We start from the raw sequence: 144,179 nt of genomic DNA, 5'->3' as shown, positions 1-144,179 counted from the left end.
GACTTTATCACCGATCTTCCCCCCTCCAAAGGAAAGTCTGTAATTTTGGTAGGGGTAGACCTATTTTCAAAGCAGGCTCACTTTATCCCTGCTCAAAGTTCCCTACCACAAAGAAACTAGCTAGTTTGTTCATGCAGTACGTAGTCTATATAAAATCTTAACCCTCCCTGTGAAAGCGGTCCATCATCCTGTTTTAAATGTGTATTAATACACTGTTGTTTTAATGTTTTAATGTAGATGAATTTTTTATTGTAATTTAATATGTTGTTATCTGCCCTGAGCCCTGTCAGGATCTGTCATGCTGTGGAAATGTAGCCTGTGTAACGCCATATTAATTTCTGTAGTTGTTTAATCTCTCTCCCCTCTAGTTCCCTTCAAGTACATTTCCATGGGAGAGGATACTGCGTCTTATCTGTTTTCTTCTGAGTAGACCTTGGTGAACCAGCGTTCCCACAGAGAAGCTGCCTGCTATGTGAACTCTGGGGGGAGGCTGGGATCTGAGACTTTGAAGTGTACCAACTTTCATTTTGTAACTCATTCCTAACAAAGCTTTGCTCAGCCAGGATCTGCTTGGTCCTGGAATGTGGACATCTGGGCCTGAATGCTGTCTTTCTAATAAAACCTTTTGAAATCAAAAGACCTTGTCTTCTTGCAGAAGGGAGGAAGGCAGACTCTAGCCAACTGGAATGCCATAGCCTGACAAGCCCACTCATGGGGAGGGCGGAATAGAAATTTGAAATAAAATAATAGTCTGATTACACTCATTCCCAGAGGAAGTGATTTCTGACAGGGCAAGACGGTTAGTGGCCAAGTTCTGGTGGGAGCTCTTGCAAGTAGCAGGGATCGAGCAGGAGCTCAGCTCCATCTATCATCCCGAGACCAACGGGCAAACCGAAAGGGTTAATCAAGTGTTGGAACAATTCCTAAGATGCTATGTTAATTACCAGCAAGTTAACTGGACAGACTTTTTAATTTTTGCCAAACATTGTTATAAAAATGCAGTACATACTTCTACCAGGGCCTCTCCCTTTATGGTAGCTCATGGATATGAGGGGAAGGCCATGCCGTTTGCTCAAAGTCCACCAGAAGCTCCCCCAGGAGATTTAAGAGACTGGTGGTCCAGACTAGTAGCTCAATGGGAAGTGATAAAAAAATCCCTGGACAAAGCAAAAGAGGATTATAAAAGACAGGCAGACAAAAAAAGATCTGACCCATGGAAGTTACAGGTGGGAGACTATGTGTATATATCCACGAAGAACCTGTAGGGGGAACAGGTTGGAAGCTTGGGTGGAAATTCTTAGGACCTTTCCCGGTGGTGAGGATGATCAATGAAGTAACTGTGGAGGTGAAACTACCAAAAATTTGAAAAAAGTCCACCCTGTATTTCATTTCAGCCTCCTGAAGAAAGCACCCCTCTCCCAGATAAATAGCATCTGGAATGAGGAGTTCCCTCCCCTGTTATATCCCTGTGTAATGGAGCCTAACCCGTATGAATTTGATGCCATGATAGAAGCCATTTTTCTTCATGTCTCAGACAAAAGTACATGTGCCTTTCACTGAACCAAATGCTGTGCCCTTTTGTTGAAAACAGACAGTGTGCTGTTTGCTCATGGCTTGTAGACAGAAGCAGACAAACAATCATTGGGTCACATTAACTTCGCTCTGTATCTTGTCAACTGCCCATAGAAAGAACTTTGGATATATTTGCTGTAGCCAGTGGGGGGTGGGGGGGTGGGGGGGATGAGAATGTCAAGCTACAGATTTAAAATGCTTTTCTTTTCTGTGACTTTTAAGACTTAAACCATTAAGAAAGTGATTGCTGTACTAAGCCCACCTGTTTCCTATAAGAAGGACTTGGACATACACTTATAGTTAAGAAGGGAACAAAAAGAGGAATTGGTTCTTTTGATAACGTGAGCTGAAGTTCCTCTTTCTCTGAAAACAGTTCCTTTTGCCAGTGAAAGTCACTAGAACATGTTTAGAATAAAGGCTATATACACTATCATTCTGCTGACAGCACATTGATACAATTGTTATATTAAGCAGCACACAGTACATGTATGCATATATTCACTTAGGCCTACTAGGGACAAATCACATAGAATAACTTAGTAATCATACAATATATCCTCATATACACAGCCATAATCAAATAGTTATAAGTTTAGGATACACTGAACCAAAAAAAATGGAGTCTGAGTGAACCTTTGTACAATTACATGGTGCAATGAGGTATGGTTGGAATGGGTCAGAATAACCTAGGGGATTTTTGCTGATGTATGTTGTCATAATTTGAGTAATGATGATAAATATTGGGGGGTTGACATGACCCAGCTATTTTGCAGACTTTATAATTTTTAGGTGGTTTCCTTGCCAGAGATGACCCTGAGAGAGTTTATTGGTGGAAGAGAGGGGAAGAGACCATTCGAAAAGGGTATAAAGATGAACCTTGCAGATGGCAGATTTAAGAAGGGAGGGAAAGAATACAATTGCTTTCCCTACTTCTTCCCCTTTTGTTTTCATGTATAAACATCTCTAATCAAGTTTAATCTAATCAACTGTCCCATCTGATCATCCACAAAGGGCAAGAGCTAAGCATACAAGTGGTAGGCCTCAGTCCTTCAAGAATCATGTCCATATGGGACTTCCGGCTTGGGATCCATGGAGGTCTAAAGCAGCTCTAAGAGCAGAGCTAACCGGGCTGCCGTTTCAGCGGCCGGCGGGGGCCAAAAAGCCCGCGGCCACCTATTCTCAGGCGGAGAATAGGCATAGAACGCTCAAGCACCTCAGGGCGCGTTGATCCCGGGTGAGGGGGGGTCCTGCGCAACGGACTCTCTCCCGACTCTTGAGGTCCCACCCTACGACAGGTCGGCTTTAATCTCTGTGGCAGTCCTGGGGCCAGTGCGGCTGGCATAAGACCTACATGCCCAAGCTTCAACAGGGGGAAAGAAGGTGGAAGAGATCTTGAGATTGAAGCAGTGATTACAACCCAGAAAGACGTTTGAAAAGCTAAAGATCACTATCTCTTGAAACGGGACAAAATACTTAAAGTAATGAAGCATTAAAGTGGACTTTTAAACTGCAACAGATTGATTATAACTAGAGGAAGACTCGGCAAGAAACAGATTAGAAAAAGGACTATTTTAAATGAAGTTAATAGAGAAATCGGATAGTTGTTTTTCATACCTGCGGCTGTGGGGAGATAATGGACTGTGAGAAAGTTTCTACCATCGCGAGAGCTGCAGTGAGGAGACGGGAAACAGGAAGTACGTAACAGGGATAGAGTTGTGGGAGAGAGACGGCCCTCACTGGCAGACAGGAAGAAGGGAATCACCATTTTTGGAAAGGGAAGGGCATTGACTTCAGCAGAAGAGGAAGTAGGCCATATTGGATTACAAAAACTATTGAAAAACCATAGAGAAAAGACGCCCGATATTTTGGACTCTTTAAGCGTCTTTTTTTCTTCATGAAACCGGGACATTTAAATTAAATTAAAAGGACATTAAGCCAGGCGCCACGGAGCTAAGGAAACGAGCAGATACGTGGGAGCGAGGCAAGTCAAGCCCCACGATGTCGAAGAAAGAGTGGCAAACGGCTATAAAAAATCTGGATAAAAGATTTTTGGAAATGTTAAAGGTCCAACAGGAGCTGGTAAAGGAAGTTAAAGAGGTTAAAGAGACAGTAAAAAATGAACTGGCAGAAGTGAAGAAGGGAATGGAAACAATACAAAGTGATGTGCAAGCAGCACAACAAAAAGTCAATGTAGTGGAGAAGGCTGTGGAGAACCTTTCAGATACGCAACGAACGGACATGAGGGTGATGAGGGGAAGAATGGTGGTTGCGGAGAGCAAGTATATGGAGAAGCAGCTGAGGTTTCGCGGCTTGCTGGAGGTAGAGGGAAAGACAGCCCAAGAACAAATTGTTGAGGTGTTAGCTGAATACCTGGGGAAGGAGGAGGCGGAAATTGTGGCTATTCTAGACGTGGTGTGTCGTATAAATTCAAGATTTGCGACCCAGAGGAAACTACCAAGAGACGTAATTGTGCAATTTACGACCAGAAACATGAGAGAAATGATTGTGAGTAAGCAATTTCAAGACCCACTGGAGGTTGATGGCAAGACGGTTATTATTATGAAGGAGTTACCCAGATCGGTGTTGCTTGACCGGAAAAAATACAAAGCTTTAATCCAAATCTTGAAGGACATGAAAATAAGGTACAGATGGGAACTACCGGAAGGATTGTCATTTGAGTTTGGAGGAGTGAAAAAGCGCATCAGATCTGAATTTGAAATGGAAAAGTTTATGAGGGACAATGAAAAGGACTTACCAGCAACAAGGCTATGAATATGGAGTGTAAAGTTATATCTTGGAATGTAAATGGACTTAATTCACCCAATAAGAGAAAAAGTATTTTCCACTGGCTATTAAAACAGAAATGTGATATTGTGTGCCTACAAGAGACTCATATTAGAAAACAGGATGTAAAATATCTTAAATTGAGCAAATTGGGCAATGATTTTGTAGCGGCCTCAAAAAAGAAAAAAAGGGGAGTGGCAGTATATATAAGAGAGGAGCTACAACCAAAGTTAGTGATTAGAGATGTGGAAGCCAGATTTCTAGCAGTGGAATGTACATGGAATTTAAAGAAAGTGTTGGTGATTGGAATTTATGCACCTAATGGAGCAAAAGAGAGTTTTTTTGAGTATTTGAGGAAGCAATTAGATGAACTTTCTTATGACCAGATAATTCTTGCAGGAGACTTCAATGGAGTCACAAATTTGGAGCAGGATAAAAAATCAGCAACGGCACAAAAGAAAAGAGGATTATTACCAAAGACTTTTTTCGCATTAATGCAGCAGGAAACTTTGGAAGATGTATGGAGAATACAGAACCCCACAGGTAGACAATATACATTTTTCTCCGCAAGACATTCCACTCTATCACGAATTGATATGATCTGGGCCTCAAAAGATTTAGTGCTTTGGACTAAGGATGTAGAAATAATGCCTATGGTAGGCTCAGATCACAACCCAATCATGTGGAAGTTTGGAAAAAGAACTAAGAGGAAAGGATGGAGAATAAATGAGGACTTGTTACAAGAGGGAGAAAATATGGAGATGTTGAGAAGGGAAACTAAGTTCTTCATACAGTACAACATGAACCAAGAAGTACCAACCAACAAGGTATGGGATACATACAAAGCAGTAATTAGAGGTATACTGATGGACTTAAATGGAAGAGCTTGAAAGAAAAGAGAGGAGAAGAGACAGGAGATTATGGAAAAAATAAAAGCCAAAGAAATACAATTAAAGAAAAGACCAGGGAAAAAGAAAATTTACCAGGATATTAAAATCCTTCAAGAGCAGTTGACGGCAATGAATAATAAAGAACTGGAATGGAATCTTAAGAGATTGAACCAAAAGTCGTTTGAAGGTGCAAATAAACCTGGGAAATACCTGGCATGGCAACTGAAGAAGAGAAAGGAGAAAAAGACAATAAATAAAATATGTGAGGACAATAAAGTACATTTGGAACAGACTGCTATTAGTAGAGCTTTTTACAAATTTTATGCTAAATTGTATGACAAAAAAGAAGTGAATAGAGACTCAATAGCGGCATATTTGGGGGAAATGAAGCTTCCAGTAATTTCGGAAGATTGGAGAGACAAACTGAATAGTGAAGTAACAGAGGAGGAGATAAGAAAGGCAATTCAGACAACAAACCTGGGAAAGGCGCCAGGACCTGATGGACTTACAGCTAAATTTTATAAGGTAATGGTCAATGAACTGGTACCATTCCTAAAAGAAGTGATCAATGGTGTTTTGAGAGACCAAAGAACTCCAGATACTTGGAGTGAAGCTAATATATCATTGATCCCCAAAGAAGGACAAGACTTGACTAATGTTAAAAACTATAGGCCAATTTCCTTACTTAACAATGACTACAAGATCTTTGCGAAGATCCTGGCAGAAAGAGTAAAGGGATGGTTATCCGAAGTTATTGGAGAAGAACAAGCTGATTTTTTACCGAATAGGCAAATCAGAGACAATCTAAGGACAGTTATAAATGCTATTGAATATTACGACAAGCGTTGTGATAAGGAGGTTGGTTTCTTCTTTGTGGATGCTGAGAAAGCATTTGACAATTTGAACTGGGACTTTATGTTTGCCACCATGGAACAGCTACAAATGGGGGAAAGATTCATAAGAGCAGTGAAAGAAATTTACAGAGACCAGAGTGCAGCAATTGTGGTGAATGACGAGCTGACTAAAAAACTGACTATTGGCAAAGGTACAAGACAAGGTTGCCCGTTGTCTCCACTGTTGTTCATTTTAGTCTTGGAAATTTTGATGATACAGATTCGAGAAGACAATACGATCCGTGGAATAAAAATAAAAGACTTTTCCTATAAGGTCAGAGCATTTGCAGATGATATAATGTTAATTGTGGAAGATCCAATTGAAAACATGCCTAAGGTAATAGAAAAAATTAAAGAATTTGGAGATCTGGCAGGTTTCTATGTAAACAAAAAGAAATCAAAGATATTATGTAAAAATATGACTAAACAAAAACAACAGTTATTAACGGAAACTACAGACTGTGAAGTAACAAGTAAGGTGAAATATTTGGGAATTGAACTGACTGCAAAAAATATAGATCTATTCAAGAATAACTATGAGAAATTGTGGACTCAAATAGAGCAAGATTTGATTAAATGGAATAGATTGAATTTGTCATGGTTGGGAAGAATTGCAGTAGTTAAGATGAATGTGCTGCCAAGAGTGATGTTTTTGTTACAGACAATACCAATTATCCGGGACTCTAAACAATTCGAAAAATGGCAGAGGAAAATATCGGATTTTGTTTGGGCAGGCAGGAAGCCTAGGGTGAAAATGAAAGTATTACAGGATGCAAAAGAGAGAGGTGGAATGCAACTGCCCAATCTAAGACTTTACTATGATGCAATCTGCTTGGTGTGGCTGAAAGATTGGATGACTCTGAAAAATCGTAAACTACTGGCCTTAGAGGGATATAAAAAAATATTTGGATGGCATGCATATTTGTGGTATGAAAAAGTAAAAGCAGACTCTATGTTTTTGCACCATTATATCCGTAGAAGCCTCTTCACAATTTGGAAGAAGTACAGAAACTACCTGCAAGAAGGAACTCCCTCTTGGGTGGTTCCTTATGAAGTAATAGACCCGAGAACTGTTGACAATGAACAACGATGTTTAACATATAAGGAAATAACACGAACAGACCTTTCCAAGTTAAGAATAAAAACGCAAGAAGAGTTGTCTTCAAATTATGATTGGTTTCAATATAGACAGATTAGAGACCTTTACAACTCGGATTGTGCAAAGGGAGGGATAAGAATAGAGAACTCAGAACTAAAGGAAGTAATTCTACAAGAAGATAAAAAGGAAATCTCTAAGGTCTATAAAGTGTTGTTAAAATGGTACACTGAAGATGAGACAGTTAAAGTGCAGATGGTGAAGCGGGCTATAAACTTTAATAAAGAAATAACAATGGAGGCGTGGGAATACTTGTGGAAAAATACGTTGAAGATTACGACATGCACTAACATTAAAGAGAATGTCTATAAAATGATTTATCGTTGGTATTTGACACCAAAGAAAATTGCGCTAGGGAACTTAAATATGTCTAACAAGTGCTGGAAATGTAAAAAACATGAGGGATCTTTGTATCACATGTGGTGGACTTGTGAGGTAGCTAGGCAGTACTGGGGGGAAATAATAAGAGTAATAAGTGAGATTTTACAATTTCAAGTTAATAAGAACCCAGAACTCCTGCTACTGAACTTGGGAATGGAGGATATTCCAGCACAATACAGGACATTGCTATTTTACATGACGGCAGCGGCTAGACTTTTGTATGCGCAGAAGTGGAAAGTACAAGAAGTGCCAACCATCGAGGACTGGATTTATAAACTGCTGTACATGGCAGAGATGGACAAAAAGGACAAGAAGATTGAGAGACCTTGATCCAGGACAGTTTAACACGGACTGGGAGAAGCTGAAACAATACTTGGTGAAAAAATGGGAGGTGGGAGGAGAACTGTGGCAGTTTGAAAATTACTGAAATATAACAAAAGAAGAGAGAAGTGACTATACCGGGGGGGAGAGTTGAAAAATATCTAAGCAATTATTTTATTTGACTATTAGGGATAGAAACTGATTAATCTCATTGCTGGCAGATAATGGTATAATGGAGAAACTGTATAATCAAAATGAATGAATACAAGAAAGTAGGGGAAAATATATAGTAATATACAGAATATGGGTCAAATTGATTGACTTATGCTTAAAGTATAAAACAAAGAGTAATATATGGAGTATGGGTTAAATTGATTGACCTATATTGAAGGTATGCAATGTTTATAATGTACTTAAAGTTATGTATAATGAGGAATAAATTGTTTGTTCAATATAGAGGAGATCAGAATGAGTAAGATAGAGTACAGGTTACCAAAATGATTATTGAAGAATATATGCCAGAAATGTATTATCTAGTTGTTAAGTTAAATAGAAAGGGAAATGAGACAGCATTGTGATATAATAGGTAAGCTTAGAAGAGAGTGAAAGTATATGTTTAATAGGTAAAATAAGTTTGAAATGAGTAGGGGAAAATAGATAAGGGGTTTGAAAACTGTTGGAAGTCAACAAAAGGGGGGGAAAGGGAGGGGGTTAGAATTGGAATTTTTTTAAAGGAAATTGATTGTAATGGACATTAAAATATTTCTAATCCAATAAAAAACTTTTTAAAAAAAAGAATCATGTCCATATCTTTTAGGTTTAACAAACTGAAAGATATTTAATACAACCAGACACAAGAAGACCAGAAGGAAAACCAGTTCTCTGTTTGCTAATAATGACACTAGATTGAATATGACTGCTTTTGTCTTGCAAAATGCTTAGTAGGTTAGTCAAAGAAGGCTCCTCTAACTCCCATTGTGAACCAAGATATAAGAAGCAATAAACCTTGAAACAGCTGAATGTTTTCACAGATTAAATTTACTTTAATGCAACAGTGGTGAAAAAGCAAACTTTTTTTGCCACCATCACCACCATGTGTTAAAATGGGCTCTAGCCTCTGTCTGATTAGTTTCATTATGGATTTCCCCCCCACTTAATGATGAAATCCCTGTCATTCAATTGCCCCATATTTTTGGTAAACCAAACAGGAGTGTTGTGATCCCTCTAGGTGGACAGGCTCTGCCCCTTGACAATCCATCATCCTAAAGAGGGCTCCACCAGGCCTCAGATAGTGGGTTCATGGGTGGAGTTATGTCACCTCTGCCCAGCTCGCCCTCAGGAAGTGGCTGCTTTTGGCTCCCCTCCTCTCCATCTGGCAGCATCTCCATTTGTATTTTCCCTGGTCTGCCTTAGGAGCCCTCCCAATATTTCTTCCTTCAGTCCCAGCCCCCCTATCCCCATTCCCAACATATGGGCCAAATGTAGGGCTAGAGGTTGGAGCATGGTCCATGAGAAACACCAGCCTCTGCCCTGTGTACCCCTTTTGTTTTCAGACCCAGAAGAAAGGTGAAGCTCTCTCTCTCTTCTCCAATACAGACTTCTTGGACATCTTGGATTGGTAAGACAATTTATCATGCTCCATTGTATCTTACTGAGCATCTTTTTAGTTATGATGCCTCTATCTCCATATAGCTTTATAGTTTGGCTTGCTAGAGCTTTGCAACTTGATTTTTGAAACCTTTTCTCTGTAACCTGTGTAAGTTGATCTGAATAAATCTGTCAAATTCATGACTCGGTTTGTGTTGCATCTTTTGCTCTCTCTCAATTGGGGATATCTTTCAGTCCAAGCTATACAAGATCTCTCTCTCGCATATTAATGTTGATCTGACCGAAAGGTTAGGCTAACAACACGCACACACACACACCCCGATTGTGAACGGACAACCACACTATGAAGTTGAAGACATTTTGGACTCTAAATTGAAACAGGGTGAACTGTTTTACCGGATTCAGTGGGTACACTTTAATAAAAGTAATGTGGAATGGGTAAGAGCTACTGATGATAATGCCCCCAATTTAGTATGCAGATTACACAAAGCTTACCCAGAAAAACTGGGTCCAACGTAAAGGGAAGGGCATCTTCGGGAGGGCAGTATGTCAAATGTGCCTTGCTTATCTGCCATGTATGTCTGTTTCACTCTGTATTATATTCTGGGCCTCTGAGAATGTGTGGAGGAATAACTGTGTAGCTGGGTAACTGTGTAGCTATGAATCGCTTATCTTGCAGGAGGCTACTTACACTTTCTCGGCTTGCATGGGAAGGTGTCTTTGAAGAGCCAGTCAGAGCCGTATCTCCTGGAAACATGGAATGAGCTCATCCTCTTCTTCTCCTTCCCCCCTACCCCATCCATCCTTCTAGGCCCTGCATGCCTAAATTCTAATGGTCCTTATCCCAGGTCGGGAACCTTGCCCTATAACTAACATTGCTTTCCCCCTTTTATGTCACTTCTGCCAATGCTGTTGTCTGAGTGCACTGATACTGATGGATCTCTCATAAAGAAACTTTATTAAAGAGTGTCTACAGTGAAGTATCTGGGGAGCTAACTGGCAGGGCCTGACATATACTTTTCATTGGTGGGTCTTGGGAACGTTTCCCTTTTCCTGAAGTGCCCCATTAAAAGCCATTCCTAAGGACAGGGGGCCCTATTAGCAGCCAGCATTGCCTAGTGGTTATAATGTCAGACTAGGACCTGAGGGAACCGGGTTTGAATCCCTACTCTGCCATGAAAGCTCACTAGGTGATCTTGGGCCTGCCATACTCTCTCAGCTGAAAGGTTCGTTGTGAGAATATGGATGAGGCAGGGAGAACAATATGGTAAGCTGTGAGGGAGAAAAGTGGGATATGACTAAAAAATAATTTTAAAATAAATAAGCCTCAAAAACAGTGTGAAATCCAGCACAGCAGACTAGAATGAGACAATGGGGGGGGGCAACAAAAATTGCCCCATTCTTCATTTGTGCAAGAGCAGATTTGCCAATTTGTCTAATATATTTTGACAAAAGGAGAAGAAACATCAGTGGCTAGGCCTCTTGGAGTCTTAAACACTGGACATTTTTGCACTATTTAATTATGATGCCACTGCGTGATTGTTAGATTAGTCCTCTGAATTCATGTATGCTGTCACACAAAGTAACTCATGTTCCAAATATAACAATGGTAAGTTTTTTGTCAGAACACTCAATGACAACATTTCTTTCCAATAATACTTAACATACACTCCATGTGCTATTTTGAATGTTTCATTTTGGGGAGGCAGTAAAATTTTCGAAAGGCTATTTTTGGACTGTGTCCATTCATCATGGTTGGACTTTATTGAAAGCTATCTCTCCCCCAATGTGTTGCAGTTAATTAAGGAATCTAATGATTTGGTTTGTTTTGAATTCCATGAGAGACCTTTCTAAGCACATGGCACATCTGCAGAAAAATACACTTATTAGAAATGGTTTGATTTAATTGCAAGGCATTGTGAATGTCCTTGCTATGAACAGATTAAAAGTGCCTGTAAGAGATAAAGGTTTGATTGTAGTTTTTAGCCTCGGTGAGAACCAATTAGTGCTTTCCGAAGGCATAACAGTAAAAGGTTGTCACAACATACAAAGAATATTTTTGATGCGGGAGTGTCACAAGAATATCTTGTCTTCTACAGATACCTGAAATGGAATTACAAAGGAAATATGGTTGCGTTTTCCAATAACATTCTTTCAGCAAATATATGATGTTCTTGTCATCAATTTTGTTTGTTTGTTTGTTTGTTTGTTTGTTTGTTTGTTTGTTTGTTTGTTTGTTTGTTTGTTTGTTTGTTTGTTTGTTTGTTTGTAGTCCACCTTTCTCAATGACACTCAAGGTGAATTACATAGTGTTAGATTAGTACAATTAATATCAAGGACATTTCCATAAACAATGTCATAGAGTAAAAAATACAAGTTTAAAACACATAGCTTTAGCAAGAATCCAATATAGAGTTGAACAAATGCTGAAATAGCGCATAAGCAATTCTAGGACTGTCATTCGACAATGTAGAACTACCCAGTAGGATCTTACTTAAAGCAACAGGTAGTATATATGAGCACATATTTAAAGCAATAGATAGTGCATAAGGCAGCATAGCTGTGAAGTCTATGGTCCCTAACTCATTAGTGAAGTCTATGGTCCCTAACTCATTAGAGACCCCTCCCTACAATACAGCCCTCCTATCTGAGTAGCAAGCCCTTTTGAATAATTCAGTTTTTCATCATTTATGGAAAGTCAGGAAAGTGGGTGCTCTGCTGATGTCCTCAGACAGGCTCTTCCTTAGGACAGGGGCCACCACAGAGAATGCACTGTTGATTTCACACATGTGCAGAATAACCTGCAGGAGACCTTATTCAAGTGAGCAACGCTGCTGTGGAGGAACATAGATAGAGAGGCGGTCCTGTAGGTATGCTGGACCAAGGCCTTGTATATGATCAGCATTTAAGAAATTTAAGAAAAAGAGTTACAGATAGTCCTTATTGTCCTTCAGTAACCTGAAAAGTCATATATGAGTGACAGGTCTAAGCTGGGAGTAGTTGTGCAGTCTAAGTGAAACAACTGGGAAACATCAGTTACTGTCAGTTACTATCTTGGAATAAAAATAGAGCGAGAAGAAGATGGGAGCTATCTTCTCAACCAGAAGCAGACAATTGTAGACTTCCTGGACTACATGAACATGAAGGAAGGCAGACCAGTAAAATCAGTAAGTACACCTATAGAAACAAGATGAAAACAGTGAAGCTCTATGGAATATCAAAATATACAGAGAAGCAATTTGAAAACTACTATACATAAGTACAGTGAGGCAGCCTGCCATTGCAGCCACAGTGGGAATACTGTGCAGGAAAAGTGCATCATCAAGTGTAATTGACTGGAATGCAGTCAAGAGACGAGCAAGGTAACTCAGAGGTACCACACAACTGAAGCTCAAGTTGCCAGCAAGCAATAATATCAGAATAGTGGGATACATGGATGCAGATTGGGCAGAAGACACAACAGATAGAACGTCCAGAAATGAACAAGTGTTGTTCTATGGCAGAGGAGCAGTCAGGTGGGCAAGCAGAAAACAAGAACTTGTAGCAGCAGCATCTACAGAAGCTGAATATATATCACCAGCAGAAGCATGTCAAGAACTTGCATAGTTCCTTCAGTGTTTCCTTTCAGTTAGGGTTGGCAGTCTCCCAGTAAGAGCAGGAAATCCCCCACCTCCAGTTCATGTCTCCTGCAGTGGGAGAAAAATAAAATTAAAAATGGTCAGCTGGCCTATGGTGTGATGTCATTTTCAGGGAAATAACAACAACAACTGCACTTATATACTACTCTTCTAGACAGATTAGTGCCTCACCCAGAGCAGTGAACAAGATAGTGTTATTATTACCCCCACAATACTGCTGAGAAACTGGGGCTGAGAGGAGTGGCTTACCCAAGGCCCCCTCCTGAGCTCATGGCAGTAGTGGGATTGAAAACATCAGAATGCTGAGTCGCAGCTCAGCCACTTAACCACTATGCTGCAGCAGCTCCCCTGGAATGACATCAGTCCTCGCTAGTAATTGCTGGAAACTCTATAGTAAAACCAGAAGCTACATCAGTCCTGTCTTGAAATAGCTGAGAATGGTATATTTTTACCATAGACTTCCCAGCAATTCCTAGAGAGGTGTTATATCACTTCCAGGATTTTCCTGGAAGTATTATCACACCATTGCCAACAACTACTCACCTTTGTTCAGTTTTCTACTGGTTGCTAGGTCAGTCCTAGCAAACTCTATTCCCAGGACTTGTACTCCACCATCTTCCATTATCAACCCCACCCATTCCACTTAATCAACCAACAGTGCAATCTTGAACAGTTACAACCTTCTAAAGCCAGGGTAAACTCTAAAATCGCACTGTGAGTTTATTCTCTATCCAGAGGTTGTTTAAAGTGCATTGCAATGTTTTCTTTTCCTGCTTTTATATTTAGTAAATCTTCTTTTTGGATGTAGCTATTTGAGGGCTTTGTGACTCAAGTATATTATCAACAATACGAGATACAGATCCCAGATGATACCTGGAAAATACTACTCCAACAGCATGTTCAAGGCACATGATATTCTGGAAACATAAATACTTCCAGAAACTGACAGTTACACTGAGCTATTACCAACGTTGCTGGCAAATTCCTGGAAAGAAGAGTACAGCACTGCTTAACCCAAACAAACAACATCAGCCTGTTGGCATACAAGGAACTGCAATTGCTTTTATGAGCAATTGAAGTCTTAATATGCTGATTTTAATTTCCTCGTTCAAATTCGAGAGAGCAAAAAGCCAGAAAATATAAAGAGATTAGCCAAAGAGAAAGGAAGCAAGGAAATGTTTAGTTTTTACAGTAAAGTGTAAAAACTAAACTGGTGGAATATGGGCAGTTGCAGGGAGGAGCACAATGTACATGCTTGGCTGAGATGGGGGACAGTCAACTATCTAGGGCACTGAAACTGCTAATGCCAGTGATCCCTGACTCAGCAGCTCATTTTAGCATAAGAATGAGTGGTTGTGAGTGAACAGTTTCTTCCTTTTGCCCAGGTTTTCCTTGAGTGAATTTGGACCAGACTGAAAAGTGGCTCTCATTCACATGGACCTGAGCCCAGGACATGCACATCTTCCCAACCACAACTAATCCTTTACACATTTAATTGTATTTTATTTTTTTTGTACTATTATATATATATATATTTATTAAGGGAGGGTCTTACCCTTATCCATTGAACAACATTTTGTTATTTACTCATTTATTTTTTAAAATATTTATACCTCGCCTTTCCTTTTGGCTCACATTTGAAGTGCATTGGAGGAAGAGCCACTTACTTTGGAGGAAGTTTACTTAGAAGATGGTTGGATCCAGCCCACTATTTGTAAACTTAATATGTAACTTTAATAAAGACATCTTTTAAAAGAGAGACAAACCCTTAATTTCATCTTCAACTTTCCATCATACCATGACATCTAGATATTAGTCCAATATAAAGTTGAGGAGAGAATATTGGCTCCATCCTAAATGATAATTTATTAAAACATTTTACCCCTCCTTTCCTCCTGATTCAAGTCAACTTACAATAGTAGATTAAAAACATTTCCAGTTAAAACCAAAAGAAAAGAACAACCCGCAAATCCCTCCCTCCCCCCCCTCTTTAAAGATGCCTGCCTGTCACCTGCAACTCGTCTAAAAACTGAAGAAACTGGCATGACGTCCATTCTAATATATTTATGTATAAATTACCACTGTGTCTTAAATTATTGGCTGCCAGATCCCACCAACACACCTCCCTTGATAACCAGAATTATATGTCCTTCAGTTCCTGAAAATACTGATTTTATCATGCCACTTGTTCCTAGAACAAAAAGATCTATGTTGCAGAGATAAATAAATTTCCTATAAGAGCATTATAAGGAAGGCTACAAGGATCAGGACTGTTTGAATCATTTTACTTTGGAAGAAGAGAGTTCATTCCAGTGAACATCTCAAAGTGGGGCAGAAATTAATCTGTTCTAATTCACAGGAACACATGCCCCCATAACTGAAAGCCCATAACTGAAAGCCAGTTTGGTGTAGTGGTTAAGAGTGCGGGACTCTAATCTGGAGAACTGGGTTTGATTCCCTGCTCCTCTGCTTGAAGCCAGCTAGGTAACCTTGGGTCAGTCAAAGCTTCTAGGAGCTCTCTCAGCCCCACCCACCACACAGGGTGGTTATTGTTGTGGGGATAATAATGACATACTTTGTAAACTGCTCTGAGTGGGTGTTAAGTTGTCCTGAAAGGTAGTGTATAAATCAAATGTTGTTGTTGTTATAACAATACCTTTCTCTAGTCTCAAAATTATGTTCATGATCTAAAGGTCTTCTTAAAGCCAACAACCATTCAAAATGAAATGCTCCAACCCTGAGATACTATCCTCAGCTTACTTACCTGGAAGTAACTACTTTTGAAATCCCTCAACCTGTCTGGCAACAAAGGATCATTAAACCAATATCCCTCTCTAACAATTTACAGGATACTGAACAATGTGTGTGGTTAAAGGTTCTTATTCCAGTGGTTAATTGTACCCTGGAAATTCATTCTCCCCCTTAAAATCCATCTACCTCTGCAGTCTTACCTCTTGACCTGTGGCATCTACTCAGGTCTATGGTCCTTCCTTCCAGACTCTAAGATGCTGAGATGTTTTAATTCCAGCAGTCTCCTACCCCCAAAGCTGTCTCTCCCAAAACACTCTGGTGTAAAGGCTGACTTTCTGTGGTTACTGGCCCCAGCTCCTCTCCTCTGCCCCACACACCACCATGCTTTCTTTTTATCTCTTGTCAAGACTTTCTTGGTCTCTCATCTGTCTTGGTTTTCCCCTGCTGCAGCCACCTGGCCTTCACTACTACTACTACTACTACCACTACTACTACTACTACTACTACTACTACTACTACTTCATCAGAATGCCTGAATATGGCAACTAGGTGGTAAGATCCTAGAACACCAAAACATTCCTGCCAATCCATGCAGGAAGCATGGCACTTCAGAATGACAACCACAAAGAGGAATAGGGGGTGGGGAGAAGCCCCTACAAACTCTACCCAAACAAGCAAGGGAAGAAAGATAGAGGGGTCAAGTTACAACCTAAAATATAAAATATATTCCAAGGAAGTATTTATTATGAAGGTGCACATATATCCCGTCGAAAATTCTAGCAACTGGCTAATGGAAAGTGTTTGATGTAGCGTCTATGTAATGACTGCCATATGTAAATTAAGCCTTTGAAAAAATGTTAATTACGAAACGCCCATCAGGCTCCGCCTACTACTTTTAAGACCTAATCCCAGAAACAGTCACAACGTTACATTTGTTTAAAGGCTTTATTTGGTGAACAACTAAAGAAGATGAGTACGCTGCAGAAATCTGACATCATAATGATGAATTACCACCTGTAAGAAAGAAGAACAATTTGTGACAGTTACATCAATTGGATACCGACTAGTTGATAAAGGAAAGGAATTCCAGATTGAACATTCATTTATGACCAGTTACTTACTTTGATTCTCTATCTCCCTTGGATACATGATTGTATTTATTGTCTGTATTTATGGTCTATATTTATTGTATTTATTACTCATATTACCTTTTTGCTCTTTTGAGCACTACTAGCACTTTAAAAATTTAAGATTTTTTTTTTAAATCTAGTATTTGTTTGGTTTCTTTGCCCTCCAATAGGTGGTGCCTTCAGTTGTCTGTTACATGCATATGCTAACAATTGCTAAAACGTTCTCCATACACATATGATGATACAGTCCAATGACCAACACAAAGACAGATCATACACATTTCGGCCCTAAGGCCTTCCTCAGCTGTCAGAATGACAGACAGCAACTCTAGGGAAGGATGGTAGGCACTATTTAGAATCATAGAATTATAGAGTTGGAAGGGTCCATACAGACCATCTAGTCCAACCCCCTGCCCAGTGCAGGATCAGCCTAAAGTATCTCTGACAAATATTCATCCAGCCTCTTCTTGAAAACTAGGTCAGTGACGGGGAGCTCACCACCTCCCTAGGAAGCTGATTCCACTTTTGAACTACTCTGACCGTGAAAAAGTTCTTCCTAATATCCCTTTGTGCATGTAATTTAAGCCCATTGTTTCAGGTCCTACCGTCTGCTGCCAACTGGAACAGCTCCCTGCCCTCCTCCAAATGACAGCCTTTCAAATATTTAAAGAGAGCAATCATGTCCCCCCTCAATCTCCTCTTCTCCAAACTAAACATCCCCAAGGCCCTCAGCCTTTCCTCGTAGGGCTCAGTCTCCAGACCCCTGATCATCCTCGTCACTCTCCTCTGCACCCTCTCGATTTTGTCCACATCCTTTCCACAGCTGCAGAGACTTGTTTCTGAGTAAATGTGAGTGGAAGTAGTTTCCCTGCTCCTGTTCATATTGGTAAGAGTGGCTTCATATTTTGTGCAATGGAAACCAAATTCTAAAATGCAACACTGCATAAATATAGTTACACCAGAATAACATATCACCCAATGGAGCAAATCATGCTCCCCCCATCCTGTGGCCCAAGGGCTGTTTCAGCCAACAAAAACAGCACAGGGGAGAAGGCAGGAATTGCTCCTTCACTAGAGGTGGACACGGTCCAGAAAATGGACCTAAATTTGACATGGTCCAGCACAGTTTGTGGTTCATGAACACGGTTCATGGGACTCACCTTTTTCACAAACTTTGGTCCATTTGGGCCAGTCCATCGGTCCATGGTTCATGAGTCCAGACATCCTGGCTCCGATCTATCAATTCCCTAGGCAACGGAGGGGACATCTGTAGACCTTCTGCAGCCCTTAAAAACTTGATAGGCAGCACTGCCAGAGTGTTCCCATTCTGCTCTATGTGAGCAAAGAGGGAGAATTAATTCCCTAGGCAACAGAGGGGTGGACATTCTGCAGCCATGGGAACACCAATCTTAGCCCTCAAACCCTTGATAGGCAGCTCTGCCTGCCAACCAGAGAGCTCCCATTCTGCTCTATGTGAGCAAAGAGGAAGAATTAATTCTGTAGGCAACAGAGGGGTGGATGTTCTGCAGCTACGGGAACACCAATGTTAGCCCTCAAAAACTTGATAGGCAGCTCTGCCTGCCAACTAGAGACCTTCCATTCTGCTCTATGCCAGCAAGGAGCAAGAATTAATTCCCTAGGCAATGGCTGGGAAGGTGTCTGTGTGGTGAGTGAGGGGGCTCTTCCCCCACCCTTTTCTGTTGGATTTTGCTTCATTGCAATTTTTTGGTGCTGCAAGCCAATGCAAGTCAATTGGCATTTGAGACTCCTAGTATCTACTGAAAGTTTCCTGGGGGCAGCTGCTTTGGGGGTCTGAAACTCGGATCTCCAAAATGTAATCTTGGCCAAACTTGGAGGGTAGCTGAAGGAGAGTCTGCTGAAGCTTTGCTGTGAGTTTGGCATCTCTGAGTGTGAAGGGCCACCGGAAGTGACCAACGGCTGGTCCGTGAAATATTCATGGTCTGTGGACCGTGAAAATCGATGGACCACCAGCTGGCAGTCCATGACGTTTTTCCGGTCCATACCCACCTCTATCCTTCACCCATGCAGCAATCCCAATACAAATCAGGCCATGCTATGGGTTTAGTCATGACACACCAGGAATTAGCAGCTACAGTATAGCTACAAGTCCTCATGATGAAGTTGTACAGTTTGTAACATCAGGTTGGGCTGTCACACATGCAGATTCCCTACCACCTCTCGAGTAGTCTCAGGCAAGAAGAACTTGGGCAGGGGGATGGAGGGGTTGCTGCGTACCCAGCAATGCTTTTTTGGTTTGTTTGGGATACAGAGCACAAGTAAATACTATTATAGAAACTTGCTACTGTTTCATACTTGATTGAAACATAGTTATTAATTTCTTTAACACTGACAAACTCAAAAGAAAATTATACCACCTATTATTTCTCCATAGATTATTATAGAAGAGCAAGTACATGAGCTCATTAAATAACTCTTAGCTTAAACTAAGCAGGTCACAAGGAAAGCATCTTTTTCCCAGAACCTAATAATTAATTCAGACTCCCATATTTAGAGGCTGTCAGAATAATCTCTAACAATAGTCAGAGGTTTTGCTTGACAGGGCACACATTCTTGGCTAACGAAATATACCTTTAAACACCATGCAAAGTTATTTATTTATCTTATTATATTTATAACCCACTCACCCTGCAGGTTATACTCAGATGTCCTCCAAAATTATATAAATGTTGTATTAATATACTTATACTACATTAAATTATACCTAAAAGTATCAAAAACTAGGAATAAAGCCTGTTGTGGGAAAAAATACAACGGGCTCTAGAAAGGGGATGGTAAGCAAGTGGGTATTGCCTCCTCCTCCACAACTGATCCCAGCTGGATGAAAAGGGGTGGACATTGCCACCTGCTCCACTCCTGATCTCAGCCAGAATAGGGGGCTGGGCATTGCTTCCTGATCCGCATCTGCTTGTGGCTGAGTGACTGGCGGGGTGGATATTGCCACCTACTCCACTCCTGGTCCGGACGGGTAATGGGGAGGATGGGCATTGCCTCCTACTCTGAGCCTGAGCCTGGCCCGATGAAGGGGGGGCATGCATTGCCATCTGCTCTGCTCCTGATCCTGGCCAGGTGAAGAGGGGAGAGGGCATTGCTTCCTGCTCCACACCTGATTCCAGTGGGTTGAAGTGGAGGTGGGTACTGCCACCTGCTCCACTCCTGAAACTGGCCTTGTGAAGGGGGGAGCGGGCATTGCCTCCTGTGCAATATCTGATCCCAGCTGGGTGGAGGTGGAGGGCGGTCATTGCCTCCTGCTCCACACCTAATTCTGACCAGGTGAAGGGGGGCAGGAATTCCTGCCTACTCTGTGCCTGATCCCGGCCAGGTGAAGTGGGAACAGGCATTGGAACAAGCTCCATGCCTGATTGCAGCTGGGATCAGGAGGAACAGGCATTGCCACCTTCTCCACATCTGATCCCGGCCAGATGAAAGGGGTTGGGCATTGCCTCCTGCTCTGTGCCTGATCCTGACCAGGAGAAGGCAGAAGACAGGTATTGCCACCTGCTTTGCTGCAGATCCTGGCAAGGTGAAGGCAAGGGCAGGTATTGCTACCTGCTCCACACCTGATCCCAGCCACGTGAATGGGGCGGGCACTGCCACCTGCTCCACGTCTGATCCCAGCCGAGTAAATGGGGGAGGCATTGTCTCCTGCTCTGTGTCTGATTCCATCTGGGTGAAAGTGGGTGGGCATTGCTGCCTGCTCCACATCTGATCCCGATGAGGTTAAGGGGGGGTGGGCATTGCCTCCTGCTCTGTGCCTAATTCTGTCTGGGTGAAGGGTGGCGGGCATTGCTGCCTGCTCCATGTCTGATCCTAGCTGGATGAAGGGGGTGGGCACTGCTGCCTGTTCTTCGCCTGATTCTGGCAGGTTGTAGAGGGAGCTGGTATTGCCACCTGCTCTGCTACTGATTCCGGCTGGGTGAAGAGGAGAGTGGGACTTGCCTCCTGATTCGTGCATGATCCTGGTCTGGTGATGGCAAGGGCAGGCATTGCCACCTACTCCTTGCCTGTTCCCAGCTGGGTAAAGGTGAGGAGTGGGCAATACCACTTGCTCCTCTCCTGATCCCAATTATATAATCTAATAAAGAACTACACCAATTAACAGTCATGGAAAATATTTTTACAGGCATCATATATGTTCACAATCAATATATAAAGTGTCCAGTGCTTCAAGTGCTCTATTAATATTGCATTAGATGTTAAAGTGCAAGTGCTTCCTAGCACCATATGAACACTAGTCTTTTCATCCAAGAACAAGCTCACCGTATATTCCAACTGAAATCAGGTGTAGTCTCAAAGTTATTCCAATTAACTGTGTGTCATGAGTCAGCCCCAGCCCCGGCTGGCCACCTTACCTATTGCTTCAGAGTCCTCCTCAGAAGATGAGCAGGAAGGGCCAGAAGGGTCTTCTCTAGAGCCAGAAGCCCCTGCAGAAGCTATTGGAGAGGAAGAGCAGTCAGAAACCACTGCTGCTGCTCCAGGAGGAATTCAGCAAGAACAGCCTGGAGCTTCTGCAGAGACTGTCAGGGATGAGGAACAGCCAGAAACCTCCACAGAGGCTGTAAGAGACAAAGACTCCCACAGGGCAAAAGCGAAACCTGAGCACCTGGGGCCAGCTGAAAGGAGGAAGCATAGAGATAAGTCAGCTCTGTTGGATAGGCGAAGGAGCGCCCATTTACAGGCGCAACACCGAACTGAATTGTTAGAGAGAGAGGCAACAGCTGTTCCTCATTAGGACAGCATAAAAGGAAGACGCCGAGGAAACCAAGCGTGGAAGCAACTCAGCTCGCCACTCCCTGCTACCAGAGCTCTACGCCTGGACGCTCTTGCCCTGCCTTGTGCCCTGCCCTGCTGTTGGATTGGATTTTGACCCCGGCCTGCCTTCTGACTACTCTTCTGCCTGCTCCTCTCTCTGACTGACATATTGGCTCTGACACCTGACCTGACTCCTGGACTACTGACTTCCTGCCTGTTGTGTTCTGCCCTGCAGTACCAGTGGGCCTCCTGCCTGCTGAGCCCAGCCCTGTGCGCGACACGTTGCTTCCACCCACAACTCAGCAGCTACTGGCAGCATGGATGCAGCCACAGCTGCTGCACTTGTAGCTCAGAACCAGACGCTGCAGCAGACGGTGACCCAACTGAGCAATGCTGTGGCTCAGCTTCAGCAACAGCTTCAGCAGCAAGCTGCGGCAGTGCCGCCGCCGGCCACGCCCAAGTGCCCAGTGAGTCCACCAGAAAAGTTCGCGGGCAATGTGGAGGAGTTTCCTGTCTTCCTAGCCCAGTGCCAGTTGTACATCAGCCTGTGCCCCCGAGACTTTCCTGATGATAAGACCAAGGTGGGCTTCATCCTGAGTCTCTTGAAAGGTCAGGCGGCCAAATGGTCTACCCCTCTGCTCCTGGAATCATCGCCGCTGCTGCAAGACTATACTGGGTTTGTGGAGCGGCTCCAGCAAACTTTCGCCAACCCCGTTAAGGCTGAGAGCGCCAACCGGCGCATCCGACGGCTCCGCCAGGGACGGGGGTCGGTGGCCACCTACGTGACAGAATTCCAGTTACTGGCTCAGGACCTTGCGTGGAACGAGGCAGCGCTGCAGGACCAGTTCATAGAGGGCTTGTCTGATGCGGTTGCAGATGAGCTGGCCCGAATGGAACGCCCCAGTTCCCTTCAAAACCTTGTAGTGCTGTGCCAGCGCATTGACCAGCGCCTGGAAGCCCGGAGACAGGCGCGCAGCGAAGGGGCCTGGCGGGGAAGGATGCCCCGGCTGGTGCCTGCAGGCCCCTCCTCTGCCCCGACTGCTCCAAAGGGGGCGGAGGGGGAGGAGCCCATGCAGCTGGGCGGCGCCCGACCCCGTCTTACGGCTGCAGAGAAAGCAAGGCGACGCACCCAGGGGCTCTGCTTGTACTGTGGCGGGGCCGGCCACTATGCCAACGCCTGCCCGGAAAAGCGCCACCCAGAAGGTGCCGCAAAAGACCGGCCCCGGCTCGCGGCGACCCATGCGGACCGGGGCGAGAGGTTTACACCAATGGGGCCCTTGACGTCGGAGGGGGACACCTCCTCCTCCACCTAGAAATCCAGTTGCCAGACGGGCGGCGCGTGGAAACCCGTGCCATGGTCGACTCCGGCGCTTCCCAGAGTTTCATGGACCGGCAGTTTGCCCATCAGCACCACATCCCGTTGCACGAAAAACCTGTTGCTGCCCTAGTGGAGGCCATCGATGGGCGGCTACTGAAATCCGGTCCAGTAACCCACGAGACTGAGCTGGTGGAGGTAGCTGTGGAAGGCCACCGGGACCGCGTCCAGTTCAATGTAGTCTGCATGCCGCACTTCTCGGTGGTGCTGGGGCTGACCTGGCTCGTGGGCAGCAACCCGCTCATCGACTGGAAGCGCCAAGTCGTCCAGTTCCCGACCAGGAAGCCGGATCCCCTCCCGAAGCTGCTCGCCAGCACAGACGCCAAGGTCCAGGGATCCCTGCTGCCACCCCACTATGCAGAGTTCGCGGACGTGTTCGAGGAGAAGGGGGCTGATCAACTACCTCCGCACAGACCGTACGATTGTGCCATCAACCTGATTCCTGATAAACCCCTCCCCAGCGGACGCCTGTACTCGTTGTCGGAGCCAGAACGAGTGGCCCTCAAGGACTTTTTGGCAAAAAACCTAGCGCGGGGGTTTATCCGACCCTCAGCCTCTCCGACATCTGCACCAGTCCTGTTTGTCAAAAAGAAGGGAGGGGACTTGCGGTTATGCAACGATTACCGGGCCCTTAACCAGATTACAGTCAGAGACCGCTACCCACTACCTCTGATCCCTGACCTCTTAGAGCGGCTCCAAGGAGCAACTCGGTTCACTAAACTAGACCTGCGGGGAGCATATAACCTCATCCGGATACGGTCAGGGGATGAATGGAAGACAGCTTTCGGGACTCGTTACGGCCAGTTCGAGTACCTGGTAATGCCCTTTGGCCTATGCAACGCGCCAGCGGTCTTCCAGCGTTTCATCAACGACGTGTTCCGGGACCTCCTCGACCACTATGTCATCGTGTACCTGGATGACATTCTGATTTACTCCCGCAACCCTGCCAGGCATGGGGAGCATGTGCGTTCTGTGTTGGAGAGACTTAGACAGCATGGGTTGTATGCCAAGCTCGAGAAATGCGAATTTGACCGGGAAGAAGTTGAGTTCCTGGGACACCGAGTGTCCAACCAAGGAGTACAGATGGATCCCACTAAGGTCGAGGCGGTACTTTCCTGGCAGGCTCCCCGAAACCGTAAAGAGGTTCAGCGCTTCTTAGGGTTTGCAAACTACTACCGACAGTTCATCCCTGACTTTGCTGCACTAGCCGTCCCCTTGACCCGATTGACACGGCCCCGCCTGCCATTCCAATGGACCCAGGAAGCCCAACAAGCCTTTCAAACCCTGAAGACCCGGTTTACGACTGGACCAGTCCTTGTGTACCCAGATCCGAGCCTCCCGTTCATAGTGCAGGCTGACGCCTCTGACACCGCTTTGGGAGCAGTCTTAGCACAAAGACGCTCCTCCCACGAGGTGCCCCAACCATGTGCCTTCTACTCCCGACAGCTCACTCCAGCTGAGCGGAATTACACTATCTGGGAGAGGGAGCTGTTGGCCATCAAGGCTGCCTTTGAGACCTGGCGGCACCATTTGGAGGGAGCTCGGCACCCGGTGGTGGTATATACAGACCACCGTAACCTAGAACATCTGCAAACCACCCGAAACCTAACGCAACGCCAAATCCGATGGGCGTTGTTCTTCTCCCGCTTTCAATTTACTATCCAATACATCCCTGGCTCACAGAACAAGTTGGCGGATGCCCTGTCCCGGAAACCTGAATTCAGCCGGCAGGCAGGAGAGAAGCCGCCAGCCACAACCATTCTGGCTCCTGAGTGCTTTGCAGCCACCAATGCCCCAGATGCCCTGCAGGATCGGATCCGGCAAGCTCAAAGCACAGACCCCTGGACACAACGCATCACCCAGGGACTACAGGACCCCGCGCAGCCAGACCCCCCAGGCTATCTCCTGCAGCAGGGCCTCCTTACATATGAAGGCTGAGTCTATGTTCCCCCGGGTGCTCTACGAGGGGAGGCACTGCAGCTTGCTCATGACACCCTAGCAGCTGGTCACTTTGGGAGATACAAGACCTTGCACCTATTGTCCAGGGATTTCTGGTGGCCCCGTATGCAGGTGGACGTGTTTCGCTACATGCAGTCCTGCGATACATGCCGGCGGGCCAAAGACCTTCCAGGGAAGCCAACAGGACTGTTACAACCGCTGCCCACACCCGAGGGGCCCTGGGAAACCGTTTCCATGGATTTTGTCACGGACCTGCCACCCTCTAAAGGGCACACATGCATTGCAGTGTTTGTTGACCTATTCACCAAGCTGGCCCACTTCGTACCTTGCCCATCGCTGCCTACGGCCAAAGATTTGGCATACCAGTATGTCCAAAACGTGTTCCGGCACCATGGGATTCCCCGGCACCTGGTCTCAGATCGGGGGGTGCAATTTACGTCGCGTTTCTGGAAGGCCCTCCAGACACTGCTCGGAACCCAGGTTCACCTGTCCTCGGCCCATCATCCACAGTCCGATGGGCAGACGGAGCGGACCAATGCCACGTTGGAGCAATACCTGCGCTGCTATATAAACTACCAGCAGGATGATTGGGCAGACCTCCTAGCCATGGCCGAATTTGCGTATAACAATTCAGTGCACGCCTCCACACGCCAGACCCCATTCCTGGCCACCTACGGACGCCACCCACGTTACTTTCCCAGAACAACGCCAAACTCATCAGTACCGTCAGCAGATGACTTTGTCCGGGAGCTGCAGGCCCTACACCTGGTTCTGCGGGAACAGTTAGACCGCGCCAAACGGGCCTACAAAGCAACCGCGGACCGGCGACGGCGGGAAGGGGACCCGTTGAAGGTGGGGGACTCGGTGTGGCTTTCCACTCGGCACATTCGGTCACAGCGGCCCTCCCAGAAATTGGACCACCGGTTCATCGGGCCCTACCGAATTACCGCCCAGATCAATCCTGTTGCCTACCGATTGGAGCTCCCGCCAACACTTCGGATCCACCCCGTGTTCCATCGCTCCCTGCTCACCCCGGTAGCACCTCCACACCCCCTCCGTGAACCTGTACCACCGCCTCCCCCGGTCCTGGTGGACGGACAGGAAGAGTACGAGGTAGAACGGCTCGTAGACTCTCGCTGGCACCGGGGCCGTCTGCAGTACCTGGTGGAATGGAAGGGCTATGGACCCGAGGATAGATCATGGGAACCGGCCGAGAACCTCCACGCACCCCGCTTCATCCGCCAATTCCATCGGACCTACCCTAGCAAACCCGGACCTTCGGGTGGAGGGGGCCTTGGGAGGGGAGATGGTGTCATGAGTCAGCCCCAGCCCCAGCTGGCCACCTTACCTATTGCTTCAGAGTCCTCCTCAGAAGATGAGCAGGAAGGGCCAGAAGGGTCTTCTCTAGAGCCAGAAGCCCCTGCAGAAGCTATTGGAGAGGAAGAGCAGTCAGAAACCACTGCTGCTGCTCCAGGAGGAATTCAGCAAGAACAGCCTGGAGCTTCTGCAGAGACTGTCAGGGATGAGGAACAGCCAGAAACCTCCACAGAGGCTGTAAGAGACAAAGACTCCCACAGGGCAAAAGCGAAACCTGAGCACCTGGGGCCAGCTGAAAGGAGGAAGCATAGAGATAAGTCAGCTCTGTTGGATAGGCGAAGGAGCGCCCGTTTACAGGCGCAACACCAAACTGAATTGTTAGAGAGAGAGGCAACAGCTGTTCCTCATTAGGACAGCATAAAAGGAAGACGCCGAGGAAACCAAGCGTGGAAGCAACTCAGCTCGCCACTCCCTGCTACCAGAGCTCTACGCCTGGACGCTCTTGCCCTGCCTTGTGCCCTGCCCTGCTGTTGGATTGGATTTTGACCCCGGCCTGCCTTCTGACTACTCTTCTGCCTGCTCCTCTCTCTGACTGACATATTGGCTCTGACACCTGACCTGACTCCTGGACTACTGACTTCCTGCCTGTTGTGTTCTGCCCTGCAGTACCAGTGGGCCTCCTGCCTGCTGAGCCCAGCCCTGTGCGCGACACTGTGAATCACAGATTACAAGTAAACCTTTGTAACATTCTTTGGGTGTACATTGGTAATTCTGTGACATCAATTTTCTAACAGATGGTCCAGATCCAAATAAAGTCCGTTTCCAAAAGCTCTTTCTCAAAGAACACAGTCACTGGAAAAACATACAACAATGCATATTACACACCATCTACCAATAAATTACATACATTTACAGTTCAATAATAAATATCACATATACTCACTCCAAAGTCCATGTAGCTACCACTCCATACCAATCAATTTGCCAATTTCCACCATTTGCAAGCCATTATCTCTTAACCATCTTATCTACAGTAGCCCATCCACACCCATTCAGCACTCTATCCTCCCTTAAAGGGATCCTCCTTTCTAAAAGATACTAGCCTAAAAAACAGGTAAGGTCATTAGCTACATTTAAGCCATTGGGTATAAGACTGTTCAGTTTATGAATCCAGAAGGTCTCCTTTTGGCGCAGCTCTCTCATTGCCGCCGTATGGTCTTTTTTACAAGTCTTAAACAGCACAGTGAAACGCATGTCAATTTCACTGTGCTTCTTTTCCTGGTAATGAGGTACCAGCAGGGCTTCCGATACATTGTTCTTTATTCTGGATTGATGCTCACTAAGTCTAATTCTGACAGAACGTACGGTGCTGCCCACGTACATTAAGCCACATGGACATTTTATTAAATACACAGCTCCCTCAGTATTACAGTTAACAAACTCATGTATGGTATATAACCCCAACTGTTTTAAATCGTCTGAGCTCATGATTAAGGAGCACTGCTTGCATCTCCCACACTTATGTAAACCTCTTGGTAGCCCAGTTACCATCTTATTGACACTGTAGCTTAAGTCAGCATGGATAATAAGATCTTTAATGTTCCGTGTCCTTCTAAACGCTACCAATGGGGGGGTTTCACAGCCCGGGATGTCGTTAACTAGTGGCCAGTATTTCAATATTGCTCGTATAATGGCGTTTGCTCTGCCCCTATAGTCGAAAACGCCAACTAGACGCTCCATAGTTGCATGTTCCTTCAACTTTAATAATTCTTTCCTATTCACTTCATCAGCACGTTGCCTAGCTGTAAGTAATACCCTCTCTGGATAGCCCCGTTGTTTTAAATTCTCCTGTAGCCTATTACTCTCAATATTATAATCAGAATCCCTAGTAGAATTTCTTTTTATCCGCAGGAATTGTCCAAAAGGTAAGTTTCCCTTCAAATTCTCCACAGTTAACACACAGGTGTTCCAGTTGAAGTAACTTTATTATAGATCCATACACTTCAGGGTGTTCACACAAAGGTAGCAATTGGCAGAAGTAACTATTCAAAAAGAGCACTACTAGTTATAGGGAAACATTCCGCCCTTTGGGTCCGTTGACTTTCTGGCGCGAGACCCCAAAGAGTTACATGGGAACTGATTAGTTTAGGCTAGACAGAGTACAGAGTGAAATGATCACAGTCTCTGAGAAAAGATACTTTGCTTGCTGCTTGCAGTTGGCATCCAAGGACACTTGCTCCAGAAGTGAAAGTAAATACTTTGTAACAGATAACAGTCAACCCCCACTGGCTCAGTACATTACATGTTAACAGTTAACACACTGTGTATTGTCGAAGTCTTTCACGGCCGGAGAACAATGGTTGTTGTGGGTTTTTCGGGCTGTATTGCCGTGGTCTTGGCATTGTAGTTCCTGACGTTTCGCCAGCAGCTGTGGCTGGCATCTTCAGAGGTGTAGCACCAAAAGACAGAGATCTCTCAGTGTCACAGTTAACACACTGTCAGATGATATAACAGAATACAACCTTAGCAACCAGTTATGATCAGCACAAAATGCATAACACAATATTGGCAGGTATGCTGGCATACATGACACATTGCCACCTGCTCCACTCTTGATCCAAGCTGGGTGAAGGCGGGGGCAGGCATCAGTCCCTGCTCCATGCCTGATCCCTGCTGGATGAAGGCAGCAGGCAGGCATTGCCACTGCTCTACTCCTGATCGCAGCTGGGTGAACAGGGGTAGGCATTGCCACCTGCTCTATTTCTGATTCTAATGACCAAGAACATGCTTTTCCCAGAGTACAAAATCAATACTACCTACTCCACTCCTGATCCCAACTGGGTGAAGGTAGGGGGTGGGCATTGCCACCTGCTCCCCGCCTGATCCTAGCTGGATGAAGTCTGGGGGTGGGCATTGCCACCAGCTCCACTTCTGATCCCTGTAATGTCTGAAGCAAGCCGAAAATAAGGGCTCCTCCTAAACAACTACAAAAAGGCCTAACAGAAGATAAAGAACTGTGTGAAACGTTAAAATTAATTATATATCAAATTTATATTTTTTGGAGTGTTTCAAGTGCTAAACAGTGCAAAGATAGAATATATATTACAATTACAGTAACAATAATTTTCACAAAAATACATCTTTCAGAGAGATAAATAATCAAACACCACTGGTAGAAGTCAATAGGTAAATAAACACCAGGTAAGTAATCAGTCCTATGTGTTATAAGATCTTTCTTCTTAATTTCCAATGTGTAGTATCAGCGTAATATATATTTTTCTTCTTAATTTTCAGATGGTTGGTTATCTACATGATGTCGGGTATCGCCAAGGAAACCACCGTTAATCCCTTATCTCGGGGTTACTTGTGAATAAACAAAATCTTTCCCAAAAAAAATAGAACATTGTAGCCATATCTAAGACTAGATCCAAATAAAAGTAGGTGGAGTCTGACAAGTGTTCGCCAGCATTATAATCCCATTTTGTGATAAACACTTTTTCAAAGGCTCAACTTGACCACGAAAATCACTGAAAAATATTGTAATCTATATATTAAAAACTATATACATATACAATGTACTATTAGAGAATCTTTCATACATTACTTACACATAGTTCTACATCATACAGTCTCCATTTCCCAGTTGGTGTGCCTTCACGACAGATGTGCCTTCACTTCTGATCCCAGCTGGGTGAAGGCGGGGAGCTGGCATTGCCACTTTCTCTGCTTCTGGACCCTAATGGGTAAAGGTGGGGGGCAGGCATTGCCACCTGCTACACTCCTGATCCCAGTTGGGTGAGGATGGGTGTGGGGATTACCAGCTGCTCTACTCCTGATTCCAGCTGGGTGAGGGTGGGAGGCAGGTATTGCCACTTGTTCTGTGCCTGATCCCGGCCTGGACTTCCCATCACAGCGCACTCTCAAAGGGACAAGCTGCATCTTCTGTGCTTCCTTCCATGGCAGCGCCCCCTGGAGACACAGCAGGGTAGGAAGTGAGTTGTTTGGAACATGGTTAGCCTTTTATATAGTAGGATAGTGATGAAAAGGTTTTATTTGTTTACTTATTTATGTTATTTATAGCCCACCTTTCTCATTGAGACTCAAAATATATTACACAGTGTAAGTCAAATACAGCCAACAGGATGAGATATCCAAGAAACAAAGCAATAAGCAACAGATTGCAGGAATCTGAAAACAAGCAGAAGTCTTAAAACAGAACTGAAATAAAGCTTAAGCATTAACATGACATGTTAAACCATGCAAAAATCACATTGTAGATCATAGTTCCAGCAACATAAGTATGTACTATTGTGACGTCCCCCGCCGTCTGGCTGAGTGGCGCCTGGTGGTTCCGTTGCGGCTGGGCCGGCGCCTCCGGTGGTGCGGCGGGTCCTGGGGGGCGGAGTCCCTCCAAGGCCGTGCAGGTGGCCCGCAGGCTGGCTGGAGGTCCGAGCTCCCTTGGATTGGCCTCAGACGGCCCAAGGCTGTTGGGCAGAAACAGCGGCCCGTTACCACAGGCTGTTGGGCAGGGAGCGGCCCTTATGTCGGGACCAGCCTCCGTGCTTACTCCTCCCTGGCCAGGGAACCTTGGACTCCTTTTATTCCCTCCCTCTAGGGGAAGCCCCGCCCTGCTCCCCATTGCCAGCTCCCCAGGTGAGCCCAATTACCTGGGCTAACACTGGCCCTATCACCCAGCCCCACCCCCACCTGGGTTGAGGCCCTTGTGCCTCCTGGCACCTGGAGGCCATCCTGCCTCCCACCCCCTGGCACCCCATTGGGCCTGTCACGTTGGCCTGCCTGACTGACGGGCTGGCCAGCCTATCGCCGGCTGGCATCCCAGCCGGCCTCTGCCCCTCCCCCCACAGCGGGCATGGGCCCTCGCCGGGCCCTGCAGGCGGCCGCACTGCAGCCCTGCGCTGGCGCCACTGCCGCAGCCAGGCCCAAGTTGCGCGGCCCATTTGTGGCCGCTCTGCCAGTGACTCGGCCTGTGGCAGCCTCTCCTCCCTGCCACGTCGCCCTGGCCTGGGCCGCGGCTCAGCAGCCTCCGCTTCGGTGGCAGCGGCGGCCAGGCTCCTCGGCGGCACTGCTTGGGCCGAGCTTCCTCCGCCGCTGCGGCTGCCACTCCTCTGCCCTTCTTCTGCCCCCAGGTGAGTTGGGGGGTCTTCGGGGGTGTGGGGGAGGCTGGGGGCAAGGGCAGGGAGGCCCGTCCCCGGACAACTATACACATTTTTTCATACAAACATATGATTATCTGTAGGCCCTCCACCTATACATCCCATCATCTGTCCTTATCTGGATGTTCTTGCCATTCTCACACATTTCTCACAGCTGGACCCCAATACATGTTATCTCTATTGATAAAAATATACTATTTCTAATTAAAGAAGCCATATCCGTCCACAGCTTTTTTGTTCTCTGTCCCTTCTCCAATGTTCTGCTATTCTAGATTTCTAGACTCCTCATTTTGTCAGACTGTGGCTTATTAAAAGTTGCAATCCAGACTATCTCTTGCAATTAGGCATGAGTCCATTGATTTCAAAAGATTTTAGTGAATATAAAAAACCGTTATAGTCCACTGACCAAGATGCAATATCTTGGCTGGTACACGGGTATTGTTACGAATGACAGGCAAAAGTTAAGGTACAGAATAGCAAAGCCCAGCGATTCCCATCCTCCCCCCATAGTTCTCAAAACAAGCGGCTTGAAACTGAGGGAGTGAAACTTTCCCATGGCTGGAAAGGCTGTAGTCATAACATTCCTCTTCTTTGAGATAACTGTTACTGGGTTGCTTGTCACCTGCAAAAGAAGAGCTTATAACACTGACAGGATTAAAATGGAGTCTGTTTGGTTAGACTATACAAGGAACACAGTCAGACCTGACACATTTAACGTGCTGCAGTGTTTAGCTGAAGGACAAGGCCAGCCCTTATTCTGACCCACAGATGCATAGGGTTGTCAAGTCTCTTGTTCATCTGCTTTGAGTGGCAGCAACAGAAAACCAGAAAAATAACATCACGTCTCTAGGAATTTCTGAAAACTCCATGGTTTTACCATAGAGTCTCTGGCAATTCCTAGAGAGATGGGATGTCACTTTTGGTTTTCCCCCCAAGCTCCCCTACGCAGCTTTCAAGATCTTTTTTGTCAAGCACAGCAACTGTTCCCTTACATTTCTATTATTATTATTTATTATATTTATATTCCGCCCTCCCCACAAACGGGCTCAGGCGGGTCACAACAGAAGATAAAATATACAAGATAAAATCACAATAAATAAACACAGCTTTCTAATAAAACACCTGCTCACTGTATAAAAACCATATAACATCTGACGGAGATGGAGGCACAGCTTAACCATGCGTGGTCTCTCATATATGGGGGGTAGATGGTCAATACCCCCAACAGACATAGAGGAGACCGAGAGAGAGGCTCATTTGGTGGAAACCCTGTTGGCCTCAACCATACGCCTGCCGGAACAGCTCCGTCTTACAGGCCCACCTGAAGGAGACAAGATCTTGGCGGGCCCGGGTGTCCTCAGACAGAGAGTTCCACCAGGTTGGGGCCAGGACCAAAAAGGCCCTGGCCCTGATTGAGGCCAATCGAGCCTCCCTGGGGCCAGGGACCACCAGTAGGTGCTTACCGGCTGATCTCAGCACCCTCTGGGGAGTATATGGGAAGAGACAGTCCCTCAGGTATGCTGGTCCCAGTCCGTTTAGGGCTTTATAGGTTAATACGAAAACCTTTAACCTGATCCGGAACTCCACGGGAAGCCAGTGTAGCTGCTGTAGAACTGGAGTTACATGTGTCCTGAAAAGTACACCCATCAGGACATGGGCAGCAGCGTTCTGGACCCGCTGTAATTTCTGGGTCAGACTCAAGGGAAGCCCTGCGTAGAGCAAGTTACAGTAATCCAATCAGGAGATGACCATTGCATGGATCACTGTTTCCAGGTCACGGGTCGAGAGATAGGGAGCAATAACAACAACAACAAACAACATTCGATTTATATACTGCCCTTCAGGACAACTTAATGCCCACTCAGAGTGGTTTACAAAGTATGTCATTATTATCCCCACAACAAAACACCCTGTGAGGTGGGTGGGGCTGAGAGAGCTCCAGAGAGCCATGGCTAGCCCAAGGTCACCCAGCTGGCTTCAAGTGGAGGAGTGGGGAATCAAACCCGGCTCTCCAGATTAGAGTTCCACGCTCTTAACCACTACACCAAACGGGCTCCGAGGCAAGGCAGCTTCAGAAAGCTGCCTGACCTGCTGAAGATGGAAAAAAGCAGACCGGACAACTGCCGCAACCTGGTCCTCCATTGATAAAGAAGAGTCCAGCATCACGCCAAGACTTCTGACTGATGAAACGGGCACAGGTGGTGCGCCATCGAAGGCCGGAAGCTGGATCCCCTCCTCCAATGTCCCATGACCTAAGTACAGGACCTCCATCTTCATGGGATTTAATTTCAGTCTGCTCTGCTTCACCCAACCAGACGGGGCATCCAAAGCTTTAATCGGGGCTTCTGGGGCCAAGCCAGGCCGGCCATCCAACAACAGATACAACTGGGTGTCATCAGCGTACTGGTGACAACCCAGTCTGAAACTCCATGCCAGCTGGGTGAGGGGGCACATATACAGATTGAACAACAATGGGAAAAGAATTGCCCCCTGGGGGATGCCGCATACCAGTGATTGGCATGCAGACACCCTCTCCCCTAGTGCCACCTAGTTTTTTTCAGGAGAGGCTTCACCATGGAGAGACAAGACTTTGGGGAGCTTTTTTGGAAGCTCTGATCACATCCCTGAAAAAAATGCCAACTGAATGCTTAGGGACACGGAGGTCTCGTGTCAGGATTTCTGGCATTTCTCTTATTGAAGGAAAGTAGCAACTATCCCCTGAAGAACTGAGGCATGAAAATATGCCTTTCCTGAGGGCACTGTTTCACAAACATTGAGGCCTAGAACTGATGATGCCTATAACCTAAGTTCATGAATATAACATGAAAAGTGGGATGTAACTTTGCCTTAGGCCAGAAATATAAACAAAATTAAGGTACAATAATGTCTCTCAGTCTAGCCAGAAAACAAGTACCTTTAAATGGTTTTCAGTAGTCACATCTGTTTGATAATGAATTCTTTTTTGCCAGCGCTGTGGGTTTTGGTATCTTTTTGGTTTTGGAAGAGAAGATGTTGTAAAGACTGCTCTCTTCCTCTAATTCTAGTTTAACCCTGAAAACACTATTGGGATGAATTAGCTACCCAGCCGCACTTTTGGAATAGAATTAAGTGAAAAGTGGATCTAGAACAAGGGTGCTCACAGACTGACCTGCAGGCTACACTGCAACTGAAAACAAAGCTCTAGGAGGGCTGGATGCACGTCCACAGCTGCAGTCGAGGAACCAATGGGGAACAGAATGAGAGGAATGGAGGAGGGACTTGGCTTCATGCCAGCAGTCCTTCATGGTCCTCACCACCATTCTTCGATCTGGTGAGCTCTGGTGAGCTGTGCTGGTTGGATGACTCAACCCTTTTTTGGGGTCCCTTAAGGAATCTGGGGCTGGCCATTGCATGCTTCATCCTGGGTGGCAGGCCCAGTGGGGGTTACACCTCCTGTCATCCTGTGTGCCTAGCTAGGGCGTGGGGAAGACCTGCTATTGGATAGCAGATGGGTTGTCCAATGCTGTGGATCCATGCCTTATGCTGTACCAATGCTCCAATGGCTGTAATCAATAAAGTTGTAGCTTATTTTCATCCACATTCAGTGTGTTGTGTATTCGTTACCCAGGATCAGCCTCACACAGAGCCTATATAGCCATAGTGTCTTGTCACATGTAAACAAATCCCCCAAATTACAGCCACTTACTACTTAGAGTTTCCTTTCGATTAAAAAAAGTTGCACAGGTAGAAAATAAACCCCAGGTAATAGATGCATTTTTGCTGTTGGGGTGTTTTTCTACTCCACGAGTTCATTAAGAAAACAGTGATCCAGTAAACCATTTTTAAGCACTCTGGAGAAATACAGCCCTTCGTGACAACTGCAAAAAACATGGGGGATTTGTTTTGGGGTGTAAATATATCCCAAATGTAATATGTGAAAGTTTTTCCATAGGATGGTTTGAGGGATCATTATCAGCTCAGCACCATTACTCTCACTGCAGGCTTGGGTTGCAAATTGCAATCCAACCAGTCGCACGCAGGTCTTGGTGTGGAATCAAGGAACTGGTGTCAAGCAGCTACTAAAATGCTTGAGCTGTGGTACTGTGTCACACCTCTAGGCACTATGACCCAGAGGGAGAAGCAATGGAGTTGGATCACAGCCCTCAAGAAGGTAGCAGCCTAGCTGAAGGGCAGAGGGAAAGGCCTTGTAGGAGTTGCAGGGAGAAGCAACCAGGAAGAAGGGAAAGAAGTACCAACTCTGGAATAAAGGTCTCCTCTTGGGTAAAGGCCATCTTGGGGGAAAGAGCCTGCACAGGAGAAAGGACTGGGAAGTAGTGTTTGTGTGGGGCTTATCAGTGATGTAATGATGTCAGAGGTTGCAGACATGCGCCTTTCCCCCTCTGTTACAGGAAGGGAACACCACCACCCCAATATTCATATCTGGTGTATAAAAGCAGAATAGTGACAGTTAATCCTGACAGAGATTCTGATTTATACTCCAATTTAGGATTAATTTTTTTGTTTCCTAAATAACTCATCCCCTCAGCTAAGATTTTTTTTTTTGGTACTTTCATGCATTTAGGAATAGGATATAAATCCCAAACCACATAAATATTTGAGAATACTGTCAGCCAAAGGTGAAGCCTGGTCTAAAGTAGTTTGGCGGCATTAGATGTACTTTGATCATCTCCATAAAATTTATTGCCTTTTTAGAGAATGAGGCTTTGTACAGATTTAATAAAGAGAAAAGGCCTACAGTCGATCACAAGGCATCTTTTATGAGGTCATATAATATTCATATTCAAATTGAACCTTCCCCCAAAGTAGTTTTCTTTTTACCTTACTTGATAGCAAAGCAACAGCTAGAGGCAAAAATGTTATTGCATGTGTAAAATGCAGATATCTGTTACAGCTGGCACAGACAATCAAGGATCGTTTCAGATTCTGCAAATGTTTACATATTAGAACTTCTCCTGATTTGAAAGTTGGCATTACTTAGATTAAATTTTCTGTTTGATATCCTAAAACAGTAATTTTCTCAAAACTTTCTATTTCGTGGGAACCTTTTCTGTACTGAATCGTCTACTCAGAAAGCCAGCAAGCATAGTGGTTAGAGTGGTAGACTAGAGATGGAAGTACACATTACTAAATACCTAGGGATGCTCAAGTGAACCTCATTTCATGTATCCCCTGTCCAACTTTCCATGCACTCGCTCACACAGTCACACTTCACACATTCGATATCAGTTCTTCCTCAACTGCTAAAAGTATTCCAGTTTCCCCCACCTCCATCCACTGAAAGGCAGATTTTGACACTTTCTCACACCTTAAAGAAATGCAAATTGGCAAGTCAAAGGAGCCCACAGTACTTGTACTTGCAGTGAGAACAGAACTGAATTGGCGCTTTGCCCCCACCCCTGGAATCACTTGCAGAGGCACTCACACAAAGGGAGCTCCAGTGAAAGCAGCATTCACATACGCCAGGCAAAGAACAGCCTGCGCATGAATTGAGGACTACACATACAATCCTGCACTTGAGCATCCCTAGGTACTTAGTAACGTGTATTTCCACCCTAGGATCTGGAAGAACCAAGTTTGAAACCCCAATCTTCTAAGGAAACTTGCTGGGTGACGTTGGGCCAGTCACACACACCAAGTCTAATCTACCTCACAGGCTTGTTATTGTGGGAATAAAATGGAGGAGAGGATAATTATGTGAGCCCCCACCAGAGAGAAAGGTGGCGTATAAATAAAGTAAATCAATAAGTAACTGCAGATTCCAGAGAATTCTGAGGTATGTTCTACCTCAGACAGACAGCCATATTGGGCCTCACAATCAGGGTACAACTGGCAGGGTAAAACTGATAGCACATTCCGCACTCCTCCAAGTTCAGATTCTAGGGGAAACTAAGGAGTAAAAAAGCTGTCTTTTGAGGAAGCTGGTTTGTGTTGATCTTCTTGGCAAGGAACCCTGAAGAAACTTCGAAGAAACCACAAAGTACCCCAGAACATAGTTTGAAAGTCACTGCCCCAAGAGGGAGAGGTTTGGCATTTCTTACTTCACAATTAATTTGTCTCCACTTTAAACAAGATAGATCAAGATGAGTAGCTGTGTTTGTCTGTAGCAGTAGAAAAGAGCAAGAGTCCAGTAGCACCTATAAGACTAACATCATTTGTGGTAGGGTAGGAGCTTTTGTGAGTCACAGCTCACTTCTACAGATACTGTCCTGTGGCCAAGAAACTATCAATTGTTGAGTCCAATAGAATCTAGCTATGAAATATGCCAGGAGATCAAACCAATAAACCCTAACCAACAGCAGGGGACCTGGTTTGAGGCCCAGCAAGGGGTGACATTGGCATTATATAAGGTCTCCATTAAACAGACAAAGGTATACATGCAGGATATACATTAGTGTTGCCAGGCTGAGCAACCAGCAGCATGGTTGGGAGTGGGCACTTTGGGGGGATCAGACTAATGAGTCACAGAGTTTCTGGAAATTCCTATAGCTGCCGCCATCACTTCTGGGTTTTCCTTGGATGTTACGTCATCATGCTGATGACACCAGTGAGCTTTTAAAATTTGTCCCCCACTGCCACTCCAAGCAGTGGTGGGCAACAGGAGCACAAGGTGGGAGTCCCCTGCCCCAACCAGGGGGTGGCAGGCCTAGTGTACATGTGAACAAGGCTAGAGTTAACTAGAATTGACTGAGAAGCTCAGTTCTAACCATTTGTCTCTGGTGGCAGAACCTAGCACTTGTTTCTCTGTACCTGTTGTGGACTTGATTCTGATTCTGCCTCCTATCCTTTTGTATGCTGTATTAGGCTTGACTCCCTGCCTTTCCCCATATGTACCCTGAAGAGTGCTTAGATCAGCAGGTAAACACCTACTAGTAGTCCCTGGCCCCAGGGACACCCAGGTGGCCTTGATTAGGGCCACAGCTTTCTCGGTCCTGGCCCCAACCTGGTGGAACTTTCTGTTGGAGGACACTCAGACCCGCCAAGATCTTATATCCTTTCGGTAGGCCTGCAAGACAGAGATGTTCCTCCAGGCATATGGTTAAGGCCAGTCCTAGATCCATCAAGTAAGCCTCTCTACCAGTCTCCTATCAGTGGGAGGGGGGCTACATAGCAATCTGCCCCCCCCCACATGTGACATTATAGCAGGATGTTACAAACTCGCATCTCTCTTCTCCCCTATGTATGGTGGGTATGGAAGAATGAAGGATCCTCCATCTTGGGAATTGAAGCTATGTTACCGGGATTTCTGATTTTACTGTGCCAAAATGTTTTATCTTTTGTATCTTATATATTATTGTAACCCACCCTAAGCCTGTTCACAGGGAGGGTGAGCTAGAAATTGAATTAATAACAATAACAATAATAATACTTATATGACTACACTTACTGCTTCTGGATCTCTTGCTCTCTTTCTTGCTGCGTTGGACTAGACCTCTGGCTGACAACAAACACATCTCCTGCTCTTGTTCCAGTTCCTTGCTTGGTGAGGCTGGTTTAATCTGACCCACTTCCATCTAGCTCTAGCCCTGTTCACATGTTACAGGGACTGCATGTACCTCCTATAGAGAGGTGTGTACTTCTATTTATAAGAAAGAGCCAATGTCCGCATGCTTTATAAATAAAACCAGGGACCAGTATCTGGATGGTGGGGTTTCAATCATACATTCAGTTGTACGTGTGTGTTGAATGTAACATGAGAATTATTCAGCACATGTATAAAGAAAAATCAAAGAGCACAATGGTTGTTGTGGATTTTCCTGGCTGTATTTCTTGGCATTGTAGTTCCTGACGTTTCACCAGCAGCTGTGACTGGCATCTTCAGAGGTGTGGCACCAAAAGAGTCTTTTGGTGCTACACCTCTGAAGATGCCAGTCACAGCTGCTGGTGAAACGTCAGGAACTACAATGCCAAGGCCACAGCTATACAGCCCGGAAAATCGACAACGACCATCATTCTCCGGCCGTGAAAGCCTTCGACAATACAAAGAGCACAATGTACATAGATTGTACATGTATCCACTGTAGCTTGTGAAGACAGCTTCTGACATGGAGACATCCAAGAGAATCAACAGGGAAGAACTTTCCCTCCATGGGTCATCTGCCACAGTGACTAAAGTAGTCTCTGTTTCATCCATGGTTAAGATGCTATCACATACTTGTGTGGAAGACATTTTTGTTCACTATGGCCTGACCACAGGTTCTTTCAAAGCCATAGGAGAGAGGTTTTAAGTTTCTGTCCCACCAGAATGCCAGTTCCACTTTGGTAGATTTCATCAGCAAGAACAGATGAAAATTAAATACCTATGTGGTGAGCATCTTCTCTCCATGCAATAACATACACATGAAGCTGCCTTATACCGACTCAGACCATCGGTCCATCAAGATCAGTATTGTCTACTCATATCAATAACTTCCCCAGTTTATACAACCATGCCTCTCGGCTCCTCATCTGTAGGCTGTCATAACTGACTGTCGGGGAAGAAAAAAAGCAGTCTGGGGGAAGTAAAAGACACACTAAAGTTTACTGTGAAAGCATCCTTGAATGTGCAAAGTTCAAGGAAGCTGTAAGTTGTCAAAATTTAAAGCTCACACAGACATTTACCTTTAGGCCAGGTAAAAGCAAGAGTGTATCTTACAGAGTGTCTTAGTTTGCACTTGCAACCAAGAAGAGTCATCAGTTAATCAATCAATACCTTTATTGGCATAAAACAAAATTAAACAAATCTATATTTAAATGTACAAAATTCAATCAGAATTTATATCCTATAGTGCCTAATTCTCATAGCAATTAAAAGAATTCTCGCTACTGAGAGGGTAATATGGGGACACTGATCCGATAAAAGAGAAACAAGCCTCACTTCTGACAGGCCCTGCCTATTATGCAAAATAGGATAAATTAACACTCCCTGTATTTGTACATAAAATTCACATCAGAGCAAAATATGAGCTATCGACTCTGGTTCCCTATTATTGAATGGGGCGACCTCACGGTTTCTGGGATAGCTGGGCTTATTGCACTGCTTTATTTAATTCATTTTAACTTGGATTCTACATGTAACTGTTCTTAGATGATGTGATGTAAGATTTTGTAAACTTGAGATGGCCTATGGCTATAGACAATAAAATTTACTTACTTACTTACCACTCAGACTGGCAGTGGCTCTCCAGGGTCTCAGGCAGAGGCCTTTTAACTGGAGATACTGGGGATTGAACCTGGGACCTTCTGCATGCTGAGTAGATGCTCTAACTGTTGGAAGAGGAGGACTGGTGCTGTCCCTTTCCTCAGGTTTCAGAGGGGGACAAACCAATGAATTAGAAAGACAGATAGGACAGGGCATCCTGTTTACTGCTCTGATTATCCCTTTGATATGTAGATTGCTACTCTCAGGACTTCCTCCTCCTGACTTCCTCCCTCACTCTTCTTCGCTTCCTGGCTTTGTTCCAGGCAACACCTCTCTCCTTCTCCTCCCACCATCTTGGCGGCGTGGATGCAGGCCTTGCCCTGCCATCCATGTCCATCCTTAGACTAGATAAGTAGATAGGTGTCAGGCTATGGATGACAGGATACTGCAGACAGATCTCTGGCCCATTTGCAGTAAGACACCGGTACTTAGTCAAATGGGTTTTATTCAGAAACCAGTTCATTTCAATATACAGTTCCATAGGTCTACTTAGGAGTAATATAAACATCTAAGCAGCTCAACTAGAGATTGACCAGAATGACGACACGAGAAAGAAACAGTTCTTTTCTAGTTCACTCTTCTCCTCCCCCTCCCAGTTATCAACAAAGTTTCCCCGCTCTTTCTCTATGAGAACATTTTACGTATTTGTGCTATCACGCTTCGTTGCCAAGGAGAAAGACATATCATAATCTGAGAGGAAGCCCAAGGTCATAACAGTAGAGTCCAGTAGATAGCCACCTGTAAAGCTTGAGAAACAGTTATAACACGAACAAAGAGCAAAGCAAAGTACATCAAGACTCTGTTTACAAATACTGGCATCAAGCATCAAGCATCCAGCACTGAGCAGTAGAATCAAAATTGGCATGGATGGCTGGGCAGAGACATACATGACAATAGGCTCTCTCTCTCCTCCTTTCCTATCAGGAGTTCCTACAATAAAGAACTCTGATTTTCTTTCTAAATATAAGCACATGTATGCCTTGTTATTTTCTCTCCTGCATATACACCAGCCAGCAGAACCAGCTCACAACCACCTAAAATCATGCTTCCTCTGCTAAACGATAGACCCTGCTAATGGTCCAAACATTAGTTAGTTCCTTTAATTCGGTTTCTGGGGCCATCATGTGATTCGTTTATCACTAACATTGAGCCATGGGCCCTCCCATTCTATCCCAATGACTGAGCAACAAGCTCCCGACCTCCTCTAATCTTGCATCTCTCTTACCCACAGGGCAAGTTCAAAGGCTTTTGATGCCCTAGGGCAGCTTGCCCTGATGCTCACCCTGCCCTCACCCCTGCTGCGGCCAGCCAGCATAGGTGTACTCTTCCTTGCCAGCCCAGGCATGCCTTGAGCCACTCACCTGGTGCTGGTGCAGGCTGTCCAGCAGGACTGCTCACTTTTTGTGCCCTTGTTGCCCCCCACTCTCTCCATCGCCTTGTGTGCCCCAGAGCACCTTCACACAGAAGCCAGTAAAGTGAAGTTGTGAAAACATTACATTTCTTAGGCTCACTTCTGCTGCTTCAAATCCCTCTGAAGCAGAGCAATTTCTTTGATTTTTAAATTGCTATTCGCTATAGTTATATGGATTTGCTTAAATCTCTTCTGCTCCCAGAGATGAGGAGCAGAAGGATTTAGTAATGCTCAACAGATGTTGAATGCAGGATTTAACCCTTGCCCTCCAAGTTTCCTTTTCACTGCCTTCTCCTCAAGACGATGGCTTCTGCCTTTTAAAATAACTTCACTTTTTCCATTAGGTTGGACATTTGAGGTTGAATATTTTTGCAGGCATTTTCTAACATGCTAATGGTCTTTCTACAATCTCTTTACATAAATAGTTGCATTATGAAAATAAAATTATCCTTGCCCCATCAGCCACCTCTGTTGTATTTCGATTGCCCCATCACATCCCCATACAAAGATACCTATGTACTCATAAATATAACTAAGTTTCTTATCTAGGTTTAAAATAAGATGCAATCTAGACACAATTTGAAAACCCTAACCAAGTTACAAATTGAAGATGCAAAACCAAAACTGCTAAGTACAGCTGTTTTCTGTGAAAAATATCTGGGTTTTTCTGACGCCTTTTTCCTCCCCACTTTGTAGGAGAGAAACTTAGAAAAAGGTTTCTCCCCCAAAGACACAAAATGACTAGATTGGAGCGGGGCACACAACTAGCAAAAACTTCTTCAGGTGTGTGGTGTAACAGGGCCTTTCCTCCCACTGGTAGACCCCGCTCTGCCTACCCCTCCCTTTCTGCCTCTGGCCAGGCACCTGGAGGGGCTGTCTCCCTTTCCTGTCTCTGGGTATTTGCTGCCACCACTGTCCCTGTATGGGGTCCTGGTTAGGCGGGACAGCCTCCTAACCTCCCTCTGCTCTAGTGGGCCCAAGCGGTTGGGGGACTATGTGGAACAGAAGAGCTTTCTCCCTTCATAAATTCCAAAAATCATTTATTTAACTTCTATCTATACACAGGCCAATATACAGTGAACGGAAGGAATAATGAAACAGAAACAGAAACCCCTACTCTCTCTCCCTCATGCCCTAATGAGATGTTGTGTAGGGCAGGCCCAATCCTTTGGTACCTGGGGTTACACTAGATCTACCTCTCCCCTCAGAGCCATCTCTCCCTCAGCTCTTCAGCCACCAACTGTCCACTTCCAACTCCCCTCCACCAACTGACTCGCTCTCCCTCCAATCACATTCCACTCCAGAACTGGCCCCTCCCCTCTGCAGCCCATAGAAAGTTAACTCCACAAACAGAATGGCGTTTCTCCACACCTCCCCCTCCTTACATTCTAAGCTAGAGGGGTATCCTCATTCAGAGAGAACCCCGTAGCCAAATCCAACTAGCCTGGGAGAAACCCATTAACAAAACATAACATGTGTAACAATCAGGAAGTTTTCCCAACCCACAAAGTCTAACATCCTTAAGTGTCCACATTCGTTCTGGACAAAAAGTCTGCAATCACATTATGCTGTCCAGCAATGTGCTCAATTTTGAAGTTGTATTCCTGGATCCTCCAGGACCACCTCTGCAGCTTAGAATTGGTGTTTTTCATCATCTGCAACCATTGCAAAGAGGAATGGTCAGTTAGGAGGGTGAACTCTTGTCCCCACAAATAAGGCCGAAGTTTGTCCAGAGCCCATACAACTGCCAGACATTCCTTCTGCACTGAGGACAGGTTCTTCTCTCGGGGAATAAGTTTCCTACTCAGGTAGGCCACAGGATATTTGGTTCTGTCCCAGTCCTGCATTAGAACACCCCCAATCCCATGAAGCATCTGTGGCAACAATGAACCTTTTCTCAAAATCAGGGGCTCTGAGTACCCGCATAGAGACCAGAGCTGCCTTCAGCCGCTCAGAAGCCACCTGACAGCCACCTTGTCTGGTGCTGGTTTCCTGGTGAGAGAGGTGAGTGCGTCGGCAATCGCTCCAAAATTTGGGACAAACCATCTGTAACAGTTAGCCAGTCCTAAGAAGGCTCTGACCTGCCTATTAGTCTATGGGGCCTCCCATTTTTGAATAGCCTCCACCTTGTCCCACATTGGGGTGATTCTCCTGTTGTGTATTGGGTTGAGTTAGGCCAAACAAGGCCTCTAAAGTAATTGCTATATGGACTGTATTTAATGTTATGCACTGTGTTGAGCTTCATAACATGACAAGGTTCCAAATGCACTTCATTCCCATTGGATAGAATTGCCTGCACTTCACTATCATTGGTTACATTCGTCTGCACATTCATTGGGTACTTTCTGGGGGCAGCAGCCAATTGGTCCTCTCTAATAAAGACCAATCAGTGGCCTGCCTGTATAATACATTGTATATAGTTCATGCAAATGATGGCATTCTACAGTACACGTTCTTATTGGTTGCTAGCTATTCTTGGGGTGGGGTTTCTGTGTATATATTGAGGCTTGTGTATCATCATCTAGTAAGTAGTGTCAGCTGTCGTCTGTCTGTTCTGGCTTGCAATAAAGAACCTTGTTTTGGCTGAAATCACTCTAGGCTGCAATCATTCTGAGCTCCAGGCTCAGTACACAATATTTCCCACTCCCCACCTTATGTCCAAGGTACACCACCTCTGGCATTCCAAATTGGCATTTGTTCAGCTTGATGGTGAGGCCTGCTTGTCGTATGGCCCCCAACACTTTAGCTAAATGTTCCAGGTTCAAGTCCATGTCCTCAAAGTTATATAACACCAAAAGGATATTTTCCTTGTCATGCCTGGACATTCCCGTAGACCACACTAGTTCTTCCCATTGTGCAGGCTCTGAGAAGTGCGCCAGAACATCAAAAGGGCCATCATCTAGCATCTCATTTTCTCCCTCCTTTCTAGTTACATGCAACACAATGGGCCTCTCAAGGAATGGTTTAAGCATATTCACATGCACCACTTTAGTTTTGTGTCCAGACATCTCCATAGCTACTGCATATGTAATATCGTCCGGTTTGTCCACAATTACATGCAGCTTTCAACTTATTTGTGCGAAGGGGCAGAAAAACCATCACCCTGTCTCAAAAGTTCAAGACCTTGCTGTTTTGTCATACCAACTGCTCTGCTTGCTTTGAGCTTTGGCCAAGTTCTCTTTAACAACATGCATCATCCCCTTCAAACGTTCTCTGAAGGATAGTACATAGTCCACCACTGATTTCTTGGCCTTTGGGATTTTCTCCTCCCATCTTTCCCTGACCAGATCTAGAGGTCCCCTGACTTTTCTGCCAAACATAAGTTCAAAAGGGGAAAACCCTGTCGATTCTTGGGGTACCTCCCTATATGCAAATAACAATTGCGGTAGTTTTTCATCCCAGTCTTGGGGGTGAGTGTCCACATAAGCTCTTAGCATTCCCTTTAATGTCCCATTAAACCTCTCAGTCAATCCATTGGATTGAGGATGGTAAGATGTAGTTTTCAGGTGTTTCACTCCACAGCATTTCCACAAACACTCCATCAGTTGAGACAAAAAGTTGTGCCCCCGATCTGTCAGAATTTCTGTGGGAAATCCCAGTTGACAAAATACCTTGATCAGGGCTTCAGCTACCACTGGAGCCTCAATGGAGGCTAGAAACACCACTTCTGGGTACCTCGTTGCATGGTCCACTAAAGTCAGAATAAACCGTTTGCCCCTCTGTGTAGGCTTTGGGAACGGGCCCACTATGTCGATCCCAACCCATTGGAATGCTTCTCCCATGATAGGAAGGGACTGCAAAGGGGCCTGGACTTTACACCCACTCTTGCCCACCTTTTGACATATTGGACATGACTTGCAATAGTCCCTCACATCCTGAGCCAGCTTTGGCCAGTAGAAGTTCAGCAAGAGTCTTCGCCTGGTCTTGTTAACTCCTAAGTGCCCTGCACAGGGTATGTCATGAGCCAACTCTAAGAGCTTGGGCCTGTATTTCTCTGGAACCACAAGCTGTTGAACTGCTTCCCAACAGCCTTTTCTACTAGGTGGTAACCAGAGCCTATATAATCCACTCTGCTTCCTTACCAGTTGCTCAGAAAGAGTGCCTGAGAACTCCATTTCTTGGTTCCTTGCCCCATTGTGCAGTGGTTCCAGACTAGAGTCTCCTTGAACCTCTGACAGAAGCATTTCTGGATCCCCCAGACTTTCTACCATCTGTTCCCCTAGACCATCCCTAGTCCCACTGTTTCCAAGACCCTTGGCAAAGATTTGGTTGGTGTCCTCAGTTTCCTCTGTTGGATTATGAGCATTATTCAACTGACCCCCTTCCAGTCTGGAAGGTTTCACAGTTTCCAGCTGCTCTTGGGTGGAATAGCACCCTTCTTCCCCTTTGAAACCCTCTCCTTGGGGCTGAAGACTGGCTGGTTCTCCCCCTCCTGGGAGTCTACCCTCTCCTCAGCCTCTGTAACCTGGGTCACTCCCTCCTCCCAGGTTGGTGGAGATTTGGCTTCTGTGAAGTTGCCTTTCTCCTCCCACCTCCCTCTGAGGGTTTGGCTGCATGTTACTGCATTAATGGTATACTGGCCTGCCAACAAATCCCGGCCCAATAACACTGGAACCTCCTGTTCCTTCATTACTCCCACCTCCGTGAGACCTACTGACCCTCGCCATTACACTGGTATCCACGCAACAGGAATCATGGCAGGTGGTCCCAGAACCCCCTGGATTCTGTATGCCATATCAGGGACAATATCCATTTCTGACACCAGATCTGCCCTCACCAAGGTTACCGAGGAGCCAGTGTCAGTATGTCCCCAAACCAACTGGTCTTTCAATCTTACCGGTTCCACAAAATCACTCCAGTTTTCTGCTGGCTTCATTCGGGTAAAGAGGCACTCATGGTTTACCACTGCCACCTTCTTCTCCTTCCCCTTTTGCATAACTGGTATGTTTGAATGGGGTTTGGAGGTCTCGGTTTGCAACTGAGGGCAGGTTGACTTCAGGAGGCCAGCCTCCCCAAATTTGCAACACCTGCGAACCTGGGGCCATTTCCAATTTGTCAAATTAGGGGACTTCCTACCCTCTGCCTTGGCAGGTGCCGCTTCCCCTTTTTGGGGAAGGTTGTACTTTCCCACCCCTCTGGGAACCCCTCTCTTCCCTTCCCAAATGGGAAGTCCTCCAATCTAACCCCTCCCTGTTCAGCATCAGCTTGTCCACAAGTTCCGAGGCTTCTGCAGCAGTTTTTGGCTTCTTCTCTTTTACCAGGGGATTTTAACTCCTTGGGGATTTTCAAGTAAAATTGGTCTAAAACCAACAACTGAAAGCCTCATAATCCTGGGCTTTTGCCTCCTCTGCCCATCTCCTCCCCAACTCATTTAGCTTTTCCCCAAATTCATAATACGATTGACATTGTTGTGGGGCCAAGCCCCGAAACTGCTTCCAAAAGGGGTCTGCCCCTAGTTTAAAAGACAGTGGCTTTATATGCTGCAAAAGTTATCCTGCCATCCCCCATAGGCATGCTGTGATAAATAGTTGCGAGTTCCCCAGTCAGGATACTACAAAGGTAAGACATATAGTCTTCCTCTGCAACTCCCCACTGCTTGGCTACCTTCTCAAAGTTGGAAAGGTATACAGAGGGGTCTTCTCCCTCCTTGTATGCCACGAAGTCCTTGGGGGTGACTTGTATTTTCTTGCTCTGGGCTGCTTTCAGTTGCAGAATCTCGAGCTCGTGTTTCCATTGCTCCTCCTACTCCTGCCTGCAGGTCTCTGCCTCTCTTTATTACTCTTGCCTGCAGATCTCTGCTTCTCTTTCTTGCTCTTGCCTGCAGATCTCTGCTTCTCTTTCTTGCTCTTGCCTGCGGATCTCTGCTTGCCTCTGATGGAGTTCCAGTTCATGTTCTCTCCGCTCCCTCTCGGCCTAAATATGCATCCATTCCAGTTCCAGTTGCAGCTGGAAGTTTGCCTCTGGCTGGTTTAGGCGCACATCTGCAGATGCCCCTGCTTGCTGGTTCTGGTCTATCAGGAGGGCTTGCAAATCTGCCACAGTCATATTTTTACACTCAAGATTCCGCTTTGCGTATTCTTCCTGGAGTGGAGGTTTTGTCATCTTACAATGTCCCATATCGTGGCAGGATCCATCCTAACTAACTTAAACTTTCCCTGGCTTGGCCAACCCCAAAAAATAAAATAAACCTTCCATCACTGTCTGGAGGGTACACCAATTTTAAATGCCTGTACAGTCAGACTTTTGGCTCAGTTTTCTTTTCTTTCCCGCTGTCTGTCCTTATCCCACTTCTCCCACCAAGATGTGGTGTAATGGGGCCTTTCCTCCCACTGGTAGACCCCGCTCTGCCTACCCCTCCCTTTTTGCCTCTGGCCAGGCACCTGAAAGGGCTGTCTCCCTTTCCTGTCTCCAGGTATTTGCTGCCACCATTGTCTCTATATGGGGTCGTGGTTAGGTGGGACAGCCTTCTAACCTCCCTCCTCTGCTAGTGGGCCCAAGCAATTGGGGGATTATGTGGAACAGAAGAGCTTTCTCCCTTCATAGAATCCAAAAATCATTTATTTAACTTCTAACTATACACAGGCAAACAATGGGCAGCTGTGAATAGGATGCAATTCAACAAAGACAAGTGCACAGTATTACATCTGGGCCACAAAAATGAGAAGCACAAATACTGGATGGGGGATACACTTCTGGGCAGTAGTATATGTGAAAGAGATCTTGGGGTAAGAGTGGACTGTAAACTGAATATGAGCAGTCAGTGTGATGCGGTGGCAAAAAAGGCTAATTCAATCCTAGGTTGTATCAAAGGGACCATAGCATCGAAATCGCAGGAGGTCGTAGCCCCTCTCTATACTGCCTTGGTCAGGCCACACCTGGAGTATTGTGTGCAGTTCTGGAGGCCTCACTTCAAAAAGGATGTGGACAAAATCGAGAGGGTGCAGAGGAGAGTGACAAGAATGATCAGGGGTCTGGAGACTGAGCCCTACGAGGAAAGGCTGAGGGCCTTGGGGATGTTTAGTTTGGAGAGGAGGAGGTTGAGTGGGGACATGATTGCTCTCTTTAAATATTTGAAAGGCTGTCATTTGGAGGAGGGCAAAGAGCTGTTCCAGTTGGCAGCAGATGGTAGGACGCGAAGCAATGGGCTAAAACTACATGCACAAAGGTACCGGCTGGATATTAGGAAAAACTTTTTCACAGTCAGAATAGTTCAAAAGTGGAATCAGCTGCCTAGGGAGGTGGTGAGCTTCCCTTCACTGGCAGTTTTCATGAAGAGGCTGGATGAATACTTGTCAGAGATGCTTTAGGCTGATCCTGCACTGGGCAGGGGGTTGGACTAGATGGTCTGTATGGCCCCTTCCAACTCTATGATTCTATGATTCTATGTTTAGATAATCTATTAAAAGACGAATCTTTAGCCACTATTAAGGCAACACCTAAATTTTGTGCGACGGTGATCAAATTACGCAACGAACACCAACCAGGCGTATCCAGGCTTTAATTCAGACCACTTTAGGAGGTTACCATATGGTGGTTGTTTAAGATCTCTGCTTCCTAATTTTAAAGCGTTTATGCAGGGCTATATTTATGATAACTGTTATAAGATATGTGATGTATGCTAATTATATTTTGTAATATTTATATTTGTACTATTTTAACTGAAGTTTTAACTTGTATAGTACTTACCAAATAAGGGAATGTCTTATTTTACTAGTTTAAAGCTGGTTGTGAACCGAAATAAATTCAATTCTTGGTTAATAAAGATTTTTATTGAGTAGGTTGACATACATATTCCATACTACATAATATAACTGTAATTACCCCTTTATGTATGTATGTGTGTGTGTGTGTGTGTGTGTGTGCGCGCGCACCCCTTCCCCCTCCCCCTTTTCTTTTTAGACCCCCAACAGCACTATAACCTCTTTATTTCTTATCATTGTCTCTATTCTAATATTTGTCCCTAATATTAAAGGTAAAGTTCATACATATCTCTATAAATTTGAGTAGTTATCCAAAGACCACAGTTGTCCTCTCACATCCCAGTTATTTTCCAAATAGACCTTAAACTTGCCCCAATCCTTCAAAAATTCACTTGGATTTTGCTCTTTCAACTTTCTTGTCATTTTATCCATCTCCGCCATGTACAACAGTTTTTGAATCCAATCTTCAATTTCTGGTATCTCTTCTTGCTTCCAATATTGTGCATATAATAATCTTGCTGCCACCGTCATATAAAATAGCAGTTTCCTGTCCTTTACATTGACCTTTTCCATATTCAGTCCTAACATTAGCAGTTCAGGGCTCTTCAACAATTTACTTTTCATAATTAATGACATTTCTGCATAAATCCTAGACCAAAAAAGTTTGGCTTTTTCACATATCCACCACATATGGTAAAAAGAACCTTCATGTTTTTTACATTTCCAGCATTTGTTTGACATGGCATTACTTACATTTGCTAATTTTTTCGGTGTTAAGTACCACCTATACATCATCTTATACCCATTCTCTCTTAGATTTACACATGTAGATATTTTCAGTGGATTTTTCCACAAATATTCTCATGCCTCCATTGTAATTTCTTTATTAAAGTTAACTGCCCATTTCACCATTTGAGTTTTAACCATCTCATCCTCTGTATACCATTTCAATAGGAGTTTGTACATCTTAGAAATCATTTTTATTCCCCCTCCAAATAAAAGCTCTTCCAATTCTGAGTTTTTACTTCTAAAACCTACTTTTCTTTTATCAAATTCAAATAAGTCTTTGATTTGTCGGTATTGTAACCATCCATACCTAAATGGTAACTCCTCATGGCCCTTTATTTTAAAAGAATCTCCGTCCATCCACAATAGTTCTTTGTATGTTATCCAATCTTCTCCCTTGTACTCAGAATTAACAGTTTATGGTTAGATAATTTTGCCCAGTCTCTGAACCATGTTAAACATATCGCCTCATGGTACAATCTCAATTTTGGTAATTGCAACCCACCTCTTCCTTTTGCATCACACAACACCTTCATCTTGACTCTCGGCTTTTTCCCCGCCCACACAAATTCTGATATTTTCCTTTGCCATTTATCAAAATGTTTTCTGTCTTTTACAACTGGGATAGTTTGCAACAAGAACATCACTCTAGGTAACACATTCATTTTAACAACTGAAATACGCCCCAATGGTGACAAATTCAGTTTATTCCACTTCAACATATCTAACTGTGACCACAGCTTTTCATAGTTGTTCTTAAATAAATCTATATTCTTCATTGTTAACTCTATTCCCAGGTATTTTGTCTTTTGAACCACTTCATAATTTGTAACATTCATTAACTCCACCTGTTTCTTTTTTGTCATATTTTTACAGAGCAGTTTAGATTTTGTTTTGTTAATAAAGAACCCTGCCAGATCTCCAAATTCTTTTATTTTATCTAACAATAGCGGTAGTGTCTGGACTGGTTCTTCCACTATAAACATCACGTCATCTGCAAAAGCTCTGAACTTGTAGGAAAAACCTCTAAGTCTTATGCCTTTGATACTGTCGTCTTCCCTTATCTGCCTTAATAGTATTTCCGAATGAGAAGGGGAGGGATGGCAAACCCCGTAACAAACTGGTGTGGAAGAAGGACAAGCCCACGGGGAATACAATAGAACAATGCTTCACAAATTATTCAATTTTTAAAGTGCCAGTGCTGTATGATTTAAACATTCATACATATTTGTGCTGTTCTTACAGGAACAAGAGTAAATCCCATATACAAAAAGTGCATTCAAGGTTAATATACAGAAAGTGCATTCAAGGTTATTGCAACATGTCCGGGTGTAATAGAGTTTGTATGAATATAAATCCTTGCATTAGACTCTTTCCTTCTTTCTGGTGTCCTTTCCTTACACAGAGCAAACGCAGAGGTGGGAGAGATGTAAAAATCCTCCTCAGGCCCAAACTGGGGCCGGCTTAGAAAACACAGATTTCGTGTCCTCTTCTACGGGAGCACTGCCTCTGGTTCCATGTGGTTGAAGATTCTCATATTACAACAACCGGATAGGGCGGCCGTCTATTCCAAGGCGCCATATTTCCAACACCATAACAAACAGCAAAGGAGAAAGTGGACAACCTTGTCTTATACCTTTTCTTACTTCAAATTTTTCTGTCAAGTCGCTATTTATACACAGTGACGCTCTTTGATCATTATAAATAGCTTTCACGGCTTCTATAAGTTCTTGTCCCAATTCCATCTTTTCCATTGTTAAAAACATAAAATCCCAATTTAAATTGTCAAAGGCCTTCTCCGCATCCGCAAAGAAAAAGCCCACCTCCTTTTCAGGGTGTTTGTCATAATATTCAATGGCATCCATCACAACTCTTAAACTGTCCCTAATTTGCCTACTAGGTAAAAATCCAGCTTGTTCTTCTCCCACAAAGTCCATTAAGAATCTCTTCAGCCTTTCCGCTAAAATTCTTGCGAAGATTTTATAATCATTATTTAATAAAGATATGGGTCTGTAACTCTTAACATCTGTTAAATCTTGCAACTCCTTTGGAATTAATGAAATATTTGCTTCATTCCACATGTTTGGTAGTCCTTTTTTCTTCATAATCTCATTCATCAGCTTTTGTAGGGTCTGCACCAGGTCTTTTTTCATTGTTTTATAAAATTTTGCTGAAATTCCATCTGGACCCGGTGCTTTCCCTACTTTAGTTGACTCTATGGCTTCTGAGATTTCTTCTTCGGTAATTGGAGCATTTAAAATGTCTTTCATACTATCCAAGATCTTAGGTAGTTTTGCCTTCTCCAAATACCTATTTATTTCCTCTGGATCTGTTATCCTTTTTTGAAATAATTTGGCATAATACTTGTAGAATGCTCTTTTTATACCTTGATGTTCCATTAGCTCTTTCCCTTCCTCCACTATCTTGCCAATTGCTTTTTTCTGCCTTTTTTCCTTCAATTGCCAAGCTAAATACTTCCCTGTCTTATTTGCCCCTTTAAAGGATTTTTGCTGTAGACTCTTTAGTTTCCATTCTAACTCTCTGTTTGCAAAAGCCCTCAGCTGCTCCTGTAGTATCCTAATTTCTTGAATTATTTTTTTCTTCCCTGGCCTTTTCTTTAATTCTTGTTCCTTCTTGCCTATTTTTTCCTGTATCTCTTGGAATTTCTTTTCCCTTTTTTCCCTTTCTTTACTGTTCAAAGTAATCAGAATTCCTCTCATCACTGCTTTATAAGCATCCCAGACCGTATGTATTGGTACTTCCTGCCAATGTTATATTGAAAAAAATACTTTGTCTCCATTTGAATGAATTCCATGTTCTCTTGACTCTGAAGAAGGTCTTCATTTAGTCTCCACCTAAATTTTTTGTGTCCCATCGAGGCTTTCCACATTATTGGATTATGATCTGAATCACCTTTGGCATCATCTCTATTTTCTTTGTCAATAAACTTATATCCTTGGTTGCCCAAATCATATCAATTCTTGAAAAGGACTGATGTCTTGCAGAATAAAACGTAAAGTCTTTTATTTTAGGATTCCATTTTCTCCATATATCTCCTTCTTCTTCTTTTTTTAATAAATTTTATTTTTTAATTACTAACATCGAAAACTACAAAGAACTACAAAAAACTACAAAAAAAGGGGGGAAAGGGAACAGGGGGAGAAGGGAAAGGCAACATATTAAAAAAAAAACACTACATCTACAAGTATTGCATTCCTTTCATACTACCATCATTAAAGTTAAACTTTCTAATATGCTATTAGATTGGTAGATCTTGTAAAATACAAACTACAGTCAGTCAAAGTCGGGTCTTTTTCCCTCCCCTGCGTCTCGGTCTCAATTCTCTCTGAACAGCTACAATAGCTGCGCTCACTCCCTCCTCCCCTCTCCCCCCTTCAGATTCTGAATCTTCTTCTTGCCGGAACTCTTGATGATTAAACACAAAGTCCCTCAGTTGTGCTTCTGATATTATCTTGTAGGCTTGGTCTTTATATCTGAACCAGATACCTTCCGGAAATAACTATTTATATTTTATTTCACGCTTCCTCGGAAGAGCTGCAAACCTTTTATATTTGAATCTTCTTTTTCGAGCTAAAAATGGAACGTCCTTCAATATCTTAACCTTGTTGCCCAGAAAGTCCAAGTCCACATTGTACGCATTATATAAGATGGTGTCCCGAGTCTTCTTAGATGAAAAGTCCATAATAATCTCGCAAGGCAGCTGACGCTTCGTTGCATATTTTGAAGATGTCTGACGGACTTCCAAAATATCGCTTTTTAATATTTTCTCCATATATCTTCCAAATTTTCTTGCCCTGTCAGCTCGAAAAAAGATTTTGGTAACTTCCTTGTTTTTGTTTGAGCTGACTTTGACTGTCTGTCTAACTGCAGATTAACAACTCCATTAAAGTCTCCAGTCATTAAAATTTGGTCATAGGAGTATTGGTCTAATTTTTGAATTAACTCCTTGTAAAAAATCATCTTTAGCCCCGTTAGGCGCATAAATTCCTAAAACCAAAGTCTTTTTAAAATTCAACATTATTTCTACTGCCAAATATCTTCCATCTTTGTCTTTAAAAATTAATTTTGGATCTAATTCTTCCTTTACATATATCACAATCCCTCTTTTTTTTTTGTAGAGGCCAAAAATTCTTTTCCTAATTGTCCATTTTTAAAAAATTTAAAGTCTTGCTCTTTAATGTGTCTCTTGTAGACATATTATATTACAATTTTGTTTCTTTAGCCAATGAAAAATTGCTTTATGCTTCTGAGGTGAGTTTAGTCCATTAACATTCCAAGAAATCAATTTGTACTCCATAGTGTTATTTTTTAAAGGCTCCAGGAAAGTCTCTTTGATTGTCAAGCAGGAACACTGTCATTTCATGTCTTGACTTAATGCTGACTCTTGCAGATTGAAAAAGGAAGCTCAAACCTTCAGGTATTTCCCACCTAAACCTTCTCCCTCAGTTTTTCAGTTAGTTATCTATATTTCTTTCGTTCTTGAAGTATCTTTTTGGGAAGTTCTTCCATAATTCTGATTCTGCTCCCTTCCATTACCAAAGGGCTTGCATAATGTTTTCTCAAAATTTCCTCTCTCATTCTTTTAGTTGTTAGTTGTACAATCACATCCCTCGGTAAATTCTTCTGTTGTGCATAGCTAGAATTCACTCTATATACTAAATAGAAGAAGCGGCTGAATCCCGCAGGTGAATAAAGTTCTCGTAAATTCTTATGTCTTTCAGGTGGAGAAGTGCAGATGAAGCAGGACCCAGGAGGGCCCCCTCCTCTTCTCCCTACAAGCGGCCAGCAAAGATTAATCAGCTTGTTTCACAGAAGTTCAATTCCTCAGGGGCCACCATATAGTCCACCAGTACAATAAATTTTTACTTTAAAAATCACTGCATGCTTTACTCTTTCAGAAGCCTTCCATTAATGGCCGCTTCTTCTACCCATTCTCCACTCTGAGCGGAGACTGAAACAGCATCCCAACAGTGCTTTTCTCCCATCCTCGGGTTTCCAACCTCATGTACCGCAGTGTGTCATATGGTATATGAATAAGAGGACTCATTTCATATTGACATTTAAAGAACTTTATGTTGTACACACTGTTGGACAAAAGCAAGGATGTATGGTCCATTTTCTGTATATTGAATGTAGTATTTTTACCTAGAGCTGATGGTTTATTTACCTTTATTAAATTTACCCAATTGATATCTAGAGTTGATAGCTCATTGATTTTAAATTGAATAGACAATTTTGTACTGATGTGAGTCTTATAGAGTATTCTATTTATTTTGAGTTGAGTTATAGAGTTCAGCGGATATTGTCCCTGGGGATCATTATTGTGGCACCTTATTTACTATCAGGAGCTTGGCAGAGCATTCATATCACACCTATTCTAAAGCCACTGCATTGGTTACCAATCAGTTACCAAGTTCAATTCTAAGTATTGGTTACCACCAGCAAAAATCTTTACTAACCTTGGTCCCACACACTAGAGGACTGCCTCTCCTGCTATGCTCTGGCACAACAGCTTTGAGGCTCTGAGCAAAACCTTCTAAAGATGCCACCTTGCAAATGGGTAAGATGGGCAACTGTCTATATAGGTGCATTCTCTGTTGTGGCACCCACCATGGAACGGCCTGCCTGAGGAGGCCAGGAAAGCTCCCACACTTCTGTTATTCTGCAAAATGCGCAAAACAGAAATGTTCATTTTTATAAAGAGATTAGAATCACAGTATAACAGAATAGTCCACAAGGTCATATTGATAAGGGAATAGGATTGTAATCTAGTGCAGTTGTCTACTATGTGTATCAACTTGCTCTTACTGCACTTTCTTGTGCCTTTGTATTCCAATACCTAATTTTTTTGTTGTTTGTGTAATTTCCTAATTTCTGTAATTGTAGTCCTATTGCATTGTTATTGTCTTCTGCTGTCTCATTGAATTGTTTTCTAGATTTTATAAATGAAATAAATAGTTAATACATTTTTTAATGGACTTCAATTGTATCTTGAGGTCAGGATAGAATCTACTGAACTAGTTGTTCAAGGCCACAGGGCACAAGCTACAGGCTAAGAGTCAAAGGACAAGAGCCCTTTGGCTCATGCCACCTGGCCACGACGAAAAGATATACCTGGGACAGGAAGAGTAAATGACAGCAAAGCTAAAGTTGGTAACAGTGATGTTCCTTCCAATCTGCCTTTCCTGCTCATTAATTGCTGATCAAAATCTTCACAGTGATGACAAATTGAAAATGTGCTAATATGCAGAGATTCTCTTAACTAAACCAGGCTAAGTGTCTTTTAAGGCAGGTTATGAGACACCTATAGTGGCCCTTCCTTAAGATATGCCTCTGCAGAGACCACTTCGATCCACTAAACACATCTGAACAGAGATATCCAGTTCTTCATTTGTTTCTATTTTTGTTCACAATAGTAGCAAAGATAATAAATAGTGTTCTTAGAGCGTCTCCCAGATGGTTGATGGCTCTGACATCACTGCAGATTCCCTGCAAGTTGATCAAAGAAAGAGAGAGCTTCCTGTTGCCTTCTGTAACCATCAATTTTTCACTCGTGTGCACACAGCCAAGCAGGAAAAAGGATATCCTATTTTTAGAAGCAACCTTGAGCATCCTTAGCAGCAGGCATCTCTATCAGCAAACAATGCTTGGTTCTGATTTTTCTTCACTTGCTGTTCTGCTGCTTTTCATGCTCAAAAAACACTTCTAAACTGCTTCAGGTGCCAGAATTTGTGCAACAGGGAAGCAAAAAATATCTGGATAAAACCTGGTCTCATTGAGCTAATGTTTTTTAAAGAGGATATACAAAGATGTCAGGAAACTAAAATCAAGAGTAAGCATTTCCAGAAAGGTTAAATCACAGCTGAACGTTATCATTCAAAGCCAATCCCTGGCAACCATAAAGTTATCTCCAGTGAAACAATTTAATTTGACTTTCTTTTTCCCTGTATGATCAGAAACATGATAGTAGTCACTACGCTCCATTTCCTCTTGCAAGAGAGTGTGCTGGAGATTTGCTGCATTTTAATATATTGGGTCATTTTAAAAAATACACATCTTGAAAGCAGGCACAAGCAAACATCCAGACAGAAGACACTATTCCATTAAGCAAATCCAGGTCCCCAAAAGCGAGCAACGAAGCATAGGAGGTGTCCCAGCTTGCTGCAAAACTCTGACTTCTGCATCTTTCATTGGTAACTTTTTTTACTGCCAAACTGTTTCTAGCCCCCACCCAAGGAGGCAGTATGTGCTAATAACTACATGTCGCTGGAAATAAAGTCATCCTCACTCAGTTTAAAGAAATGTTCTTGCCTCCCCTTGAAGATATATATGGTGGCAGAGAGTGCCCTCAAGTCAAAGCTGATTAATGGCAACCCCTACTGGGGTTTCTAAGGCAAGAAATTAACAGAGGTGGTTTGCCATTGCCTGCCTCTGCATCCCAGGTCTTTGTTGGAGGTCTCCCATCCAATTTCTAACCAAGGCCAACCCTGCTTAGCTTTTGAGATCTGATGAGATTAGACTCACCTGGGCTATCCAGGTCAAGATGTGTGTGTGTGTGTATGCCATCTATGCTACATATCTGCACATATATATGTGCCAGTGTATCTGAAGAAGGGAGCTTTGACTCTTGAAAACTTATACCCTGAAAATTTTGTTGGTCTTGAAGGTGCCAAATCCTGCTGAAGGTGTTGGTCTTGAAGGTGCCAAGCACCTTGACGGTGTTGGTCTTGAAGGTGCCAAGCACTCAAATCCTGCTGATCTTCATACTAAAATAATTATTTACTGAAAATAAATCTGCAGTGCAATCGTTGAAAGTAGGACAACATTGGCAAAGTGCATATATCCTAATCACACAATATGTGAATAGTATTAATTATCAGAGGTAATGAAAATCACAAGCCAAAAAAAAAAATGAAAATAACTGTTCACTAGTTTTACTTCTGACTTTCCCAAATGAAGTCACTGTAAGAGTAGGAAAATGAAATGAATGCAGACAGGGATTTTTTTAAAAATGCTGGCGGCTGGCTGGAGCTCTCCAGTTGGCTGCTACTTGACAGCCATTTTAGGAATTAGTAGAAAGAACTTAAGTGTGATTGTACAGAGAGTTACCTACTTTGAGAGTCCACAAAATTGCCACCCCCCCCCAATTCTATCTGCATTAAAAATGTAGGAGTTCTTTAGAGGGATGACTGTGTTCCATGTGACTTGGGTGCCATTAAATGCAAAAGCAGCTGCCTTAGAAATTCCAATTTGTCCCCTCTCCCCTTCCCATTGAAAAGAATGGCAACAAAAAACAGGAGAACAGGAAAAAACTAATTTCAACCTTGATCCAGCAATGCCCCCCGCAAATACACAATCACATTAAATATTTCATTCAACAGTCCTAGATCCAAAACCGCAATGAAAATTTGCAAGATACCCTCCTCTAATTATCATCAGTATTTCTATATTTAAACCATGCCATAAAGGATACGATCAACAGAGAAGCAAAATGGAGCTAGGGACAAATTAGAAGGAGAATTTCTCTACAAACATGGAGGTCCCAGGGTTGCTGAAAAATCTGAAATCTTACATTGGGATTTAAAAAACTCAAATAATAGCAACATCTGCAGCTTTAAGTAAAGAATGCTGTCAGTTGCCATTTTGGAGGCTGCAAAGCAACCACAACAATCTATATATCTATAAAGAAAAGTGTCCTGACTGACTCATCAATGCCCAGTGCAAACCTCTGGACCTAGAAACATGAAATTTGAGAACATTCCTTTCATGATGTAAACACCCACTAAGAAGGAATTTTAAGGAATTTGCCTCCTTAGGGGGTAAAAAGGGATAAAATGTGTATTCCCAAATGGATTTAGCTTCCCTCTGTGGCTGGCAGGCTACTGCCTGCTTGCGCCCCTGCCCACTGCCAGCCCAGCCACTCTTCCCTGACTGGGCCAGCCTTTCAAGGTCATTTGCATATGCAGGCTGATTGGAACTCACAATCCACACCTCATCCCCCCCCCCCCCGAGACAGTAGGAATACAGAGTTCATTTGTGTATGTGGCCTGATTGGTCCTCACCCCCACCCATTCTAAACAGTATGTGGTTGCTATTGGGAGTCATTGAATGTGTCTGGAGGAAAAATGCTCCTCCCAGTCATCCCCTCAAAGTTCACTAGGTTGCCAATCTCCCTGTGGGGCCTGGCTTTCCTCCCATGAACCTGCTGAAGTGCCCACCACACCACCCTCCCTCAGTCCAACTCCACCTCACACCTCTTGCAGCCATCACCTCTTACTGCTGCCAAAAAGCCACCTGGCAGACATCATATAAGATACACTGATGCTAAAGGAGGAAGCAACTTAGAGATGTGGCAAAGAAATATGCACATCATACTCCTGTGGTGTACCAAGCAGCAGTGACCAAGTACCAGCAAGATCACCTCAAGGTGTACAGAGCGGCAGTCTCTCTAGAAGCAATCGTGCAAAACAAGTAGAGAGGTGCTCACTTCCATGGAAGGTCACATGGCATATGATCCATTGCTACCTTCAAGCTGCCTCTTAACCTCATCCATGCAAAAACACCCCTGTTCAGCATCTCAAAACAAAGCAACATGGCTGAAGTGCTGCGGAACTGTAAGCTCATTGTTTGGGAGGAAAGTGCCATGGCACACAAGGGGTGTTTTGAGGCACTGAGCATAACCCTAAAAAACATCAGGGGCAACAAGAGAGGGATGGAGGAGTCACTGGCTGATTCCGCACACGTTGGATAATGCACTTTCAATGCACTTTATCAATTGTTTGAGGTGGATTTTTTGTTCTGCACACAAAAAAATCCGTTCCAAATGATCTATAAAGAGGATTGGAAGTGCATTATCCAACGTGTGCGGGATCACTCACTGTGCTGCTGGCTGGAGACTTCTAGCAGGCTCTGCCAGTAGTCCCAAGAGGAACTCGAGCTGACAAGGTTACCGTGTGTGTCAAATCATTATATCTGTGGCCCGTCATCAGGAAACTTTCACTAAGAAAGAACATGAGGGTCCACTTGAGAGGTGAGGTGCCTGCTGGGGAATTCTCTGAACTCTTACTAAAAATAGGTGATGGAAAGTATCCTGAGTTCAAGGGAAAGGTGACCATCCCTGCAGGCCTGGGCACTGTAGTGATGACCCTAGACCTAATAGCCATGATATACCCCGATATCACCACTACCACGGAGAAGTCCATGGACTGACTGTGCAAGTGTGCCATTCTGAGCACTAAGAACGACAAGGCTGCCATCATTAATGAAACACTATTCAACTCCCTCAAAGGGGCAGAAATGGAGTACAGATCTGTGGAATCGGTGGTGCAAATGGATGACATGGCCCACTACCCCGTGGAGTTCCTCAACACGCTCGGTCCTCCTGGCTTTCCAGCCCGCAAGCTTCTCCTCAAAGTGGGGGCTCCAGTGATGCTGCTCTGGTACCTCAACCCACCCAAACTCTGCAATGGCAGCAGACAACGAGTGAAAGCCCTCCACAGGAACATCATCAACGTCACACTGTTCACTGGCAGTGCTCAGGGGGAGTCGGTGTTCATACCACACATACCATCAGGCAACCCCTTCAAGAGACTGCAGTTCCCCCTCAAGTTCTGCTTTGCTATAACAATCAACAAGTCCCAGGGGCAGACACTGAAGGTGGCAGGAATTGACTTGAGGGAGGACTACTTCTCTCACGGGCAGTTCTACGTGGCCTGCTCTAGACTAAGTTCAATCAGAAGCCTGGTGATCCTAACAACTGAGGGGAAAACCACCAATGTGGTCTACAAAGAGTTCCTTCAGTAGAAAAAAAAACCAGTTGTATGTATTTTTCACTTTATTTATTGCACTACAATCTTTTCCTTTTAAAATCTCTTCAATAAATGTTACATTTCGAAGTTCACTTAATCGGTTTTCGGCATCAACATTCTTCGCTTTATTCAAACACCTTTGTGAAGCTCAGGTACTATGCTTTTATATTACAAAACCAACTTTAAAAAAACCCACAAATCAAAAAATGTTACATACCCATAAGTATTATAACTGGATTTAAAGTAGTTAAATACCATAGCGAAGCATGGGTATCAAGCTAGTATCAATATACATAATTCTCAACATATCCCATATGTGGATACTTAAATCCAGATATTGGGTCCATGGACAGACAAGATAGATCTTTCTACAAACTTGAAAAAAGCCCAAGGTTTGCAGAAACACTTGAATTTTATATATTGAGGGGAGTTAAATCCATGCTGATATAGGCAGCACCTGTAGCTTTAAGGAATAAATGCTCTTGAGGCCCAACTGTTGCCACTGCTAAGCGACCACAATAGCATTGCCAACATTGAAGCCCTGGTTTCTGTCAGTAGAAGGCAGGGGACACAGCCTTTTCAAGGGCTGTTTTGACCTTTGAGGGAGGACTCATCTGGATCAGGCCCAGCAGTAACCACTAGGTGACATGCTACCATACAATTTGCATGACTCCCCAACAGCCAGTGTGGTGCAAGTCGGTGTGATGCAGTGGTTAGTTTCAGACACCCAGGATCCCCACTGTGCTGTGGGAGCTCACTAGGTGCCCTTGGACCAGTCATACTCTGTTCAACCTACTTCACAGTGATTTTGTGAGGATAAACTGTGAAGAGGAGAATGATGTAAGTTGCTTTGGGGAGAAAGCCAGGGCATATATTTATTAAATAAGTAATACAGCTGAAAATGAGGGGCTGTTAAAAAGGGAGGTTGGATGGTGCCTGGGAAGGAAAGAAGAAAAAGGGAGTCAGGTTATGGGGACTACCAGAAGAAATAAAAATAGTGTGGGGAGGGGGATACAGGGTGCCCCCCACAAGTCCTTGCAGGTTCCTCACTGTGAAACTGTGTCCAGCCCAGCCAGCACTATACAACTCTGCAACAGTATGGTGGTTTACCTCATGCAATTGGACCAGACTTTTCCTGGGGGGAGGGAGGCTGCCAGGGGGAGGGAAGGAAAACTGGAGGGTAGGGCAAGGCAGGTTGGCTGGTGATTGGGATAGAGAGAAGGAAACAGGAAAGGGAGATGGGCTATGGAACTTTTAAGAAAGGGAAAGTGGAAAAAACATACCCCACCACATTGCCTTTTAAGCCTTGTTTTCTGTAAAGCAAATCCCGAGAGAAGGAGCATATAAAGGCCAGAACAGTCCTGCAAAGGGCTCATTCATTCATTCAGTTTAGAGCTTGCCCTCCCCACAATCAGGGTCAGGGTGGGTTACAACCATGCAAATATTATACAACAAGATATAGATTTAGATTAAAAACAATCTACAATATAAAAACTACTTGCATACAGTTGAAGGCATCTACTAACAAATCCAGGTGAATGGCTGTAGAGAAACCGAACAGTACAGATTGATAGATAAATCTGCCAAGAAGTCCAGGGTAAAAGCCACAAAAGTGGACAAACCACAACTAAGGGATATAGCCTGTCAGAGTGTCAGTTTGCTAGTCAGTTCTCAAGCCAGAGTTACGCCATGTTCTTGTGTTATAATCTGTAGTTGTTTAGTTCTCTCCCTCCAGGCCCAGGTGCTGCCCAAGCCGCATATATCCATGGAAGCGAAGAATTCTTATCACCCCGTTCCAGCCAACCTTGACGTCCTTGCCTTCCCAGGCCTTTTAGACAGGACTAAGGGGGGAGGCTGGGAATGGGTGTTTGAAGTGTTGTTACTTTCATTTTGTGTGTCATTCTCAACAAAGCTTTCGTTCAGTCAAGGCCTTTCTATTCCTTGGAGTATGGACACTGTATCCTGAGCATTGTCTTTCAATAAACCTTTTGGAATCAAGAAACTTTGTGCTTCTTGCAGAAGGGGGGAGACGAACTCTAGGTAACTGGGATTCCACAGTCTGACATAGCCAGTAAACAGTAATATAAAGAATATAAAGAATTTTAGTGTAATAAAGTGACACAGTGCAATATAGATCATAATCTATAAATATATAAATACAGTCAAAAGGAGTAACAGTACAGTATACGGCTTAAAGGCGGCCAATTGAAAATCTATATTTAAACAGTGTTGCAACCAAGTTCATAACAGAGATGAGAAAGATGAACCGTGAGGACCCCTCATTCCCGTTCAAATTAAATTCTTGAGTCGAAGTGCTCTTCTTGCTTTTTTTTATATAACAGGTGGAACAAGGAGATGGAACACTCCACAGGACCGAGACCCAACAAGGAACCGGTCATCAACAACGCTTGTTTCCAGACTGCATCAGGGGCCAACAGAACTCCTCACCAAACATCTCTGGAAGCTGTAAACATACATGTAATTCAAATAAACAAATATATAACAACTTGTTGTGTCCCAATGATGTAAAACAGGGAAACTCGGTTGCACCACCGTTTAAATATAGATTTTCAATTCACCGCCTTTAAGCCGGATACTGTACTGTTACTCCTTTTGACTGTATTTATATATTTATAAGATTATCATCTATATTGCACTGTCACTTTATTACACTAAAATTCTTTATATTATCGTTTACTGGCTATATCCCTTAGTCATGGTTTGTCCACTTTTGTGGCTTGTGTTGTTACTAAGGGAGCTTCTCTTTGTTCTAAGAAATCCAGAGTAGGCATGGCAGAGCAAGGGAGGCCAGTTGGGATAGATCACCTGTGCCTCAGTCATAGGCCTGATGGAACATCTCCATTTTACAGGCCCTGCCACCAGTTTAGCAGTTGACCTAGAAGCGATCTGCTCTCTTGCATACTTTACATCTTCCATTTTCAGCTTATTTTGTGGGTGAAGGGCATACTAGGATATGCATATTGCTTTATTCACAAGTGCTTCTCCATTTCCTTAAGACACTTACTCCACCTAGTATGGAAACTTAGACTGCTCCGGTCTAATGTTTAATTCAGCAAAATTCTTGCCAACGATTTCACATGCAAGTAGTTTAAAATTAATCTTCAAATGTTCAGTGAAATTTAACAATGACAAACATCATCCAAAGGATTTCCTATGTAGATTTTTACCCATGAAAGGGAAGGGTCTACATTTGCCCAGGGCCTGTTTTATAAAAAAGACATACTTATTGCCCCTCCCGTCATGTCCCCTGAGGAAAAGTCACTGGAGACAGGCCCCATGCTGACCACTGGAGACTCACTAGCCATGCAACTGGGCCCAGCTCATTGGCCCTGTGCAACTTGGCCAGACTTTGCCTAGAGAGCGGCTGGCAGGAGAGGGAAGGAGAGCAAGCTGAAGACAGGACAGATAAGTCAGGTTATTTATGTAGTCTGCCTTTCTTGCAGAGACCCAAGGTGAACTACACTGTACAAGTCAATATATGGGAAGGAAAAGAGGAAACCGTGGGGGAGAGGAAACTGAAATGCCCCTGCAAATGCTTCAGGTCCCATTGTTGTTCTTTACAATTCCTCATACTAGGAGTTTGGTAGCTGCTGCCCATTTACATTCTAAGCATATTTGACAGACCAAAGTAACTGAATCAAGAGAAACTGAATCCTGAAAAATTAAAAAAATGCATGTATCTGCTTATTTCTCAAAGGTTCTAGTTCAGTTAGTAACAAAGATTGAACTGTTACAACCTGCTGACCACTGAATCCTACGGATTCCTTTTTCCTTTTGGAAATTGCCGCTGTCCACATACTTTCTTTGCTTAGCATGATGTTCAGGGACTTGACTTGGACAACAGGAAACAATGCTAAATGAAGAGCGGTATAGATTTGCCATTTCTTTCCTGACATTTACAACTGATATCCTATGTGAGGAACTTACCAAAAATAGCAGCTTACTATTCTGTGATGGTGCATATGTTGATGCACTATACTAACACACACTTTGACCAAGTTTCAGAGCAATATCTGAGGAAGCCACAAGGTAACTTGGTAAAAGAACCATTATTGGATGCTCAATGACACTTTAAAATTGGAATAACCAATACTATTCTAAAAAACAAAAACAGATTTGTTTACAGATCTCACACTAAGAAGTCTCTTTGTCTGAGAACCTCTTTGGCTGGAACTCCTTGAATGTAATGTACCAGTCTGGCATTCTGCCTTTGATAAGATGTATTTGAAAGCAAGGTGGCAGAGCATGAAAAAGTACCAAATGGCTGCAAGCCAGATACACTACACATAACTAAGAGAACTGTGATTCTCGAAAGCTTATGCTACAATAAAATTGGTTAGTCTTAAAGGTGCTACTGGACTCTTTTTGATTTTACTACACATAAAGTTGCTTAAAATGATGCTGCAAGTTCTCGTACCAGTGTGCCTGGATGCATCTGATATTCTGTTACCAGTGTCCGCTTTTGCATTCAGCATTCATTTCCCCATTACTATTACATGTGAAAATACAGAAAATACCTTTGTGAAATTTACATTTGATTTAGGAAAAATAATTATAAACAACAGTTTTAGAACTCAATATAGACATTGCCACCAAGATGTGTTTGCATTTTCACAGAAACAACTTAATTGACTTCAAATTTTATTTTTTTTCCAGCTTCAGTTAGGGTTACAGAAGATTTTCCATCAGTTGAGTTTAATGAAAAAATATTCTTTCAGGCAAGGCACAAATAACTTAGATTGAAATCCTTCTGTAGTTTTAATTTTCTTGGTTAAAAAAAATACACACAGTAATGTACAAAATCTAACCTTAAGATACAATACCACCAAATACGTCAATGACATAGGAACCCAGCACTATGCTTCACAACTCTTTTAAGTGTTTCCAAATTCACAAACTATTTTATGTTGTTAATACTTACACAGAGTCAGTTTAGACTTGCTCAAAGCCCACTGTTAATATACGACTTGCTGTTTCTTTCTACAGTCAACATATGCATGAAAATTGCCCTGTACTCCTTAGAAGGGCAAGATGCAAATTAAACTAATAATGATAATAATTTAAATAGTTATCCCATAGACAAACAAGAAAATTATTTAATGGCAATTTAACAGTTCAGACAATTGAAGATTAAAAAAATACTAGACTTATTTATTATACAAGGGCTGAACACCATCAAATTTAACACAGAACAGGTTGTTTCAGAAGTGTTTTCCCTCTTTTGGAAAATGGGGGAAGAGTTACTGATAAAATATATCATGTAGGAAAGTCTTCCAACATACCAGCACAAAGCAATACTTCAGAACTAGGGATGTTTACCTTTTAGCTGATGGAAGGATGGTACACCAAAACTTATTTACAAAACCCCCTTATCATTTCATGTTTATAAGCATTAAAAAAACTTTACTGGCATTAGCCATAAGGCAATGAACAATATGGCTGTAATTCAAAGTATTATTATATGTAGCAGTAGGGCATAGGACATTCAAGCAGAGGGGTTTTTTTTCTCCTGCAGCAGCTCTTCTTCCTAAAGATACAACCCACTTTCAACATTTTTTTTGCCACTTCAGAAGTGACCATGGGAGCTGTTGCCAAGAAAACCTCAGTGAAATCTAAAACTCTGTGTGTGTGTGTCGGGGGCGGGGTGCTCTGTGAACGTACCAGGTCTTTTCAGCTACTCCCTCCAAGCAGCAGGCCCTTATGAGGAGCTGCTAGCGAAAGAAGGGAAGGGGTCCACCATCTATCCCCATGGAGGTTTTGTACATGCTGACGGGTCTTTCTGAATTTTAGCTAACAGTGTTAACACAAAGTTACTGCAATGTGGTTGCAGTACTGGAAGGTTACTACTGGAAGTTGACATATATGAAAAAGTGCGACAAACCCAAACTTGTAAGCGCATTTCAATTAAAATAGGTATTGTGCCTATTAAAGTGAGTAATGAATACTGTATATTAGAAAAGGTAGCATTAACATTTTGTGAGACGAGTAGAAGGTTGTAGCCAATATTCTGAGAAAAGGCAAAGAATCCCTACAGATAAACCATTTTCAAGAAATTTGAAATTGCCACTGTCCCCTCTGGCTTCAATGCCATTCTCTTTGGAACAAAATGGCAACGAGAGAAGTTCTAATACCACAGTACATACATGCACAGGACTCCAATGTTACGCTCCCAGCAATGGTAGAAAGAAGTCAAGAATGTAAAGGGCATGCGCTCATGCACTCTACCCTATTCCAAGAACGCCTTGCTTCCACATGCTGGATTCACAGACATAGTTCTCATCAGCTTTTTAATGCTGCATTATTTAGGAGAGAAAGGACACAAGGTGGCAGTAAAGTTTGAGCAAAACTAATTATGGGGAAATGGTTGGGTCATTCCCCATTTAATCCTGAGCAGGAGTAAAGGATCTTTTATACCATAAAAAGATACTACCATACTACTTACAGATCTACTAATACAATTTAAAAGGAGGAATAAGGCAACATGCAAAATAAGATTTTGTAAAGGGGTCCATTTAAATAAAGAAAACGGCAAAGAATTTGAGTCCAAATCACAAGCAACTCTTAAAATGTGGAAACCCTATAGGCGACACCAAGTTATTAAAATATTGTTCAATGTTTATATAAAACATACATAGTCACAAGTTAACAGATAATCAAACTAATTTGATTGTTGCCAAATATTATTTAAACCTATACAACAAACATAAATAAAGCTGTTCAAATTAGAAAGTATTGTATTGGTCTAGTCCTTATTTTGCATTTGTAACCAGTTAAACCAGTAAATTTGAGTTTTGTGAACAAATTCTTAAACTCAACTCAAGACCAGGATTAGAACGTATAAATAAAAATACATAAACATTCATGGCCTTTAAAAGAGCTCTCTCTATCTCATTTGGTTAATGCAAAATCAAAAAAGAAGGAAAAAAGAAGGAAAAAAGAAGACAATTTTATGTAATTTTTTAGAATAAGCCACAGTCTTTTAGGTTGTTCTTTATGATAACATCAGTTACAGCATCAAAAACAAACTGCACATTTTTTGTATCTGTGGCACATGTGAAATGAGTATAAATTTCCTTTGTATCTTTTCTCTTGTTCAAGTCCTCAAATTGACACTGGATATATGCAGCTGCCTCTTCATATGTATTTGATCCTGAGGAAAGATAAATATACAAGTTTGAAATAATAAAACATCAAAGTGCAGACATCAAAGCTGAAATTGTCTGAAAAATTAGATTCTCTTCCACCTCTCAGGATTTGAAGGTTTGTTCAAGCTGGTTTCAGGAAGATCAGATACACATTAGGAAATACTGCATATTGTTAATGGGTGTGCTTTCAACTCTCCTATGACAGGTGTACGTGAGGCAACAAGAATCATAATGGTTTCATAAACTTATTTTTAAAATTTCCTTTTAACATTATGAAATTTAAAGATACAAAAGACGCGTAGAAAAATGTGAGGAACAATTCTTTATATAACTTTTTTCTAATGTACTTAACAGACTAGTACCCAGAAACAGCCTGCTCCAGGACAAACCTAAAGGAACTAACAACAGAACACCACTGGTTGTCACCTATAGTTCCCAGCTCAAACCCATCCAACGTATCATCAGTGAGCTACAACCCATCATGGAAAATGATACCTCTCTCTCAGAAGCCCTGGGTGGAAGACCTCTCCTTGCCTACAGACAGCCCCCCAACCTTAAACAACTTCTCACTTACAATCATGAATCGGCAATCAGTCACCAGCACAGGTACCAGGCCCTGCAACAGACCCAGATGCCAGCTCTGCCCTTATATCTACCCAGGGAATACAATTACAGGACCCAATGGCATCAACTACACTGTCTCTGGCTCTTACAGCTGCTCATCCTCCAATCTGATATATGCCCTCATGTGCCAACAATGTCCATCTGCTCTGTACATTGGACAAACCAGCCAACCTCTACGCAAAAGAATAAATGGACACAAATCTGACATTAGAAATGGAAACGTCCAGAAACCAGTGGGAGAACACTTCAATCTACCAGGACATTCCATCAAAGACTTAAAGGTCACTGTAGTTCAACAGAAACCTTTCAAAAACAAAATCCAACGGGAAGCTGCTGAATTGGAATTCATATGTAAATCTGACTCTGTCCAGCTGGGACTGAATAGGGACTATGAATGGGTATCTCATTATCAAAAGTAAGTGATTTCCTCTACAGAAGCAAACTGATCTCCATATCAGAAGGAGCTCCTCCTCTATATCTGACCAGTTTCTTTTTACTCTCCATGCATCTGACAAAGAGAACTGTGATTCTCGAAAGCTTATGCTACAATAAAATTGGTTAGTCTTAAAGGTGCTACTGGACTCTTTTTGATTTAACATATTCTTGAGCACTTTGGCCAAAATGTTACTATTTAAAGTACTTCTATGATGTTCTTATCTAACATAGCATCTCTTACAATACAAAAATCTCTGAAACAATTTCTTTAAACCACTTGTACTTACTTGGTAACTTGTGGAGAGCAACATGCACAAGTACCATCAAGCAAAAGAACTACATCCATCCCTGGCATTAGGCCTATGCTTCAGGGACCAAAAAACAACCAGAGGCCACCATGGATATAAACAAATAAACTACTAGGAACGATAGTTCCCCGTGGAGTACCAATCAACAAAGTATAGCTAGTATTAGTATAATATCCAATTTAGAAAGTGCAAAGTGCTCATAAATGAATTACATACTATATATACTCATAACCATCAACAACTGGCTCTAGCATTAATAACTATAATAACAATAAATATCCATAAATATTAAATATGACAAAGAACAGCATACAATACTCAATGAATGACAACAATATTGTCAATCCACTCCTTTTAAATAATCTTGCAGGACAAATGGAAAACAGGTGTATTTAAAGTCTTTACTTGTAAGCGGTCGGCCCGGCTTCCGCCATTTTAATAAGCAGTTCTGGATATGGCTGCTTGTGATATTAAAGGTGTTCAGGCCCTGGAGTTAAAATGGCTGCTGTATTGCCACTAGAGAGCCTCTAACAGTTGCTGAGTCCTGCCCAGGAGAACCTGGCATGCATGGAATGCCACACTGGAATGTGGAGTGCTTAAGAGAATTGGATTTACTATCCTTCCAGCCCCAAACGTGCCCAGTGCAACAAAGGTCTTGCAGAATCATCCCCACTTAACACATTCCTTTCCCTTCTTCCATGATGAGATCTCCTGTCCTTGATTGGAGCAGCTAATGAAATGACATTCATAAGTATATACAGTTGTTTCTGGGAAAGTACAGGCCCCACCTAAAAACCATCATCTCAGCTCCGGTGGAATTCACCAACAACCTATCGCTTTTGTACAGCGCTAGAACGTGTTTTGCATTTGCTATCACACACCCCGGCAACTACCAATCAAGGTACTCAAATCTTTTGTCAAACCCAGGAATAGACCGTTGGAGTCTTTAACAGCTAGGTGTGCTCATCCACCTCAGGGCACATTTTTCCTATAAAGGTAGAGCCCTGGCATTCAAATTGTGCACACTTCCTGAGCCCAAGCGCTGCTCCCTTAGGGTCACTTCCCTAAACCTCTCTCTCTTCGTACACGCTTCCGGATCCATAAGCGCTGTTCCCTTGAGGTTTGCCCATGTCTCTCGCTCTCGGCCAAGGATGCTGGCCATTCGAAGCTACTCTCTTCTCCCACGGAGTGGACCTTGCTTCAGGACAGGTTCCCTCTTGTTCCCTCTTTCTCTATTCCCAATTTCTGACTAAGCTTCCTAGGACTCTGTGTGTGTGTTTTTATCCCGTAATTGCGAGAGTATGTGCATGTCATTTGTTCTTAATAAAAGTTATTGTTGGACCTTAAGAACCAGTCTCATTTGCTATTTTGGGGAGGGACCTGGTAGAAACTGGTGACAGATCCCTGCGGTTACCAGCCTCTTGCATAGCTATTCTCCTTGCTAGCTAATTCCCCCACAAATCATTTTATTGCAAGGGGACCAGTTCCGTTTGGTGAATAACTACATAGACAGCTAAATGCAACATCCTCCCATCAGTGTGTCGGTGCTTCTGTGAATCTTGCTTCTTCAGTACACACTGGAACGAACATCCCTAAGGTTCTGCAATGATTTACAGAAGCACTAGCACACTCACAGGAGTGTCAGATACACCTCCAGCATATCTGTCAGGTGTTATGAATTTCTTGCTGCAGTGTGTAATGTACTTCTGAGAACAAGCAGAGGGAACCTGTTTTGCTGACTGGTTGCTAGCTGCTAATCTTGCAGGTGTTTTGGTTACCCTTTTCTGGCCGGCCTGTGAATGTGGCCTTGAAGTTCCAGCTGAGAGCGCACCAACCTCATCAGAGACTGAGCAGAGCTCATCCTTTCCCTCCTTCCCTCTCTCCTGGCTCAACACGCCAAAATCCTAACAGTCTTTCTTTCCCACTGGGGGCAGAGACCTTGCCCTATAATTAACCTAGCTTTACTACCTTGCGTCACTTCAGCCAATGATCCTGTCTGACCATCAGAATACTGGTATTCTTCTTTAATAAAGCAACTTTAACTCATACACCTGAGTGATGCAGTGAAGTGCTTGGAGAAAATACCTGGCAAGACCTGACAAAGAGGATGTTGCATTTAGTTGTTCACGTAGTTATTTATTATTTGGTTAGATAAATACTTTTATAGTAAAGATCTTCAACAAATTACAAGGTATGATACATTTTCGTATCATCCTTCTACACACCACTCATATCTGAGGAAGGGAGCTCTGACTCTTGAAACTGGAAATCTAGTTAGTCTTTAAAATGCTATTGGACTCAAGTCTTGTCATCCTTCTACAAAATGATCACTAAATTAGTATTTTGTTATAATCACATTTCTAATGGCTTTCAAACTACCCATCTGCAAGGAATGCTTTCCACATCAACTCCTACCCCCAAAGCCTGACACAGAAGCCCTGCATATTGCAGTGACTTTAGAGTCCAATTCAAGAGTGACCACTGTTCATGCAGAGCTACTAGCCAAGCACCTAGGGCTTCACTTATCACTCCACATGAACTGGAAGTGTCCCCTACGCCACACCAGCACTTCAGTGCAGGGAAAAACCACACTGGACAAGCTGTCCTTCAGGGACCTCTATTGCTGACCTCCTCCAGGGGAATCCTCTACCCAGCTTCAAGAAACCACAGCATTCCTTGGCATGGTTGCTCTCTCCTATTGGGCACAGATGAAAACCTGCTGTTCTGATTGTTGACCACTAAGGAATAAAGATCAAAACTCACTCAAAACTCACATTACCAGTTTGTAAAATGAACACAAGTCAACACAAACTATATACACTGAAATATTATACTTACTGTAAATAATACCTCAGTTAACCAATCATTAGAATATCACAAGTAACTACATCCATACTCACCCAATCTTTCTAGATATTAATGTACAACTACTTTCTCTACTGCTTATTTTTCCTGGAAATTTCATATCAATGTGTGTTTCTTTTTTGGGGTAAAAAACGGAATACCTGCATATTCTGGGTAACAAATTGTGAGAGGACTCCTTTTGATTTTTTCTTCAAAGAGATCCTTCTTATTTAAGAAGAGGATAATAGAGGTGTCTGTAAACCATTTATTGTTGCAGATGCTGTCAAACAATTTCATGCTCTCATGCATCCTATTCTGCAATGGAAAGAAATTATCATATATTACATAATCCTTGCTTCTTCCTTTGCATACCAATAATCAGGAAATCCTAATTATTCTACAAATGACAAAGCACAGAATTTTCTCCCAATGATTAAACACTTCTAAGCAGAAACCAAATGGTCAACAGGATAAAAATCCATTTTTATTTGGGAGATTCTATATTTTAGACACCAAGTGTGTACGCTGATTTCAGCAAAAGAGATTAATCATATACAGATATCCCAGTCTAAGCCCACCAATTTCAATAGGCATTCCAATCAAAAACACTGATTTCAACTTTAGACAGGAGTAACTTTGCACAGAATAGATCCAGACCAGAGGAGTTAGCCATGTTAGTCTGTAGTAGCAAAATAGTAAAAAAAGTCCCTTAGCACCTTTAAGACCAACCAACTTTACTGTAGCATAAGCTTTCGAGAACCACATTTCTCTTCGTCAGAAGAAAACTGTGGTTCTCAAAAGCTTATACTACAGTAAAATTGGTTAGTCTTAAAGGTGCTAAAGGACTTTTTACTATTTTGCACAGAATTACACTGTTAATCATGTACATAACTCTCATATTAAAGAAAACTTTGGATGGATGGATTTTGGTTGAAAGTGAAGGAGGAAGGGAACTCATGAAATATTATAGGCAGGTACATAAAAAGGAGTGGAAGGGTTATATTATGCATTCTTTCTCCAACTATTGTTTAAAGTTAGGAGACTCTAGAACTAAGGGCGGGGGAGGGGGGAATACAGGCAACGGCCAGAATCCAAATATTCAACTAATACAATACAGAGTTTGGTACCACAAGCCAAGCTGAATGCAACCCTGAAATACCCAACGATAAAAGGATCTGACTCTACCGTCCAGTATGAATTCGCCTCTAATAGTATAATCCTAAGCATAGTTACCCCCCTCTAAATCCATTGAAGTCAATAATAGGCTTAGGATGGTCCAACTCTGCTTAAGACTACACTTCAGTGAACTGAAAGAAAGCTTTAAAAAAAAACCCACAATGGATTGCAGATGAGATTTTGATTTTCATGCTTAAAGTTGGCAATGGTAGTTATAGATCCAGAGGACAGCCATGTTAGTCTGTAGTTGCAAAATAGTAAAGTCCAGTAGCACCTTTAAAACTAACCAACTTTAAGGCATAAGCTTTCGAGAACTACAGCTCTCGTTGTCAGATGCATTTGTGGTTCTTGAAAGCTTATGCCTCAATAAAGTTGGTTAGTCTTAAAGGTGCTACTTGATTTTTTACTATTTTGCAATGGTAGCTAAAGAGGTTTTCTGCTTTGAAAACTGCTTTACTTGCCATTTCCTCATCTTCAGCAAGGACCAAGTCATAATCACTGAGTGCCACACAAAAAATTATGGCTGTAACTCCCTCGAAGCAGTGAATCCATTTTTTCCGTTCTGATCGTTGACCTCCAACATCAAACATCCTGCCAAACAAAGAATATTCTTTAGTGATCAATTTTAGGAACGGATCACTCCCAAAATAAGAGTAGTTCTAATGAGGCCCAACTAGGCTGGAAAACAGAGGCTATCAAAATTCTAGCCAGTTGATATTCTGCTCCAAACTGTTTGTATTAAGTAGAAGCGAAAATTTAACCATAGAAATTGCAAGCAAGTTTTTTCCCCTTACTGGTGCAGGTTTCAACTTGTAAATACTGCTGGTGCTTCACTATTTATTTTATTCTCATCATAGGAAAAGGAGCAATTCTCTTCCATGCCAGAAAGTTGTAACTTCTGTGCTCCCACTATAATTCTACACATTACAGGGCTTTGTTTGTGTCAAGCAGGCAAGCCAGCCTACTTGCCATGACTATAAATGCATGTCTACTGGTGGGGGGGGGCACTTTCTTCCTATAGTGTAGTTTCCTTCACTATGCCTATGCTTGGCTAAGAGACCTTATCAGTGCAGCTGTGTGGGAACTTCAGCTAGGCATCTTTTAAAGAACTTTTGCAGACTTCAACTGACTTGTTTGGACTGGGGGAGGGGAACTAGAGTATAATCTCTTGGGGAGAACTGTACTTCAGCATTCTAGGCAATATTCATGTAACAGAGCACTTCTAGGGAGTTTTATCTGAATAAAGACCCTTTTTACTCATACCACTGTGTTGGATGAAGTGGAGAGTCTGAGAGAATACCCTAGCTGGGCCTGACAGTTTGCAGCATTTTCCCTAGCTCCTTCTACTACTCTTAAATGTTTCTATTTCTTTAAAATACTTCTAATCTAGCTTGGGCTTTCATAAAAACACCAAAACATCCATTTAAACAACAAAACAACCAAAGCAAATAAGAAACCTAGAAAACCAACATGAGATAAAAAACAGAGTTGCACTTACCTATAACTGCTGTTCATTGAAGTCTTCTGTGCAGGCACACATGGAACTCTGTGCGCGCTGGCCTGCCGACCAGATGGATTTTATAGCTTTTTCTCCTCTAGAGGGGGAGTTCTCCTCCCAGAGCGCCTGCGCAGCAGTTTCCTGCCAAAGACGCCCATGCTCTGGGGGAGCGCGCCCCTTTACCCTCAGTTTCTACTTTGCCACCAGACTCTCCCTGTAAGCAGTGAAGAGTACATAGCAGGGTAGGCGGGAGGATATATGTGCCTGCACAGAAGACCTCAATGAACAGTAGTTAGAGGTATGTGCAACTCTGTTTTCATTGTCTTTTGTGCAGTCCCACATGGGAGTTTAGCAAGCTATCACAAGGAGGAGGGTTGACTCTTCACTGAAATAATGCTTGCCAAACTGCTCATTGTGATGAGTATCCAGGGCATAGTGCTTTACCACAGCATCAGCAGATGCCCTATGGCAACTTGCCTATCTCATGTAATGGAGCACTTTAAGAAGTGCTGTCAATGTTGCTTGAGACCCAGTGGTCTGTGTGTGGATCCCCAATGGATAAGACATGGAATTTACATGACATAAATTGACCATTTGTATCACTCAACTCACAAGAATGCAAAAATAGTTCTAACTGTGTTGTATTATCTACATAGAATGAAGCAAGGTCTTCTAATCTTCAGTGTATAAAGTTCTCTTATAACCCCCTAAATAGGTGATATGAACCAGCGGTATCATCTCTTGTATCAAGTGGAATTGAAAACCCTTCAGTAAGAAACTCAAGGCTAGGCCTGAGGAGTATTTTCTCCTGATATGTGTCCAGGACTGACTGGCTGCTAGCTCACTCACCTTTAGCTGGTGTAGTCATCACTAAAAGTTACTTTGCAAGACAACATTCTCAATGGACATTTGGCTGAAGGCTCAAAGGTCTCTCCATTTGTTAGCTAGGACCAACTGTAGTGATCACTGTGGTGCTATTGAAGTGATTGGTGGACATGTGCTCGATTCATACAGGGACAGTATGCATGTAATGCGAAACACAGTTTTGTGTCCGCTGCAAAGCGGGAGGCAGAAAATAGCTGCCCTGTGAACCTAACAGAGGAGTTGGATAAACCTTCCCCTCTTGGAAAACCACAAGGTATTCTAATATGATAGTCAATGTACAGGCATAAGGATTAACTCCTGTAGCTCCCACCCAAGTTCTAAGCCTAGATTATTCCTGGTAAGACAAGTTTACATAGAGTGTAAGCTGTGTTATCTCATCAGGCAGGTCAACTAATAAAGAATTAGTTTTGTTGTAAGATTCATTTTGGGGACAGGATGGTACTTGGTTCCTCCATAAGAAAAGGAGATCCAGTACCTAGAGAAGCAAAAGATATTGGCATTGGCATTGGCATTGGCCCTCCCCAACAGTTGATGGAATCACGATGCTGTGGTCAGAAAGGTGCTATTACAATATACGTGGTTCATTCTGCTTGCATTTTCCCCATTACCAGTAACAGTGGAATAGGCGGAAATACATAAATTGGTGTCCTGACCAACTGGATCAGAAATATTGACCCTAGGGAGGCTGTGTCCTACTCCCTTCTGCAGTAGGATATGGAAGGCATGCTGTCTTTTCAAATGAAGAGATTTGGGTCTGAGAATCCCCACCATATGTGGGTGTCTGTACACTTTGTTCCCTAATCCGTCTGCAAGCGAGCAGCACATCTTGAGCCACCCTCAGTTTCAAACCTAGGTGTGTAGTTTTCTTTCTTCCATAGTTACATGCCGTGACTTTGAAGTTCTGGCCTCTTAAGGAAGCATCAGGGGTGATAGAGGTATCCATAGGCCCAGGGCCAAGTTCAATTTCTTTGAAAAATAGGAGTCAGCAAGCCACCAGTTCAACAATTTATAGTTAATCTGGGTTACAAAGGGACAGAAACCAAAGTTGTAGTCTTCTCGTATGCCTTCCTGCCCATGGTGTGGCCTCTATAGACGTTGTCTTGTCCTAATGTCAACTGAAAGTTCCATTAGGAGGGGATATCTCATAACTGTATCCATCCCAAGATACAAATGCTACCATTGCTCTAAAGTGGCCCTTAGGATTTGTACCCTTGCTGGGTACAGAGGCTACTTACTAAGTTTAATGATGAAGCCCAAACATTGGCATTTCCTGACCTTCAAAGCAGTATAAGTTTGAAGGGCCCCTCTATAATCTGCGTTCGTTAGGCAACCATCCAGATAAGGATGGATAGAATACCCAGTGTTCTAAGAAACATTGCTGGGGTTAATGCCCAACCAAAGGATAAGATCTGACATAGTAGATCTTATTTCCGAACCGAAGTCTCAACATTTTTCTGTAATTCTCATAAATTGAGAGATGAGCACACGTTCTAGTGTTAACGTTGCAAACCCCGGATCAGGGTTATTAACTGCAGGATCAGAAGGAAATACCATCCTGAATTTGTGCACCCTGATAGGCTCATTTAATCTCGAGTCTAATATGGGGTTTTTCCCCATCTCCTTAAACACTACGGAAAATTCTTGAATGGAAAACTAATCCAGGCTCCAATTATGGTACTCCCTGTACCACTCCTTTTCCGAATAGTGTTAGCAGCTCCAACACAAGTTGTGATGATGACTGCACTGACTTACTAGGGAAGAAACCCAGAGACAAGGAGAGACTCTGTGACTCAGTTTTACAATTATTGCAAAAAACCATTTCCCAGTCCTAAGTTACAATAGACTCGCATTTGCAACTGTGTTCAGTGAATCTGATTCCAACCATTGTGTTCAGTGACAACCACTGAGGCATCTTATCCTAGACAGAATTGTTTCTCCAGCACATCTCTGGCACCAGAAGCTGGATTCCCTTGCTTGCGTGAGTTTGTATTTTCTAATATTGCCCCTGTTCAGTCATGGTAGACCGACCTTGAGGATACTGGTGGTAATACTGGCATTAATAATGCCTTTCTCTGTAATGCTGCCTGTCAAATGGCCTCAAGCTGCTGGAGAAGAGTGCCATATAAACTAGCCCTGCATGCCTCCTGAGAGCCAATGCTGATGTCAGCACTCTTGTGGAGTCAGCCACATTCTTACTAGGGTTATAATGCTGCTTTAGAGGTCTGAGTGCCTTTTCTTGGATAACTTTAGCAAATATCCTCAGATTTTCAGGCAAGTGCTCATTCTAAGCAGCCCCTTCCATTCCATAGGAATATCGGGTAGACTCCCATAATAGTGGTGTAATTCAGTATCTTAAAGTCAACAAAGCAGACAGCTGTCTGCCCCGTGTATCAATCATCTTTGCCCTATCTGTCAGTGGGTATAGAACAAGATCCTGGCCCTTGCCCTGTATATATTTCCTCCGTAACTCGTGAAGAACACAGAGAATGCATAGAAGCGGAGCATAAATGTACTCCTCTGTCACATACAGTCCCTCAAGCATGTAAGTAAAGGGGACTGGAGCTGGTAACTCAAGCAGAGTGGTCACTACATCCATACAAAGCTCTTCAATCATGGGAAGGCGACATTAGCTGGGTTGTCAGAGTATAAGCTGACATTTAAGGATTTGACATCTTCAGTTCTTTTGCTCTGCATACATTGGCAAGGAGCCAGAAGGGGTACTTCGAGCTCCTTTTCATTGCTGATTCAGGTATCAAATGAGGTCAGGGATGTGTCAGAGCCTGATGCTTAAGCACGGATCCAATTGACATCGTATGATACACATCTCCCCCAATCAGCACCTGGTGCTGGAAGCCTCTCTCACAGGACCCAGGAAGAAACCTCCGTAAAGCATTAATCCCAATAGGTGGTTTACAAACCCCTGGATGCACCAAGTCTAAGTAGGGATGTATAATCATGCCTTTCCTTTTAGACAATAACAATAATTTGAGTGAGGCAGGGTGGTCGAGGGGTTTTAATCCTCTCCATTGCTAGCATTTCAAGATCAGCAAATGAGCCTCCATCTAGGGCTCCTCCCTTTTCTCAAAGTGTTTCATCTTGGAGACCGCCTCTTACCTAAACAGCTCTGGGGCATTGCACACAGTCTCTCTTGGTTCCAAGGCTCTCAACTGAGCAACTGTTGGATCTGAGGGATGGAGTCGAGGACTGGACTTTGCCAGATGGTTCCAATGGGCCCTTCGAAGAGGGCCTGTCAGATTCGACGGGAAGTTGTTGAATCCAAGCCACTGCAGCAGTTGGCACCGAGCTCGGTGTCAAAGTTGGATCTGTAAGTTAGCATGCTCTGCGAGTGCAGAGGTATTTGCTATTGGGCTGGTCGTTGTCACCAATGCCTGCTTCCCCAATACAGCCTTGAGCCTCGTAGCTCTTTTGGCTCCGCCTTGGAGGAATTCACATTAGTCTTCCCCAGGCAAACAAGGCAGAGTGAGTGTCTGTCTGTCCTCATTATTTTATTGCACACTGGGTGCGTATATAGAGAGGGCATTAATAGCCATGAGCAAGTCAGAAATTTTGCGTGCGCTCTCTCTCCCTCTCTCTCTCTGGGAAGGGAAACAGCGACAATGGAGCTCTTGAATACAGGAGAGGCTCCTACCAATGATCCTCGTCATTTTTGTTGCACACTGTGTTTTTTTGTAGGGCTTTATCAGACATAAGCAAGTTAGAGATTTGGTTCTCACTTTCCTTCTGTCTCTCTGCAGAAGGAAAGAAAAAAGTGATGACGGAGCTCACAAAGCAGAAGCTCCTACCGACTATCCTTGCCATCTGCTGTACGCTGGGTGCGTTTTTCTTTAAGTAGTGCTTCATCACCCATGAGCAAATTAGGGGCGTGACCCTCTTTCCCCTTCTATCCCTCTACAGAAGGGAGCTCATGAATATGAAAAGCTCCAACCAATGCATTCTTCTTTGTTTGTTTGTTTTTTATAAGTAGAGCTCTATCAGCCATGAGCAAGTTACTTTGCCCTGTTTCTCCTTCTGTTTTTCCACAGAAAGAGATAAGAAACTCGCGAAAAGAGAAGCTCTCACCGGCAATTGTAACTGGTCGACAGCAAAGAAGGAACTGAGGGTAAGAGGGCGTGCTCCCCCAGAGCGTGGGTGTCTTCAGCAGGAAACTGCTGCACAGGTGCTCTGGGAGGAGATCGCCCCCTCTAGATGAGAAAAAAGCTGTAAAATCTGTCTGGTCAGCAGGCCTGTGCATGCGCAGTCCCATGTAGGACTGCACAGAAGACCAACAATGAACATTGTCCACATGGCCACCTTCAAATGCCTTTCTTAGACAATTCAGTCTTTCAATGCTGCTTAAAGGCTACATGGGGGGGGGGGGGGTGTCCTCCTGGCAATCTCTACATGGCTATTCAGCAATATGAACACAGCCACAATAAAAGTCCAAGCTCTGGTAGTGGCAGCTTTCATACATCTGCAAGAGGAAATGAAGGGGAAATATGGCTGATTTGTGGTAATCAAGATGCCTACACTCTTGTTTAAAGATTGGGAACAGGGGTCTGTGATAACAGGTACACTGTTTCAGTACTATCTAAGCTAGGCAGAGCATTTTTTTAAATGTTTCCTACATCGCCACTTAATGTTATTTAGTCATCCATATATTTTTTAAAAAGAAGCAAAGGAGTTGGTTGTTGTGGATTCCGGCCATGAAAGCCTTCGACAATACAATAAAGGAGTTATTTTACCTACTTTTTTCAGCAGGTATAAAACATACTTCAAAGCCCTGACTAGGATGGCCCAGGCTAGCTCAATATCATCTGATCTCAGAAGCTAAACAGAGTTGACCCTGATTAGTACTTGGATGGGAGACAGCCAAGGAATGCCAGGGTTGCTACTCAGAGGTATACGATGGCAAACCAGCCTTGACCTGGATGGCCCAGGTAAGCCCGATCACAGAAGTTAAGGCGGGTCAGCCCTGGTTAGTACTTGGATGTGACCAAGGAAGTCTAGAACTGCTATGCAAAGGCAATGACAAACCACCTCTGTTCATCTCTTGCCTTGAAAACCCTATGGAGTCACCATAAGTTGGCTGCAACTTAATGACACTTTCCACCACTAAGGATTCAAAGAGATTCATTACTTGTATAGTGTTAATTCTTTTCTAGAAGAATGTTATGTTCTTCTGTGCATCAGTGCAGAAATTCCCATAGCCGCCACCTTGTCCACCTTGCCCTCCCTTCAAGCTGTCCAATCAGTCACTGCTTGGGATGCCACTTTCTTGGTGGCTCTGGATCTAGGAAATGCCTTCCTCATGGATGCAAGAGGAAGAGTCCTATTTTAGCCCATTTTGAGAAAAGATATAAGGCCGTTTTGTTAAAACTGAGTTGGATAGAAAATCAACTATGGAGTTACGTTGTGGATTGTAGTTTATTATAACTGGCATTATAACAATGAGCGCAGTTTGTTGTTTATGTTTTCAATAGTCTGTGGATTGCTAAGTCAGGCTTTTGCAAGATGACCTGAGATGCTGCAGTCAGGGGAAAATGCAGGATATAAATGTTTTCATAAATAATATACATGACTTATGCATTGGCTTCAGTTACCTTTATAGAATTTTAAAGGTGTCAGAGGATGAAATGCAACCATTTCATACATACTTGGCCTCAAGGACAGGAATGTCAAAATTACTAAGATTTTCCTTATCAAATACAAATCTGAAATTTAGTGCATGTGTAGTGCAGTGGTCCGAAGGTGGGACAGTTCATACAATGGGATATAAAAAAGCAATGTGCCCCAGGAAGGGTTACTCAACTGTCAGCTTCAGAGGGTGTGCTGCAGTACTCGCTATCCAAAGGAAGCCTCAGCCGATGCTGTCTATTTTGTAATGTATAGTAAATGAATGTACTGATCTCCAAGTGGCTGCTTTACAGATCATCTCCAGGGAAGGAAAGGATCTGTACACAGCTGAAGTAGCCACCCCTCTAAGAGAGTGGGCCATTATCCCTCCTGAAGGCTCCAATCCCCTGGCCTTATAAGCTATAATGATACAGCCCCTGATCCACCTGCTTAATGTGGAGGTAGACACTCTATTGCCCAGGGATGATTTTCTGAATGAAACAAATATTGGCTCTGACTTGTGGATTTGCTTTGTCCTATCTATATAGAAACTTAGGGCTCTGAGCACATCTAGACAGTGCCATTCGTTTTCCTTTTTGTGTTTGGGATTTGTGCATGCAGAGACAAGGAGGCAGGGGACTTAGGCAAGTCCAAATCACAAAGAGTGCCAGCAGCCTGAGATAAGCCTGCCTTGGCTCCCATTATTGCCTGGAGCTGCTCTTTCTCATCCAAGTAGCAACGTTCAGTAGAAAGGGCAGAAAAAGTGGAGTCTAAGGCCAGTCGGGAGAAATAAAGGAAAAGGGGGGGGGGCGTGACCAGAAAAAAGCTGAAAAGACTTCTTACCACCCATTTAGCCGGGAGCCGCTCCTGTAGCATTGTAAGAGAAGGCTCCAGCAGAGCAGGAAAGAAAAAAACGCGCCGAGCTGTAGCAGGCCGTCTCAGCTCTGACGTTACTCAGCTACTTTAGGCTCTACTGCTCCCCAAGGTGAAGGAAGGTGAAGGTGGGGGAGAAGAGAGAGAGATCTCCTTGCCCAAGGGCTGGAGCTCAGCATGGGATCCTGGCGATAGCCGTGGAAGCTAGGCGCGCCTAGTGCTGTCAGCTCCGTCGCTCGCAGTCGCATCTGCCGTGATCGCGGTGGGTGGGTGGTAGGGAACCCCTCCATCCCCAGTGAGCTCTCTGCCTTGTCTTTCCGACTCTGATAAGGATCTACCTATTTTTTTTAATTGGGATCCTGTGTTCTACGGAGTGTCGTTGACATCCTGCACCAAGGTAGGGCCAGAAAAAACTGGTGAGCTGTGGAAGAGCCCCTCCCCATCCAGGATCAATCAAGTCGACTGACCCTGCACTGGAGAGGAGGAGCTACTTCCCATTGTATGGACTGTCCCACTCCCTCTTGACCACCAGAGAATGTTGGGATTTTCTAGAGGCAGCTAGGAAAGTATCTACATGTCCAAAATAGATTGTATTTCCTGTTTTGTTATAAAAAACTATTAAGATTTTCTAACCAATTATGTACACAAAACACAGGTCATGTTTTTATGCAGCTACTCACTTAAAATGGAGGTCTTTGAAAGTAAAGTGGGTTTCCACTATTCCTGTAGTTTTCACTCGAGTCCTGAGAACGTCCTGTTGTGTTGGGATGTAGCTCGTTTGGGCTATCCTGTCCAAGTCATTCAAGTAGCTGAAAATATAATTAAGTACAAATAAAAACATATACCTATATATCTAGATACATACCTGTACTATTAACAAAATGCATGAACAGTTAGGATCAATTTTATGCCACAGACAATTATTTCTTAGAAAAGAGACTTTAAAAAATTATGAATAAGAGATAAAAATCCTGTACCAATAAGCTCAATGTTCACCCATTTAAAGGTCATTCGAGGAATGGTTATAATGTCAAGTACTCTAAGGCTGAAATCCAATGCATGCTCCCCAGAAAGCTCCACTAAGCCCAGCAGAAGTTGCTTCTGAACATTTACTGAGTATCCTGCCTTTATTTAGGCTTGGCTGTAAAAATTACCTTGTGGGAAAAGGCAATTTAAATTCCATGAAATTTAAGCAGTTTAAGTGCAGGCTTGCAACTGATGCTGTTTCCTCACAGATGTTCTGCTCCACATTCAAGTCCTTACAGCCACATTGTTTTTGAGAGCACCCACATATTGTCGTTTTCTATTCCTCCTCCTACGGTGCCCCCCACCTGCCCCCCCCTTTGCTGTAACCTTTCCAAACCAGCTGGATATGGTCTTTTGGGAAAGACACAGCCATAGCAGCAATGAATGCTGTACGGATGGAAAAGTGGGCATTTTTCAGGTTCTGCCTACATCAGGATCCTATTCCTTGCTTCAGCCCATCCAGTTGTTGTTTCCTCCTGACAAACACATTTTCCAAAAATTAGTAACTGATAGATCACTTGTAACAACCTAGTGAAATATTGCAGGCTGCACATTTCCCCTTATTTTGTAAATTGCAAAGTAATGGTTAAAGTGTCAGACTAGGACTTGGGAAACCCAGATTCAAATCCCCACTCTGCCACGGAAGTTGCTGGATGACTTTGGGTTAGTCATACACGCTCAGCATAGACTTTCACAGGGTTGTTGTGAGGATAAAATGGAGAGAATAATGTAGCTGCTTTGGTCCCAGCCCCATGGAGAAGAAAGATGGGGTATAAATGAAGTAAACAAACAATCAGTGCCATAGAATTAGGACATTGTGGCAACTGATCATTACAAAGTATAGTGACTACAGCAATTCCAGTATGTGCTTGATTTCTCCAGTCTCCCATCCTCCTCTCTCAAAACTTCCTACATAAACACATTTGCAAAAATTTATTTATTTTTTTAAAAAATTACCAACATAATGTAACCATTCTGCTGCTACAGATCTAGTGCATTAAAATACTGGGTACATGCATTATTTTAATACAATATTGCCTATGAAATTATAACTGACACCTCTCAATGAAACAATGGGAGTTCAGGTTTTCCCATTACAGTATGTGTCTAAAATTCCAGATTATTTAAATAATTATTTGCATTCAGGTAAAAATGAAGGGCCATTCATTTTAGGCTAATTAGTCATTTTATATTTCAGCCTTCTAGGAAAATAATTTCCCATTGTACTGGAACTAAAATACTTTACACCTAAAAGCACTCTGTTTTATGAATTATTTCTCATCCTGGAAATATTAGACAAGACTTTAGAATGAGGCCACCTTCTTTAATTGACCCCTCCCTTGGAACATAGTTTGTCAGCACCCTGATAAATTTGGCAAGTGTGGGCTACCACAAACACTACAATGGAGGCTTAACTGTCATCTTATGCTTACTAAGCTGCAGAATCATTGAGCTGATATTCTCTGGATCTGTTAAAGCAAGCTTGAACACCACAGTCTTTCCATAATCTCTTGATAACGCCAGCAAGTTCTGCTGTCATAAAACCTTCCTCTGCCGATCCAGCCAGAACAAAGAGTTGCCTGGCATCATCCTGTTGAAAAAACGTGTAAGAAAAAAAAATGTTATTCTAAGTTTTCATATTGTGCTGCAACGGGTGTAGAGCTGTTGACTTTGCAACAAGGATAGAGAAATCAGAGGACTTTGGAACTACATATGCCTCTTTAAACAGACTTTACATCCTGTGCCTGCGATGCAGGGTTTTTTTACAACTGGCACGAGTCATCATCGGTTTATCTTTCAAGATGACAGTTCAACACAAACTTTCACAAAGTTCTAGAAAACTCTTAATAGCACAGACCAACAGACACACTTATTTAAAGATATGACTAATGGTTATCTCTAGAATTTTTTTTTAAAGAGACACTGGTACTTTCAGGTGAGTAGGACATGACCAATAAGGGTCATCATTGCATGTTCTGAACACACTCAAAAATGGTGGCCTCAGTCTGTTACTCTCCCCAGACTCCAAAAAGAGGGCTTTCCCCTGTTATTGCTGCAGGAGGAAGTGATCAAGTTGAACCAGAACTCCAACATTTACTGTATTGCAGTTTCTGTTCTTTGATGCATTTTTCTCTGAGATGCATTTTTAGGACCAGGGGAGATCCTGCCCAAACTTCAGCATTTCCAGTTCAATCTTTACTTCTGGGATGGGAGCAAAGACAAGGACATTCCCACAAGGCAAAAGAATGTCTGAACAAGGCACCTGTGTACATAGATTTGCAATGTTCACAGCCAATCATGTGAATGAAACAGTACAACTAAAGTATGAAATTTTTAGTTTCCTTCTTTTGTCAAAAAAATACCTTATGAGAATTATGGACCCACTACTCATTTGGACCCACTACTCAACCAATCACCCTGGTAGCTATTAGAATGGTTCTTAAAGTTGTGCAAGAGTTTATCTTTCAGATGTTTTCTGCCTTAAGCCCCAAAAGTAGATTTTAGTCTTCATTTTAAAAAAATCCTCTGCAGGATTTTGAGATGCATTTCCTTGCTGACCAACCAGGAATTAATTCATAGAAAAAACTAGAAGAGTTTTAACATCATCAGTTCTGAAAGACAAACTTCACAAATCTCAGTAAAGAGGTTTTAGAATTATGTCCACTATTTAAGGTAAATATAAAAGTAAGGAGTTACATCAATACTTACAGCCCTGGCAGAGTCCCCAAAGTCTATCTTTAACCGTCCCATTGCTCTAATAATAGCAATAATAGATTGGATTGTATTACTGTAGACAACAGCTTTGTACTGTTTACATTCTTCTTCTGAATAACCAGCTTCATGGATAATTCTAAACAAGACAAAAACATATTTAGCCGTTGCTTTAACTAAAGATTTTACGTCAACTTGCGGTTAGCCCTTCAAATCACTTACTTCATTTGTTTGACAATTGTGCTTTTTCCAGACTCACCAGCTCCTAAGAAACACACAGAAAATTAACATTAATATTTGCTTCTATATTTAAATTACGTGTTCAATGGCAGCAATTTTCAATTTAGTAATTCCAGTTGTTAATACATGGAAGAGCCATCATTTGCAAAAAGTGAAATTTACATCTTAGCTACAGAAAATATTAATATTTCAAATGAAGTTACTAAAGCAGAGAGACCGAAACACCATTTTGAAGAGGCTATTAACTCTTCTCTACACAATCCCATAACATTAAAATGATCAATCTGTTTATATTTACACTGAAGTTGGATTAGCCATATTACCTCTCTGGAAGCATTTTAAAAATTATTTTTATTTATTTTATTTACTGTATTTATACCTCACCTTTCTCCCTTATGATGATCTAAGGTGGCTTACATAATTCTCCTTTCCTCTATTTATCCCCACAACAACCCTGTGAGGTAGGTTAAGCTGAAAGTGTGTGACTGGCCCAAGGGCACCTGTCGGCTTCCATAGCAGATTCTCCCAGATCATAGGCTGACACTAACTATTAGACAACACTGGCTCTTATGATGTCTCAACAATCCAACCTGGCTGCCAACAAGAACTATAGCCTCCCAAGTTAAGAGACAGTATACCTCCAAAGACAACAAACCAGATCTAGGTATGACCACCCTAACTGTCCCATTCCTCTACCCCTGCATCTTGGGACACTGCTTAAAGCAGTGGTCCACAGCCTTTCATATCTTATGTCCATTAGTCACTTTATCAAAGGATCTGGTTCCTACCATGATAGAAACAAAAAAAACCCCAATTTTTCCAAGAAGGATTTTTGTATGTTTACAGGCATTCTGTTACTAGTACTAGCACGCAAAAGGTCACAGATGGATAATCATTGGCAGGTAGTGTCAGCAAGAGACCTGCATCCCATATACAGGACTCATTTTGAGGGGGAACGTGCTGGAACACCGTTCTGGTGGAACCTCTGAAAAGAGATCATGTGGGTGGTGGCCCCACCCATGTGATTCCTTTTCCTCCCCCCAGCAGGCGGCGGCGGCAGCAGCAGCAGCACCCCATCACCACCCAGAGCAGGCCCCACGGCCAGCTACCGCTGCTGTGGCCTGCACGGCCCGTCCTCCCGGCCTGCAGACTGGTCGAGGTGGCACGCGGCTGGCAGCAGCCTCCGAAGCTTGTTACTGTATGTTCCCACATATATGACTTTTGCATCCCACTGGCCTGAAACACATGGCTGCCACTGCCAGAAACACCTGTGTAAACCTACTAATAAGAATTAATATATCAATCAAGGTACAAGTATAAAGTATTTAATCACAATTCACAACAACTTAAATCCACAGTAGAGCTTCTCAATACACAATAGCCTGTTCCTGGATTGATAGCACTCCCACGGTATTGCACGGCATTACCAGGGGGTAATCCAGGGTCCCCCAATATTTGTAATTCCTCTGATGTCTCTCGCAGGAAGTGGGACCCTTCAGTCCCCTCCATTCACGGTAGCCTCAAGCTCAATCCCGTGTGGTTCGCTGAAACGGCAGCTCTCCTTGCTGGTGGCTCTCCAACATAAGTTTCTAGTTCAAGGGAACGCCGAAAATATACTGTTCCACGGTGTTGCATCCCTTCCTCTGCCGTTATGGATCTGCGGGGGCTCCACTCACACGTGGTTGGCAGATTCCATTGGTAGTAGGTAGACCCGGCTTTGGGAATCACTCCCAGTTCATGATACATTGGGAGGGCTCCCGCTGCATTGAGTCCCCTTGTAGCAGAAATATTATGGTCCATTAGATAGTCCAAATGAGGATAGGTCACAGGTACCAGCTCCCTAGAAGTCCCTTCCAGGGTTGCACCCAGTCCCAGTTGATTTAAGGGATCCTCTGGCGCTGATGGCCCCAGATCAGCGTCTAACGACATGAAGACGGTGTCAGGTCTGTTGCCCACAGTCCCTCCATCTTTGAACACTTTGCAATCCTCCCATGTGTGTGTGTGTGTGTGTGTGTGTGTAACTTTTCACATAAGCTCATATCTGACTCCTGGGAAGACAGCAATCTTATCTCGGATGGCTCACCACAGCAGCCTTGGGACGGTTCAGTCCAACTCTCCCACTGACTATGCCCAGCTGGTTGGGCACTGAAGGTGGGGGGCTTACGGGGAGGGACTTGAACTTTGTAGCAAGCATTCCATACATCATTCTCAACAAGAGTTCTGTGTACAGCCAGATGCTTTTAATTGCTTCTGTGTAACCTATGGACATATATACATTCCAATCAACCACCGGAGTCTTTAGACCCGATACCAGCGGGCGGAAGGTCATGGGCCGACTTAGGTGCGATCCCCAGGAGCGGGGCTTCACATCTGTCGTGGACATCCCTGCCTACCCCGAGACAGTGGGCCCCTACGCCATGCTAGGAGAAGAAGAGGTGCAGAGGGACTCTGTTTGCCCACTACCCTGCAGGGACGGGACTCAGCAGCAGTCTGGACCCCCAACTACCCGCCATCCCCGAAACCTCGTTGGGGTGGGAAATGGGGGGGGGATTATGCTTGGGAGTCACTCCAAACGTCTACAGTAGCGCTTCACACAGCCGTGCTCAGCGACCTTCCCAATCTCTGGTGGGATGAGATGGCTGGGTGCTATGTGGAGGCACAGGGAGGTGAGACAGCCACCCCCCACGTGCCACCCGGAACGAGTTGGGGAGCACTACCAGGCAGGGCACAACACGGGGGGAACCAGCTAGATGTCCTCATGGAACAAGTTCAAATAATGCGCTATTATATGTTTGTGGTAACCGGCATTACTCAGGGATGGACAGACAGCGCCTGCGGACTGCCACAACCCCCGAGGATTGGGGGCTTGGGGCTGCCCCATCGGCCGCCCTGGATGCGGCACAATTAGCGCCGCGGGATGTACAAATACTGGAATCAGCCAGTGAAATCTGCGAAGAGCCCCAGGAGGGTAGTTCATCGGGATCGAGTGACTACCAGGACTTCTCCGGGACACCCGTTGAAGCGGGCACCACTCGAAATTCCGGAGCCCCAACAGAACCGGACTTCTCAGCCGAGGAGTGGGAGCAAGCGTGGAATTTACAACGTGCCTGGGAGGAGGAAATCCTCCAGGTCATGGCCCCCATCCCGGGAGCTCCTGGCGGGGAGGAAGAATTTTTGGCCGCGCAGGCCGAAAAAGCTTATTATGCCGCACTGGAGGCCCAAGTGCAGGTGATGAGGGGAGAGTTGGCGCACGCGGCGCAACTTATGGAACTCATGATGGCCTAGCCAGCGGGGCCGCCAGCACCCCCATTAGAGGAGGCTCCACCTGTCCTGCTGCTGCCGCAGCCTGTGCCTGGGGGGGCCCGATCCGTCGCCATGGAGACTGAACCCATTCATCCTCCCATGGTACCAGCAACTTCCAGTGCAAGGTGAACCATGGGGTCCAGACAGGGACCACCCTTAATGCCAGCACCTGGACCCGGGCCCTACCAGGGACTGCCAAGACCCCAGCGGACGGGGTCAGTTGCCCCAACTCTGCCACGGTCGCGCCCGACCGCGCTTCCAAGAACCATCCAAGGCAGAAGGACCCCAGTCGCAGGCCCTCCTCCGCTGCCGCAGCAGGCTGCACCGTATGCCCCTTTGGTCGGAGGACCACCACCACCCAGACATGGAGAACGGGCCAATGTTCATCCCCCCCCCCAAACAGGGCTACCCAGCGACTCCTTCCAACGCCTATCCAGATACTCGAGCAAGGCCTGTGGAAATCCCAATGGGATGGGTGAAACTAGAAGCCACTTTTGATGGAGAGCCGCGAAAACTGGGCTTTTTTATAGTTCAAGCATTGCAATTCTTTAATGAGTGGGGCCACCTGTTCCCTTCTGAACAGAGCTGAGTTATTCACCTGGGATCCCAACTGGAAGGGTTGGCGGCAGAATGGTACGTGACTCTTCATGATACCGGAGCCCCTGAGTTGTATGATTTGCAAGCCTTTCTTACTGCATTACAAGCCCATTATGAAGACCCCATGGAGGGGGGGAGAGCACGCACTAGGCTCCAGGCCATTCGGCAAGGTTGTCGGCTGGTGAGGGACTACGCTGCCGAGTTTCGCCAAGTGCCTGAGCTATCATGAGGAGGTCAAGATAGAACTGTTCAGAAATGGACTAAATCTTGAACTACTGGATCGGGCCCTGATGCAAGATGACCCGTCCACCCTCCTAGGCTGGATTCAACTGGCTTGCGAAGTCGAAAACCGCACCCAGGTAGTTCGCCTAGTGAAGCAGCACCAACTCTCTGGAGCGAGGCAGACTCCCGGGTTATCCACCCGTGGCCAAATTACACCAGGAGGACCTGGACCAGGCAGGGAAATTAGAGACTCTCGTTGGAGGCAAGGCTTGCGTCTCCAGTGTGTGAATAGCGGACATTTTGCAGTGCAGTGTCCCCTGAAGGCCGCTCCGGATAGAGGAGTGCCCAGACCCATACCAGCGCCGCGAGCCCCGAAAGCGGAACGCAAGGTACCCATATGGCGAGGGAAGCCGGATACCGGCCTGGAAGCAGAGGAGCTGCCCGCTGAACACATCTACTCCCCCCAAGAAGGTGAAGTGGCCGCGCCGTCGGGAAACGCAGAGGACCTGCTGTAGAAGGGCCCCAGCGGCAGGTCACCAAGGAGTCCACCCCTTCCGAGGTGAGAAAAAGGGGGGCCATATTGTTCATGCTGGTAGTTCTTGTAAACCCAAAACAAGGGACTCACATGCGAGTACAAGCCCTCATAGACTTTGGGTGTTCTCGAGATATCATCTCACCCACCCTAGTAAATGGACTAGGCTTGAAAACCCATGAACTGGAGGATCCCATTGTTTTTGAGCAAATGGACGGGTCAAGCATGAGTCCTGCCCCCTTGAAACCGAACCCGAGCCCATGGGAATGGGGAAGCACTGGGAAGCCCACGCCTATGTAGTCAGCAATGTAGCTAAATACCCTCTGATCCTGGGTAGCCGCTGGCTAGGAGATCATGACCCCTACATCAAATGGTTGGAGGGGGCTATCATATTCAAAGGAAGTCAGTGCGGTGCGCATGCGTGGACGAGGGAGTGGGGCGGGACATCTCCCTCCCCTCTGAAAGTTGCCTTACTAGCCGAGGAGGAGGAGAAAACCATCCCCCGGGAGTACAGGGATCTCCGCCTAGTGTTCAGCGAAAAGGAAGCAGATGAGCTTCCCCCTCACCACAACACTGACTGTGCTATTGAACTAATTCCCGGGGAGAAGTTACCTAAAGGCAGACTATACTCAATGAGCCCAGCTGAGCACCAGGAGCTGTGGAAGTTCATAGATAAAAATTTGGAGAGCTAGTTCCCCGCATGCCGTCCCGTTCTGTTCATCAAAAAGAAGGACGGAGGATTAAGACTGTGCACGAATTTTAGAGGCATCAATGCGGTATCCATGTCAAATGCCTACGCCCTCTCTTTGATTCGAGATCTACTAAGCATGGTAGCCCAAGGCAAAATCTTCTCAAAACTGGACTTGAAAGATGCCTATTTCCGGGTTAGGATACAGGAGGGGGATGAATGGAAGACCGCCTTTCACATGTCCTTAGGCCAATTTGAATACCTAGTCATGCCTTTTGGCCTTAAAGGCGCTCCAGCTGTATACATGACACTCATTCATGAAGTACTACTTGAGTACCTGTACAAGGGGGTGGTCGTATACGTTGATGACATGCTTATTTACACAGCGGACAAGGAATCACATGTTGAACTAGTCCGGAAAGTGCTAAACGCCCTAATAAAGCATGATATGCATCTGATGAAGAGAACTTGATTCTCGAAAGCTTATGCTGCAATAAAATTGGTTAGTCTTAAAGGTGCTACTGGACTCTTTTTGATTTTGCTACCACAGACTAACACGGCTAACTCCTCTGCATCTAAAACCTTAATAGTCATTTGAGCGCGTGAATAATCAAGTATAACATAGATTGCTTGTCTTGCCTTGTCACTTCTACCAAGCTCCGTGATAGAGTGCAGACCTGAACTGTAAAATCCTAAATAAAGCTTTTCTATTGTAACCAATGTGTGTTCACTGGAGAGGGGCTGAAGGATCTACCTGGCAGGAACTGACAAATAGGTTCTAACACTGAGTTACTTCTGGATACAATAGGATATCCCGGAGGGGGAAACCCCTCCTTATGGATCTTCGGCAGTAAATAAAAAACTGGTGTGATATCTTTGTTTCCAGTGACTGTGTACTCTTTGAGAAAGAATGGAATTTGAAATGGGATTAAATATGATCTAGACAACCCATCAGAGGACAAATATCAACGTTTCTGGAATGTGTCACAGCCACTTGGAGTGGTCTCTGCTGGAGTAAGCATTTTCTGGACTCCTCCCCTTTTGGATACATAGTGCTTATGACTAGGTATGGGTACTAACCAGGAAAAAAATGAACCACATGGTTCATGGTTCATTCATTTTCACGGAACACAAACCATGAATTTAGCTGAACTTGAGCCGGTTTGCAAGGCGGTTCTTGGTTGGAGGTTCATCAGAGCCCAGGACAGGCCCCTTCATACTCAGAGAGCCCAAACTCACAGGGAGTTTTCAGCAGGCTCTCCTCAAGCCTCCCTCCAAGTTTGGTGAAGATTACAATATGGATCTCTGAGTTATAGAGCCCTAAAGCTGGTCCCCCCAAGAAAGTCCCATTCGATAGAATCGGAGCCCTCAATGCCAATTGCCTTATGCCTTCAGTGATGGACCTCCAGATGTGGGTCAAGTTGGTGGCCGCCCCCTCCTTGCAGGCTCGAGGAGGCGTCTGGCCACCTTTCAACTTGGGGGTGGGGATTCTGGCCACCGGGCAGCACCCCCTTGTACCCGCCCGCACACCCCTACGGGTGGCTATCGCTGCGTACATCCGGCATGTGCGTGATATCAGTGGCCGCCCCCTCCTCACCAGCTCGGGGAGGCGGCCAGCTGCCTCCTAACTCGGAGGCAGAGGGTCTGGCTGCCGCCTGGTGGCACTCCCCTATACCCAACCCCACGCCCCTACGGGCGGTCACCATTGTGTACGCCCAGCATATGGGTGATGTCGGTGGACGCACCCTCCTTATGGGCTTGGGGAGGCAGCTGGCTGGATCGGGGGATCTCCCACCATCCTACACAACCACATGTGCAAAGCTGTCCTTCATGCCGAAGAGCTGTGGACACAGACATCACTGACTTTGACCCACCTGCTGGCCGTGGCAAAAGAGAAGGATGCCTCCCCCTCCTTGGGGGGAGGCACTTCTAAATTCCACCACCCTTCTTGGTGCACATCCCAGCATGAGCAGGGGCAGCTTACAGGCAGTAGGCAAACTGGGCCCTCAGCACATGCCTCTTTCAGGGCTTCCAAGGGTGGGGGCCAAAACACAGACAGTTCTGTCCCTGTCCCAGATAGTCAGTACTGCCATTTCCCACCTGCCGGGCGTGGCGGCTCCCGGTTGAGGATGGGGATGCAGAAACATCCAGAATGGGAAAGCAGAGCCAAGCAGACCAGGAGACAGGCATGTAGCTGAACGCCGGCGTTGAGATGTGGAGGCTGTCCCCGGCATCACTCACCCACCAGCTGTCCATGGCGGCACCGAAAGAACCCCTTCCCCCTGGCGTGGAGGACACCGGATGACACCGCAGGCCCATATGGGGAGCTACGAAGGATGCGGCCACTGGCATGTCCCACCTGCCGGACATGGTGGGTCCCATTCGGGGAGGGGGAAACCTTGCCCTTCCAGAACAGGAAAGCAGAGCAACGCAGCGACATCATGCGTGCCCCTCCCTTACATGGAGGGGCGCCAGCCTGGCTGGACAGGGTGCACAAAATAAGCAGCCCGGATGAGGCCGGACCAGGAAGATAAGCGTACAGCTACACACCAGCATGGAAAAGTGGAGGGAGGCTGTCGCCAACGGGACCCACCCACTGGACGTGGTACGGAAACATTCGATGAAGACTAGACAGACAATATTGGATAGATTGATTGGCAATGGAAATATATATTGGAAAATGGTGGATTGGATGGATATATCGGATAGATATATTGGATAGGTACATTGGATGGATAGGTAAGTCAGCTAAAAACTAGGGAGAGACAAATGGAACATAGATGGAAATGCTGGACTGCTGTAATGGGCAGGTATCTTGGATTGCCAATACATTGGACAGGTGTGGCTTTTTTGCAGACAGAGCCGGTATCAGATCACATGTTGGAATGGAAGCAAAAATAGAAAGTGTGGCCCGCTCCCCATGAGAAGTGGAGGGTGTCGTCGACAGGACCCACCGCCGGACATGGCACTGATAGCTACATGGGATAGATAAATATATGGAATCGATAGGTGTTGGATAGATAGGTGTCTTGAATAGATACATTGGATAGGTGTTTTGGATTGTTTGGATAGATTCCTTGGATATATAAGTGGACTGGACCGGATATATGAGTTAGTCACATTGGCTAGATGGATCAGATAGACTGGTATGGGTACGTTCGACAGAAATACTAGGTGGTCATGTTTGAAAGGTTTTATGGATAGACATGCTGGATGGATAGCTATAATTGGATTGGTGGAATGGATGGATAAATTGGATAGGTGGATTGGACTGGTATATAAATTGGAAAGCTAGATACATTGGATAGGTATATTCGGCATATATTGCATAGGTAGAATGGATAGATACGTTGGATAAGTGTTACTGTTTTTATTGGATGGGTGCATTGGATACATTGATTTGGGTGGGTATCAGCGATTTGTAGACAGAGACAGGAACAGATTACGTGTTGGAAGGGAATCGACGAGGATAGAAAGTAGGGCCCACCCCTTGCATAGAGAAGTGGAGGCTGTCGCCAGCATCACTCACCCACCGGATGTGTCGGGCTGCCACCTCCCCTGAGAACATTTCATGTGGTGGCACAACCCAACCAATGCACCGTTAGGCCTGCAATTGCACAGGAAGGAGGTCAATTTTCCCCACACCCTGTAAATGGACTGTGGCTCTTTTCCGATGCCGCAGACAGAATGACACAACCCTCCACCTCGAGGACGTGTGGGTGGACCCTATCCTGACTAAGGGTGGCCTCAGTTTTGGCCCTGCAGGACCCAAAGCCAAACAGCCCTCCTCATTCTGGGCAGGAACTCTATGTTAGAACACAGTCCTTCCAGAAGAAGAAATTGAACAGCAATGGACAGTCACCTTCCCATTCGAGAAAGGCACTCAAAGAAAGAGTGAAGGAGAAAGAAAAGGAAAACATGCTCAAAAGTGATGGAGAAAGAAAATCCTAACGTGCTCAACATTGAAGGGGAAAGAGAAACAGAACATGCTTCAGAGATCCCTCATCAGAGGTGCCCTGGACAGGGATCTTGGATGCATTGGCTGGCTTGGCCAGAGCCTGAGGGTGGGCAGATGGCAAAGGAGAGGCGAAGGCTGGTTCAGGGATCAGACCACTCCAGATCCAGGGAGGGGTAGCCGAGCAGGGGGAGGTTGACCTTGAGGAAAGAGATCATGTCTACCAGGTGCGGGTCTAGACGTGAGGTCTCCAAGGTGTGAGAACACCCTCTTGCTCAGGACACTGGTGGGGGGGGGAAGGAGAGAATGTTGGTGGCCACCATCAAGATGGCCGGCCAAACAGCGTATTTTCTGGCCCAATACTCCAAGAGGTAGCAGTGGGAGGGGGCTCAAGGGGCTCAGCTAGGAACTCTCTGACCATAGCCTCCACTGAGTCCTCCAACACAACGGACGGCCCAATTCCACTGCCACCAACTGCCCAGCCCACCACCGAGGACCAGAATGGAGGTGGATCTTTGTAGGGAGGGCTCTCCTGCCTCCTGGGGATGCTGGGCACCACTACAGCTCTCTCCTCCCCCTTCCATCCCCTCTCCCACACAGTCTTCCCTCCCTTCCACTCGCTGGGAACGGAGTTTGTGCATGGCTCAGCGCAGGAGCCTCTTCCACTGGTCGAGCTCTCACTGCCACATGGCTATGCTGCCCTTGATGCAAGGGTGACGTACGCAGGTCAGCTTGTATGGGTCCTCCCTGCACAGAGAATGCAAGCGGGTGGCCAAGCCTGCCAGGAACCTCTCGACCAAGTCCCTAACCCTCTGGAGAAGCTGGTCCTGTTGTTCCATCTCTTTCGCCAGGACCTGGTCCAGGCCATGGATCAGGGGGATGACCTGGCCCAGAGTGGACTGGTAGCCCAATAGGAGCTCGGTGGTCTCCTTGAATGGCCTCAGGACATGGACCATCTGAGAGAGGGCTAGCCGGTCTGTAGAGTTAAGGCTGAGCTCCTCTCTCCCCTGTAAAACTGGCAATGAGGACAGTATGTCCTGCACAGGGTGCTTTTGCTCCACCAGATGAGTCACCATGTTGTAGGTGGAGTTCCAGTGGTTGGCCATCTCCTGGAAGAAGTGGTGCTCAGGATGCCCCACCTCCCCCTGCCTCTGGAGCAGCTCGTTCAAAGACTTGACACTGCGTGAGAAATGGGCTGACAAGTGCCGACAGCTATCCAGCAATGCACGCATGGACAATGTTGATTGGTTCCAGCTGGCCTTGATATTGGTCCTTACCTTACAGCATTTGCCATGACTAGGTGCAGTTTATGCGCCAGGCAGGCCAGGCCATCTAGGGGTGCCTCTCTCAGGGCCACCAACATGTTTCTTCCTGCATCGGTGACCATGAAACCACACGAAACTTCCCCCGCAGGAGCCCATTCCCTCAGTGCAGCCCTGATTGTAGCGGCGATGTTCTTGCCCATATGATCCTCGTCCATCCCCCTTGACTGCAGTAGGACCACTCTATAGCTCGGCGCCAAGGGGACCACCTCCTCCGGGGACCTGATATCTCCCTGGGGCAGTGGAGATCCTCTGGTTGCCACCAGTGGGCTGTGATGGCGAGGTAGCTGGAATGACGGCCGCTCCCGAGGTCTGCCGTGAAGTGGACTTTCCGTCCTTTGGGACCCTTCAGTTCTTCAAGGACCCTCGCTTCCACAGCCTAGTAGAGGGCCGGCAAGACTCACCGGCCAACGGTCCTCCGTGATGGCATTCAGAACCAGGGAGCAAAGTGACGCAGCAGCCTCCAGAAGCCCACACCCTCCACGATGGATAACGGGAGTCCATCCAGAGCAATAATCTCTGTTGTAAGAAGAAGCTTGTTTGCAGTATGGACCAAATACAAAAAATATATGGAAGAGGCTATACCAATGTGGATTATCCCTGCGGAAGTAGTATATACAAGAACAGAATATGCAGGGGAAGACTGGTTGACATATAAAGAAATTCTTGAGATAAAGCAGAACAATTATTTGCTTAAAGGTAATGATGAATTGCCATTCCAATATGGATGGTTTCAATATATGCAGATAAAGGATTTATATGAGAAAGACAAAAGGAAAAATGGTTTTAGACTACAAAACTCTGAGATCGAGAATTGTTTGCTTCAGGGGGGGAAGAAAATGATTTCCAAAATATATAAGATATTATTGAAATGGTTCACAGAGGAGGAGGTCGTTAAAGTTCAGATGGTTAAATGGGCAATAAATTGTAATAGGGAAATGTCAATGGAAGCTTGGGAAAAGGTATGGAAAAATGTAGTTAAAATTTCAGCATGTACCACGGTGCGTAAGAATGTTTATAAAATGATGTATAGATGGTATTTAATGCCTAAGAAGTTGGCCAATGGTAATAGTCAGATGTTTGATAAATGTTGGAAATGTAAACAGCATGAAGGTTCATTCTATCATATGTGGTGGACTTGTGATAAGGCAAAACAGTTCTGGGGGGATATAGTAAAGGTTATGTCGGATATTTTACAAAGGAATATAAATAAAACCCCAGAATTGTTGTTATTATGCATGAACCTAGAAGATTTTGATAAAATGGACAGAGTTATGGTATTTTATATGATTATGGCAGCCAGAATGTGTTATGCACAGTTGTGGAAGACTCAGGAGATACCATCTATGGAAGACTGGATTTTGAAAGTTCTGAATATGGCAGAAATGGACAAGTTAACCAGGAAATTGAAAAAACAAGAAGTATTGGAATATACATCAAGTTGGGAAAAATTTAAGAAATATATGGAGAAAAAGTGGGACATGAAGGGGAAATGGTGGTCTTTGGATAGTTGTTAAGGGGGAGATAGAAACTTACTTAAGGTTAAAAGGGGGTATATTATTATATTTTACTGGATTAGTTTAGAGTTACAGAGTTATAGTATTATAGTTGCAGAGGAGTTAGCCGTGTTAGTCTGTGGTAGCAAAATCAAAAAGAGTCCAGTAGCACCTTTAAGACTAACCAATTTTATTGTAGCATAAGCTTTCGAGAATCAAGTTCTCTTCGTCAGATGCATGATACAGAGACTGGTCAAATATAGAAGAGGAGGGAGGAGAAGGGGAGGAGAGAGAAGAGGCAATTAGGGGGGGAGGGGGAGGGTGCAACCAAAACATTCCTTTGCTAGTATATGTAAACATCTCCTTTTGGTGTGTGGATCAGTTGGCTTCAAAGGAGTTTGCCCTGTTAGTTTGTAGCAGCCAAACAGCTAGACCATCCAATTCCAATGCAGTATGCACTTGATAAGAAAATCTGTTATAACAACATCGGAAGGAACTGTACTGCAAATATATTCTAAAATCCCACAATGGGTTTCCCCATTAGAAGCATTTACACAGCCAAGTGTATTTTCCCCAAATAAGATTATTAGATATAAAGAACTTCTTGATGATAAAAGAGTGTTAAAAACAAAAGAGGAATTACAGAGACAAGGTATTAACTTAGACTGGTGGTCAAGGGCACAGATTGAATCTAGATACAATAAAATTAAAAAATTGCAGGTTTTTACTTAGAACAAAAGGAATTTGAAAAACTGTTATGTGACTCAGATGAAAAATTGATTAAGAAAATGTACTTACACTTAATGCAAATAAAGGTGAATGAGGGAGTGGAAAAATGTAAAATTTTATGGGCACAGAATTTAGGATATAATATTGATTCGGTACAATGGAATAAGATATGGAAAGTGAATGTTAAAATAACTAAGTCTGTCGCATTTAAAGAGAATGTATATAAGATGTTTTACAGATGGTATCTAACACCGGATAGACTGGCTAAAATGTATAAAAACATGTCAAATAAGTGTTGGAAGAAATAATACATCATTTGGTTCATATAAGGACCACTTTGAATGAGTTACAACGATGGCTATTGACAGGAGCCTGGCATCTGTGAATTGTGCCCATCCTTGCCCATCCTGATTGTCAAAATCCTATAAGATCCTATATTCTAGTTTTGTTTTATTTTTAATCATGTAAGGACCACATAAAAAAGCCTTTGAGGTCTATCTAAGGTCTGAGGTCACTAACTCAGGGCACCTTACCTCAGCCACTCAAATAGGCAGTTATCCACCCACTACTTAAAAAACCATCCCTAGACAAAACTGACATGGACAATTACTGCCCAGTCTCTTAATTTCCCTTTCTGGGCAAAGTGAGAGAGAGAGAGAGAGAGAGCAGTAGCTGACCAGGTCGTCTTGGATAATTCTGGTGCTTTGGACCCATTTCAGTCAGGATTCATGCCAGACCATGGAACAGAGACAGCTCTCGTGGCTTTAACTGATAATCTTCGCCTGAATGTAAGCAAAAGCCATGCTTTTTGGTTGCTCCTACTAGATCTATCTGCAGCCTGCGATGCAGTAGACTATGCCATCTTGTTGAGGAGTCTGGAGGCAGAAGTGGGATATGCCTTGGAATGATTTATCATTTATCATTTATCATGGGATATGCCTTGAAATGATTTATATTGTTTCTCAAAGGACTGCTGTTGGAGACCAGCCATCTCCAAATCATCTATGCATTGTTTTATATTTAGAAGCATCTAAGAACATCACTAATCGATTATCCAGGACAACAGTTCTCCACCTTTAGTAATTCTTTTGATTTCTCGAACTTAAATGTTTGTGGACCACCCAGGCTTTTCTCTCCTCCCTCACCAGTGCCCCCCCACCGTATCAGCTAAACTTTAAAAGCAACCTAAATATATTTGTACATGTAGGAGACAGGACTCACAGGGGACACCTCATTCCCCCTCCAAATCCCCTCCCCACACTATTTCCTCTTTCTCATTCCGCCCGGCAGCCCCTATAGTCTCTCCCCTTCCTCCTCCTCCTTCATCCTTCCTTTACCTGCCCTCTACTCTTCAGTTCTCCCTCCCTCCCCTTCCCCTGGTAGCCTCTCTCTTCTTTTTCTCCCTCACCTACCTGCCCCACTTGAGCTTTTCCAGCTATCTTCTTTCCCTGCTTCTTTCCCTCCTTTCCATCTTTTACCTTTTTCCTGTCTCTATGGTGAAATGCTTTGCATGGAAAAAGAGACTGAAAAGCAGTTCAAGTTTGTATCTAATAATAATAACATTTGTATACTGCCCTTCAGTATATAAGATTTATATACTGCCCTTCAGGATGACTTAACACCCACTTAGAGTGATTTACAAATTATGTTATTATTATCCCCACAACAAGACACCCTGTGAGGTGGGTGGGGCTGAGACAGCTAGAAGCTGTGACTGACCCAAGGTCACCCAGCTGGCTTCAAGCAGCAATTTGAAGTAACTATGGAGATTGTATTAGGATTGTGCCTCCTTGGTGCCAGTCAGCCAATTAGAGTCCTTCGTGTTCTGCTGCGGCTAGAGATCTGAAGTGATCTAGAAGTCTGTCAGCAGTGGGCAGCATCAAATCACACATGAAGATCACACATGAAGCTGCCTTACACTGAATGATACTGTCCATCCACTATTGTTTATTCATACTGGCAGCAGTCTCCAGTAAAAGTACTGCCTGGTACTTTTAATTGAAACTGGGACCTTGTACATGCAATGCAGAGGTTCTTCCGCTGAGCTACAGCCCCTCTTGAAAATGAAACTGCATTATACTAAAACAGAATGTGCGTCTATCAAGTCAGTATAGTCTACTCAGATCGGCAGCAGCTTTCCAGAGTTTCAAATAGAGGTGTTTCACTTTGGCTATCATTGGACACTTTTCATTGCAGATGCCAAAGACTGAGACTTTCTGTTTGTCAAGCAGATACTCTGCCGCTAAGCAACAATCCTCTGCTCTATGAGCTTCTGCTTTTTGAAAGAGGAAGAAGCTTATTCTTTCCCCTTCTTTTTTTTTTTAAATTTTTTTATTGGAATTAGAAATATTTTGTCATTTATAACAATCAAATTACTTTAATATTCCAGTTCTAACCCCCTCCCTCCCCCCCCCGTTTATTGACTTCCAACAGTTTTCCAACCCTTTGTCTATTCTTCCCCTACTCATTTCAACTTATTTTGTCAATTAAACATATATTTTCACACTCTTCTAAGCTAGTCTATTATAACACAGTGCTAAGTCAATTTCCCTTCACTTATCAACTAACTAATACATTCCTGGCATGTTATTCAATAGTAATAATACTGGTAATATTCTCAATATCCTGTACTCTAACTTATTCATTCTAATGTCATCAATATGGGACAAACAATTTATCCCTCCCTATACATAACTTGAGTACTCATAAGTGATGAATACATTTATAAGTCAACCAATTTAACTTATACTCTATATGTTACTCTTTACTTCCTCTTATATCTCTTATCTTTATAACATAAAGTCAATCAATTTGACCCATATTCTGCACATTTCTAAATAGCTATAACCAAAAATACCTTCAGCATAAGTCAATCAATTTAACCTATATTCTATATGCTACTTCTCATTCCCCCCCTTCTTGTATTCATAAATTTTAATTCTGTTAATTCTCAATTACACCCCTATCTGCCAGCAACATAATTAATTAATTAATTTCTATTCTTATATATCACATAATAACTATTACTTAATACTGTATAGAATAATCAAATAGAATAATTGCTTAGTAATTCTTCTTTAACTCTCCTCCCCCCGGTATAGTCACTTCTCTCTTCTTTTGTTTTTCTTCAATAATTTTCAAACTGCCACAGTTCTCCTCCCACCTCCCATTTTTTCACCAAATATTGTTTCAGCTTCTCCCAATCTGTGTTAAACTGTCCTGGATCAAGGTCTCTTAGTTTTCTTGTCAGTTTATCCATCTCCGCCATGTACAGCAATTTGTGAATCCAGTCCTCGATAGTTGGCACTTCTTGTACTTTCCACTTTTGCGCGTACAAAAGTCTAGCCGCTGCTGTCATGTAAAAAAGCAATGTCCTATGTTGTGCTGGAATATCTTCCATTCCCAAGTTCAGTAGCAGGAGTTCTGGGTTCTTATTAACTTGAAACTGTAAAATCTCACTTATTACTCTTATTATTTCCCCCCAGTACTGCCTGACTACCTCACAAGTCCACCACATATGGTACAAAGATCCTTCATGCTGGTTGTTGGGGGTTTTCCGGGCTGTATTGCCGTGGTCTTGGCATTGTAGTTCCTGACGTTTCGCCAGCAGCTGTGGCTGGCATCTTCAGAGGTGTAGCACCAAAAGACAGAGATCTCTCAGTGTCACTGTGACTGTGACACTGAGAGATCTCTGTCTTTTGGTGCTACACCTCTGAAGATGCCAGCCACAGCTGCTGGCGAAACGTCAGGAACTACAATGCCAAGACCACGGCAATACAGCCCGGAAAACCCCCAACAACCATCGTTCTCCGGCCATGAAAGCCTTCGACAATACATCCTTCATGCTTTTAACATTTCCAGCATTTATTAGACATGTTCACATTCCCTAGCGCAATTTTCTTTGGTGTCAGGTACCAACGATAGATCATTTTATAGACATTCTCTTTAATGTTAGTGCATGTCGTAATTTTCAAAGTATTTTTCCACAAGTATTCCCACGCCTCCATTGTTATTTCTTTATTAAAATTTATAGCCCACTTCACCATTTGCACCTTAACTACCTCTTCTTCAGTATACCATTTTAACAACACTTTATAGACCTTTGAAATTTCCTTTTTGTCTTCTTGTAAAATTACTTCCTCCAAGTCCGAATTCTCCATTCTTACTCCTCCCTTGGCACAATCCGATTTATAAAGGTCTCTAAGCTGTCTATATTGAAACCAATCATAGTTTGGAGACAACTCTTCTTGCGTCTTTATTCTTAATTTAGAAAATTCTATTCGTGTTATCTCCTTATACATTAGACACTGTTGTTCATTATCAACAGTTCTCAGATCTATCACTTCATAAGGAACCACCCAGGAGGGAATTCCTTCTTGTAGGTAATCTCTGTACTTTTTCCATATTGTGAAGAGGCTTCTCCGAATGTAATGGTGTACAAACATAGAGTCCGCTTTTACTTTATCATACCATAAGTATGCATGCCATCGAAATATTTTTTTGTATCCCTCTAAGGACAGCAATTTGCGATTTTTAAGCATCATCCAGTCCTTCAGCCAAACCAAGCAGATTGCCTCATAGTAAAGTCTTAGGTTGGGCAGTTGCATTCCGCCTCTCTCTTTCGCGTCCTGTAACACTTTCATTTTCACTCGAGGCTTTTTGCCTGCCCAAACAAAGTCCGATATCTTTCTCTGCCATTTCTCAAACTGCTTGGAATCCCGAATAACTGGTATTGTCTGTAACAAAAACATCACTCTTGGCAGCACATTCATCTTGACTGCTGCAATTCTTCCCAACCATGACAAATTCAATCTATTCCATTTAATCAAGTCTCGCTCTATTTGAGTCCACAATTTCTCATAATTGTTCTTGAATAGATCTATATTCTTTGCAGCCAGCTCAATTCCCAAATATTTCACCTTATTTGTTACTTCACAGTCTGTTATTTCCATAAGTTGCTGTTGTTTTTGTTTAGTCATATTTTTACACAGTATCTTTGACTTCTTTTTGTTTACAAAAAAACCTGCCAAATCTCCAAATTCTGTGATTTTTTCTATTACCCTTGGCATGTTTTCAATTGGATCTTCCACAATTAACATTATATCGTCTGCAAATGCTCTAACCTTATAGGAAAAGTCTTTTATCTTTATTCCACGGATTGCATTATCTTCTCGGATCTGTATCATCAAAATTTCCAAAACCATTATAAACAACAGTGGAGACAACGGGCAACCTTGTCTTGTACCTTTGCCTATAGTCAATTTCTTAGTCACCTCGTCATTCACCACAATTGCTGCACTCTGGTCTCTGTAGATTTCTTTTACTGCTCTGATAAATCTTTCTCCCAACTGTAGCTGTTCCATAGTGGCGAACATAAAATCCCAGTTCAAATTGTCAAATGCTTTTTCAGCGTCCACAAAGAAGAACCCAACCTCCTTATCACAACGCCTATCATAATATTCAATAGCATTTATAACTGTCCTTAAATTGTCTCTGATTTGTCTATTTGGTAAAAAACCAGCTTGTTCTTCCCCAATAACTTCAGATAGCCATCCCTTTACTCTTTCCGCTAAGATCTTCGCAAAGATCTTATAGTCATTGTTAAGTAAGGAAATAGGTCTGTAATTTTTGACGTTAGTCAAGTCCTGTCTTTCTTTAGGGATCAATGATATATTAGCTTCACTCCAAGTATCTGGAATTCTTTGGTCTCTCATAACACCATTGATCACTTCTTTTAGGAATGACACCAGTTCATTGACCATTACCTTATAAAATTTAGCTGTGAGTCCATCAGGCCCTGGCGCCTTACCCAGATTTGTTGACTGTATTGCCTTCCTTATCTCTTCCTCTGTCACTTCACTATTCAATTTATTTCTCCAATCTTCCGAGATCACTGGGAGCCTCATTTTCCCCAGATATGTCGCTATTGAATCTTTATTCACCTCTTTTTTATTATACAATTTAGTGTAAAATTTGTAGAAGGCTCTACTAATAGCAGTCTGTTCCAGATATACTTTATTATCCTCACATATTTTATTTATTGTCTTCTTCTCCTTTCTCTTCTTCAATTGCCATGCCAAATATTTCCCAGGTTTATTTGCTCCTTCAAACGACTTTTGATTCATTCTCTTCAGATTCCATTCCAGTTCTTTATTATTCATTGCTGTCAACTGTTCTTGTAAAATTTTAATGTCTTGGTAAACTTTCTTCTTCCCTGGTCTTTTCTTTAGTAGTATTTCTTTGGCTTTTATTTTCTCTGTAATCTCCTGTCTCTTCTCCTCTTGTTTTTTCCTGGCTCTTCCGTTTAAGTCCATTAGTATGCCTCTAATTACTGCCTTATAGGTATCCCATACCTTGTTGGTTGGTACTTCTCGATTCATGTTGTATTGTATGAAGAACTTAGTTTCCCTTCTCAACATCTCCAAGTTTTCTCCCTCTTGCAACAAGTCCTCATTTATTCTCCATCCTTTCCTCTTAGTTCTTTTCCCAAACTTCCACATAATTGGATTGTGATCTGAGCCTACCATAGGCATTATTTCCACCTCTTTAGTCCATAACACTAAGTCCTTTGAGGCCCAGATCATGTCGATTCGTGATAAAGTAGAGTGTCTTGCGGAGAAAAATGTGAATTGTCTGCCCTTGGGATTCTGTATTCTCCATACATCTTCCAAAGTTTCCTGCTGCATTAATGCAAAAAAAGGTTTTGGTAGTAGTCCTCTTTTCTTTTGTGCAGTTGCTGATTTCTTGTCCTGCTCCAAATTTGTAACTCCATTGAAGTCTCCTGCAAGAATTATCTGGTCGTGAGAAAGTTCATCTAATTGCTTCCTCAAATCCTCAAAGAAGCTTTCTTTTGCTCCATTAGGTGCATAGATTCCAATCACCAGCACTTTCTTTAAATTCCATGTACATTCCACCGCTAAAAATCTAGCTTCTGGGTCCTTAAACACTAACTGTGGCTGCAGCTCCTCTCTAATATACAAGACCACTCCCCTTTTTTTCTTTTTTGTGGCCGCTGCAAAATGAGTGCCCAATTTGCTCAGTTTTAGATATTTTACATCCTGTTTTCTAATATGAGTCTCTTGTAAACAAACAATATCACATTTCTGTTTTAATAGCCAGTGAAAAGTACTTTTTCTCTTATTGGGTGAATTAAGTCCATTTACATTCCAAGATATAACCTTACATTCCATATTAATAGCCTTGTTGCTGGTAAGTCCTTTTCATTGTCCCTCATAAACTTTTCCATTTCAAATTCAGATCTGATGCGCTTTTTCACTCCTCCAAACTCAAATGCCAGCCCTTCCGGTAATTCCCATCTGTACCTTATTTTCATGTCCTTCAAAATTTGGACTAAGGCTTTATATTTTTTCCGATCAAGCAACACCGATCTAGGTAACTCCTTCATAATAATCACCGTCTTGCCATCAACCTCCAATGGGTCTTGAAATTGCTTGCTCACAATCATTTCTTTCATATTTCTGGTTGTAAATTGCACAATCACGTCTCTTGGTAACTTCCTCTGGGTCGCAAGTCTTGAGTTTATACGATACACCACATCTAGGATAGCCACGATTTCTTCTTCTTCCTTCCCCAGGTATCCAGCTAACACTTCAGCAACTTGCTCTTGAGCTGTCTTTCCCTCCATCTCCGGCAAACCACGAAACCTTAGCTGCTTTTCCATATACTTGCTCTCCGCAATAGCCATTCTGCCCCTCATCGTCCTCATATCTGTCTGTTGCATGTCTGAGAGATTCTCCATCGCCTTCTCCACCACGTTAACTTTTTGCTGTGTTGCTTCCATTCCCTTTTTCATTTCTGCCAATTCACTTTTAACTGTCTCTTTAACTTCTTTGATCTCTTTCACCAGCTCCTGCTGGACCTTTAACATTTCCGAAAATCTTTTGTCTAAATTTTCCATAGCCGTCTGCCACTCTTTTTTCGACATCGTGGGGCTTGACTTGCCCCGCTCCCACGAGTCTGCACGTTTCCTTAACTCCGTGGCGCTTGGCTAAGTGTCCCTTTAATTTAATTTAATTCAAATGTCCCGGTTTCAAAAGGAAAAAAAAGCACTTACAAAATCCAAAATGCCGGGCGTCTTTTCTCTATGGTTTTTCTATATTTTTGTAATCCAATATGGCATACTTCCTCTTCTGCTGAAGCCCGTGCCCTTCCCTCTTCAAAGATGGCGATTGCCCTCTTCCTGTCTGCCTTAGGGCCGTCTCTCTCCAGCAGCTCTATCACAATTACGTACTTCCTGTTTCCCGTCTCCTCACAGCAGCTCTCGCGATGGTAGAAGCTTTCGCACAGTCTATTATCTCCTCATAACCACAGGTATGAAAAACAATCCTCCGATTTCTCTAATTACTTCTTTTAGCTTAGTCCTTTTACTAATCTGTTTCTTGCCGAGTCTTCCTCTACTTTTAATCAAACTGTTGCAGTTTAAAAGTCCCCTTTAATGCTTCTTTACTTTAAGTAATTCGTCCCGTTTCAAGAGATAGTGATCTTTACCTTTTCAAACGTCTTTCTGGGTTGTAATCACTGCTTCAAACTCAGGTTCTCTTTCACCTTCTTTCCTCCTGTTGATGCTTGGGCATGTAGATCTTATGCCAGCCGTCACTGGCCCCAGAACTGCCGCAGAGATGTAGGCCGACCTGTCTTAGGGTGGGACCTCAAGGGACGGGGGAGAGTTCGTTGCGCAGAACCCCCCCTCGCCCGAGATCAACGCGCCCTGAGGTACTTGAGCGTTCAAAGCCTATTCTCCGCCTGAGAACAGGGGACCGCGGGCTTGTTTGCCCCCACCGGTCAATAAAAACGGCAGCCCGGTCAGCTCTGCTCCCAGAGCTGTGTTAGACCTCCATGGATCCCAAACAGGAAGTCTCTTTCCCCTTCTTCTGAGGTGATCATTCCCTGCCCATATTCCTACATGCCATTTTCATGTTTACTGCATGCAGTTGCTTCACGTCCTTACAAAGCATTCATAGACTTAAGTAGACCTTCAATCTGAGAAATACTTGTCCAGAGTATTAGTATCTACTTACAAAACCTGAAAAAAGTTTTCATTCAACCATGAATTGTTTACTGAATGTCTGCCACTTAGCAAGCTTCATATATATACACGTAATCACAGAATCATAGAATTGGAAGGGGCCATACAGACCATCTAGTCCAACCCCCTGCCCAGTGCAGGATCAGTCTAAAGCATATCTGACAAATATTCATCCAGCTTCTTCTTGAAAACTGTCAGTGAAGGGCAGCTCACCACCTCCCTAGGCAGCTGATTCCACTTTTGAACTACTCTGACCATGAAACCGTTCTTCCTAATATCCAGCCGGTACCTTTCTGCATGTAATTTAAACCCATTGTTTCGGGTCCTACCCTCTGCTGCCAACTGGAACAGCTCCCTGCCCTCCTCCAAATGACAGCCTTTCAAATACTTAAAGAGAGCAACAACCCAAGATTGAATTAGCCTTTTTTGCCACCGCATCACACTGACTGCTCATATTTAGTTTACAGTCCACTCTTACCCCAAGATCTCTTTCACATATACTACTGCCCAGAAGTGTATCCCCCATCCAGTATTTGTGCTTCACATTTTTGTGGCCCAGATGTAATACTGTGCACTTGTCTTTGTTGAATTGCATCCTATTCACAACTGCCCACTTCTCCAGAGTATTCAGGTCTTGTTAAATTTTAATTCTATCTTCTTGGGTGTTTGCTACTCCTCCCAATTTGGTATCATCAGCAAATTTAATGAGCAGCCCTTCCACTCCTTCATCCAGATCATTGATAAAAATATTGAAAAGTACCGGGCCCAAAACCAAGCCCTGCGGCACCCCACTGGACACCTCCCTCCAATCTGATGAAACGCTGTTGACCACCACTCTTTGGGTGCGTTCCTCTAACCAGTTCCCTATCCACCGAACTGTCCTATAGTCCCGTCCACAGTCTTCCAGTTTGCCCATCAGAATGTCATGGGGGACCTTATCGAAAGCTGTACTGAAATCCAGATAAATCACGTCAACAGAGATCCCACTATCCAGTAAGCTGGTCACTCGATCAAAGAAGGAAACCAAGTTGGTCTGGCAAGATCTGTTAGGGACAAAACCATGCTGACTTCCCCAGATCACTGAGCGGTCCTTCAGATGCTTACAGATTGATCCCTTTAAAATCTGCTTGAATATCTTCCCAGCAACAGAAGTCAGACTGACTGGCCTGTAGTTTCCCGGGTCATCCTTCTTCCCTTTCTTAAAGATTGGGATAACATTCGCTCTTCTCCAATCTTGTGGCACATCCCCAGTCCTCCAGGAGGCCTTGAAGATGATGGACAGGGGTTCTGAAAGTTCTCTAGAAAGTTCTTTCAGCACTCTTGGGTGCACCCCATCCAGCTCAGGGGATTTGTATTCATCCAGTGCAGCCAGATGCCTCTCCATAACCTCTGTCAATGTCAACTAGCCACTCAGGTGTCCTGTCACATTTTCTACTATCTCTAGATGTGCCTGAGTTCTTCAGGGAGAAAACAGAGGCAAAAAAGTCATTAAGCCTATCTGCTTTTTCTCTGTTTAAGAAGGATTTACAATTTGTTTCGATTGTATATACTGCATATAAGACTTCAGAAGTTTTTGTTATTTAAAAGATTTAATACTGCTTAAAAATAATCCACAAAGCAATTTATAAGGATCAAAAGCTAGCACACAAAATGAAAGAGGGAAATTGCAGAATCAAACAGCACAGCAGAATAAAATCCAAAAGGCACACTAAACCAATTTTGTTTACTTGCTTTCAAAAAGAAAACGGGAATGGAGCCAAATTTCACAAGAAAAGGGCGTACAAAATGACATGGTTTCAATGTTTTAACCTTGCTACTTAAACAGTTATGTTTTGGGTCCTTGTGGCCTAGTGCTGCATCATAAACTACCTCAAGCTTGTGGAAATAAGGCAAGATATAAAAGATCTTCTTAAAAGGTTCTAATTCTAGTGCAAATGAATCTTGCCTCTACAAGACAGAACTTAAAGCAGGACCTTTTAAGAAGATCTTAACAGTTGAGAATTTGCATATGAGATAAGATGCTTCTTGGGATAATAGGATTAGGGATGTGCGTTTCGGCTTTCCGAATGCCGAAAGAAAGCCGAAACAAAAGTGTTTCGGCTTCTTTCGGATAAGCCGAAACGTTTCGGAGGAAGCCGAAACGTTTCGGCTTAGCCGAAAGAAAAAAAGCCGAAACGTTTCGGCTTCTTTCGGCATTCGAGAATCGCCATTTTGTTTTTGCTAGCCGTTTGCCTTAGCAAGCGGCTAGCAAAATCCTGCTGGAAGCAAAGGCTTCCTGCAGGCTCTTAGAAGAGGGGAGGGGGAGAGAAGGAGTGAATCACTCACTCCTTCTGTCACCCCCCACCCCTCTTGCAAAGGAGGATAGGGAATCCTGCTTTGCCTTGCAAATGCAAGGTGCAAGCATTGCATTGCACTTTGCATTTGCAAAGCAGCAGAGATTCCCGCCAAAACTAACAGGTAGGGGAGGGGGAGCAGGAGGAGGGTGACTCTTGGAGTGTGGGTGGGCAAAGGCAGGGGAGGGGGGACTTTAGGAGTCACCAATCCCTCTGCTGTATTTTCATGCCAGCCAATAGATTTAAATCTTTGGCTGAGGCTGCAGCAGGGGGTTTAAATTTGGAGCTAGACTGTCTGGAGCACCTCTGTTGCTGCTGCTGCTGACCGAGAGAGAAGAAGAAGAGAGACTGCACTGCACCTGGAGCCTGGAGGACATCTGCCTGGAGGATCAACTGTGCTGCTGGACATCCTGAGAGGACACCTGGTAGGCCTTTTTAAAAATTTTGAAAATTTTTTTGATGCTGGGCAATGTGCTGCTGTGGCCTGCCTCTGCAAAAAGGTGTTGCAGTTTATTCTTGGCATGGCCTGGGGGACAGGTTGGGCAGACAATGTTTGATGGTGGGGGGGGGGGGTTCAGCATTGGTTGTTGTGCTTGCCTTCTTTAAGCTTGATCTACTGTTTTAAGATTAAAACAAGAGTGTGCCAGCTTTGGGCCTACACAGGCCAGAAGCTCTGCTGGGTGTATTTGGTGCCTTTCTTCTGGCTGGCTCTCACAGTTATGCTTCACAATCTGGAATGGTGTGGCTTGTTTTTCTGTGTCTGGTCCCCTGCTTGCAAGGATTCCCAACAGGCTCCGTCCTGATCAACTGTGCCAGCCTGTGGCCCACACACAGGTATGCTGCTTTGGCTAAGGTAACCCTTTTTGGTTGCTGGCCTGGCACTCACAGTTTTGCTTCACAAACTGGAATGGTGTGGGCTTTTTTCCTGTGTCTGGTCCCCTGCTTGCAAGGATTCCCAACAGGCTCCGTCCTGAACAACTGTGCCAGCCTGTGGCCCACACACAGGTCTGTTGCTCTGGCTTTGGTAACCCTTTTTGGTTGCTGGCCTGGCACTCACTGTTTTGCTTCACAAACTGGAATGGTGTGGGCTTTTTTCCTGTGTCTGGTCCCCTGCTTGCAAGGATTCCCAACAGGCTCCGTCCTGATCAACTGTGCCAGCCTGCGGCCCACACACAGGTCTGTTGCTCTGGCTTTGGTAACCCTTTTTGGTTGCTGGCCTGGCACTCACTGTTTTGCTTCACAAACTGGAATGGTGTGGGCTTTTTTCCTGTGTCTGGCCCCCTGCTTCCAAGGCTTCCCAACAGGCTCCGTCCTGATCAACTGTGCCAGCCTGCGGCCCACACACAGGTCTGTTGCTCTGGCTTTGGTAACCCTTTTTGGTTGCTGGCCTGGCACTCACTGTTTTGCTTCACAAACTGGAATGGTGTGGGCTTTTTTCCTGTGTCTGGTCCCCTGCTTCCAAGGCTTCCCAACAGGCTCCGTCCTGATCAACTGTGCCAGCCTGCAGCCCACACACAGGTCTGTTGCTCTGGCTTTGGTAACCCTTTTTGGTTGCTGGCCTGGCACTCACTGTTTTGCTTCACAAACTGGAATGGTGTGGGCTTTTTTCCTGTGTCTGGTCCCCTGCTTCCAAGGCTTCCCAACAGGCTCCGTCCTGATCAACTGTGCCAGCCTGCGGCCCACACACAGGTCTGTTGCTCTGGCTTTGGTAACCCTTTTTGGTTGCTGGCCTGGCACTCACTGTTTTGCTTCACAAACTGGAATGGTGTGGGCTTTTTTCCTGTGTCTGGTCCCCTGCTTCCAAGGCTTCCCAACAGGCTCCGTCCTGATCAACTGTGCCAGCCTGCGGCCCACACACAGGTCTGTTGCTCTGGCTTTGGTAACCCTTTTTGGTTGCTGGCCTAGCACACACTGTTTTGCTTCACAAACTGGAATGGTGTGGGCTTTTTTCCTGTGTCTGGTCCCCTGCTTCCAAGGCTTCCCAACAGGCTCCGTCCTGATCAACTGTGCCAGCCTGTGGCCCACACACAGGTATGCTGCTTTGGCTAAGGTAACCCTTTTTGGTTGCTGGCCTGGCACTCACAGTTGTGTTTCACAAACTGGAATGGTGTGGGCTTTTTTTCCTGTGTCTGGCCCCCTGCTTCCAAGGCTTTCCAACAGGCTCCGTCCTGAACAACTGTGCCAGCCTGCGGCCCACTTACAGGCCTGCTGCTCTGGCTTTGGTAACCCTTCCCGTTTGCTGGCCTGGCACTCACTGTTTTGCTTCACAATCAGGTTGTTTATCGTTGGTGGACCTCTTCTGGACTGGACTGCACTTGGTGGACATCGGCCTGCAGATCTCTGCATGGAGGATCAACATTGCTGGACATCTGTAGTGGTGGACTGGTAGGGTTGTTGTAAAATTTGTTTTTTGAGCTTATGTCTGCTGCTGTGCCTACCTGCGAGCATATGCTTTGGCTCAGTCTTTATGGCTTGGGCTAGGTGGGCATTTTCTGGTTGGGCAAGAGGACATTGTTTGGGGGTTAGGGGGGGGCCAGCATTGATTGCAGTGCCTGCTTTCTTTCATGTTTCATTTGTCAAGTTTGAGTGTGGGGTGGGCTTGAACTAATGTTTCACAGGACTAAAAAATGAGTGTGCCAGCTTTTGGCCTGCACAGGCCAGAAGCTCTGCTGGGTGGATGTGTTTTGTTTTGCTGCTGGTTGGCCCTAGCCTTTCAGGGGGGGGGGCTGACTTGGCTTGTGCAACGGGGCCTTGAATTTTGGGGGTTGCGTGTGCGGCGTGTGTTGTTGACTCTGTTAACATTTCCAATTTTCTTGACAGCATCGCGGAGGAGAGGAGGACCAGCTGCAAGACCGCCTGAACATTGCTGGACTGCAGGACTGGTGTTAGTGAGCGAGTCCGGGTTCATATTTGGGTGGGCTTGGGGGTGGGTTCTTGCTAGCTTGGGAGGGGGGAGGCTCATCTTCAAAACACCACATCCACACCCCACACCGACATACCACAGATACATTGGTCCCGCTAAATAGTGTCTCTTAGGTAGGTAGGCCAGTTAGTAGGTGATCAGTGGATAATTGCCCTCAACATAATTATTAGGGAAACCAAGCCTAGTTTTTTTAAAAAAACTAAATAGGGACTCAGCAGGGAAAGCATTAGTGAGTGAGTGTTAGGTTTGAATTCTATATATATATATAAAAAAATTTGTAATAGCTGTCAATAGGCTTCCCATTAGTGCCCCCATAACTAGGGTTCCACTGCCCATCTCTGGCACCCGTGGTGGTGCCAGGCCGGCCCGGGCATACTAGTGTGTGAGTGTTTAAGGCTTAGTCACCTCTGTTATTGGGGTTTAGGGCCAGCTCAATTCCAGAGGAATTCAGCTGATTGGCAGGCTCAGGTTCCCTGACATAAATAGGGTTGCTTAAAAAGGCACTTGATTGTTCATCTCCAAGTCACAGAGCCACTAGAAGCACAGATTTAGAGCAGGTTAGTTAGGTCTTGAAAACAAAGTTGACCTTTGTTTTCCAAATCTTTTCTGATTAGTTAGGGTAGATTTCGGGAGGGGAAAGTATGTCAGAGAGGAAAGCAGAGAGGGTCCCCGGGGGAAAGGCTAGGGAGAAATCTAGACGGGAGGAGGGGAGGGGGAGGGGGACTGCTGCGGCAGCCCCCCCATCTGAGCGGAGGAGGCCCTCCCCTGTGCTGCTGCCGTTCACCAGCCTGGCTTCTGGTGACAGGAAGAGGGTTCGCAAGACTCTCTTTCCTGAGGCAGCTGCTGGAGGGCCACCCCCAACCCGGGTGCATGAGGCAGGGGCTGGCACTGGGCGGGGGCCTGCTGCTGAGGCTCCTCCTCCTCCAGTGGTTGCGAGCCAGCTGCTGGAGGAGGGGCAGCATGTGGTGTCCCCTGGGATGGACGTGGGGCATGTGACTTTTCCATCCCTCACGATCACCCCAGGAACCCGGAGGATGTTGGAGGAACTGCCCGTGAGACCCCCCCTGGGGCGGTCCACCCCAGTTTCCTCTGAGGCCAGCAGCAGGCCTCTCGCGGCTGTGCAGGAGGAGAGGATGCGGGAGGAAGAGGCAGAGACTGTGGTGGAAGAGCCCACATCTCTGCCCCTTCAGCCTCGTCCATCCCCACCTGCCCGGCCGAGAGTGGGACACGGTGTGTCCGGCCAGAGCACCTCACAGGAGGTGCCTCAGGGTGATCCAGAAAGCGCTTCTCCTTGGAAGCGTGGGATGCCCTTTTCCTCCGAAATCTGGAAGCACTTCCAGACAGCGGAGGATCCCCGAGCAGCCCTGTGCCTGCATTGTAGGCAGCGCGTCAGCCGTGGCAAAGATGTGCGGCATCTCTCCACGTCTGGGATGAGGTACCATATGAAGAGGCACCACCAGGCGGTGCTTCTTCGGGAGGAGGGTTCGAGTGGCGCCGCACGGCCGCCAGCTAGCCAGAAGGAGGCAGGCTCCTCTGGTGCTCTCCCCCTAAGGGTACCTGCAGGAAAGGGATGCCAAGCCTCTCTCCCGGAGATGCTTGGTATGCAGGGCGCTAGTGTGCCCAGAGAGGGGATCCGGAGGGCGAGCAGGCGCATCACGCGCCACATCGTCAATATGATAGCAGTGGATGGACAACCGTATTCCGTAGTTGAAGACTTCGGCTTCTCAGGGCTGCTCCGAGATTGCTTTCCCTGGTACGCCGTCCCTGCTCGCACGTCGTTGAGCAGATCGGTGGTGCCCTCGTTTTACAGGGCTGCCAGGGATCATGTGAAGGCACAGCTGTCCTGGGTTGCCGGGAGAACTGTGCACTTCACATCCGACATCTGGACCTGCCCAAGTGTGCAGCAAGCGTACCTCTCGCTTACTGCACACTGGTGGGAACCCGAGTCGGTTCTGGGTGGGGGCCGGGGGGAGGTGCCTAGCACAGCTAGACAGGGAAGGATGGGAGACCGCCAGGCCGGCTACTGCAAGGCCTTGCTTCACGCCGAGGTGCTCGACGTGTCCCACACGGCGGAGAACATCGCTGCCACCTTAAGGAGACAGTTGGACGAGTGGATAGGCCAGGGACCCGCCACCGTGGGATGCATGGTGACGGACGGTGGCAAGAACATGAGGGCAGCGGCGCATCTAGTGAGCCGAGAGAGCGTCTACTGTGCCGCTCACAAGCTTCACCTAGTGGTGAGAGATGCGCTGGGGTTGGGCTCCTCGAAGGAACCCGTGGATACCCGGACCCGTGAACTCCAGTTACTTATCCAGAAATGTCGGAGGCTCACGGGTCACTTCTCGCGCAGCGTGAAGGCCACGCACGAACTGCGCCAGACACAGGTCAGGACAGGTGTGCCAGAGCACGCTCTGATCACTGACGTTAGCACTCGCTGGAACTCCACCTGCGCCATGCTTGAGCGCTTGGTGGAGCAGCAGGCCGCACTCCACGCGTGGCTCTCCGAGAACCGCGGTGCGAGTCAGGTGGGTGAGTTCAGCCGGGAGGATTGGCTCACCATCACCCAGACAGTGGAGGTCCTGAAGCCCTTCAAGGACTTCACTGTGGCGGTCTCGTCAGACACGGCGACCCTCGGTCTGGTCATTCCCCTGGTGCACACGCTCCAGAGGAATCTGGCCATCTTTGCAGACCGGGTCGCGCCCCGTGCTGACCTTGTTCCAGCGGTGCGCGCATTAGTGAGAAGGCTGCAGCAGGGCATAGCTGCCAGGCTAACTCCTCTCACTAAGGAAGAGTCATACATGTTGGCGACCGTGTGTGACCCGCGCATAAAGGGCACTTTCGCCGAGCGGGACGGGAACCTCACCCAAGCCAGAGACGGGCTCTGCTCTTGGGTGAGGCGCAGGCAGGCCAAGAGGGGACGCCTGTCGACAGGGGGGACGCAAGAGGGGCCCTGCCGTGCGGGTCCCTCTGACGCCCCCTCTGCGCAGGCCCCCCCGCGGCCACCACCGGAGTGCCGATGGAGATGGAGATGCTCCGGTGGGCCCTCGTCCCCTCTGGGGTCGTGAGGACCGTGAGAGAGGATCCGGCGGAGGCGATGGTCAGGGACTACCTCGCGGAGCCGCATTGGGGGATGCGGGAAGAGTGGTGGATGGGCACCGGCCAATGATGATCTCTCGCAGATGTTCCCAGGTAAATTCTGAGGCTGGTGTGGGGGTGGGGGGAGACCTCTGCAGAACTGCTCCAGAAATACCATTGTCCAGTGCCTTGGAAGTGCCCAGTTCAGCTTTTTGTGTCTGAACTGAAAGCACAGCCACAGGAAATGACATAGGTTCTGCTGGACCCTGTTGCAGTGGTTGCCCCCCATTAAGTCGTTTTATGGAGGGAGAGTTGTATTAGGCTGGTAGTTATGATCATCTTGTCTAGTGTGGGCTTCTGTTTCCATGCCCTGTTGTGCCCGCTCACTATGTAACCTGTGGAAATGTTCAAAACTTTACTGTTTGTCCATTTCAAAAGAAAAATTGTTTTTAAGATTCTCTGATGTGTAGTTAATTGTGTTGTGTTGTGCTGTGAGGGACAATAAGTGTAATATGTTGTGTGATTTGTTGACCACTTGTAATTTGAAAATGATAAAATAAAGTTTTTTTTAAACAATGATTGTGTGTCTGTGTTCCCTTCTTTGATGGGAGGTTGGTTCCCAGCATAGGGAACAATGGGGCAGGCTGGCCAGCCTGTTCCTGGGGTACTGGGTGTGGGGCAGCTGAGGGTGGTTTTGGTTCTGAGAGGGGCTGAGTGGAGGATTTGGGTCTGTGTGTGGCAGCTGGGGTGGGGGAACTGGGTTTGTGTGGGGCTGTAAGGAGTGGACTATGGGGGATGAGAGCACTGGTCGTCCTTTGTGCCCAAGTAGGCCCCTGCTACTGTCCTGGTGTGGGCTTCCATGCCTCTATCAGTTGCTGGCCCTCCTTTGCCATCTTTTTCAGAAATTTTCCTAGGGCTGCCAAACTCCTGGTTGGGCTTGAGTTCAGGTTAGAGAGAGTAGTTCCCTACAGAGAAACTGGCTGCTTCCAAGGGCAATCTCTTTAGAGGGCAAATGTGGACCATGGATTCTGGGGGAGATCCCTACTCAGATTTCCCTTTCCACAAGTCCCACCCCCAAATTGCCAGTAACTTCCAAGGCCAGAGTTTGCCACCCCAGAGAGATCCCGTTCCCACCCTCTTAGCCTTGGCATGAAAGTTGTAGCCCCCATGGAACACTTCCAGGTTCCTGATTCCAAGCCCAATGACACCAATGTAAGACAATCCAGACCTCCATCAAAAATGGATTTTAAGTAGCAGTGGGATTGGGCTGCATTTCAGTCATTCACATATCTGGTTGTGTACCCAAACATTTAGCTTATGTTTTTTAAATCAGCGTATGGCACTTAAAGACACTTTTAAATGGTTTTAAAAACATATTTTTATTATGAAGTATTTAATGTGGCATTGCTCAAGGGCAGGCCTTTTGGCCAAATGAGCAGTATCAGTACAGTAAAATTTAGACAAAGCTCATAGGAAGAAAACGCATTCATACTGTTAAGTGGGAAGAAAGTTTCAATTTACATGTACCATGGACTCCGAAAAAGACATGTAAGTGGCATCCAGACCAAATCAGGCCTGCTTTCTCCCTTGAAGATATCAATTGATGATAGTGCTTATGTCACATCATGAGAAGACAAGGTTCACTAGAAAAGACAATAATGCTAGGAAAAATTGAAGGCAGTAGGGAAAAGAAGAATACCCTAGATGTGGTAGATTGACTTCGGTTTGCAATACATGGACAAGGTTTTTGGGATATTTTGGAGCTCAATAATTCTAAAGTACACCATAAGTGATTTGAATGCATAAAACATACAGACACATACACATAAAATGTATATACCCCCTCCCCACCAAATTAAAGGTTTATCTTATGCCCCGGTTTTCTCCCCCATGGGAACCTATAGTGGTTTACACATTGCTGTTCTCCCTTGATTTGTTTCACCCTCATCACAACCAGGCTAACAATAGACAGCTGCTCCATGCCTCACATTGGGAGTGACTACATCCACCGATGGCCTTCTTAGTTGTTGGAGGGGGTGGGGGGGGAGGAAGGAAACAACGCACTCCAGCCCACTCTATCTGGGGCCTAGGTGACCAAATTGCTTGGCCTTGGCAAGGAGCCAGTGGTGGGGCGGCACTGGTTCTGGGCCCCGTCCAGAACATTTGTCCAGGGCCCCAAAATCACCTAGACTGCCTCTGGAAAACACAACACAATTGTTTACTTAGGCTGAGCCAAGAACATCCATCAACATCAAGCCTACAAGGCACAGAATCAGTCTGCCAGATTCTAGACCAACACTCTAGCCATTGCACTACAGTGGATATCTAAAAATTGTTCATACCCCCACCAGCAACTTGAACATTTTTCTCCAAAAGGCACACAACTTGGCTGGGTCTCAAAAAGGACTATGATGCATGGGCCTGTCAATGCATACTGTTACTAAGGCTCTGGCCGGGGGGAGGGGGGCATTGTGCCAATGCCACCCTGGCTTTGGAAGGGGACAGTAAAATAGAAGAAATAATCTAGGTTCAGTGCCTCCCCCCCCTTCTCTGTCTCTCTCTCTCTCTCTAATGTGTGTGAAAACATTACTGACATACTATACCATCCATCACTGAAGCCTACAGGATACTTAGGGACTGTTCACACACGCATGATCATTTCATGGCAATGCTCTGGCATGATGATGTCTGTTCTAGGAAGTGATGTGATCATCACACAAGGCTGGGGAGCACGCACAATTCACAGCAGGCAGATTTGGGCCACAAGTGATCCTGCTTTGGCCTGTAGGGCCCAAATCAGCCCACTGCAAAGCACAGGAATACTCTCAGGGCAGCCAGATGACATCAGTGACATCACGGCAGCAGCCCCAGGAGCATACCTTGAAGGCTCATTCCCTGACTTTCCCCCTTCCAGCCAGGTAAGCAGTGACAGGGGGTGATAGGTGAGAGTGGGGGATCCCCCACCAAGGGGAAACGGATCCCAAATTGTGTCTGAGGTTGTGGAAATCAAATGGGTCATTACCTCCATATTGCTTCTGTCTTTGAGGGACTGACATGCACATTATAGTTAACTCCAGATTTCTTGATTGTCAAGGAATGCATGTGGTGGGGGGTGGTAGGAAGGGTGGGAGAAGGGCCCCTGAGGGTAAGGGTGGCATTTGGCATGCAAAATGCCACCCCTGGCAAGACAAGCCTCCCCCAGCTGTCAGTGGTAGAGATGAGAGCAGAGCACCTACTTGGGGAGGCCATGAAATGCCCCCCCCAAGTGGGAGCAGGCTGAGCCTTGGTGGGGGGTGGGAGGAAGGGTGGGAGAAGGGCCCCAGAGGGTTGGGGGGGGATTTTGTTGCAGTGGTTCCCCCCCCATTAAGTCGTTTTATGGAGGGAGAGTTGTATTAGGCTGGTAGTTATGATCATCTTGTCTAGTGTGGGCTTCTGTTTCCATGCCCTGTTGTGCCCGCTTACTATGTAACCTGTGGAAATGTTCAAAACTTTACAGATTGTCCATTTCAAAAGAAAAATTGTTTTTAAGATTCTCTGATGTGTAGTTAATTGTGTTGTGTTGTGCTGTGAGGGACAATAAGTGTAATATGTTGTGATTTGTTGACCACTTGTAATTTGAAAATTATAAAATAAAGGTTTTTTAAACTTAATCATTGTGTGTGTGTTCCCTTCTTTGATGGGAGGTTGGTTCCCAGCATAGGGAACAATGGGGCAGGCTGGCCAGCCTTCTCTGCAGGTGGTGGGGGGGGGGTCAGGGGGGGTGGTTGTCTGTGTGCCAGGGCAGGTGCTCTTTCCCAGGGACGATTTGGCACTGCCACCATTGTGGCACCCCTGGTCTGTGCGGAATTGCCCTCGGAAAGAGAGTTGAGGGGTTCCCAAAAGGGGAGGGCAGGCCAGCCTGTTCCTGGGGTTATGGTGGGTGTGGGGCAGGTGGGGGTTGATTTGGGTCTGTGAGGGGCTACTGGGGGGATTTGGGTCTGTGTGTGGCAGCTGGGGGGGAATTGGGTTTGTGTGGGGCTGTGAGGGGTGGACTTTGGGGGCTGAGGGGACCTACTTGGGGAGGCCATGAAATGCCCCCCCCAAGTGGGAGCAGGCTGAGCCTTGGTGGGGGGTGGGAGGAGGGGTGGGAGAAGGGCCCCTGAGGGTAAGGGGGCATTTTGCATGCAAAATGCCACCCCTGGCAAAGGAAGCCTGCTTCTTCATTTTTCCCCATAGGAAATAATGACGAAAGATTAGCAGCAGCATGCTAACAATATGCTGCTCCTTCGCTTTCTTATGGGAGGATGGGGGGACCTGCTTTGGGGGGCCATAACATGGCCCCCCAAAGTCCAATCTGTCTGAAACTTGGGTGGTTGTTAGAGAAGGGTTAGAGGAAGGTCCCCACCAATTTTGGGCTTATTCGGTGGGAAAATGCCTCCTCCAGGCGTCCTGGAAGACGGAGGCATTTTCCCATAGAAAAAGCCGAAAGAAAGCCGAAAGAAAGCCGAAAGAAAGCCGAAAGAGATTCTTGTTTCGGCTTTCGGCTTTAATGATAGAGATTCTTGTTTCGGCTAATGCCGAAACAAGAAAGCCGAAAGTTTTTTCCTTGCACACCCCTAAATAGGATCCATGCTGCTTAGAGTTTTAAAGGTTCAAACTTGCACTTTAAGTTGGAAACGTGAAACCAAATTGAAAGCTAATATAGCCGTTTCAAAATAAGCAGGAAATAAACATGCCATCTCACCTCCATCAATCGGCAGCCATATTCTATAAGCAACCAAAAAGGAGAGTCCCTTGCTAGAGCAATACAACCAGAAGAACCCAACTAGTTCTAAGAGACCCAAACAAATATATTTTTTTATTTTTAACAAAGTGCAAGTGCTGTAAGTGCAAGAACTTATAACATTATATTACTACCGTTTCAAACATTACAGATTCTCCTATATGTACCAATGCTATAAATACAGTGATATAAATTTACATTTATATATCTTTTCAAACAATAGACCCCATACAAAGTTATTAAATATAATATAAAAGTCAAAAGTACAGAAATTACTTACACGTTCCTTCTTAACAAAATCCTAACAAGCAGGGCTTTTTTTCTGGGAAAAGAAGTGGTGGAACTCTGTGGGTTGCCAGCACAGGGGGCAACTCTTGGCAGGAGGTGGTGCCCCTGGTACCACATGTGCACGCACAAAGTGCACACATGCTCCCAGGGTCAATGGCGTCACTTTGGGTCAGCTGGAACAAACGGGGAGTTTTTAAAAGTTTAAATCACCCTCCGCGAAAATGGTCACATGGCTAGAGGCCCTGCCCCCTGATCTCCAGACAGAAGGGAGTTTAGATTGCCCTCTGTGCCACACGGAGAGCAATCTAAACTCCCCTCTGTTTGGAGATCAGGGGGCGGGGCCTCCAGCCACGTGACCGTTTTCAAGAGGTTCCGGAACTCCGTTCCACCGCGTTCCAGCTGAAAAAAAGCCCTGCTAACAAGTATTGGTGAGTATCTTCCTATGGTCATACAGTAATTAGAGGTAGACACGTTATATACACCATTCCCCATTAAAGCATTCACAGATGGCTTAAAGAGACATTATCCAAATGTGTATCACAATTTCACCATCAAAATAAGAAGTCAATTTCATTATTCAGTCCTGTAAAGCATACACAAATGGCTTTGAAGAAATATTGTCCAAATGTATAACTCAATGTTACAATACATTTATAAAAAAGATGAAAAGTCTATTTCATTATTTAGTCCTGTGGGGGTAAGACTACCTAGTCTGAAAATCTACTCTGCTTCAGCACGCAATAGTAATGTGTATGTGGCTACACTAGTTCTGGTATCAACTACCTGTAATACTGAGAAACTAAAATCATGTTCCTGATGATGTAAATGATTGAAGTGTTGTACCAATGGAGCTTCCATGATCTTATTTTTGAGAGATGTTTCTGTATCCTTACTTGACTGGACGTGATGTGCTTCCCACATATTGTAACCCACACTTACATTCGATAATATAAATTGCATTGGAGGTAACACAAGTGGGAAAAAAATTGGAATACAGAACTCTCCCTGTCCTAGGATTTTTGATAGCAGTCACATTAACTGTGAGCGCACAGTGCCCACAGGGGTAATGACCCTGTGGTAAACATTGTTTATTCTCATTCTCCCTGAAGTCCGAATGCACCAGTGTGTCCTTAAGGCCATATTCTATACCAATTTAAGATTCTGGATCACCTTCAAGGGCAACCACATGTACTCTAATCTGGAAATCATCAACATGTGGGTGATAGTAGCTGTATCTTCTAGTAGCGTATGCAACTGGCAAAGTACCAACAGAAGCTGGTTAAAAATTCCCTAGTCCACAGCTATCACCTAAAACTCCAGAAGCAATGCTAATCAGCATATCTTCAATCAACAAACCTGCCCTCTGGTGGAAGGATTGTAAATCCATCCACACAAGGCATTTTTCCAACTAACTGCTCCACCAAGATTCACACAACTATCACCTCTTTCTTACCAATCTTCTTGACTCATGAATAGAGGAGCTGCTTCATCATGTCAACTTCTTACTTGAAGGACCAAGTCACATAAGAAGAATCTACAATACAGCTTCTTTCTGCACTTACATCAGCTCAGCACATGCAAGAAGCAAGGCACTAGTAGTTGTGTCACCACGTCCTCCCAAATAACCTGTGAATCCTTACATCACTGTCACTGCTTACACTAATTCCAGACTGAGAAATATGACATAAGATGACAGCTGTTTCCCATTCATAAACAAAGTTTCTCATTCAACAAAGTTCTCCTGAAGAATAGTGGATCCAGTTCTGGGGGGCTACACTTTTAAGAAGGATGTACAAAAATTGGTTTGGAGGAAGGCAATGATCATGGCAGGGGTTCTGGAAAACAAGTCCTAAGGTAGAAGAAACTGCAAATATTTAATCTGGAGAAGAGCAAGGGGGAACATGATTGCATTCTTCAAATACATGAAGGGCTGTCTCACAGAGGAGGGCAAATACTTCTCTGCTATTCCAGAGGGCAAGACTATGAGTCTCTCTACATGAGATGCCTCAACACGTGTTTGTCAAGTGTAAAGCGTCGCAATGTTAGTGCTGGGAAACATAGTTTAAAGAAACAGAGCCAGCAGAGATCGCTCCTCAGAGAGTTGGTTAGTTTCATCTTTTCCTCCCAGAAGGTTCTGTCAATTTCACCTTTCCAGTCTAAAACTGTGTGTGACTGCAACCAGAGGGCAGTGAGGAATGGAAATGGGCTGGAGCTGTCTTCCAGAGCCAGGCTTGGACATGGAAAGGTTATAATGGGCTGAAGTTTCCCTTCTGGTATTTCACAGCCCCTTCACACAGCTCCAGCGTATAGCAAAGCCTTTGCCCTGCCACTGACTCTTTGTCTTTTTAAACTACCCTTCCCGGCTACTACTGCATCTCCCAACACATGTTCTTCACGTGTGAGATGTCTCATGTAGAGAGACTCTATATCTAAAATACTTAAATTAGAACACTGGTAGCAATGCACCCCTGAGGCATGGCTTAGAGGAGTAATTTGCAACCAGAACTTGAGACCTCCTATGTCAAAAGGGATAGCCAAACTGGGTTATGATGTCACTGGATATGGAGGTACATTTTCCTGGTCACTGCAACCTTCTAAACTGGATGCCTTGGTAGACTATTTTGAATTTCCAACAGCAAAAAGCTTATCCATCTAGCATTGGCCTTCCACAGTAATGTGTTATGATCATTTTGGAAAAGTCGTATTTGCTAATATATCAGTGTTATATAGGCCTTCTCACACGATCCTTGCAAAATATTGATTTTTCTTTTAGGTTAAAAGTAAAACAGTAGAAACTCGAAACCCCAGCAATTTGAAAAAAATCACAGCAGTCATTCCTCCAAAAGAGGAAGGAACCAATATCATGTTAACTTTCAAACGCATAAAGCCAGTGCATATGTAACTGTGGCTTTCTATTCACGGTAATTAATACAACAGAAACAGAAACCTGCTGTGCCCCTCCTCACTGAACGCCTCATAATGCTGGTTCTGTAGTTTGTCAGCAGAAACATTAACCAAAGCTTCTGTGTAACTTTTTGAAGTGGGTAATGATGGTGAGTTGAAGCAATCATATATTATATAAGTACACATGTTTTCTGAAACATGACCAAAGATAAAAACAAGCCTCTAAGCTGCAGCTTTAGCATGAAAACATGTACCTATATAACATAAAATGGCTGCTCTGTACAATGTTTTTCAAGCTCATTCAGTCTTCTTCATTTTACCCTGATCTGAAACAGGAATATTTCTTTGTTCTTGCAGAGTTTTTAGTTTGGCAGCTTTCTTGTCACTGTGCAGCACAATCCGAAGCAGCGATATACTCTTCTAAGGTCATCGATCTCAATGGACTCAGAAGGACATAACTCTGCTTAAAAAACACTGTTAGTTTATCTTTATATCCAAACAACTATCTTAAAATGCAACTCTATACAGAATTACTCCAGCTTAAGCCCATTCATTTCATGTACAGTCACGAGTTTTTCTCCCTTCAGGGACCATTGGCATTTTAACAAACAACACATTTCCATTTAATATCATCAATGAAATTTTGACAACAGACCTGAGTCTCCTTTACATTCATATACTTTCAAAAACAATAATATAAACATCCTAATGTTCCTTAGTCAAAATCAAGAAGCTTTACTGACAGAACAAGTAAGCTTTAAGGTCCGATTGAATTGCACTTGTACTTCGATGGGAGGGGGCATAGCTCAGTGGTAAAGCATTGACTTGACATGCAGAAGGTCCCTGGTTTGATGTCTGTAATCTCCAGTTAAGGATCATATTGTTGGTGATGCAAAAGAGCACCACCTGAGACCCTGGAGAGGTGCTGCCATTCAGAGTAGACAATACTGATGACTCTCCTGAGCAAAGGGCCTAACGCAGTGTAAGGCAACTTCATGTGCTCCGTTCACTATAATTTGAACTTCTCATACTGTTAAATTTCCAGTTAAGACCTCCTCCTTTTCAGAAAACTGAAAGAGAACATATGGATAAATTTAGTGGGAAAGGGTGAGGGGAGGGAATGCCTGAAAACTACAGAAATAGTTTCAGCTCCTTTAAAGTGCTGCTTAGAACAACGCAATTTAGGATTCTGTAACTGATCATATATGTTTGCTCTTCCAGCTTTTGATTAAAACAAAAATTAAACACATGTTTTACACACTCTGGATGGCAAGTGTTCTCCATACCTTGAACGGCATGGTGGATGTTTTTGTGTACTGCATTTAGTGTAACATTTTTGATATTTAAAATGGGGGGAAATGGACAAATCAAAGAAAATTGCAACATTAACTAGGTAATGTTATACTTGTGCAGTTGGATAACCCCCAAAAAGATAGTACAGGTGAGCCTGATCTCATCCGATCTCAGATGCTAAGCAAGGTCAGCCTTGGTCAGTAATTGTATGGGAGACCTCCAATGAAGATGAGGGCTGCAGAGGCAGGCAATGGTAAACCACCTCTGTAGGTCTCTTGCCATGAAAACCCCACCAGGGGTCGCCATAAGTCAACTCTGACTTAAAGGCACTCTCCACCACCACTACCCCAGTGTAATAGGTAAATGGTACAAGTACATATTCATCACAGAGAGTGTGCCCATTACACTCAAATACAACTGGTGTATTAATAAAGCAAAACTGCAAATAAGTGAAGATGACACATTATTCTGAAATTTTCCTATTTATTTTTACTCATTTTATTACTATAGGGCACATCTGAACAGAGTAAATCATACTTAAGCACATTAATTTCCACAGGCTCAATGAAACCTGACTTGGATCACACCCTTGGTCATTACAGCATGTAAATCTATAGGACTTTTTTTGCAGAATGCATTGAGTAAAATATTTTTCTCTGAGATTACAGAAATACCAGAAAGCAAGCATAAAAGCACAATTCACACACAATTCTGACCTAACCTTCCACTAGATAATCTATCGTAATAAAAACATTAAAAAGGGAAACTTTCATGAGAAAAAATGTTTATACTCTGCACTATCTCCACTCAGTCAACTCACATGTAATATTAGATTTAGAAGATGAATTTGATTAAAATTATACTTAAATCCAATTTAAAGGACTAATAGACCATCCCTCTGCTGGCTTACTTCAAACCAGCCCAAACAACAGGAGTTCACAGTACTCTGAAAAATGCTCAACTCTTGGAGGAAGGGGGAAATCCAATGATGAGATCATTTAAAAGAGTTTGAAATTTTAACAGAGATGAATTGGAGTGTTTGTAAACTGTGTCCACAGCATTCTCTCAAGTGGTCTCAAACAAAAAGAGAGGAAAATTCATAAACCCTTTCCAGACCAAACAGTAGCAAAACACTAAATTAAAAGCTCAACCCTGAATTGGTATTAATAGTTCCATCTGCAATATGGGGAAATCAACATTGACCATATCAGAGGGAGAAGGCCCATGGTTTAGTAATAAAGAACAAATATAAATGCTTATAATTATTCTTAAAAACGTCTAAACCAATGCCTCTAAAGAAGCAGTGAGCTGTGACTCATGGACGCTTATGCCTGAATAAATGCTGTTCGCCTTTAAAAGTGCCACTGGACTTTTATTCTGATTGTCATTTACTGAACCTAATGCAAAAGAAAAAGAGAATAATATTTAGGTAAATGCTGCTTTATTGCAAGTTTGGCTGAAAATTTAATGATTGCTTTTTTATTTTATTGTTTCATGGGACTTCATCAGATTGCTCATGAAGCACTTTGGGAACTAGATAGCAAAGTAGCATGTATACAAATCCAAACATTTTAATTATCACAGAGTAAATACTGGTGAATAAGATTTTTAGCTTGGCCAGGACAGAATCTGCAGGAATTTGATTCACTCACTTATGCTGTACAATTGCCAGTTCATTAACAAAGAAACAGCAATGTTTTCAATCCAAGCATTTCAAATGTTCAGCTTTAAGATAAATTTATCATTAAAGGAAAAACAAGCATGCACACACGATCAATAGAACAGATCAATAAGGAAGATAAACTATAGTAGTTGGTGGATGACATCATAGCTAAATGTATCTCAACTATTCAATGTAATCCATCAACACACAAACACTCCTTTTGATTACCAAAAACTTCTGAATATTTCTGTGATACAAGTATGATTTCCAAATTTCTTCATTTTAAAGAAGATAGAACAACCTCCAGAATAAAATTTCTCTTCTGAAATCTTTAAAAAAGTTGTCAGACATAACCAAGTCTGCGATGGAATATTATATTCTACCTATCTCTACCTAAAATGCCCTGACCTGGATAGCCCAGTGAAGCCTGATCTCAGAAGCTAAGCAGGGCCAGCCTTAGTTAGTAACAACAACAACAACAACAACAACAACATTCGATTTATATACCGCCCTTCAAGATGACTTAACACCCACTCAGAGCGGTTTACAAAGTATGTCATTATTATCCCCACAACAAAACACCCTGTGAGGTGGGTGGGGCTGAGAGAGCTAGAAGCTGTGACTGACCCAAGGTCACCCAGCTGGCTTCAAGTGGAGGAGTGAGAAATCAAACCTGATTCTCCAGATTAGAGTCCTACACCAAGCTGGATGGGAGACCTACAAGGAAGCCAAGGATTGCTATTCTGAGGCAAGCAATGGCAAAGCACCTCTGTTAGTCTCCTGCCTTGAAAATCCTAGCAGGGGTTGCTATAAATCAGCTATGATTTGACAACACTTTCCCCCACGTACCTAACGTACCTACCCCACTTGAGTGAATGACTTTTGAGTAAACTTGCATAGGCTTGTAGTATACATCTCTCAAAACCAGAGTGAGTGATTGCAAAATTTTAACCCACACTAGTTTTAAGAGATGCTCAGGTCAATTCTACACAGGTTTACTCAAAAGTTATAAATTCCAGTCTGGTAGGTATGCAACAGCAAAACAAAAAAAGGCATCTTGTGGTAATATACACAATTTGGCTGCCTCAAAGTAAGTTGCCCTGAACTCTGTGAGGATGATGTATAAGTAAACATGATCAGCATTGTTCATCAATATATTTGTTAGCCTTTAAGGCAGTACAAGACTCCTTTCTGATTTAACACCAGAGTTACTTGTACACAAACAAGAGCTTACAGTTCAATGCATAACTACACTGTAATGGGACCTGCTTCTCTGTTGACATGTATAATAACTGACTGTAGCAGCCACTTTATTTGTGAGGTTTTTGCAATACAAGTATCACTTCTGTGTAAGACAAGGTATGTTCACACTGCAAAATAGGCACATAGGATGCTTCCACCCTTCCATCATCAGCTGCAAGCAGAACTGAAATGATCACACCACTTCATAAAGCCACATAAAAATCTGGTGATACACTGCCCTAGGGAAAGGATCTTAACGTGGTCTACTAGGGGGAAAAAATCCTGCTCAGCAAAGAGCTTGCTACTCTCTGCGGCTGCCCTTTTAAATTCATAGCAGATATGACTGTTACTGCATAGTCTCTGTTTCTCCATGCTTAACCAATTACTTCCTGTTCACTAGAAAGGCATTCTTAATTAGAACACATTTGAGGACACATTCTTAACAAGTTTCTTTTACCTGGCTGGAATGGAATTACTACCCCTCTCTTTGCCTAACAATTTCTTGGGGGTTTTATTATCATAATTGCAAAATCATGAAAGTACCATCATAAAAATGCAAACAATTGCAGCCAAAGTGAAAAGCAGGAATTAATACTCCCTGATTAAGGAGTCACTCAGGAATCCAGGGGCTCTGTTAGTGAGTAGTAGTAAATCAAGTCAAGAAATGGTTTTGGGGATGTCTCAACAGAGATTTTTTTCTGTCCATATGTTGACAGCTTGTACAATTATATTTTAAATGGAAAAAATCACAACAAACTAAATCTTTAACCCCCTCTCCCAAAGACACACTGGAATATTATGGATTAAACACTGATGTCTAAATTTACGTAAAAGCTGAGTGAACAAATTATGCCTATTCCTCGCTAAATAACTATATGCATATTTGTCACATATGATTTGCACTGATTTCTACTACAGAATATCTGTAAAGGAAAATAATCACTGTGAAGTGATCCTGAAATGTTGTCAACAGATATTTTCAAGTGGGTAGCCATGGTGGTCTGCAGTAAAACAGCAAGATTCAAGTCTAATAACCCCTTAGTGTGTAGCACAAACTACTGCATTAGATATATTTACTTCATTTATACCCTACCTGTCACCCCAATGGCTTGAAGTATCATTCTCCCCTTCCCCATTTTATCTTCACAACAACCCTGGGAGGGAAGTTAGGCAGAGAGATTTGTTCAAAGCTCATGCAGTGAGCTTCTATGGCAGAGTGCAGATTTGAACCGGGTTCTCCTAGACACTAGCTCAACACTCTAACCACTATGCTACACCAGCTGTATGGACTGAGAAAAATGAAAGTATATAAAAGTCATATGGATAAGAAATCTGCACTTCCAGATTATATGCCACAAAATGATTTTAACAGTGCAGGATGTGCCTGCTAGTTTTCCAGATTTTACTTCATTTGCAATGATTTCCCTACTATCATGAATCCCACTCATCCTGTATGGATGAGTTTTTCATTTTTCATTTTCATTTTTCAAATGAAAATCTAGCAACTGTATGACATTTCTTACCCTAATATCACCCATCCATTTTTTCTAAGTTACAGACTGATCCTACACAAATTCCAGTCCTATTTCTTGACAGTAAGTCCCATTGAGCTCAACAGGACACGCATCCAAGTAAGCATGCGCATGACGGCAGCCCTCATGTCTCCAGTATTTCACCAATGCAGCTGTGAAGTTACGGTTTTGCCAACACAATCCTTGGAGCCACCAAGGGAGAAACTGACCACAGTGCATGTGAACAATCAGACAAACAACAGAGACCCAACACAACACGCTGCAGTATAGGGGTACAATACAGTGCCTGAAAATGCAGCCTCCCCGCCACACACAAAAATGCCTTTATGCCTATACAACACTAAAAGAGGAGACAAGCAGATTCCTCCCCCTTTCTCCTTTCAATGGATGTGAGTAATAGCGGGGGGGGGGGGGACGACCCTTTAAAGTGGAAGTTTATTCCAGAGAAGCCTACCAGGGCTTTAGCCCATGGATGTGGTTCATCAAAACCCAGGTAATGCTGCAGAAAGAGACACACTGCAGGGGAGGGGGTTGCATTACAGCCCTGGGGTAGAAATGGAGAGGGGGGGCAGGGAGGAGAAGCACTCGGCCCCATGACTGTGGCTCACTGAAACCCTGGTAATGCTGCACAGAGGGGTGCATTACAGCCCTGGGAAAGAAATGGAGAGGAAGGGGGGAGCAGGCCTTTTGAAGCAGAGGTTATTCCAGAGAAGGGCTTGAGTCCATGGCTGTTGTTCATTGAAACCCTGGTAATGTGGCACAGATGAGAAAACCAGGAGGGTGCATTAAAGCCCTGAGAAAGAAATGGAGGGGGGGGGCAGACCCATTAGAGTGGAAGTTATTCCAGAGAAGAGCTTGAGCCCATCCACGGCTGTGGTTCTCTGAAACCCTGGCAATGCTGCACAGGGGGGTGCATTGCAGCCCTGGGGAAGAAATGAAGGGGAGAGGGCAGGGAATGGCAGCCAGGAGAAAGCAAGAGGGTAACTTACCCAAGAGGAGCAGCTTGACCTCCCTGGCCGCCTTCTCGCCATCCTCCCGCAGGTTCCTGTCGATCATTTTGCTCCTCTCCACCGCCGCCTTGTCCTCCGCGCTCAGGGTGCAACCCATCTTGGAGGGGGGGGGGAGTCTGAGAGGCGAAAGGGGCTGTTTTTAAGAAAGAGCGCCACCAAATACCACAAAGCGGGGGGGGGGGGGAGGAGGCAGGACCCTCCTTGCTCAAAAACAGTGCAAGGGAAGGGGGGGGGTTAAAATTGCCTACAAATCCAGCGTTGGCCGTCGGTTGGCCGCCCCACAGTCAGCGGGGCAGCCCCCTCCCACAGACTAGGACTCCCAATCCGCCAGCCTCCCCCTCCTCTCGCCAAGGCTGTGCCTCAGTTTACTCCTCGCCGCTCTCCCTGCCCTGCCACCCCTAGGGGCTCCACACGCAGGCGCCGCCTCCGTCCCTTCTCCTCCCCAAACGGCTGCGCCTCAGCCTGGGGCGCGCGGGCGCGAGCGCGCCGAGCTGATAGGTGTGTGTGTGTGTGTGTTTTGAACGGAGGTGCGCGTGCTTTCCCCCAACAGTCAAGAAATGAGGGGGACGGGCAGGCGCATGCGTAAAGCACACCCTCCCCAACCACCATCTCACACACACACACGGTTTATGCTTTGGACTAGAGAAGAAAAGTGAGGGAGGAGGACGGGGAAGGACCCGGATGGACCAGGGAAAGGGCGGGTTCTTCTCGCACCCTATCCCTCATTACTTCGCTGTTTGTTCTCTTTTGCTGCCTCAGAAAGGACGCCCGCCGGACGACAGCGCGCGCTTTATTTGAAACCTGTACGTTGTGGGGGCAGAGAAAGGAGACAGGCTCCCCGGGGCTGGGAGACACCGAGATGGGGGAACCGTGAAGCGATGGTGGGGGGAAAGAGATGGAATGGGCTCCGCCCGCCGTCTGCAGCCTGGAGAGCGTCTCGTGAGGGGACGAGGCGAAGGGCTCTGGCAAGCTCCACAGGGGCAGAAAGCCCCATTGGCTTCCAGCAGGCTGAAGCCAAGTCTGGGAGATCTCGCATACCCTTGCAGGCTGGAAATCTTTACAACATTTTAAAGTTGATGAGAAATGGTTCAAGATTTTCTAATCTTTGGCTCATTCATCAACCAGAAGGGAGGCTGCAATGAAGAAATCAGAAGAAGATTTGAGAATTGGAAGAGCAGCCTTGAGGGAACTAGAAAAGATCCTTAAGGATGTCTTAGGGTTGCCAGACAGATTAAAATGGGCAGCCGTGTTTGTCTGTAGCAGTAGAAAAGAATGAGAGTCCAGCAGCACCTATAAGACTAACAAAATTTGTAGTGGTAGAAAAAAGCAAGAGTCCAGAAGCACCTATAAGACTAAAGACATTTGTGGTAGTAGAAAAGAGTAGTAATGCCCATCAAACTAACAAAATTTGGGGTAGGGTATGAGCTTCCATAAGTCACAACAAACTTCTTCAAATACTTAGGGTTGCCAGGTCCTTCTACCCTCCCAGCAGGAAGTGGGGTGGGAACTGACATTTACCTCATGCTGGCAGCGTGTCTGGCATTGATGCATGCACGATGATGTCATTTCCAGACATGCAAGCACTTCTGCACTCCACATGGGTCTGATTCGGCCCATTTGGGGTCAACATTTGTTACCGAGCAGCCCCCCCCCCCGCCTTGAGGCCAGCCACGAACTGTGTCTGAGTTCTACACTAAAAGATTGCCTTGCATGTGTGCCCCTAATACACGTGTCAGTTTCATATCTGATGCTGCAACAGACTGTGTCAGTTTCCTTTTTTTTTAACTTTTTTATTTTTATTAACTACATTAACTAACAATACAATACAAAGGGAAAAAAGGGAACAAGGGGAGGAAGGAAAAAAACCACAACAACTACAACATGCAACAGCTATGCTACACAAAATGTTTTCCCTTCATACTGTCATTATTCAAAAGTTAAAGCTTTATGTTATATTGATGGAGTGGTTGACCTTACTAAATGCAAATTACAATTTAAATTCAAATTAAATTTTTCTTCCCCTCCTGGGTCCCGGACGCAATTCTCTCTGAGCAGCTGCAGCCGCAGTGCTCATTTCCTCCCCCTCCCCCTCAGACTTCTCCTTTTCGTCTTGCTTGGTGCACTGAAATTCCGGATTTTTATCCTCAAAATCCCTTAGTTGATCTTCTGATAATAACTTGAAAGCTTGATCTTTGTGACTGAACCAGATTCCTTCCGGAAATAACCATTTGTACTTTATTCCACGTTCTCTCAGAAGAGCTGCGAACTTTTTGTACTTAAAACGTCTTTTCCGAACTAGAAATGGGACGTCTTTCAATATCTTAACTTTATTACCCAAAAAGTCCAAATCCGCATTGTATGAATTATATAGGATAGTGTCCCGGATCCTCTTAGATGAAAAATCAATGATGATCTCGCGAGGCAACTGACGCTTCATTGCATATTTTGAAGTAGCCTGACGGACTTCCAAAATGGCGCTTTTTACTTCTTCTTTAGTTGCCCTCACGGGTGTCGCCAATAGTTCCGAGACCAGACCCCGTAAATCCTCATTTTCCTCCTCTTTCACATTCTGGAGACGCAAAATTGTCTGTGTTCGTTCCACTTGTAGCCCGATCAGCTGATTCTCCACCAGTTTAAGCTCTTTATTCGTAGCCTTCACGAGTGACGCACTTTCCTGAGCAGACTTCTCTGCCCCCCCCGCTGCTTCCTTAATGGTTTTCACTTCGCTCTCAATTAAGCCCACCCTTTGATCTGTTTCATTCAGTTTGTCAACAAAGGGTTTTATAGCTTCACCAACCGCCCTCCGCACTACCTCCTCCAACGACTCTCCCTTTAGGGCAGCCGAAACTGACTTGCCCAGGGCAGGACTTTGTTTTTTTGTTGCCATTTTAGGGGGGGGGGAACCGCCAGCCGGATTCTGAAACTCAGCAAAGGGGAAGAACAAGCCTTCTTAGCTTCAGATCCCACCACTCCTTCACGTACGCTTGTAGTAACAGAAGGGATTCGCTTACTTGCAGGCTCTCGCCTAATTCTGCTCTTTGCCGTTTTCCATGGCCCGGCAGCACTTGAGGCACCGCGCATGTCCGCCGGCCTCCGTAGGGACAAACGGGCAATTAACCCCCCCGCATTGATTCCGGGGGGCTCTTCCCGCAGCGTCCCGGACCCAGCCTCCCTCACTGGGAGTTTTGGGGGCTAATCTTCGCAGATCAGCCGCCCGGACAGGGTGCTCGGGCGCTTCCTCTCGAGCCCGCAAAGAGGAGCGTCCGACATGGCTGAGAAAACGAAACCGAATCGACTGTGTCAGTTTCCTGAACAATTGCTTTCAGGACCCTTGTGTGGCACAGCCCTGCTCAAGCTTATATTTGGACTTTCCCTTGTGGTTCTGCCCTGCTACCAACCACGGACTGTGTCTTAAACGCTGCTTCCTCACCTGCCATGAGAGCTTGCCTCACGCTGGGCCCCAGCTGCTAGCAGTGAGGTGCTAGCCAGGGAAAATCTTCAGTGAACCTGACTAGGCACCCCCTGGCCAGTCCCCACCTGGAGCCTTCCACAGGCTGAATGCCAAGCTTGCCTTCACCACCGGGCAGCCTGCTAGTAAGCCCTATCCATGCCCAACCAGCAATCATGTTCTCAGGCAGCCAGGAAACCGAGGGGAAATGCCTGCTTTGGGAAGCCATTTCGAAGAAGCGAGCTGACCACGTACACAGCGAGAGAGCTCCACTCTCCTCTGCATATCTTAACACCTATCCAGAATGAAGATTGATCACCGGTCAGCCAGGGCAATCAACAAGCGCACATCAAAGCAACCTCTGCATTCCGGACTTGATGGCACCAGGATGAACGCTGTTAACGTGCAAACCACCCGGACCTCCTTCCTTCCCCCGTCCCCTCTCCCAAAAGGTGTCATAATATCAATCAGACTTCAAACAGTGTCCAACCAAGGCTATTCCGATAGCCCCAAATCCTTTGATTTAAGTCGTGAGAACCACTGAAAGGGGCGTCAGCCCCTGGGTAATTTGAAAGTATATAAGCTGGCCTCCCAGCCCCCATGGTGCGCGCACCATTCCTATTCCAGCCCCCTTGCTGTCTTTCCGTGGTTCTGGTGCTGGCACTGAACCACGCCGCTGCCATATCTCTGACCTGCCTACGGATTGTAAGTATGCCCTTGTCATCGTGGGGTTCCTGCTCATGCATCTGTCTCTAATTTTTCTACTCTGTATTTCTTAGCTCTTGTATGTAATCTTGTATGTGTGTGTAAGTTCAGGCATACGGCACACTATTAGAAAATACACCTTATTGATTGAATAATTGTAGTCTGCCTCTTTGTCACGTGAGTCTCTGGAAAAAGGACCTTGGTATACATTGGTTAGATCCGCGCTAAACTTAGTTCTGGACTGCTAAGCTAATTCCCCATTCAAATAAAAGAGCAGTTTAAGTAACAAATTGGCCCCAAACAAAGCACAGGAGCACTTGCACAACTGGCATGATGATCTCTCTCCGGGGAGGGTAATATTACCACTTCCATGTAATATTACCCTCCCCCCAGGAGCATGTGCACCACACATGTTCCTGGGGTGCCTGCTGGCATTGGGTGACTTCCAGGGGGCTTGCTACCTACCACCAATTGTTGGTAGGTTGGCAGGCAAGGAGTCAAACCCCCAGGAGCTTACCCATCACCGGCAGCACTTGGAAACCCTAGGGACCAAGACCAAGATAATCCAAACAATCATATTTCCAATTACTAGGTATGGATGTGAAAGCTGACAGGAAGAAAATTGATTTGTGTGAAGTGTGGTGCTGGAGGAGAATTTTGCAGATACAGCTAAAGACAAATAAATGTGTACTAGATGAAATCAAACCTGAATTCTCCCTAGAAGCCAAAATGACAAAATTGAGGCTATCGTACTTTGGTCACATTATGAGAAGACAAGATTCTCTGGAAAAGTCAATAATGCTAGGAAAAGTGGAAGGCAGAAGGAAAAGAAGAAGACCCAAAACAAGATGGCTTGCTTCAATAAAAGAAACCATGTCCTCTAGTTTGCAAAATCTGAGCAAGTCTGTTAAGGATAGGACATTTTGAATGTCTTTTGAATGTCACCATAGGAATGTCACCATTTTGAATGTCACCATAGGTTGGAGGCAACTTAACGCACATAACAAGAAAAGTAAAGTAAGAGTTGTGTCCTCCTCATTGAGGACATCCTACAAATGAAGAAAAGCCACACGTCTGCCCCACAAATGTCCACAAACTTCTTGAAGTGGTGTCAGACTATGGAATCCCAGTTATCAGAGTTCGTCTCCCCCCCTCTTGCAAGAAGCACAAGGTTTCTTGATTCCAAAAGGTTTATTGAAAGACGAGGCTCAGGATACAGGTGTCCATACTCCAAAGGCTGATGAGGCCTTGGCTGAACAAAAGCTTTGTTGAGAATGACACATAAACTGAAAGTAACAACATTTCAAACACCCATTCCCAACCTCCCCCTTTAGTCCTGTCTGCAAAGGCATGAGAAGCCAAGGACATCAAGGTCGTTGGCCGGAACGGGCTGATAAGGATTCTTCGCTCCCATGGATATATGCGACCTGGGTACCACCTGGGCCTAGAGGGAGGAAAGCTAAACAACTACAGATTATAGCATGTTAAAATGCCGTGACTCTGGCTAGAGACCTGGCAAGAATACTGACACTCTGACATTCTGCCCCCCTTAAGACCCCCCCTTCACTCTCCAGCCCCTGCTTTCTCAGGATACTGCTTATGAAATTTAGCAATTAGCCGAGGGGCATTGACATGGGAAGCCTCCACCCACTCACGAAACCCCTCCTCAAAGTCCTTCCACCTGACCAGGTAGAAAATCTTGTTGTGCCTGTGCTTGGAGTCCAAAATTTCTTCTATTTCGTAGTGTGCTTGGTCTTCAATTACTGTTGGGTGGGGCACTGGCTTTTCAGGATGCCAAGCATCTGGGAGAGGTGCCTTTTTGAGCAGGCTAATGTGAAAAGTAGGGTGTACTTGGCGCAAATTCTTTGGCAATTCCAGTTCTACTGTCACATTATTGATCGCCCTTTTTATTGGGAAGGGTCCCAGATACTTTAACCCCAGTTTTTTACTGGATTGTTCTGTTTTGAAGTTCTTGGTGGAAACGTATACTTTGTCCCTGGGGTGTAATTCCCACTGCACCACACAATGGCGATCAGCATACTTTTTGTAGTCTGCTTTCGCTTTAGTTAAAGTTTTTTGAATTACAGTCCATTGTTCGGTGAGGGAGGTCCACCATTCTCCCAAGTCCCCGGAGCACTTGGATTCCGGCAGGGTCAGGAAGGGGAACGCCAGCCCCTCATATCCATGCACAATTTTAAACGGGGTCTCTCCTGTTGAGCTGTGTTGAGTTGTTATAGGCGTACTCAGCCAGATGAAGGAGTTGAGTCCAATTGTCCTGTTGGAAATTAATATAACATCTGAGGAACTGTTCTAACACTTGATTAGTTCTTTCCGACTGTCCATCGCTTTTGGGATGGTAGGCGGAGCTTAATCCTTGTTCAATGCCCGCCACTTGTAAAAGCTCCCACCAGAAGTTGGCAACGAATTGTACTCCTCGATCCGAAATCACCTTGGAAGGAAAAGAATGTAGCCTTACAATGTGTTTCATGAATAAGCTGGCAAGTTTCTTTGCGGAGGGTACATTTGAGCAGGAAACAAAGTGAGCTTGTTTTGAAAACAGGTCTACCACTACTAAAATGCACGTGCAACCCTTGGAGGGGGGTAAGTCTGTGATAAAATCCATGGAAATGACTTCCGAAGGTCGGGAGGGGGTTTCCAGTGGTTGTAGAAGTCCCAGGGGTTTTCCCCTCCTAGGCTTTGCCATTACACAAGTAGGACAGGAAGCTACATATTGGGACACATCCTTCCTGACGCTGGGCCTCCAAAATTGTCTTTGTACTAAGTGTAAGGTCTTTAAGTATCCGAAATGGCTGGCAGTTTTGGCATTGTGGCATTGTAAGACGTCTTTCCTTAGGCTAGCCGGGATGTATAGCTTGTCTCCTTTAATCCACTCTCTGGCCGCCGTTTGTGTCATTTTTCCTGTGGGCGCTTGCTCCCCCTCCTTTTCCACCTCGCTTTTCACTTTTGCTCTCCACCCCTCGAGACTAACTTGTTTTTCCATTTGCTCTTTGGTTGCCTGGCTATGTGTAGTTACCACACCTCCCAACTGGCTAGGAGAGAACACAGTATCGATAGTCTCCTCCCACCTGCTCTGATGTTGGGGCATGCATGAAAGAGCGTCCGCCAGAAAGTTAGATTTGCCAGGTAGAAAGTTTAAAGTGAAATCAAACTTTGAAAAGAATTCAGCCCAGCAGAGCTGCTTGGCATTAAGGCGCCAGGGAGTGCGAAGTGCTTCCAAGTTTTTGTGATCCGTCCACACCTGGAAGGGGTGACGAGCTCCCTCTAACCAGTGATGCCAGGTGGTGAGAGCAACCTTTACTGCAGACGCTTCCTTCTCCCACACACTCCAATTCCATTCTGCTTCGGTAAACTTTCTGGACAAATAGGCACATGGCCGCACCTTATTATCGTCTCCTTTCTACATAAGGACCCCCCAATGGCTGAGTCACTGGCATCCACTTGCACTATGAAAGCTCGATTCTCATCGGGGTGCTGAAGGACTGGCTCTGTAGTAAATTGGTCCTTCAGTTTTTCAAACGCTAGCTGACAATCTGGCCCCCACTTTAATTTGGCCATCGGTTTAGTGGCTTGTTCTCCCTTCCCTTTTGTTCTCAGCAGGTCAGTTAGAGGAAGGGCAATCTGGGCAAAACCCTCAATGAACGGTCTATAGAAGTTTGCAAAGCCCAGGAAGGATTGCAGCTGCTTTCGGGTGGTGGGTGCCTGCCAGTCCCGTGCCTCCTTGACTTTAGCAGGATCCATTTTTAGCCCTTGCCCCGAGATACGATACCCCAGATAATCCAATTCATTTTTATGGAATTCACATTTGGATAGTTTGATTGGCAGTTTGTGGCGCATCAGGGTGGCCAATACTTTCCGGACCAATTTTACATGCGCTTCTTTATTTTATGAATAAATTAACACGTCATCAAGGTAAACAACGACCCCCTTGTAAAGAAATTTGTGTAACACTTCATTGATCATCGTCATGTAAACCGAGGGGGCCCCTTTTAAGCTGAAAGGCATTACGAGGTATTCAAATTGGCCTAAGGGGGTGTTGAACGCCGTTTTCCGTTCATCCCCTTCCCTTATTCTAACATGAAAGTAAGCGTCTTTGAGATCTAACTTTGAAAAGATCTTACCCTGCGCCACCACACTGAGCAGGTCTCGAATCAACGGAATGGGATAGACGTTGGACATGGATACAACATTGATGCCTCGGAAATCTGTGCAAAGTCTGAGCCCCCCATCCTTTTTCTTCACAAATAACACCGGGGCGGTATGTGGGGAGCTGGCTGGTCAAATAAAACCTCTCTCCAGGTTCTTATCTATGAATTTTCGGAGTTCTTGCCTTTCTGCTGGGCTCATGGAATATAGCTTCCCTTTGGGGAGTCTCTCTCCCGGGATTAATTCAATGGCGCAGTCCGTATTCCGATGAGGCGGCAGGCTATCCGCCTCCTCTTCACTAAAGGCTTGAGCCATATCCCAGTATTCTAGTGGAATTAGATCTAGCTCTGCTGCAGATAGAAGGGCGACCTCCAAATTCATTGGGGTTTCCCCACCCCACTCCAATATCCAGCAATGTTTTTGGCAATATTCTCAATCAAATACTATCATTCCTTTGGCCCAGTTGATATAGGGGTTGTGATGCCATAACCACCTACTGCCCAGGATGAGCGGATACTTGGCTGCTTGGCTTACAACATACGAGCGATTTTCCCAGTGTTTGCCCATTCCCGTGGGCACCCACTCTGTCTCTAGAACGGCTGGGTTCATGTTAGAGCCGTCCATTTCTTCGAACACTATGGGGATTTTCAGTTCATGGGTTTCCAACCCCAAACCTTTTACTAGCGCTGGTGTAATACTGTCCCAGGAGCACCCTGAGTCAATTAAGGCTTGCACTCAAATATGAGCGGCCCCCCCCGACTGGTACCACTGGGCCAACTGGAGGTCCTGCTGGAGCGGCCCCCCCGACTGGTACCACTGGGCCGCCTGGCGCTGTCCCTCCAGGTGCGGCGGGGCCCGGTGGCGGTGGCAGCGGAATTGGTGGGCCCTGGGCCAGACAGGCAGGTGGCGGCTGTGGATGAACTCTGAGAGCCGGTAAAGCGAAGAGCGGCCGGGGTCCTGCCGGGGCCGGGCCACTCGGTTGTACTGGCCCGATCACAGCCCCCGACCCTTGAGACACGGGCGCCCTTGTGCCAGTTCCTGGCGCTGCTCCCGTTCCTCCCGCTTCTCCCTGGACCATCAAACCGATGAGATAAGTGGCCTGGGCTAGATCCTCCTGCATCACCTCCATTTGCCCTTCCAAGGCTTGGTAGCGATCTTCAGCTGGGTCGCTGGAGACTGGTTCTCGTTCCTCCTCTCCAATTGGTTGGAGCAAACTTTCTTCCCAGGCTCACTGTGCGCGATCGGCCCTCTCCTTTGCTTCCTCCGACAGGTCGGGTTCCACTCCTTGTGCATCCGGTGGACCTTGGGTCCCGGTGGTGGCCGAGCCCGGCCCCTCCGAAGCACTGGCGACCCATCTCTTAGTGATCCCAGTTACGGCAAGTATTCCATCCTGCAGCACTTGGGCTTGGCCTTGTAAGTTACTCCAACGTCTCTCTCCCCCCAGTATTCCCATCTCGCTCTCCCAGGTTCCGGCTGAGCCAACATCCGCATAGTCCCAGCTCATTAGCTCCGTGCATGGCGCCGTCCAGTCCGGGAGACCCGCTTCTAAACTTAATGCTCTTTTGAGGACCTATAGCATTAAAAGGCAGTTAGACGGGTTCATGGAGGAGACATCCATTAGCCACAAGTAGTAAAGGAAACCTCTTATGACTTGCTTACCAAGTAACCCCATGCTTCTTTCACAGGGTAAGAGCTTTTAAAAAGAGTATGCTCCTTTTATCAGGGAGGTTAGCCTTGGGGGATTCCGCATGATCGACTTTGATCAGACTTTCTGAGCAGTCGTGCTGCAGTGGAGTCATACGAATCCACCACTCCCTGATTCCACATTAAGGCTTTTGTTTTGCATTAACATTTCATTTCATCATGCTCACTCAAAGTCCATCGTGCAGAATTTGCCAGTATTAAAAAAGATTCCTCATCACTTTTTCCAGGGGAAGTGTCGACAGATGTGCGTCTTCTTCATTTTTAATTTTTTTTTTCAAAAAACGTTGCTTTTTTTTTTTTTGGATGAAATGTTATTGGATGGGTTGACATACAATCAAATTAAAAGCAACTACATTTCTTTTCAATTCCCATAAGTATATGTTCCCCACCCCCTCCCCCTTTTCAGTGTTAACTTCCAACAGCACTCCAACCTCCCGTTTTCTGATCATATTTCTACACTATAATTATTGGTCTGTTACTACTGGTAAAGATCTAAAGTATATCTTATCTTATTTAATATACTTCAAAAGACTACAATTGTCCTTTAACATCCCATTTTCTTTCTATGTACTTTCTCATTTTCTTCCAATCTTCGAAAAATCCCTTTGGATCTTGATCTCTCAGTTTTCTCGTTAATTTGTCCATTTCAGCCATGTACAAAAGTTTTCGTATCCATTCTTCAATTTCAGGTGTTTCTTCTCTCTTCCAGTATTGTGCATATAATATTCTTGCCGCTGTTATCATATAGTACAATAATATCCTATCATTTCTATTAACGTCTTCCAAGTGTAAAGATAACAGCAACATTTCTGGATTTTTAACAACATTATACTGGAGTATTAAAGACATCTCAGCACATATTCTAGCCCAAAAATCTCTAGCCTTGCCGCAAGTCCATCACATATGAAATAGAGAACCTTCATGCTCCTTACATTTCCAACACTTATTAGACAGCTGTTTATTAGCTATGGTTAATTTTTTCGGTGTTAAATACCATCTATATTACATTTTATAGCCATTCTCTTTAATACTGGTACATGTTGAAATTTTTAAGGTATTTTTCCACAATTGCTCCCATGCCTCCATCGTTATTTCATTATTACAATTTATCACCCACTTTATCATTTGAACCTTGTCTGTCTCATCTTCTGTAAACCACTTTAACAGTTTATACATTTTAGAGATTGCTTTATTGTTATCCCCTAACAAAAATCCTTCTAACTCTTAATTTTTAATTCTAAAACCTGTCTTCCTTTGATCTGAGTCAAATAAATCCTTGATCTGTCGATATTGTAGCCAGCCGTATTTGAATGGCAATTCCTCATTTGGTTTGAGTTTTAGCTCCTTATCTTCTGTTTCTGTTAATTCTTTAAGGGTAAGCCATTCTTTTCCTTTGTATTCCAAGTTCGGGTTAATCACTTCAGCTGGTACAATCCACAATGGCTTCTCCTGATCAATGTACTTTTTATATTTCAGCCAGGTAAAAACAAAGTTCTTCTCAAATAGCGGTGCTGGAACATTGCGTCCATTTTGTGTTTATCGTACCACAAATATGCATACCATCCAAAAAGTTTATTGTAGCCTTCCAATATTAACAGTTTATGATTGGATAAAGACACTCATTCTTTTAGCCATACTAAGCATATTGCCTCATGGTATAGTCGAAGATCAGGTAACTGCATTCCTCCTCTTTCCTTAACATCACAAAGTACTTTCATTTTTACTCTAGGTTTCTTTCCTGCCCACACAAATTCCGATATTTTCCTCTGCCGTTTTTCAAATTGTTTTTTGTCTTTAACAATTGGTATCGCTTGCATTAGGAACATAATTCTAGGCAACACATTCATTTTAACTGTGGCAATCTGACCTAACCACGATAAGTTTAATTTGTTCCATTTTATCATATCTCTTTCAATTTGTGTCCAGAGCTTTTCATAGTTATTTTTAAATAAATCAATATTTTTAGCTGTCAGTTCTATTCCCAAATATTTAGTTTTGTGTACCACTTCACATTCTGTTACTTCCCTCAATTCTTGTTGCTTCTTTGTTATGTTTTTGGTTATTATTTTAGACTTCTTTTTATTTATATAGAAGCCTGCCAAGTCTCCAAATTCTTTAATTCTGTCCAGCAATCTTGGCAGAGTTTGTAGTAGATCTTATACTACTACTTATACTACTACTTGGCAGAGTTTGTAGTAG

General features: G+C 44.5%; 1 protein-coding gene across 1 annotated transcript; it reads right to left on the bottom strand.

Moving 5' to 3' along the window:
• Positions 1–66,293: 66,293 nt before the first annotated feature.
• GNAI1 (G protein subunit alpha i1) lies at positions 66,294–132,460 on the bottom strand. Its single transcript, XM_054988138.1, has 8 exons — positions 131,939–132,460; positions 87,027–87,069; positions 86,802–86,943; positions 85,526–85,683; positions 83,747–83,875; positions 74,659–74,788; positions 73,183–73,336; positions 66,294–68,815 (listed from the first exon to the last, which is right to left on the bottom strand). Exons 1-8 carry the CDS (start codon positions 132,054–132,056, stop codon positions 68,625–68,627), a joined length of 1,065 nt encoding a protein of 354 aa, XP_054844113.1. The 5' UTR covers positions 132,057–132,460; the 3' UTR covers positions 66,294–68,624.
• Between the last annotated feature and the right edge of the window lie 11,719 nt (positions 132,461–144,179).

The sequence above is a fragment of the Eublepharis macularius genome, chromosome 9 (genome assembly GCF_028583425.1).
Source record: "Eublepharis macularius isolate TG4126 chromosome 9, MPM_Emac_v1.0, whole genome shotgun sequence".
NCBI classification, from domain to species: domain Eukaryota; kingdom Metazoa; phylum Chordata; class Lepidosauria; order Squamata; family Eublepharidae; genus Eublepharis; species Eublepharis macularius.
This window is presented reverse-complemented; position numbering and strand designations above follow the sequence as displayed.

Bases quoted from the DNA above. Each gene is read 5' to 3' on its own strand.
- GNAI1 (XM_054988138.1), bottom strand. From the start codon at position 132,056: ATGGGTTGCACCCTGAGCGCGGAGGACAAGGCGGCGGTGGAGAGGAGC. The intron at 83,876-85,525 runs GTAAGCATAAGA...TTATATTTTCAG, and splicing joins CTCAATGATTCTGCAGCTTA to CTACTTGAATGACTTGGACA. The intron at 74,789-83,746 runs GTGAGTAGCTGC...TTTGTTTGGCAG, and splicing joins TTCAAAGACCTCCATTTTAA to GATGTTTGATGTTGGAGGTC.